General features: G+C 44.9%; 1 protein-coding gene across 8 annotated transcripts; it reads right to left on the reverse strand.

Moving 5' to 3' along the window:
- Positions 1–1,942: 1,942 nt before the first annotated feature.
- Positions 1,943–104,270, reverse strand: osbpl8 (oxysterol binding protein-like 8). 8 transcript variants are annotated; one of them, XM_061251564.1, is made up of 24 exons: positions 103,919–104,270; positions 81,835–81,964; positions 57,439–57,475; positions 51,272–51,412; positions 25,800–25,864; positions 23,035–23,112; positions 20,749–20,850; positions 19,847–20,050; positions 19,127–19,211; positions 18,565–18,733; positions 17,463–17,688; positions 16,922–17,106; positions 15,870–15,951; positions 15,429–15,527; positions 14,816–14,912; positions 14,493–14,591; positions 13,736–13,833; positions 12,750–12,839; positions 10,257–10,393; positions 9,377–9,562; positions 7,614–7,701; positions 5,725–5,830; positions 4,347–4,452; positions 1,943–4,068 (listed from the first exon to the last, which is right to left on the reverse strand). In XM_061251564.1, exons 2-24 carry the CDS (start codon positions 81,883–81,885, stop codon positions 3,933–3,935), a joined length of 2,667 nt encoding a protein of 888 aa, XP_061107548.1. In that variant the 5' UTR covers positions 81,886–81,964; positions 103,919–104,270; the 3' UTR covers positions 1,943–3,932. The 8 variants fall into 8 exon arrangements, with proteins under 8 accessions (XP_061107548.1, XP_061107545.1, XP_061107550.1 ...); XM_061251561.1 differs by having other exon boundaries at positions 7,548–7,701; XM_061251566.1 differs by lacking the exons at positions 81,835–81,964; positions 103,919–104,270 and adding an exon at positions 70,194–70,309 and having other exon boundaries at positions 7,548–7,701.
- Positions 104,271–107,452: the final 3,182 nt, after the last annotated feature.

The following is a 107,452-nucleotide window of genomic DNA, read 5'->3' on the forward strand; positions in this document are numbered from 1 at the left end:
TGTAAGTCTTATGGTCAAGACCTGTCTACATGAAATTGTACAAATACATGAAATTGTACAAGTCTATAAGATCTTGCCGAATCCATTTTAAAATGTAAACATCCTAAACAATGCATTGTCCCCACACTTGATCGTAAAGGCCTGCAAAAATCACTGTGCCTGCTTGATTCATTTTATGCTCAGTCACTTTCAGACGATATCTATTCTTATGAGCATATGCTGACTGAAGCATATTCCAATTTGGGCCAATTTTGCTTTATATTACAGGTTTTATGTTACAAGTTATGAGCCTTGAGCCTTTTTTTCCGATATGAAATGCTTACTCCCTATATCTGCCGTTTTGCATCACAGTCATAGCATACATTCCTTTTTAAAATTATATTCTTCCCCTTTCGAAGAAAATAATTATTCCACCATCAGAGCTTAGCAGTAGTTGTTATGGAATGTGACACCAGACACCATCTCTACAAAGAGCGGGGAAATGAGAGCGAAGACCTGAATTTTGGGGTGGTCAACCTGTTCGCGAAGTTTGTTCACTTCACTTTTTATATTCATCCCACTTGCTCTACCAAGTACGCTTAAACAATAAATATAAAAAGTATACATTCAGAGAATAATAAAAAGTAATAGACATCAGCGCAAGTAAACGGTAATCTTGCCTTCTCCTTGTGTTACAGCCTCCAATTTATTTTCATATCTATTTATCAGCCATGGGAATCCAAATGCCCTGAACAAAGTCGCCAAAATATTATTGGCAAGCATGTCGGACTGATAAAACAATTTAGTATTGCTCAATAACCCTGAAATAAGACTTATTATAACTTTATAAAAAGCTCTTATGGGTTTGAATCAGTCTCTACCTTTATTAATGAGAAGGGATTGATATATTTCTGGAAGTATTAAAACAGCTGTAACGGCGCTTATATCCAGGAGGGGGAGCTAGAAAAAATCCTTGGGGTTGTGAGTGACTAATAGTATGATTAATTCTATGTTGTTAGATGATCGTTAGATGTTTTATGGTGATGTTTAAGCATAATGAAATTGACAGATGTTTTACTGCACTTTATAAAGTTTTCATTATTATGACATTAAAGTTTTTCCATTCTTACTCTGAACCTGAACTTGGAGGCAGCTGAACTTGGAGGCATGGTGAATTTATATTCAGTTGCTTTTGACACCAATTTGACTCCACATCGCTGTACCTATAACGCATTTCTTACTCATGTGTGTGGTACAGGAAGCGGAATGACAACCGTCTTCTGCATAAGTAATTTCAGTCCAGGAGAATCATGTTTTTGAAGAAATGTACCATTTGCTTTTGGCAAACTGAACCCACAATCGGAGGATCCATACTTCAATTTTCCCTTTTCACCATGCTGATTATGGAAATAATAAATAATTACATTTCATTTCAGTGTGGCTGCCATTTGTAAGAAGAAACACTATCCATTGATCACAACTAAATACACCAAATAGGACTTTGAACATTTGATGTGCACACTAGACATAACCAAAATTTAAGGAATATCTGTAACTTTTGAGATACAGCTTAGGAGAGGCTCGACACTCTTGAATGTGAACACTTCAATTATTTTATATGTAAGTTGAATCTTCACTAGGTACAAAAGAGCAGAAGAAAAATATTAAATTTCTCTTTTACTACTGCTAGTACTGTTAGCCAATAACGATCAAATATGTTTTTGTCTCCTCATGATTTCTTTCTCCTTAATCAAATGAAGTTTCCATGATAGAGTTTAATCAAGAGTTCCGGATTCAAACCAATATGAAATTATGAAAACTGAATTCTGCACCTGTGCCTTACCAAAGAGAAAGGGGGATTTGGATAGGACAGTGGTCCCGATGATAACATAACTGAGTAGCCCCCATGTTCCCAGCTCATTTTATACCCTGTGCCTTGATCAAAACAAGCCACACAATCAAATATATTTCACTAGAATTTATTGAAAATTAATCTACAGACTCATTGTCTAAGTGTGCTTGACAAATACACTCCACCACATTGACATATTATTTGGCTACATGAAACATACGTGGCAAAAGTAATGTTAGAATGGATGAGTGACGTGGACGAGCCATTCAAATGACACAAACGGGATACGTTGTGATGATAACACAGACGCCAGCGTTTATTTGGTGATATGTTAAAAGCAACAGTGAACTTAGAAGTTTTTTTATCGTACAAACACAGATCGTGCGGAAAGACGAGGGTCCAACATTTAGGTGAAATGGATGGTCCCTCTTTACTATTGCAGTCAACAAAACATAATTTCAAATGATATATAAACGGGTTTTTAAAAACAAGGAGTGGATTCTAGGAGCATAATGTGCAACGTATAAAATGCAAATCAACATAAAACGACAGTGACAAACGGACAACGGGGGTTTTCCCCGCATTTCTGCTTTCTTGGACAAAGGACGACGACAGACTAGAATATAAAATAAAAAGAGGCCGTGGCGGCAGTAACTCAGCTCGAGAGGGAGACAGAGGACCAAGTATTTTTTCGGGAAGGGCACCACACAGACTCGGCGCAAATTCGCCGATCTTTACATAATCCGGATGACCCTTCCCCGCTAGTCGGGTTTTGTCACACAGGGCGATCCATGGATCAGGACGCCTGCTGAATCGGCTGGGAGCACGGAGAGGACCGGAAGCCAGAGCGACGTAGCGGGAGGCTCCAAGGCTGGGTATGGCACATCCGCTCCACGAAAGTGCGGTTAAGGAAAGCGACCTCCGCCGTGTCCCCCTTCGTCCGTCCGACCCGTCCGTCCAATTCCACACCCCACAAGGCACTGTTATACACTTTTTTGTGACCACATTCTAAGGTCTGGCTTTCCGTAATGAGCTAAGAGGTTCGAGACAAATGAGACACATTGAGGTCCACAGCCACTTAGGGAAAGTAAGAGGGTGACCGTTACAGAGAATTCTGTACAATTATTAAAATTATAACTCCTGGTACAGTACCACTCCGAAGGCTATTTACAGTTGGTGTGCTATTGTACCCATCTACAAATCATATTTGACAATTGTTTTTTAAAATAATTTCAGAGCATTGAACAACTGTAAGTAGCCACTACCATTAAAAATCAAAGATTCTTCTACTGACTTAGCAAGTGTCACTATTGACAGTAAACATTTAAAAGATATATTACCAGTAGTCTATATATTGTATATATTGACCAAACAGTAACAATCAATGACCTGCTCTTTTCATACTACAACTATGCTGAAATTAGGCATTGTTTTCCGAATCATTATTTTTATCCAAATTATATTCATACTTTCCGTTACAAAGTAAAAGCAGTTTCCCCATTGTATTTACACTTTCTTCACATTTACCTTCATAAAATAAATCAAGTCGTATCAAATCATAGAAAACACAAAATGCACTGGAGTGAGTCCATTTTCCACCGTTCCCACTGCCCTTCCTTCTGACTGTAGGTTTACTCCACGAAGGGCCACGTGAGCACAGTCCTCCAGCAGTGAAAAGAAGAAGACAAACGGAAGCAGGTTTTCATTAAAAGAGAGAGAGAGAGAGAGAGAGAGAGATGTCCTGTTTGTGCAGGGGTCCAACCAGTGTGCCCAGACGAGAACACTCAGAGAATCTGTTCTACGGTGACCGGTGTTTCCATCCGGTCCCGCACACCTGCAGTTTGAGGGTTCACCTGTCCGTGTCACGACGCCAAGCCTCCAAGTACTGGCAGTTAGCTACCGAAATGCATGTTTCGGACGCCGTTACAGCGTCAAAATGAAATGTTAATCGACCAGGACGTTTAAGTCTCGAGGGAGGGAATGTCTGCAATCCTGCAGAGTTTTTGAGTTTTTGAGTCTCTGTGAATCCGTGGGAGGGTAGAGGAGGAGTTGAGGTCCCAGGGCCACGTTAACGCACCCCTCCCCCCGGCCCTGCGGGGCCCTACTTGAAGAGGAAGTTGATGAGGATCTGGACGAAGACGAGGAGGGCGATGACGATGTAGTCCCGCTGCTGCAGGGCCCCTCCCTCCGATAGCGGCTGAGAAATGGCCGCCCGGCTACGCAGCACTGCGATGCTCCTGGAGGGGGGGGGGGGGGGGTCGGCATGGCAACAGCAGTCAGACATCTCACAGAGCCAAAGTGTTGTCTGCAGGCATGATCAGCGCCCCATTTGATTGACTTAGTTGAATGTGATGATGATGATCAGCACCCCATGTGATTGACTGGCTGTTTGATTTGGGCCAGCGTAACAAGCTGTGCATGATTGACTGTTTGACTATGGCAAGCATAATCAACCCTATGTGATTGGCTGTTTGATTTGGACAAGCATAAATCAGTCCCACAACAGGTTACTCACCTGTTGATCTCCTCCTGCGTTTGCTTGATGGACTCGATGGCACTCTGAAGCTCGCTGAGGTCCGTGCCCTTTTTCCTCACGCGGCTGCTGTGCTTGGTTTTATGTCCTGAGAAACGTACAATAGACACAGGGAGGAGTTCACACACACGCCCTTACACACACATGCTCTTATACACACACACAGTCTTACACACGCTCTTACACACATGTACACATTAAGCGCATATGCATCCACAGTCTTGGAAATTTAAAAAAGGCTAAATATGCATCATAGTATCTCACAATCTGTGAGAGATATATTTCATGGCTGCCGTCATAAGAATCAATGTCTCCCAGCCTTGTTTATGCGTTTTCTACAGTTTATGAAAAAAATGTTCCATTTACCTATCCATCCATCCATCCATCCATTATCTTAACCCGCTTATCCTGATCAGGGTCGCAGGGGGGCTGGAGCCTATCCCAGCATACATTGGGCGAAAGGCAGGAATACACCCTGGACAGGTCGCCAGTCTATCTCAGGGCACACACACCATTCACTCACACACTCATACCTACGGGCAATTTAGACTCTCCAATCAGCCTAACGTGCATGTCTTTGGACTGTGGGAGGAAACCGGAGTACCCGGAGGAAACCCACGCAGACACAGGGAGAACATGCAAACTCCGCACAGAGAGGCCCTGGCCGACGGGGATTCAAACCCAGGACCTCCTTGCTGTGAGGCGGCAGTGCTACCCACTGCACCATCCGTGCCGCCATCCATTTACCTATGAAGTTTAAAAAGATAATGCGGCAGTTTTGGCCTTCCTTAAGTTAGCCCACACTGGCTGTATGTGATAAGGTACGCGGAGTTAGCCTACGCTAGCTGTATGTGATGTAAGCAGAGTTAGCCTACGCTAGCTGTATGTGATGTAAGCGGAGTTAGCCTATGCTAGCTGTATGTGATGATGTAAGTGAAGTTAGCCTATGCTAGCTGTATGTGATGTAAGCAGAGTTAGCCTACGCTAGCTGTATGTGATGTAAGCAGAGTTAGCCTACGCTAGTTGTATGTGATGTAAGCGGAGTTAGCCTACACTAGCTGTATGTGATGATGTAAGCGGAGTTAGCCCACGCTAGCTGTATGTGATGATGTACGCGGAGTTAGCCTACGCTAGCTGTATGTGATGATGTACGCGGAGTTAGCCTACGCTAGCTGTATGTGATGATGTATGCGGAGTTAGCCTACGCTAGCTGTATGTGATGATGTACGCGGAGTTAGCCTACGCTAGCTGTATGTGATGATGTACGTGGAGTTAGCCTACGCTAGCTGTATGTGATAATGTAAGCGGAGTTAGCCTATGCTAGCTGTATGTGATGATGTAAACGGAGGAGGGGACGCACTCTCGCTGCCGGAGGAGTCGTGGCGGTCCAGTTCGGGGGAGGAGCAGCCGCTCTCTGGGCTCTGGGGTTTGTCGCTCTGCTTGTGCTTCCTCTTGGGCACGGTGACCTGGGAGAGAAACGCAGCCAATCACAGCACAGAATCACAACTCAGAACACGCTGTACATACATACTCACACTACTGGCACATCTCATACATACACACACATACAACTCAGAACATGCACATGAACACACACATGCATACACACAATACTGACAACTCATAACATACAGTCATATACACACACACACACACACACACACACACAATATTCTCAAAACATACATACACACCCTCTACTCATAACACACATGCGCACACATGCATACACACAACACTTCCACAACTCATGATACACATACTGTACATACATACACACACAACCGCATAAAATACAAACACAACCCATAACATATGTACATACACACACACACACACACCTTATACAAGCAGTGGTCGCGCTAGCCCATGGAATGCTGAGTCTTTGGAATGCAGGGTATTTCAAAGCACCGATTCACTTGCGTGATGATGAAAATGGCTTTTTGCCATAACTTGCCAACTCACAAAAATAACACAATAAATGTTCAGAACAGAACGATTTGTGGGAAAAAATAAGCTGCAAATAATGTTTTGCCATTCTGATCAAATCTACTTTTTGGCACACATGGCTCAGGCAGTAAGAGCAGTCGTCTCATTGGCTCAGGCAGTAAGAGCAGTCATCTCATTGGCTCAGGCAGTAAGAGCAGTCGTCTGGCAGTCGGAGGGGGTTGCCGGTTCGATCCCCCGCCCGGGCTGTGTCGAAGTGTCCCTGAGCAAGACACCTAACCCCCAAATGCTCCTGACGAGTTGGTCGGTGCCTTGCATGGCAGCTAATCGCCGTCGGTGTACGAGTGTGTGTATGAATGGGTGAATGAGAAGCATCAATTGTACAGCGCTTTGGATAAAGGTGCTATATAAATTCCAACCATTTACCATTTACAACCTAATAATATTTTTTTAAAACACTAGGAGTGATTTCTGTCAATGTATTCATTTTCGGCAAGCTACAGCGTGACATCTCCTTTTCAACTCGATCAATGAAGCACTCACTCTTTGAATCTCAGAATGCGACTCACAGTTGTGTAAATATTTTGATCAATAAATCAACCCAAATGTCAGACTGTGAAAGATGATTGGCTCAAAGAAACAGAAGTAATTATTTTGTTGTGGTTCAAGTCTGGGTCATCACCTGTTGCATTCTAAAAACAAAATGGAAATGCGTTGGAAAATCTTCATTAACAGAATCATTCTATTTTCTTCCTGTGCATTTTGGCTCAGAATCCCACGTTAACGCAACCACTGACACGCCCAGTCGCGACTGCAAACACACACACGCAACAGTGAACACACACACAATAATACAAATACCACACAAAAGTAGCTTGGAGTGGTGTAGCATGCTGCCGTGCCCAATCGGAGACAGAAGCCGCTGCACAAACCTCATAACAAAAAAAAAAAACAACAACACAAAACAAAAACAAAAAAACAAAAACACACAACTAACACAGCCTGGTGTTAACAAGCGACAACCCAAGGCGAACAAAGCAGCCTTTGCCAACGGAATAAAAAACGGTGACGCTCGTTGAATAACAGAAACGTGAAGGATAAGATGAGAAACGGCGTGTAAACGAACACACTGTGCAGCAACGCAAAAGCGGCCGGGCTGCGGGCGGGGCCGGTGGAGCGGTGAGACGGGACGGGGGAGAGGGGGATTCTGGGAGATTCCCTCGAGGGCCGACCTACCTGCCGTTTGCAATTGTCCCTCCGGGGACCCTGGTTACTGAGACTAATTACACTGCCAGAACGTACCATCGGGGTGCGGTGGCGGACCTGGGTCTGGATGCAGCCGTCCTTCTCGAACTGAACCATATCGTTCAGCGGGTCCCACGGGCGTGTGCTGGGGAGGGACAAACAGTGACCAATCAGAGCAGGGAATGCCAATTGAAAGTGGCCAATCCCAGGGTGGGGAGAGGCCTTCGAGACTCACAATCCACCAATCGAGCTGGTCAGATGGCGAAAGAAAAGCTGGCATTGGCATTGTTTTCACCTTAAAATCATCAAACAATACATATCCAGGATTGTAACCAGGTTAGATGAGCTACCACCAACTAACCACCAGATGCATTACCTCTGTTTTCAGCTGTTTTAGCCAATCAAGTAAAGGCTGGATAATAACCAAGTCCAGCACAACCTGTGGCTCTCTAGGTCCAGGGCATAGACCACTGCCCTAGGTAGCATTCAGAGTATACTGCCATTTCAATAATAAAATCTGGGTTTATCTGGCTTGCTGCAATCCCTTAAACATCCAGTAGGTGTCACTCTCTTGTAGAGCACGCGAGTGGAGCAGAATAGTCCAGTTTATCGTTCATCCCAGCATTGTTTTTAACAAGCCCCCACACTCCCTATAAATACCCACAGACTGTCTTTCACACCGGCTTTAATAACTTCACACTCATTTTAACGAGGTCGAAGTAAAATTCGCCCACGCAATTACACTCTCTTTTTCCGTCATTAAGTCTGTACTAAATCATCGCTCTCATTAATCAGATCTCGCTTTAGCCTCTCTGTCCCCCACGCCCATCTGTTAGCACGTTAGCCTTCAGCTTCCATCTGATTTCTGTGGGAGGGCACTGGTCAGATTCTATCTTTATCAGTTAGCAGACGATAACACTGTCATTAAAACCTAAATGTGTGTGTGTGTGTGTGTGTGTGTGTATACATGTTACGATCACCACTGCTAGCTTGGAATCTGTATGGCAAGCAACACTCACTGCCCAAGTATAACTTTGAGTTCATTGGCAGTAGGGTTTGAAGGAACTTTTCATTAATTTGACCATTTCAGAACTTCAACATCAGGCACATTTCATTCATTTATTTTCTTTTATCTTCATTTATTGCCTGTTTCCCGGTGCTATACTAGTCTGGAACACACTTACACAAACATCCACTGAAACACCTGATATATGCAGCCAGGAATTTCCTCTGTGAAATGCACCTGATTTCTGCTTTAACTGAGACAAAGCCCATCCCCCTTATGACCCAATGAGACACAGTCATGTGAATACCCCTCTGGCTTAAACCAGCCCTTTTAGAGTGATACTATGGGTTCATTCCAATCTCTTATTTTTTACTCCTCTTTCCTCACATCCTTTCCTCACTCCTTCCCATCATAGGACTGAAGGAAAGGACACAAGGATGGATGAATCGAGGAAACGTGTATTCGGCACATGGAACGCCCTTGTTCAGTCAAGAGTCAGTCTGAAGACACGTCGGTTACAGACACGGCAGGTGTGGAGAGGTGGATCCACAGAACCTAAAAAATACTTCTGCAAAGGATGCACTCGTGTTTCCTTGCTCAAGCAACCTTGGAGAGCCACCTCGCTCCTAGCATTTGAAGGGTTTGGAATGTCCTTAAAGATGGCGGACGATTTCCGGGGTCAAGCGAGGAACAAGGAGACACGCATAAAATAAGCAACCGAAATGAGCCCCTAAGCGGGCGGGCTAACAATTCACCCAGGGCCTCAGCCCGCAATGCCCTCCATCTCCAGCAGGTGTCTCCCTCCCTCACTCACTCTGCGTATCGGTAGTGCCACTCCCCACTGATGGGGTCCTGCTCGAACAGCCCCGGGGTCCAGTCCTCGCACTTAGCCTTCCGCTCGCGGGCGGACTTCCTCTGGGCCTCCTCCAGGATGAACTTCTCGTTGGTGGCCTCCGTCTGGTCCTTGTTGTTGATGGCCCGGGTAACGTGCTGCCACAGCCTGGGAACAGGGACACAGACAGGGGGGTCCTTCTGTCACAGTGCACAGCTTAGTCACCGGCTGACCACACCGACCCAGGACCAGAGGAGAAACTTCCAGGGGGCCTCCCCAGACCTGGGTCAAGTACGCAACTGCTCGACTGATCTTGCCTGGTGCGACTGAGCCAACCTAGAGAAATTAAGGGGGCCTTCTGTCAAAGTGTGAAACCTACCGGTATTCTGACCAGACCGACCACAGACCAGAGGTGGAAAGTCAAGGGGTCAGAAAGTAAAAGTCCTGCTAAATGTTTTGTCCACCCATGAACTTCCGGACCTGGATTCTCCATCTCTGCTATGGAATGACCATTTATTTCAGGAAAAAAAAAATACTGCAAATTTACTGAGCAAAAAGCAGGGAAGACTAAATCAAATTTCTTTCGTTCTTTCGATTTCCTTTTGGGCAATGTTATAAGTATAGTTGTGTAAGACAAGCTATTTATCTAATCATACCATCTTTTGTTACAATACAAATTATTGTTTGTTACATTTTGGGGACAATTCAGTTATATAATACAATAATACTATGTATCATATAATGAGCAGTATTCTTCAGTATAATGTAATACCGCTCAGTATAAACAACGCGCCGTTTACAGTGAGCTTAGCGGGTGAAGACGGCCTTCCCCTCCCAGTCATACGGGACCTCCAGGACTCACTTTTCGGACTCGAAGTCACCCTGCTCCTCTGGGGGGACGGTGCACCGGGTCAGGCGGCTCTGCCTCAGCTCCGGCGTGGGGTCCCAGAACGTCTCCACCACGCCCGTCTTCTTATCGTTGATGAAGATCTCGCTGTCCTGAGAAGGGGAAGGTGGAGTTTGTTGTTCGTTCAGACCTCCCCAGACTACCTCACGTCCTTTATACCAGGGGGTCGCCAACCCTGTTGCTGGATCCCCTACAGCTTATCACTTCAACCCCAATTTGGCATACCTTGTTCTACTAGTTAACAGCTCCATAATCTCCAGGAACAGGGTTAGCCAGCCTTGAATGAGGTGTCATTGTTAGGGTCGGAGTGAAAACCTACAGGAGAGTAGATCTCCAGGAACAGGGTTGGGTAGCCCTGCTCTAGCTATTGAATGAGGTGTGCTTTGTTAGGGTTGGTGTGAAAATATACAGGGCAGTAGATTTCCACTGAAAAACATTTGTGATGGCTTGATTGCAGCCTGAGATCTCGCCAGCACGTAAGCCGGTCTCTGGATTGGTTCTTTGCGAAACAGAACAGGCAGGACAAATTACCCCCCTCCTATAGAGTGGAGCAGTGGAATACTGATGAGGCGACGTGGTTATTGGAGTGGTGTGCAATAACTCTGGCTCCCTCTGTGAAACTCCATTTTAGTGAAGGTCCATTTTTCAGAACACCAGGTAACACCACAAAAAAAAACCTGGGACAACATCTGCTACCGGCCTTACTCCGGAGTCCGTGATAAATGGAGAATAAAATGTGTTCCTTTCACTCCCTTTGACCTTTAAGGACTGATACCTTTTTTCATGTCAAAATCAAAGAGTTTTTATGATTAAAGTTTACAGTATTTCCCAGAGTGAAGCTAAAAACCCAAAACCCATTATGTAGAACAGGGATGGTCAACTCTGGTCCCAGAGTGCCAGAGATGGTCCTGGTTTTGGGCTCATCCAAACATCTAACGACATAATTGGATTCCTTTTAATTAGTTGTAATTAATCAGGTTTAATGAAAGCAGGAAACCATTTGCTGGAGGCGCTCAGCGTTTCACCATTCAGAATACTCAGCCTCAGACCTTTAATCATCCATTGATCTCGTAATCGAGCTCAGGTGGAACAAAAACAATATCATCACTTGCTCTCCGGGACCAGGGATGCCTACCCCTGATGTAGGGGGAGAATTTGGACTCAATTTGAACCATTTACAAACACGCATATTCACATGCGATTGGAAATAATCTCTCAGTATTGGAGCAATCCTCAGTTAAGCAGTCGTCTTGGCGATAATGTACTCAAATGCCTTTCTTAATATTTAAAATAGGCCAAGTCCAAAGGTATCTCCAAGCATTGCCTATATCAATGAGGTCAGTAAATATGTAATAAATATGTGAGGTATGTAATAAATCCTGGCTTCTGTCTTGGTGCTACTGGCTCAGTGGAAGCAAGAGCAAACCAGCCATGTATGCTATATGCTGTAATTATCACACTTATGCATAATTATTTTACTATTCTTAGTGTTCTCGTTAGCAAAACTGTGATATTGCCAGTTTAGTTGATTAAGAAGGTCTTGGGTTTGAGCCCCACCCGGGCCTTTCTGTGTAGAGTTTGCATGTTATCCCTGTGTCTGTGTGGAGTTTGCATGTTATCCCCGTGTCTGTGTCGAATTTGCATGTTCTTCCCGTGTCTGTGTAGAGTTTGCATGTTCTTCCCATGTCTGTGTGGAGTGTTGCATGTTCTCCCCATGTCTGTGTGGAGTTTGCATGTTCTCCCCGTGTCTGTGTGGAGTTTGCATGTTCTCCCCGTGTCTGTGTGGAGTTTGCATGTTCTTCCCATGTCTGTGTGGAGTTTGCATGTTCTCCCCGTGTCTGTATGGAGTTTGCATGTTCTCCCTGTTTTTGTGTGGAGTGTTGCATGTTCTCCCCGTGTCTGTATGGAGTTTGCATGTTCTCCCTGTTTTTGTGTGGTGTTGCATGTTCTCCCCGTGTCTGTGTGGAGTTTGCATGTTCTCCCTGTGTCCATGTGGGTTTCTTCCGGGTACTCCGGTTTCCTCCCACAGTCCAAAGACATGCAGGGTAGGGACTACAGAAAATGAGCTCATTAGCTAACTCTTGCACATTTATATTGATATTGACTTCCCTCTAGGTTTTTCAGCTCACTTCTCCCTGATTACGATTTGTACGTTGCTCTGGATAAGAGCGTCTGCCAATAACTGCAATGTAATGTAATGTAATGCAATGAGAGCCAGTCTGGCTTATTTCAAACAATATGCCTGATATCCATTTTGTTGGCCATTAAAGCCAGAAACCAGCTGGAGGGCTCTTCATGCTACTGTACCGTGAGGCGTTAAGCACAAAATGGATCTCGAACAGTTCACATACGTAAGTTTTCGACGTGGAGACTGATGAAAGGTATGACAGATTTGATTAGTTTGGTCTTTGGCAGGAGTGCCTTGCAGAACAGAGATCCAACACTCACCCAGTGGCCTTCCAGTGTGGCCAGAACCTCTTTCCCCAGCTTGATCTTCCCCAAGATTTGATTGACACTGTCATCGCTGCCTAAGAATGGCTGCAGAAAGAAACAGGGGGAGGTCAGGCTCAGAGCGACAGTAATATAAGGCTGGAAAAGCATCCGAGTTCACTTCACTTCGTCTAGTCCTGTAAACTTGTGGAGTCTCATCATATTTTCAAGGTCCTTTTAGCGCACAAGGAATAGACCTTGAAAATAAAGTAGGTTGACATTTCTGGTTCTCTCCTTAACACAAAAAGAGCTTCCATTTAATCTACCTTGGCAGTCTCTAACATGGCAGCCAAGAAGAATTGTTTTATGAGGTCACAAATTTCAGATGTGCTTTTGAACAACTTCCAAAATACAGCATATTGAGAATGTAGTATCCTGCTTGTTTCAGATATCATCAATACAGAAGAAGTAGAGACCACCAACAGTCATGATATGCACTACACTGGTGTGGGTGCAGGTTTTACAAAGACACCTGATTCTACTTATCCACGTCTTGACTGAAGACCATGAACAGTTAATCAGTTCAATCAGGCGTTGAAGTGCTGGGCAAAAGCGGAAACCTGCACACAAGCTCGGATAAGACCAGACAGCCCCGCCCTACACGCACGGCTAACGTTCTCACAGCGTTGCCCTCGCGTTCTGCTAGCGTTGTGCAGACGCCCCGCCCTACATGCACGGCTAACGTTCTCACAGCTTTGCCCTCGCATTGCGTTAGCGTTGCGCAGACGCCCCGCCCTACACGCACAGCTAACCTTCTCACAGCGTTGCCCTCGCATTGCGTTAGCGTTGCGCAGACGCCCCGCCCTACACGCACAGCTAACCTTCTCACAGCGTTGCCCTCGTGTTGCGTTTGCGTTGTGCAGACGCCCCGCCCTACACGCACGGCTAACGTTCTCACAGCGTTGCCCTCGCGTTGCGTTAGCGTTCTTAGGCTGCAGACGCACCTTCAGTTTGAACTCCAGCTGGGCGCTGTAGCCCGTCTTCTCGCACGCGATGGTGATCTGTCCCGCCAGCTCCAGGGTCATGGTGCCGTACAGGATCCCTGCGAGGGGAACAAGCCCAAAACCAACGGAGGTGTGATAAATGGTAAATGTCTGCATTGCAAATGTCTTACAATTGATGCTTCTCATTCACACATTCATCCACACACTCACACACCAACGGCGATTGGCTGCCATGCAAGGCACCACCCAGCTCGTCAGGAGCATTTCTTGATGTCACTCATCACTGCGTACAGTATTCTGGGAAAAAACTTTACATGAAATTTATTGAGTAGATGATTTTTTCCAAAGCAACGTATAATACGTGCATGCCAAATGTCATTAGAACTGCAGAACAGGTTGGACAATGTAAGATTTACATAAAGTATGAGTTGTCTCCAGTCGCACACATCAAGTCTAACAGACATGGTAAGTAGGCCAAGCCAGTAAGAATGGCATGTACAAACTATATATAGATAAGCTAAGCAACTACTGCACCAAGATAAATACAAATGCAAATATAAAAGTCCTAGATTAAAATACAAAGTAGAACAAGAGGGCTAGAAGATTAAGACGGGTGGTACACGAATGAAACACACAGCACTCACAAACTGCCTAAATCTTTCCCTATTCCCCAAGCTCTACACCTTTCAAAACTCATGTGAAAAGGTCACAAAATAAGGCTGGGAAGTTTATCCAACCAGACTGACTATAGGCCTACCTTTACAGTGAGCATATGGCATGTTCATGACATAGTCCTCTCCTCTGTTTAGGAATGTTAGTCGAGCTTCTCCGTCCAGTATGGCCGACAACGAGTTTCCTGTAGGACAGAAGGCAGGAACGTCGAGTCAACGTTCAGGAGGGACATCGGCCACTAATCAGTGCCGATGTAGTCGATCGGACAGTGCAGTTACATTATTCAGATGTATTACTGTACACCTCAGTAACGGATGCCATTGTGATTTATACTCAACGGAGGGAGGAGGAAATGAACTCCGCTCCAGGAGGGAGTGTGGTGTCTAAGGAGTTGTCTCGCTCGCTCACCATAAAACTTTGACTTGGCCAGGATGCTGCCGCTGAGGCAGAAGCCGTCTTTTCTGTTGCTCACGTAGAAGGCTGACACTGGAGGATGATGGGATACCTGGTGTGGAAAGAATGCACTGCTTCTGAGGCAAGAAGGATGACCATAAATGTTACACACAAAAGGCCTCTTCACGCACTGAACCCTAGTTTTTTTTGGAATGTTTTATCAAAATTCTCAGTCTTTGTTCTAGAACAGGGGTGTCGAACTCCAGTCCTGGAGGGCCACAGTGTCTGCTAGTATTTGTGGTTTCCTTTCAATCAGCAGCCAATTAAGGCCTTGAGAACAAGGTCTGTGGACTCTTTAGCCAATGAAAGACCAGCAGACACCGCGGCCCTCCAGGACTGGAGTTTGACACCCTTGCTCTAGAACACCATAGCTTCAAATGACTGTAGTGATTATGACATCAGCAACAGACTGTTCAGACAATAACATTCTAATCATATATTTCTGCTCTTACACCTGAAATAGCCATGCAGTGCAACATCGCCTCTCAAGGCACTAAGGCGTAGGTTTTTGCCAAAGACAGAGAGCGAACTGAACTGAATTCCACCCTTGCGGGCAGTGCCAGGGTACCTGTTCGGAGATGTAGAAGGTCTTGCTGCTGGTCTTGCTGTGCAGCCACATGCAGCGGAAGGTCTCTCCGATGATGGGGTTGTATGGCTTCTTTAGACCCTGGATTGGGGCGGGGGAGAGGACACGTCACTGCCAATCAGCAGGAGCGGAGAGGTCGGTGCAGGGTGACGCCTGTAGCGGGTGTAGCTCGGCTAGTTCTCCAGTGAAGCACAGGGAGGTGCAGTAAACCAGGGCTTTGTAGTAGATTACCATGACGACTCCCTCAAACTCTAACCACACAGCGTCTATCGAGGTTGCCCTTGGCTAGGGCCGACTTCGTCTTTAGCTGACTGGTACCGGGTCTGTCACTGGAGTCGAGCGAGAGACCCGGGTTCAAGTCTCACCTCAGAAGAATCTCTAACTCGTGACATTAGCATGAAGGGCAGGGAGCTCTGTCCTTACCTTTGGCTTTTTGTAAAATCCAGACAGGTACCACTTCACCACCTTCTTCATCCGGTTGTAGGGGTTCTCCTCTACTGCAGCCCTGCACAGAGAGACCAAGGTCACAGTTTAGACCAGAGACCAAGACAACAGTTTAGACCAGAGACCAAGACAACAGTTTAGACCAGAGACCAAGACTACAGTTGAGACCACAGACCAAGATCACAATTTAGACCAGAGATTAAGATCACAATTTAGACCAGAGACCAAGACTACACTTTAGACCAGAGAATGAGACGTGCGTTCTAGCAGCGGTCCTAATTCAGTAAACCAGGGAAAGGGAAAGTGTGCGTGAAATCTGTTCTGCCCTGTACCACCAACCACAATTATACTGCCTGAGAAGACACTCTCCACTCTGCCTGTGTTTTTAGGTCTTATTGTAGCAACCACTACAGATATCAACTCGTCTTGAGGCATGCATTTGTGTAGTGAGGCTCAAAACACCAGTTTCAAACCCCCTTGTCACCACCTAAAGCTACAAATGTTCTGAATCCTACTGGAGTTTACTGATGATTAACAGGGCCACACAGACAGTGAAGCCAGGATTACATACATCCACAGCCCATCTGATTGCACAGCTTACAGCAGGCAGATTTTCTTTCTAGTTTAAATAATGAAGTGGCAGCAACACTGAATAGGGGAGAGCGAGGTCTGTTGTGACACAGGGTCCATTGTCACACAATGTTTTTTTGCCTGATCAAAAACAAACTTAGCCTGCTATAAATCACATTGCACACCCTCATACATGTCCTCTTTCAACAGATTTCAGCTGACTAGTTTCATGTCAATTTTGTGCTCAGAAAACATTGGGTAACAATCGACCCGTGTCAAAACAGACCCCGCTCTCCCCTATGCACATTTTTCATTAGTCACCATTCACTGGATCACAGAGAAGTTCCATACTGTATATTAGTACTGTATATTAGTGCTGTACATCAGCTAGAGGCTCCCGTAGTCACTGATCTTTGAGCTTCCCCACTGCACAGTATAACCCGTATGACTGATTCACTCACTCGGACAGGAAGTCGGCGTGGTAGTAGTAGTCGGACAGCTTGTCAAGGAAGGAGCGGGGCTCCAAGATGAAGGTGGGCAGGACCACTTTGGACAGGTCCATTCCGGGCCTCACCTGCTTCAGCAGGGTCCAGATCAGAGACTTATTCTCCTCTGAGACTGTCTCTGTCTGAGAGGCCTCCCCCGCCTGGAACACACACAAACACAAACACACACGAGAGAGCAAGACGCTCACGTTACAAATGATACTCGACTGGCGTATTCTTACATTTAGTTAAGGTGTAGTCTGAGGACACATCTCCATCTTGAAGTTGTAGCTCTTTATCTCTTGCAATCATGCCACACTTCTAGCTTATAACTTTACTAACTTAGCCAATATTAACCGTGTGACCTAGACTTGATGTTCATTGTTATGGATGACTGACACTTTATGGCAATGGTGCCTTATCGGACCTATGCTCTGTAGGTAGCACGATGCTCGGGTAAAAAGCATCAGCCAAATAAAATGCGGTGTTCAGACGCGATCTCCAGTCCCCCCCGCACCTCCCCCAGCTCCTCCTGGGACTGCTCCAGGTAGGGCGTCTCGTGCAGCGTCTCGTTGGGGTCGATGTCGGCGTACGAGTCGTCCTGGCGCTCCGACGTGTCGCTGTCGCTCTCCTCGCTCTTATCCGGACCGTCGTTGTCCGACTCCTCGTGCTCTGGCTCGTTCTCCCGGTCCGACTTGTCCGAGTACAGGTCCGGCTCCTTAAAATGGTCGCCGTCGACAAACCTTTAACGGGGAGAAGGGGGGAGGGGGTGGTACTAAATCAGACCTCAAAGCAGACCTCACGTGCGTTCAAGACGGCGAATGTTAGCGGCAAACAGTTACTTTTTATTGTTTTTTATTTTACCTTTATTTTACCAGGAAATAGCCCCATTGAGATTTACATCTCTTTTACAAGGGGGTCCTGGCCAAAATGGCTCAAAATATAACAAATAACACAGATTGTGCATTATACACAGCAAGACATGGAAAAACATAGACAATATACAAACAATATTGTTTTACTATTGAGCAGATAAGCAGCACCAATGGATATTATCACTAAGCTGCATCAAAAATATGAAGAGGCAAGGATGCCTCTGATAAATGCCTGCACTTGAAAGCAGAATAACAAAACAATGGACTGTAATTGACCATCGCGGTTGTCAATCTGAAATTACAGAAGGCATCTTCTGAGTGCACCAATCTCAGGCAGCAATCGTTTGGCAATAATAAAGCAGCTAATGTACAATTAGGAGCTAATTATGAGGTATTTGTCATTGGAGAACAATAAAACGGTGCTACTCTGGAGAATTATGGACAAAGGGGAAAATGGATGCCCAACCAACGGCAATATCGAGACAGTAAAACAATAACTGGTACATTGTGTACTGATGGATTTTAATTATTTTGCACATCGTGAAGCGTCCCTTGAGATCACAGACCTTTTAGATTCCACTACTGAAAGCAAGGTTTGCTTATTTTTACAGTAATCTAGGATTCCTGCCTCAACACTTTTTGCTGGTGACGGGTCAGAGGTGAGAGGTGAAAGGTTAAAAGTGACAATTGAAAGGAGACAGATCAGAGGTGAGAGGTGACAGGTCAGAGGTTGGGCGTGCTCACTGGAAGCCTTCAGGGCCCTGCAGGTTGTTGGCACGCAGAAGGCTGTAGAAGTTGACTTGGGAGTGTGGCTCCGTCACGCCAAGCTCCTCCTTCCCCTCCCGGATCATGGTGCGCTTCAGCAGACCGGAGCACTTCAGGGCCAACTCCAATGCATCCATCCAACACCGCCCTAGAGCATATACCACCTTAGTACTACACCTAATACACCACACACTGCTCCAACGCATCCATCTACACCGCCCTAGAGAATATATCACCTTAATGCTACACCTAATACACCACACACTGCTCCAACGCATCCATCCAACACCGCCCTAGAGAATATATCACCTTAATGCTACACCTAATACACCACACACTGCTCCAACGCATCCATCCAACACCGCCCTAGAGAATATATCACCTTAATGCTACACCTAATACAGTTTACACACTCACACACACCTCATTCATCCATTCAACACCACCCTGGAGATTATACACCACCTTACTGCTACACCCTAACAAATACACACACACACACACACACACACACACACACACACACACACAGGTCTCTTACCGTCGGACTCGGAGGTAGCGCGGAAGATGAGGTGGCTGCTGGGTAATGGCTGTGTGATAGAGCCCACTGCCTCGCCCTTGGGACCCTGCAACAGAGAGAGAGAGGGCGAGAGAGAGAGAGAGAGAGAGAGAGAGAGAGAGAGAGAGAGAGAGAGAGAGAGAGAGAGAGAGAGAGAGAGATTGCCTTACGCTACACGCAAATACACACACCCTGGGATACCATTGGGATTGCTGGTCAGAGTGACATCAGCCGTTGGGCCGCATAGGGATGGAGGCGCCGGGGGGGCCTAAATATTGCCTTGGTCCGCAATGGCCATGCATGGGTGCTTTAGTTCTGGCCCACCTATTTATATGCAGGCCCAAGCCCAACTGTATGAGTATTTCTGCCTCTGCTGCTTGAGCCATTCGCCTGTCCTCAAATGCCTTTCCTCGTGTTGTGCACTCAATACTAATCCATTCTGCTTCCTCCCACAGCAACTGTGGCCACCTCATTCATATTGTATGACCTGAATCAAAGTGCTTGTGGGAAACAAAGATATATGATACAATTCAACTCCTTCTGAGTAGCCAACATATACATGCAACAATTTTGGGGCATTTGTAATGAAACTGGGTGAAAACATCGGTGTCAAGGTTTCATTGCTTAAAACCAGCACGAGAGGTAGTGTGGTTTCTCTTCCAGAGGCAACTGGTTGGTCTCCCTGCCCTGAGGCAGCCTCACCTTGACGGCCCAGATGGACTGCTCCAGAGGGTGGAAGAGCTTGAAGCAGAAGCCGTCCTTCTTGGAGGGCCTCTCGATGAGCTCACAGGCGTTGAGCAGCACCGTGCCCACCCACTGCCCGTTCTTGTGCGTCTTGTAGATGAGCAGCACGCCTGGCTTCAGCACGCACCACAGCTTGGTCCAGCTCTTCAGCGTTCCCCGGATCTGAGACGGAGTCCACAACACCGCCGTCAAACAACGCAGGCCTGGGCCGGTAACAGACCTTACTCCAACACCGAGACTAATGGATGTGTTCAATCAGCATAAGCCCTGAGTGATTAACAAGTAAACATCTTAGGCCAGGTGCTGGAGAGCTGCAAGCTCTGTTGGTTTTTGTTTCCCCCATGAAACCAGCACGAGTAACCAGGTGAGGTGAATTAACAGTTAATAGCAGAGTAACAGTGAAAACTAGCAGAGCCTGGAGCTCCCCAGGACCCAGGGTGCAGACTCCTGTCTTGGGCCTACAGCCCTCACAGACATGCAGAGTAGAAATAAATTCTTAATAAATGTAAATAAATTCAGTGTTTAGCACTATATTCAAATTAGTTTTCATTACAATCATTACAGCTTTTCTCTGCCTGGGGCACTAAAAAACCAAGACTGTTGCTAAATGTGAAAGGGTATCCAACTTAAATGTAATGTACTGGAAGTATCAGTCGTTTATAGATTTCACCGGTGTTTCAGGGGTTAAAGGTCACTGCGGGAGGCTCAGAGGGATCGTGGTGAAGACTGAATAACGGTCCAGACCCTTGCTAACCCGTGCCAGGTTACCACTGTGGCAGGCGTCAGGGGCTTGTGATTGGCCAGGATCTATTCCATTCATAGCCGGCCTATCGCCACACGGACGCAGTGTGACCTCTGACCTTGAGCCAGTCGGCCATGACGATGACGGAGGGGTCGGTGATGGTGCTGAGCAGCTCCTTCGTGGCCCTCTTTTTCTCCTCCCTGTAGTTCTTCTTCTGGACCTGCGAGGAGCACGTACAATCGCTTATAATTAATAATAACCAGTTATTTAGCTGATGGTTTTATACAAATAGTGTTATCCTTACAGTTGATTTGATTAAGCAGGAGACAATCCCCCCTGGAGCAATGCAGGGTTAAGGGCCTTGCTCAATTGCCCAACGGCCATGTGGATCTTATCATGGCTACACCGGGGCTTGAACCACCATCCTTCCGGGTTATGTACCATAACTGCTAGGCTACAGGCTGCCCCAATAGTTTCTTGCCAGGGAATCGAACCCACAACTTTTTTTACAAGGCCAGTTCCCAAACCATTGTACGTTTCTGACTAAACCGTCAGGGATCTATTCATTACATTTTTCTTTATTCACGAAAATATAGTATCTCTTACAAAAAGCACGCTTAATATTCCCTGTCACAGTCGAAGTCAACCCGTTTTGCAGATGGAACTGGGCCTCTCTCCTAATAGAAAGTGAGAAAGTTACCTACAGGTCACTGCGTGAGAGAGCAGTAAGCGGTACTACACTTTTCTCCAGGCTCTGATGTAAGCAATGGGAGCTGAAGTGAAGAGGAATAGCCTCCTGACAGCTGATAAATTACACTGGCAGTGCATGATGATGACGAGGGGATGAAAAAGATCATGCTACTGCCTCTGGAACCTGGAATTATTTTATAATCTGATAGACCCATCCACCACACTTTCTTAAGCTTTTTGGTGCTGAGAAAGTGGAAACAAATATATAACCCTTTTTAGGGTGTCGTGGGTACTTTGCCAAGACCCACAGTAATTGTAAACATAACGGTTTCATAACCAAATCTTGTTATCGACTCCCAAATCAAAAGTTATATTTGTTCAAATCTCGGTTGCAGCCAAAGGTTTCAGCTTTTATTCAATAAAGCTGCATCACCGAAAATGACTACGAGTTATTTCCTCATCCAGGTAGCTGCCCTTTCCGAGGGTAAATAACATACAATAGCCTAGACTTCACATTATTATCCATTAGGGCTACATAAAGAGGCTTATTATGTTCCCTGTCTTTGTGCCTTTCCAGCTGGTTTCTCAGAGTGACGAGAGCGGCGTGGGCGAGCCGAACGTGTTCAGCCATGTCCGGTCACAACACGAACACGCCGACCTGCGTGTCTTCCCGTCTCTACGGTTACGCGCGAAGTGAGAAGGCGAGCCAGGCTTTGAGCGCAGCTACCGGAGCAGACAGGAGGGGGGGGGGGGGAACAAAAACGTCTGCTGCTTTTTGAGAGGTCCATCAGCACCGGCTCATGAAAGCCGCGTAGGCGTCAGACAAGTTCTCGCTCGGCAGCGGGTCCATTACTTTCAATAACGCCGCGGACACGAGCGTTCCATTTTCCATTTCCATTCATGCTGGCCATGCCATGTGAGAACGTCCGGCCATTTAGGATAAAAACAACCCGCCGGAGAGCTTCCGCCCACACTGCCCTTACACACACCAGCCAGGCATCTCTCTAGCCTCTGCGATGAATGGCTTTAAACCCATTATGGACTAAGGCACCCTATAGAAAGCCCAGGAACCACAATGCATTTCAGCAGTCATGTGCCTTCAAAAACATCATATGAGCAAATACAATGCTGGTGTAGCATCTGTCTGTTAAGGGAACTACCAGCTACCGGGACTAGCCAGTTGACCAGCTCATACCCAGCTAGACCAGCTTTATGGCTAGCTTGGCTGTGCTGGTCGACCAGCTCATACCTAGCTAGTTCATCTTATGACCAACTTCACCAGCTTAATGTTCAAGCTGGTCAAGCTGGCATAACTGTATTCTACACCAGGGTCCATCTGCTTCTCTGTAAAGACGTTTTTTCTCTGTAAAACAGCACTGAAGGCATGAATAAGACACTATTCAGCTCATGTGTGACCGTGATGCAACACGTGGGAAAACAGCAGCAAATTGTAATCATGAAATGCCAGGCCCTCTAACACTCAAACAGCCTTGTGGAACTGTCACTGACGTAAATAATTCAGAGACAGTACTGATGTCATTGATGTCTCAGGGAGGAAAAAGACTAAGTTACCAATAGCTGATTGTTAACAATGAAGACTCTACAGCCAGCTTGAAGACGGAGGACTGAAAAGCAGAAAAACAATTTACAGAGTAAATGTAACAATAGCTCGGAGCACAACGACCAAGAGATAGTGGTTAGTGAGCCTCCTTGCCTTGAGCGATTCCTTCTTGGCCAGTTTCCCCGCTGCCGAGATGTCCTTGTCCGACCCATTGAAAAGTTTGGTCTCAGACTGCATGAAGAAAACATGAAGAAGTTGTGTGTTAAACACAAGGGCCATCGGGAGCCAAGAAGGACATCAACAACCTTCATTAACACACATTTACGTCAAGATTCATGACATTGATTTATCAGACATTCGACCCTCAAGAGAGTTATAAATGATGACATCATACTGCACTGTATACACTTCTGAGCACTAGCAGTTGGGAGTGTGGAATTATGGGAAAAGTAGCACACTTATTTATGTACTTTATTTAGCCAGGTAAAAGTCTTGTTGAGATTAAAAATCTCAGCATAAAACAAATGTACAAATAACATTACACATTTCAGGTTACATACAAATAACAGAACATTTATCACAGATTTAAAAAGTTGAAAGTCAGTTTCGGAATGACATATTTTCATGGTTTAGGTACAAAGACAATATCCCATAGTGCTTCATTCAAGTCCTTTTGGACTGAGACAAATTCACCATACGAAATCAATTCTGTCAGTTTTAAATCTTTCTGTTAGGCCAAATGCCACCTGGTAAACCGAACCGTGCGCGGGGAAAACCATCCCAGACAGAGTTGTTAAAAGTTCATTTCTCTGTTACCGATTCTGACATTTCGTTGAGCGTTGAATTTTACATTAAATGACATCCACACGACACGTGCTAATGCATTCGTTGCAGCAAGCAGACTTAATCCCAGCCCGTGATTGGGTCTCTCATACCTGGACTGATATAAAATGATTGTTTTTCTGTTTCTGCGATACAGAGCAAATGACTAAGAGTGACCACCACCTTCATATTAAAAGGCCACTTCTAAATAGACTTGTCTTTGCTGGTGGAGCTTCTGCACCTGCATTGCAAGAGACATTCTGGCACACAAGAAAGATGGGCAGAGACCAGCCCAGCAACAAAACATCAAACTCTTTAAGATTTAAATAACATTAAATTAGAATGTACTGAATTAAACATTCTACTGCTGATGTCACAATCACTACAGGTGACTGCGAGCAGTGGAGTTCTAGAACACTGACTTAGAATGTTGAAAGAACATTCCAGAACCTGCTTTTCAAAAGGGTTAAGGATGAGGACTGTAGAATGCTGGCACACCAGGAAGAGATGGAGATGGAAAAACATTTAAGTGGCACTATTCGATCGAGACCGACCCCAGAGCCACATGTTTAGCGCTCGCGAGGAGAGGCGACCACTGCTCAATCAGTAGATGAAGAGCAAGCACTCTGGCTGCTGTGGAACAGGCCCTGGAGAGCACAGTAGAAGACCATGTTTCTGGAACACAGGAGGACTGCGTTTTTAGCCCCGCTATCACACTCCCGTCGGCCTTCACCTTAGCGTTATCTTCACTGGCTATTCAATGCAGTGCCATGGCAACAAAACTTTTAACAAAACAGGAGGCTGAGTCTTTGAGCACAAAAGTATAAAGGACAGGTCTGTGTTCCTGGACTGGCTCCTTCTATGAAACACATCAGTTGCATAACAGTTAACATGCAGGGAGCGCACAGCAGCTATAATATAATCTGAGCCTGAAAGTTTGAGGCTGTCTTGTCCAAAATAAAATTCAGATGTGGAATTATTTGAAAATGAACCTTGGGTAGGCGTTTAGATTTGAGGTTATTTGTTATTTGGAGGTTTCTCGAGCTGTATGAACTGATTGTTGACAAACAGGGGTTTGACATGCATATATCCTGTGCTGTGAGGACACTGAAGACAGCAAAGATGAATTCAGAATTCAGACTGATCCAGCTCTTCTGCAAACAGGACCTAAATTAGAGAGGCCCTACTCTCACCACTGCCTCTCTCAATGGGGTCTGTGGACAGATCTTTTTGGCTTCATCGCCTTTGGACAGGGTGTCCGTCAGAGTTAGGGTCTGGGTCAGAGCGCAGTCACCTCTCCTCTGGAAACCGTGAAAGGGTCCCGACACCTCCCCCGCGCAGACGGTGTGTGCAGATGGCAGCTCTTGTTCACAACGATAGGATGTAACGCAGCGTGATTCCCCCCCGGCAGTGCGTCTGACCGCCAGGTCCATGCGCTGTCAACCCCATGATGCACATGCACTTAGTCTGTCAAACCCATGACGTCCCCTGGGTGAAAACCTTCAAACGTCCAGTTCCAAACAAGCGTTTCCTCACTCACTCACTCACTCACTCACTCACTCACTCACTCACTCACTCACTCACTCACTCACTCACTCACTCACTCACTCACTCACTCACTCACTCACTCACTCACTCACTCACTCACTCACTCACTCACTCACTCACTCACTCACTCACTCACTCACTCACTCACTCACTCACTCACTCACTCACTCACTCACTCACTCACTCACTCACAAAATGCAGGATGCGGACATGCGATCTCCCCAGTTTCACTCATCCTGGTTCTTAACTTCCCTGCTGTACGCCACACCGCCTATCAGCTCTTATGGAAGCGGCTCTGTGAGTCCAGTTTCTGGCTTCTCGGGCCAATAACAGACACGGTACCCTGAAACTTTAATGCCGGGAGATTTGGGTCACCGATAAGCAGAATCATAAAGTGAGGCTGGTGGCTGCTGTTGCATTTTGGGAGGACGGAGAGGGAGAGAGAGAAAAAGAAAGAGAAAGAAAGAGAGAGAGAGAGAGAGAGAGAGAGACTGGCTGCTATCCCACAATGCCCTACTAACACAGAAAACAGGGAGGAGAAGGCCTACCTTGCTCTTGGAAATGGAGGTCTCCTCTTTGAGCTGCAGGCTGTCTTCCTTCCCCCTGTCGAAACCTGCAGACGAGGAAAGGCCGTCAGTCACACGGGACCACGTTCAGTCAAAAAACCTCCTCTATGTCCTTTAAAACACAGGAGAGACTCTAGGTGAGGACACAAGCAGGCAGCCACACACCTGGTTCCGTGATCATAAGTTCCGCCATTTTACAGACTGGAATGCCCTGAGACATAAGAATGCTCATTTATATAAGTCAGGTTAACGTTCTGTCAGACAGTCCTGTGGGACCTAGTAGGTCAGGGTTTTATCTGTGACAGTGTGCATTCCAGTCTTATCCACCAAGAATGCCACAGCCTCCTCTACTAGGACCAGAGTCCATTATGAACATAGGGTCTGACAACCAACATATCTCTCAGTTTCGCTCATTCAAAGCACTGGATGGGAAGAAGTGCTTTAAACATAAAATCCTTCAGGATTTCTGCACAAGGGATAGCTTACTGAATCAGACATGTAAAGCTATATTTTGCATTGCTACAAAAAATGACCAAATAAAACGAGCCATTAAAGAAAGCTCAGCAAATTCTGTAAGCCTGGGATGTTTCTACAGTACAGTGCTGCAATCTGGATGATGTGAAATGCGATTCACGTTCAGTGTTGTTCAATATTTCATGGGCTTTTAGCAGTCTCCAGCCTGCTCCTCGCCCCGCAACGACTAACCAGAGCGGAATATACTGCAGATTACACCTGTACACCTTTTCTTACTTTAAAAAGGTTCTTGTTGCAGGATTACTGCAGGATTCTACAGAATATGCACCAAAGTGTAATGGCAAAAACTAGCCAGCTAATCTGCAGGACTAGAGTTACTTCCTGTCAAACATCTCCCATCACCGTATCCTTTCTGGTAATTCTCTGGCAAAAGCCCAAGCCAGGCCAATGTCTTATTGCCTGCTCATGTATTGATACAGATTGTTTGTGGGATTTAATCTAAAACAGAAATGAAACAGTGGAAAATGAAGGTCTAGTGTGAGGTCTACCCCTCTTCCTCGGTTACAGAAATACACATGTTTGTGCCTCAAGTGTTTCTGCGGAGGTAGCAAGTATATACTACACCTAATACACCACACACACTGCTCCAAGCAGTAAGGGGATGGGCAAAGACAGGGGCGCTTTAGATGAAGATTCCAATTACAGCACCTTAGATACTGAGAACACCTTCATCCAGAAATCCAGTCCTTCGACAAGCCACACACTGCCAGCCTAAGATAATTCAACTGCTGAAATTCATACACTGACACAAACCATCCTAAACGAAGAAGACAGAATGAGAGGGCGTCCTGCCTGCATCAGATCAGATTATGAAAGCTGAACAGAACAGCTCCGATAACACATTATTCTTAGCGTGTTCTTGGCAGATGGCCACACCTGTGTAAAGTAGTGTTTTGTTTTGCAGATGGACGTTCACAGAACTTAATCGGATTTAATCTGTTTGGGAGTACTATAGTGTTACCCAACATGAGATCCGCAACCTTCCAGTTCCCTAACTGCAGCACTACAGCAATTTAAGTCTTTTGCTGCACTAAAATAAATGTCCATTCTATACGCCTACTGTCATGAATGTCACTTAAGGCAGAAATATACATATTTTTATATCTTTGAGTTAGCAACCTCAAAATCCTTTCACCACCTTTTGCCTATGAAAGAAACATTCAGTTTACTCAACTAAAAAGTAGAACTGTAGAAATGTTATGGAACATGTAAACACAGCAGGGCTGACTCAATCAATCTTTCAGCTACACAGCTGACACAAACAACAGGCCTTTAATTATGGTGGACAGCGCAACTGTCTGTATATGGTGTACAGAACCAATTTTTTCTCATTGACACAGCAAAAAAATAAAAAAAATAAAAATAAAAAAACCCGCTTATTTCTACTACTTTTTCGCCAAAAAGGTGACACAATTCTGCTCATTTCAAAATTAGCAATTCAAAAATACACACTTGTCAAGCAAACAGTGACTTAAAACAATATTTCCTGTTGTTATATAGGAATATTTGCTGGAGCTGTACCCGTCTCAGACCTCGGCTTTCGCCGACATCGGCTGCGGATTCGGGTCCTTGAACAGATGTGTCCCCGGGACGCTGGAGTGGCTCGACGAGACCATGAAAGCCCACTTCACCGTTCATTTCAGCGCCGGGCCCCGCGCGCCAGGCTCAGTCGAGGGCCGTCGAGGGCCGGAATCGGAGCACTCACGCCAACGTGGAGCTCCATCGAATTCGACTGGGCTCCTGTGATCGTTTTTTTCAATATTTCCGAAAACAAAACCCGAACAACGTTTCCGAGGCCTCTTGGGGCGGGATAACAAAAGACACAAACACAAACACAAAAAGGTCGAGAGGAGCTCCTTAGAAATGGAAGCCTATTCAGAGTAATCTGACATATTGTCTATTCATCTTTCTTTCAGTTACGGACACAATGGGTTGGACAATGCTAAAAACAACACTAGGATTACAAGGGCTTCCAAAGGCCCTGAGATCGATCCACTCGGAGAGAATACTACTGTGCGCACGTTCACAATGGAAGCAACTGCACCGGGAAATGAAATTATTCACGATGTCTTAGATATGCAAATGACCAGACGGTCAAGATACATCAGCATATTTGTTTTCATTTTGCCTCCAATCTGAAGTGTAGATCGAGCTAACAATAAAATGAGTTCCAATGATATCAAGAATCAGCCAAACACAGTGAGCCTAGCAATGTGAGTGACAGTGACAATGGCCCAATCACAGTGACTGATCTGTGCACTGCGGAGGATGCAGTAGGACAAAAGTAAAGCTCGGCACTGGGACTTCTGACCTTCTGATTGCGTGAATATAATCGACTAAACACCACATTCCAATCCATTAGCCCAGTGTGGACCGCAAGGCAGTGGTGACAGACCTGGGTCAAATATGTAATTGTTATGGATTCAAACACTTTGCTGTGCTCGATTCATCTTGCCTGGTGCCATTGAGCCAACCAAGAGAGTTTGCAGTTTTTGAGAGTATTTCATAGGTTGCAATGCACCAACCTCAGTAAAGAGTATAGCAGTATTTGAATCCAAAGCAATTACTTATTTCACCCAGGTCTGACCAGTGAACTCAGGGCAATAGCAAATGTGGAGCAATGAAGAAGTGGGAATACTGTCGACTTCTCTAAGTCAAAGAAGAACTTTACATTATGTCCTTCAGTTTCTTAGGGAGCAGCTGCATCCAAGATGGCCTGCATGAGCAAGCATTACAGCGCCCATCTGGTCATTACAAACAGCCCTGTGACTGTTGGATCACATGGGGAATGGGTACTATGGCAACAGCGATGAGGACAGAAGTCGAGTCCGCAAGCAGCCGGTCAAGTCAAGCTCCCCATGCCCCCTGCCCCCTGGTCCATCCAAAACTTGTCATGCTAACACCCGCCAACACGAGTGGGCCTTCCGGGCGAAGGAAGAGACCGCTGCCCTTCTGAGAATAAAGTGAACATCCAGCCTTACAGAGGACAAGGTTCAGAGCTGGCAACACTGACGTGTTTTAATATTCTCCTCGAGCGATGTCTGCCAGGCCCGATGATCAAACGTGGCGTCTGGCATCCGATCGAGTGTTGAGCTGCCAAACGAACCCTCAAAAACAAGAACACAGCCAAGCCAGGCTGGGAGTGATGGCTAGCAAGCTAATGTTAGCTGTCATTTATCAAGCAACGGCCTTCTCATAGACACGGACACGGACACAGCAATAATGTTTCCTTAAATTTGGTTCTGTTACCATCTCTTTTTTAACATAGTACAGATAACTGTTCTATTACTGAACGATTTGTGAGCGGTAAATGATTCATTTTGCGTGATCTAGAGGCAGAAGGGCACAGGAAGACACTGAAGTAGCTTCTTCGCCTGTACTTCAGCACGATTCAGCCGCTAATTCACTTCCTGCACAAGAGGTGGTTGAATCAGTGTGTGTGTCTCTGCATTAAGAGACCTGCACTCACCGCAGAAACATACAACAGAGTGCAAATTACACGCCCGTCAAGCTGCGTCTTCCTGATAAAAGTGCTGAACACACATCACATTTAAGAAGGGGTTATGTGAGCAGTATATCTAAAGTCGCACAATAAACCGTGTGTAGACTTTGCCAGAAAGCCGCCAATGTCCAAATTAATACCCTCCTCTCTCCCCCTTCGGGAGAAGCAAACGGGTCGCCATTCGCTCAATCTATTTCACCAATCACTTATGACATTTGCCTGGAGACCTGTTGCACCTAAAACATAATGTATTTAGTAGCAATGATTTTACTGTAAAAGCAAAAGTAATTCAGTGTAATTCATAATGTAGATCAATAAAAAAAATGAAATAATAAATATATATACATAATTATGGCTTTCACATTACAAATTTGTTATTGCCTTTAAGTGGGTTTAGCTCGGGGACAGACAGATATTTAGGAGCGGTGAAATCATCCTGGCCGCCCCGGGCAGACAAGCCGAATAACACCAACACAGATGAGTCACGTTGAGTCAATTTTATTTAAAATAAAGGGGAAAGCACTCAGTAAATGAAAGAGGGGCTCAGGTCAGAGATAATGATATTGCGGCAGACACAGGAGAACACAGACAGAGAACGGGACCAGGTTTCTGAGCTGACCGCCAGCCCGCTCGCCTCGTTCCGCCGCTGTTTTGGCGGAGGGCTGGAGTTGTCCATCACGTCAGGGTCGGGTTCGAGGGCCCCCCCCTGCTGGTGAGGCAGCCGGGGAAGAAGGCCCCCCCGGTAAGAAGCTGGCTTCACCCCCTGCGCTTTAAATAACAGCCTGTTCTGCAGCAGTCTGGTGTCGTCCGCCCACCTGGGGGGCCCCACAAAACACCCGGAAACTTCTCTTAACCCTTTAAACAGTACTGTAGGATCTTTTTTTCATACAAAATGGCCATCACTTTCAGTTACCATTGCAACTGGTACACCAGCAGTATGTTTAGATAAGAACAGTCGGCTATGCAAAGCTTTATCCACAGTTCACCTCAATTCCATGCTAGTACACTGTTGCTGTGCCCTTTAACCAGAACAGCTAGAGTACACATATCCAGTGGTATAAATGGATACTATGTAAAATGCTAAAAGACCAAGTCTGAGGAGGTTGCTTGCCTGGTCAATCCTTGGGCTTGTGCAAGTGGGGTGCGTTGAGGAGAAAAAGAGGAATAGAGTTTTAAAATGGTGAAGCTGAAAGAGTGGAGGGGTGAGGGGGGGGGGGGATCAGGACGGCTGGGGGCTGTCCCTGCAGGCGAAGTGCGTCAGCAGGCTGACGGGGGTCCTGTCCCCCTTACCTGGAGCGGTACAAAACCTCCCAAACACTAAAGAGCTTTCACACGACTCACCCACCGGGGGGACTGTAATGGAAGTGACATTTCTGGGCATCGACTCTTCATATGAATGAAAAAATAAAATAAAATCCTTATTCGTGAGAAAAATGGCACTATTCACTGGGTAGGGATATAAATGTTGGCTGCCCAACGGTGCCCGTTTTCAAAACAGAAAACAAAACGGATTCCAGGTGATTCACTCCAATGTCCCTTTTTACCGCATTAATAAAAAGTGGGGATTTACAGGGGGGGGGTTGTCGACATTATTACATTTATTAAGTAAAGCCAGCCCCAGCCTCTCTCTCTGATCACAGAGTCTAATACACTGGTATCCTATAAAAGGAACAGGGGGCATTAGGGAGGAAGGGAATTAAAGAGGCTCTCTTTAATACTCACTGCCACTCTGAGTAATGACTTCTATTTTGTACATTTCCCTCCTCGTCCTCAGAACACCGCCATGGGCACACAAAGGATCATGGGATGGAATAAAGGAAGGCCGGAGGTACAGGACTGGGGGGGGGGGGGGGGGGGGGGGGGGGTGTACGGAGTTAGCTGGATAACTGCTCTGAGTGAAATTCGGAACCCTCCCAAATCTGGAAAATGGGCTGAAGTAAAAAAGAAGGTTTTACTCAGCGCAGTTATCCAGCTAACTCAGTAATCCTGCTTCGTGAAACAGGCCCCCCCCTGAGAGCCAGAGTTTAGCACAAGGCTTCAGGTTCAGAGCTCTCAAGAGTCCTCAAAAAGCCCACTGGCTGAAGGTTCACCTGAACTTGGTCTAATCAAATGACAATGGACCATGCCGAAAGTACACCACGTTTATTCCACAGACATCGAGCCACAGGCTTGTTTAGAAATATATACTCAAGTCTGTAACAGCTAGCAAGACCTTTTAGCTAGCTGCATGTTAGAAGACAATATAAAATTATAAAACAATATAAAACTTGGGGTGTCTCAGCGGCGCAGCCTGTAGAGCACTGACCGCATGCTCATTGCGAGCCGCGACGTCGGCGGTTCGAATCCGACCGTCCGACATTTGTCGCATGTCTTCCCCTCTCTCTCGCTCCCATTCTTCCTGTCTCTCTATACTATATACTGTCCAATAAAGCTGAAAAAGGCCTAAAAAATATCTTTAAAAAGAAACAATATAAAAAATACAAAACACCATTCACATTGTTCAAATTGCAACTCTGACATGAGACCGGTAAACATTACCCATCTCTGATCTAATAAAAATACGATATTGTGGATGAATTCATTGCATGTTTAAACGTGAATAAAGTGCAGTTTGGGATGTGTGTAGCAGAGGATGTGTGTAGCAGAAGATGGGGCATATCTACAGCGATGGGGTCCTGGGTTGACCTCCTCATGAGGCTGTAATTCCAGTAGGCAGGACACAGGCTCTGTGGGGCGCTCCAATTTCTCCTAAAAACCCTGCTGCAGACTGACGGCGTTAACAGGGCGATGGTCTCCCTGCTCTATTACAGTGCAAGGACGCTTCAACCAGTGTTGACACTCCTGAACATTACTGCCATTGCTCATATTCTGGGCACTGTGAAGACGATAGTCTACTCCAACTCACATCGCGTTTTCGGACCCCGCGAGCGTTCAAAGACTGAGTATTTGGACTCTCCAAGCACTCAAAGGCTCTGAGTATGTATACCCTCCAAGCGTTCAAAGACTGAGTATTTGGTCCCTCCAAGCGCTCAAAGGCTCAAAAGTATTTGGACAGCGAGCACAAAGACCTGACATCGAGGCTGGCCCTCAGACTGGAGTGACGGCAGCACAGGATTATGGGTATTCACCCGTGATTAACCTCCTGTACTTTAATCCTCTTGTGAAGTGCAGACGGAGAGAGAGAGCACTCAGACAGTGGAATCCACGGCTCTGACACGCGGTCAAACAGGACTTTCTGAACGTTTATTTAAAAAGCCATTTGACCTAATTGGTCATCTTTTAAATGAGGTCCTGACATTAAACACTATATTATATCAGGGATTACTTTCTCTGCATGCTATGTACTCTCCCAACTAGTCCATTTAAAGTAGACTTTGTTCATGTACTAAGTCTGATCTTAATAAGTAGCCTATGTCAAATGAATCACAATGGGCAGGATGGCTAAACTATAAAATAATCATGATGAAATTACACCAGAAGATGAAAGAGGAGGCTTTTATTCAGAGATAATGAAGCCTGATTAAGCACGAAGCCCAGGGCGGGGAACGAAGGGCTGAGAACAAAATAAGGGCGGAATAAAATAAAATAACGGAATGAAAACGGAACCAACTGTACACTTTATCATAATGAAGCCATTAGCATTCACTCTAAGAGTGTCTGAAAACAAATCAGCGTGAAACACTGATGTCATGCTACTTAGAGCGGAGTCCAAAATACAGAAAACGTAGGTCAGCCGGAGGAAATATGATTAAGAACAGACTGCAGCTGTTACTTACCTGTTTTATGGACCCTTGGCAATCAACTTTTTGCTTGCAGTTTGCTGTATACTTGCAGTACATTTTTCAAATGTATAAAGTAGAAAAAACCTAATTTTGATGTATGTCTTTTCTAAGCAGAAGAGCTGGAGGTATGACTGTCCTGCATGTGCATTCACTTCAACTTAACTTATTTTTGGCAGCAGTAAAGGGGTGCATTGCCGGTTGGTTAAAGTGTAAATTCCATATTAATTGCACAAGATGATCTACAAATCAGCATTCTCCTGCAGTGGGCAGCACAGATTAAACACTATTTTAAATCTCAGCCAAAAATAGGGTTAATATTAGCAAGATACATTTGACTGAATAGAACATACATTTGACTAAATAGAACCTCCCAGACCACTTTGCCTTCTATACCTCTGGCCCAAAGGGTGAGGAGAAAAATGTCTGCAAGCTATCCATTAAGAATGCGAAACATAGCACGTTAACCGCTTCAGTCACTAAGTGAATGACCTGTATTCACACTACTCCAAAGTGCTAATCGAAAGTAGTGCTGTGGTTTTACAGAAAGCAGATATCCATTGTGCAATCGGTCAGAGCGTGTAGGGCCACACACCGTGGTGTGGTGTTACAGTACTTTCACACTGTGGGGGGAAGCTGCTGTCCTTAGTTCTCCTGTATGGTACCCAACAGGATATCATTCACTGTGGGCTCAGTGTGATTTTGTACTGCGGCATCACCCTCAGGTCTTCAGCATTTTAGTAAGGTTGGGGACAAGCCACAAATTCAACATGGAACCTGCACTGCAAAACATGTCTGACTTAACAAGTGTTCTCAGGTCTTTCAGTAAAACTTAACAACTTTTCTCTCTTGAAGAATATATCAGCTTGTTTTGCTTGACAAGTGAAACTTTGCCATTGCCAAATCTTGAAATGAGTCAAACTGACTCAGTTCATTTTCAATATGTATGTCTCATTTGGAAAAAAGCATAAGAACTAAGATTTTAAGTCTAAATATAAGACTAAAATATAAGAGTTTTTTTTCTTCTTTTTTTTTTCTCTTCTCTGAAAAGCCCTCTGATGGTAAGGAGGTCCGTTCTGATCAGAGACAGTGTTTGACCCAAGTCCTCAAGCACCTCTCAGGCAATAAGAGAAGCCCAAGAGAGGTCCGGCACGGAGAGAAGCACGGTGCTTATGGAGGTGACGAGGATATCAGGGGAACATGACTAAAGCATAATTAGACTGTAGGGACATTCACTATAGGAGACAAAGGGGCTAGAGTCAAATACTCTCAACGGCGTGTGAAACACAGGGGATGCCCACAGAATCAACATCGCCTTCACCCATCGCTGATAACCAGACCTAGGTCAAATAGGTAATTGTTTTGGATTCACTCTCTCAAAAAGTGCAAATCTTGCCTGCACAAGGCAAAATGAATCGAGCACAGAGAAGTAATCGAATCCAAAACAATTACGTATTTGACCGAGGTCTAGTGATAACACACACTTTGAACTGAAATTTACAACAACAAACAATACCAAATATACAAAAAGAATGTGAAAAACACAAATCCTAAACTCAACAGCACCAACATAAACAACAGCAACACAAAATCAAAACTGCCGGCACCAACAGAAAAAACATCAACTACAAAAAAAAAGCAACACTGTCAACAACAACAACGCCAATGCCAGCGGCAATGACAAAAGCAAGGTAATGGCTTTTGATGGGAGCTCCTGACAACCCCGGCACTCTGAAAAGAGGCCCGCGAGAGATGAAGGTGCAATGGAGATAATGTTTCCTGTGACAGCGAGGTGGCATTAAGAAGGCGGGTTTTACGCGCGCCGTCTATTTATAAACGCAGGCAGGTTAAGCCAGCCAATCGCGGCCCTGTTGCAAAGCTACCCTGAGTCGACCTTCAGGAGGGCTCGGTGGGCCCTGGGCTGGCCATGCGGTGGTCCCACACAGACACCAGGGGCAGGGGGTCTTACTGAGCCTAAGAGCTATTCCGCATTTTGGCTTTTCCGTATGTTACTTGTGCGCACCCATGTTGCTGACTGGGAGAAAGCACAGTCTTTAGACCAGGCTCAGGTGTTTCCATGGACATTCTGAATGCATGAGTTGTTTTGTGGAATATTTTTTTATTCCATTGGTTACCCAATCCAAATGGACATGATATTAAGGTAAGTGAATAAAAGCAAACGATGCACTGGACATGGTTGCTGGCATTTGATCTGCCTATGGTTTATTCACACATATCCTAAACAGTCTAAACCTGGTAGCAGCCCCTCAGTAAAGCAAAAGGTCACAACACCCCCGTCCCCCCCCCGTATAGGCGTCCATGTGGTATGGTGGAGGCACACTACCAAAGTTAAAGGGCATACGCTTAATTCCTAATCTCTTCTCTCTGGCACCTTGTCCCAAACACCCAAAAAGACTTGAAAAAAATCACAGAGTAATTTCGGCCCATCTCAGTAACTAACTACAGTCTACAGTCCTCGTGGTCTGCAGGTGTAAATAATAGCTTGATGAAGCGTTGGTTTGATACCCAACAGGTCTTTCAATATGTCTACAGTAGGATGAGCAACAATACGCGTTGGTTTATAGTCATTCAAAGCAATAAGGTCTCAACCACTGCAATTTAATATCATGTCACGCAGAAAAAATTACATTTCAGAATCGGTTTCATGTTAAATCATGCAAATTGAACTTAATATAATTTACAAACACGTTACATGTTTACAGACTACAAACTTTGTTTTCATGCAGCAAAAGAATATATACTGTACGGAAATATACATTATGCAGATGTCAGTTGGGCCTCAATATTACTGCTTCTCTGCACATGATATCATGAGCAGAAAGATATTTGGCAGTGAATGATAATATTGGTACCCTGTATCCCCACCAATCAAATCAGATTGTTTCATTGAAGGAACGCTGTTATTTGCACACCAGTGTCATGTGATGTGGATCACCAAGAGGTCCCAAAACCCCAGCAGGGACCCCACTACCGTACCACAGATGGACTGGTTATAGTCCAGATGGAGGTATGTTTATACAAATGGAATCGTTTGTTGTGTACGGTAACTTGGTTTCAACACTCGTGTAAATATGAATGCAGGTATTAAACCATTATTTACGCAAGCTGCTGCAAGACTCTTCAATGCTCTTCATAATTCATATTACCCTTCTTTTTATTATTGCCTTGCATTAATATGTTCATCGTGTTCGTGACTACTTTGTTTCAACGAGGCTTTGTTTCAATTGTGTTGCATTCAACTTATCATCTACTAACAAGAGTTCATCGGAACGTATTACATACACTCTGGATAACAGTGCCCTGATAAATTCATAATTGTCAATGTTAATTTGGACGCACCGGATGTCCTTAATGACCATAGTCGTAGAATTCTAATTCCAACACACAGACGATAACGGATCTGTTATCTGCTCCAATAACAGAAATGTTGGGACGCGAAAAGTCGTTGGGAAACTTTGACTCTTCAAAAACGACATGGTGAACGCTGCGCTATCCACCAATCTGAAACATTTGAAACGTGAGGAAACTACCGAGAGGATTGGAAAGCGAGGGGAAAAGATGTAATTTAATTCGTGTGGTTTAAATGATGAAAGGGAGTTACACACAACTACAGAGGAGACTAATGGAACGCAATCTGAACGAAGGAAAATAAAAACGGTCTTCTCTCTCTCAACAAAAAGTTTTGTTTATCGTGGATCAGAGAAATTGCTTTGGCTGCTGCAGTCTCCGCCTGCAGTGGTTTAACGTGCTTCTCCAAACACTGACTCGCACTCAGACAAACATCCTCTGAGTGACGCAGCACGGCAGTCTGCTCCAAAACGTGAAACAAAAACCATGGAGGAGGGAATTTTACCGCACCAAAGGAATGAATGAGACTGCTACTGAACCGCTACCTTTCCGCAGCGCACTGTGCGTGAATTCATATCTCATTTTCAGAACATACTTGTTAAGGAAAAATCACCCACAGAATACTGTAACATAACATAATAGACATATTTTGATTTGAACAGAGACTTTAAAGGACAAGCTGCGTTAAATTTAGCGTACTGCTTGAACTGTCAGTAACAGGGTTATCAACGTACCGAGTATGAACTGGCTTTGAACGCACATAACAATATTAATGTACATCACACGTCATTTTGAGACGCTGCTACAGCCAAGGTACTACTGTTGCGGCAGTGATAAATAATTCGAGATGTCTGTGGATGCACTGTGATTGTGCAGCCTTTTCTGAAGACTGATCTGAACGAGAATCTGCAGCATAGCACGTAAACGCTCTGCAGATGTCTCTGTCCATGGTGATAGTACGGCTTTTACTCCAGCGTGTTTATACCACTGCATATCAAGTGAACTTCAGTGCCGTTACTCCGGCAGGTACAATTTAAACCCGTCTGCCACTGAAGTCCGTTACAAGTCCTGTCCCCTGACGGCTGCTCCACGCTGCTTTAGACACGTGAAAGCTGTCAAAAATATCCATAATGACGGGACAAATTGCCAGGAGGTGAACCTGACAGAAATGTTCGCTCAGTCCAGAATTGAACAGATATGCGCTGGAGGCCTCGGCTGTGTAGCGGAAGAAACGGGAGCGCGTGTCAAGGAAACCGAGGCGAATGATAAGTAACGCAATTAATTCGTTGTCTCCATTACTGGCGAGTATCAAGCCGAGGAGAGTTAAAGGAAGCAACTGAGGCAGGATAAGAAAGGGTCTGACCCGATGACTGGAACACAGAGAAGGCTATCTGCAGTCAAAGTTCAGTCATTACACACGGCATCTCAACGAGAACCACGACAAAACCTCAAAGGGAAAATATGCTCAGATACACAGGACATCAACAGGTTGCCTTTAAGCCTGCAGTAAACACCAGCAGTTATATTCAGATAAAGTTCAGGCCTTACTAGAAAAGAAAAATTAAGTGTAGGTGCCTATTTCTAAAGCGACCTGAACTCTGTCAGGTAAGTGGGCGCAGGAAGTGGGCACGGGGCGAGGACCCACCTGGCAGGATGGGCGGGAGCTCATTGTAGCCGCCGAACGAGGCGTTCCGGATGAGCTTGCGGCCGTCCGGGCGGGACGGGAGGCTGGCAGCCGCCCCTCCGCACGCCGAAAAGCGCCGGCGGCCCAGGACCCCCTCCTCTCTCCTCATGGGGCCTCGGAGACGGGCGGGGGGGGGGACGAGGTGCACGTAAACGTTTTTTTAACCGCCGTTCGGCCGCGACGACTCACGCAATCTCCAGTCTCTGTGCCACGCCAGTACGTCTATCTATCTCTCTCTCTCTCTCACTCTCGCACTGACGCCGGATTCTCGATCGCCCTGATCGCCCCAAACCCTTCTCCTCCTCCCTCTCCTTCTCGTTCAGCACGCGGAGGCGCAGCGTCACCCGTCACCCGCGTGTGTCCGCTGCTCCCTGCAGACTCCGTCCCAGCTCTCCTGCATCTGAATGAGCCTCTTCCCCTCCGTGAGAGAGAGATAGAGCCTCTCTCCGCTGCCCCCCCCCCCCCACCCCCTCTCATTAAAATACTCCCAGCCCCACCCCACCCCTCCCCTCCCGCTCGCCGGCCCGTGAGGATTCCCGTTACGTGGTTCACACGCACACGCAAACCGGCATGCAAAAGCCTCCGCTCTGAAGCTCCGCCGCGCACATCGCTGGAGAAGAGGAACGGGTGGGGGCTCTGTATGCGACCGTACCGTCCTGCAGCCCTGACCACGTCTCCGCTCTCTCTCTCTCTCAGACTCCGCTTAGCCTCCGGGGGCAGGGCGAAAAGCTGATTAGAGCGTGTGTGAGTCTTTGAGCCTCAGTCGCGTTCAGCAGTAATGAGCCGGGCAACCTCCTTGACCACAGTCCGACCGTTTATACTGTTACCGTGGTGCTTCACATTGCAGACGAGGGCTAAAAATCGCACAGAACGGACACATTTCAAATGAGCAATTCAAAAGATATAAACAGCACAAAGTGACAAACATGATTTAATGGCACTAATGTATTGCGTGTGAAATCCTTCCAGCCGGTAATTAGTAAGCTTTTTATATTGCTCTGTGAAATTTTTTTCCGGTAAACATGGAAACGTGGTTCAGAGCACAGCAGCAAAAGCAGTAAAATTAATATTTCAATAGTGGGGGAAATCTGATCCTCAAGCCTAAAACATCTACAACCTGTTGATCAAATATTATACACTTGTTGATTAAAGGCATACTGTGGTAAGATGCCCAAGGGTGGTGTAGAGCGATGCGATGTCCAGTGCAGCGTTTATTTTCCTTTTTTTCTTTTCTTTTTTTTCCCAAAAGTGCAGATATTCACAGTGATTTTATTTACAAAAGACTAACAAATACACAAACGAACAAAGTAACAAAAATTTACCAAACTACTGTATAACATGTCACACTGCTAGAGGGGTCAATAGACATAGCCTGCCTGTAGTGTAGCCCAGTGTAGCTACAATAAGATCCTCACAGCCGTTGGGCCCTTGAGCAAGGCCCTTAACCCTGCCTTGCTCCAGGGGAGGATTGTCTCCTGCTTAGTCTAATCAACTGTATGTCGCTCTGGAAGTCTAATCAACTGTACATCGCTCTGGATAAGAGCGTCTGCCAAATTCCATTAATGTAATGTTATGTTATAACTAAGACACACTGACAATCTGTCTTTGCACACCTTTGAGACGTTTCTGGGCGTGGGCCTTTTTTTTGGGTGCGGAGGGGTGGGTGTGGCTACAGCTACTGCAGTCACAGAAGCGGGGAATCACAATACAGTGAAAAGGAATGACAAGTCGACGGTGCTCGTTCAAATACGAGAGTCAACCTTGCAATTGCCTTCACGCGCTGAGGAAATACGAAGATGAAAACGGTAAAAGGGATTTGAAAGTAGGGGAGCAGGCAGGGTTGAGGTGGAGGAGGAGATGCCACGGCTATTATCCTCAAGTGGTTTCTCTGCCACTCATTTTAACATTAACATTAACCTCAAGACATGTTCCTGTCATGCTATCCTTTGTCCTTAGAGCATCTTACACAACCCAGAAACCAACAAAAGAAATGCTGCCCAGCTACCACAGGGCGAAGGAGGGGGGTTCCGAGGATATCTTTGCTGGCCTTGAGGGACGCCCACATTGTGAGGTAAGCGTTTTTTTTCCAGATGCCTCCAGCAGGGACTTACAATGACGCACCTTCCTAAACAAACACAGGATCTACAGGGACGTTTTACAGCAGAGAACATGTTAATAATCGCGTGCGGCACAGGAAAAGGTACGCCATCCTGGTCCCAAAGAGACATCCTCCAGGTGTGAGGAGTTTATGGGAAGATAAAAATGTCCAACTACAGCAAAATGACAACAAGAGGCCAAGAACATACTACTACCTTCAAATCTATTTAAAAAAAGTAAACATGAAGCTGAAATTAAGAAGGTCTGTACGATTTGCCATTTCAGACCAGATAACCGTGTGTACCTCTTTCAGAAGTGGATCTTTTACTACAGACAGGGCAGGTTTGGATAATCAGGCTTGTGTTATTGCCAAACCTTTTATCTAAGGAATGTGTTTTAGCTACTCGTCCATTTCTTAATCAAAGGTTTTGGCTGTATGCTTAGTTGGCCAGAAGAAGCTCTCTACTTCAGCACTGAACCTAATGAGGACTCCTATCATAGTGGCTTCTAGTGAAAATGTTAAAGCAGTAAAAAGTTGGTTGTCACACTTTCTAGGTTTTTATATGCCATTTGCACAATTGAAGAAACATGATATTATTAAATGTGTCTTTTCTTTAGTTTTGGAGAAGTACGCATGTTAAATTTATTGTCCTATTTTCAACCGGTTGAGAAGGATAACTCCCCTATCAACTGCCCTTTCTGTGCCGCTGGCCACCAGGCAAGACAATGCAAATATTTGACTAACGTTAGGTTCACTTCAATTAGAGTGCCTTTCAAGCACTATTAGACTAGTTATATTAATTTAGCTAGCTAGACATTGTCAGTGTCCTTACCTTAGCTATCAATAGTTGATATACTCAGTTAGCTAGCTTGTGAAAATTCAGTCTTCCAAGATGAGCGCCTATCATGGAGGAAGCTATGGTAATAAACAGCAATGTGTGGAAAGTGGGAACAGGGTCTGTCAATCATAGCTAATTTCCACTTGTTATTACCACGCCCAGACAATTTGGGTGAACTTTCATAGTGGTGAAATTTAGAAATTTTAAAATACATTGAAATTACTGAATAATAAGAACATTTAACCACTGTCTTACTCCTTTAAGACATTTCATACCCAAGAGACTAGTAAGAGAGGTAAGAGCCAACCCAGAAAGTTATTCCGTTAACAACCTCCACAAACAAACCGCACCAACAAAGTACACAACTACACTTATAATGTATTGTTGCTTGGCAACCTAAGGAACTCTGAGGAGAGAAGAGGATTACTCTGGAGAGTCTAATAGAATAGGGCATAATTTCATGAGGCAGCCGATCACACTGTGCTATGACATTTGATCATTGTTTTAATGAACCAGCAGCTTGCAGATGGGGACTTGAATCTCTTCGCTGAAATGTTGGAACAATTGAGATTTATACCTCCTTGTGACTTGCAAACATAAGAAAAAGAAAGTGTCGTAGGATATACACCAACATGGATTTAAAAGACAATACTGAAACGTAATGTTCTCAGACTGACATATAATAGACTCTAAGAATAATGTCAAATCGATTGAACAACGCAGTATATCTGCATAATAGTAGTAAGGTAAAAGGAAAGCTAAAGACTAAATGAAGAAAAGGAAAAAGAATCCTGCAAACTGAGAGGCTACTATAACACAGTTGTTGCCTTTTGTAGGTGTAGTAACAAGCCAAATTTGGTTCTTTGTCAGTTTATATTAGACAAAAGTTAATGACGCAGGTATTACTATCACTCTGGTGTGTACATCACTGAGTGAGCTTTCAGTAATATTTATTGATCCATAAACATTTATTTTCTTCATGAACTGATCATAACACCAAACTATCACACACCTTCAAAGACGTGGAGAAGGAAAAAACTGAGATACAGTAGAGAGAGAGGTAAGCAAAAGGGTCTGGGTCCTCTACCATGAAGCAGGATTACCGAGTTAGCTGGATAACTGCACTGAGTAAAACCCACAAAGCAGGGTTACTGAGTTAGCTGGATAACTGCACTGAGTAAAACCCACAAAGCAGGATTACTGAGTTAGCTGGATAACTGCACTGAGTAAAACCCACAAAGCAGGATTATGGAGTTAGCTGGACAACTGCACTGAGTAAAACCCACAAAGCAGGGTTACTGAGTTAGCTGGATAACTGCACTGAGTAAAACCCACAAAGTAGGGTTACTGCACTAGCTGGATAACTGCACTGAGTAAAACCCACAAAGCAGGATTATGGAGTTAGCTGGATAACTGCACCGAGTAAACCCCACAAAGCAGGATTACTGAGTTAGCTGGATAATTGCACTGTGTAAAACCCACAAAGCAGGATTACTGAGTAAACTGGATAACTGCACTGAGTAAAACCCACAAAGCAGGATTACTGAGTTAGCTGGATAACTGCCCTGAGTAAAACCCACAAAGCAGGATTACTGAGTTATCTGGATAAAACCCGGAACCCTCCTAAATCTGGAACATGGAGTGGAATAAAAAGAGCTATATCGGATTGTGTGGATTTATTTGGGGACTGTGTGTTCTGATACTTTCACAGTGTTTTTGAAATGAAAATGTAATTTTCCACAATATGGGACCTTTAAGCTAGACATGGCCCTACCCACCCTCATTGGGTAAGCACCGTAGGCCACTCCTCAGCACCAGAGCCAAAGGTCAGGAAAATTAGTATAAATAAATATATAACTTTGTTGCTGCGGAGGCTGTCAGTTTGGATTTGCATTACATCCCAGGCACGCCCGGTTTGCAAAGAAGCTACACGCCACAGATGTCGTCAGATCTTGCCGGAATGAATCAGCACTCTCATCCTGCCTGACATTTTCGGTGACTGTGGAGCACACATGGAGCAAATTCACACCGACGTACGGCGGTTGGCATTTCGGGGACCGCTTTCCGAGCGAGCGAGCACGCAGTAACGTACAGGGCTTCAGTAAAATGCTGCCTAATGCAATCTGAAACACAACACCACAATACAGAACTCCAAACATGGAGGGAAAGGCTTCACAGGTATGCAGTAGAAAGGATGTTTACGGTGTTGCAAAAGAGCAACCAACCCAGTTCCTGGAGATCTACGGTCGGTTTTCTCTCCAACCCTAACAAAGCACACCTCATTCAGCAGCTAGAGCAGAGCTGCCCAACCCTGTTCCTGGAGATCTACGGTCCTGTAGGCTTTTATTTCAACTCCCTAACAAAGCACACATTCAGCAGCTAGAGATCGACATTGAGCTGCTAACTAGAAGAATGAGGTGTGCCAAATTGGGGTTGAAATGACAACACCCAGGATGGTATATATCCAGGAACAGGGTCAGGCAGCCCTGCTCTAGCTGTTGAATGAGGCTTTGTTAGGGTTTCGAGTAAAAACCTACAGGACGGTAGATCTCCAGGAACAGGGTTGGGCAGCCCTTCTCTAGCTGTTGAATGCGGTGTGCTTTTTTAGGGTTGTAGTGAAAACCTCCAGGATGGTAGATCTCCAGGAACAGGGCTGCTTACCCCTACTGTGAGGAAGCAGAAAGCACACAGGGCCGATAAAGCCCTTTAATAAAGCTGCTGTCATACTGAACTTCCCGGCAGTATCCTCAGAGACAGGCGCTGACAAAGCACCTTAAACAGGGCCGTCCACCACCTCTGGGAACCGGGGCATTCTACAGGATTTCAGTTTTTATCTCACAAGCAAGCATCTCTAGTTAGAAAGAATGTGAAAGAAAGGGGGCAATATCCCCACTTGGAGGGGTGTTTTTTTGTTGGCTCTGTTGGAGGAAGAGAATTTGAGGGGTTGAGGGAGTGTGGATCATCAAATCACAAGTCCGGGTAGTCAGTTCTGACTGTTGCCATGTTGTACATGCTTGGGAAGAGACTCACTTTCTAGCATGCACTCTCCTGAATTGACGAGGATGTTCTGACGGCATGACACTAAATAAGATCAGGCATGTAAAATGGCAAATATAAACATTACGGCACAGGGAAATATCAATCAGTGGGAAAATAGACTGCAGCTTCAAGATGACTTCCTGTCCTGGTAATGCAATGAACACATAAAGGCGTTAACTAATTCATTCATTTTTATTCGATAACATCTGGGACAAGGTCATCTCCACTTGTGTCTGTTACAAATATAGCCTCAACTACAGCACCTACGGTACCACAGCTTAAAGACACAAAGCTTATTACTTGGATTTCATTGCTAAAACTCGCACAGTATTTTAAGAACGGTTTCATTAATTTACAGCAAATTATTTCTTTCATGTTGGATCTGAAACCATGCATGCAAGATTGATTTGGAGATGCACAGTATTAAAAGACCCCATAATATTCAATTATTTATTTAATATATTTATTGCTAATCCAGTAGCTTCAGATAAATCTCAAAATCTACTTAGGTTTCGGTTCACAAAGTTAACATGGAATATAGAGATCAGCACCATCAAGGGTTTCCTGTTGTTCCCGTATTATACAGAAGCGTGCACTCTCACTGCATTCAACATTTTATCAATTGCCGGTCAAAGGTTGATTCACACTTTTTGCATTTTATTGAATCTAGGGGTAAGCCACAATTAGCCAAGATTCAAATGAATTCTGAACAATACACTGAACGGGAACGAGAAGGAAGGGCCTGGAGCCATGGAAAAGCCAGGGAGATAGACAGGGATGAAGGTCAAAGGTGAGCTGCAGCAGCTAAACAGGATTGGCCCGGGAGCGTAGAGGATCCCCCTCCGCCCCACGGGAATTTCATCCATGACCCAATTCCAGCAGAACCAAGCCGATCTTAGAGTCACTCATTCACCAAGGTGTGAAATCCAGGTTCAGAAAGTAAAGGTCCTCCCCAGCATCCTGTTCCAATCACTTTGATTCGCTAATTTAGCACAAGTCAGGAGGTAGAACTAATCCGTGAAATCAGCTGGCTAAGTTCATGGGTGAAGAAACACACGGCAGGACTTTTACTTTCTGACCCCTGGACTACCCACCTCTGCTCTTTCAACTGCTTTACAACAAAAGCTTGTTTGCTCCAATTGGGCTTGTTGGGCTTTCGATGAATCTGGTAAACCTTTCCCCGAGGGCTGGTTTGGATTGAGGGATTGTCCTCAATACAGGCAACCCAATAAAAGTCTTAGTGTACATTCTGGGGCACGGTTTTTATCATCAAAACAACCGAGCAGCCTTCAGAATCGGACTGTTTGTTTAAGGAATTGAGCCAGACAAATGTGTAAAAACAACATGTATGACACTTTCACATTCAAGTAAAAACAGACCTTGGCTTTATATGATATATTCTTCTTTGACCGCTAGTATAACATCACTACAGTCCATGACCTGCACTCTCAGAAATAGTGACGGTGGAGGTACATTTGAGTTTTTCAAGGATTAAATTTGCCATATGTACCCTGAAAGTACAGTAATGTTCTCTTTTGGTAAGAATGAATACTCTTTCCTATCAAAAATGGTACAATTAATTGTATATTACTGGCTAGAGGTACAATTTCATGTACCTATATGGCACCAACTCGTCAACATGCATTTGTTCTTAGACACGTTTCTAATGTTTATTTCTGATAGTGTGTGGGAAAATAAATGAAATACCACTTTATTAAGCACAGCCAAGCATTCTTTAGATTCACTGAACCGAGGAAACAATTTTATATTAACAGAACAGCCTTCCTTTTATGATTAGAGGAAATGAAATTTACACAACTGGTGATTTTGCTTCATTTATGAATCCATTCTGAATAGTGCAGAAGAAGGGATTGGACTTTTTGTTCTTTCAACGACTAAAACCGCAGACTCAGACAGCCAATCCCAGAGAAAGGAGCAGGATTTCTGTGACAGATTAAAGCACGGCTTCCGTGTTCTCTCAGCTCAATCAGCTCCAGTCCTGAAGGGCCCTGCTCTCCTCTGGCCTTATGTGTACAGAGACACGGCCATTCATGAAAACTTCCACCATAAAATCGGCTTCTAAATTAATTTAGGAAATATTTCAGGATTTAAAAAACTTGGAGGGGCACACCTGCTGCCCTTTTCAGTACCCTCTACATCTATGAGTCACCTACTGCATACTTACTGGTATTTTACATACACTGTTATTTAGAGTATTATTACAGAATTGATTTATTTTTTGCATTTGTACATAGTAATGCTAGTACCCATGCTTGTACTCATAATGTTAGCACAGTACCATCCATTCATACAGATGGGCATATGCTGAAGCAATGAAGGTCGTGTATCCTGCTCAAGAGTATGACAGCAGTGTTCGACCTGGGAATCGAACCCGCAACCTTCAGGGTTCAGGAATAGTCCCTCAACCATTATACAGTGATACTCTGCCACCCAGTGCCTGCATACCTACAGACACGTACTGTACAGCATACTGGGGCGATATTAGCTCAGGAGGTAAGAGCGGTCATCTGGCAGTAGGAGGGTTGCTGGATCGATCCCCCAACCTGGGCCTGTTGAAGTGTCCCTGAGCAAGACACCTGTCCCTCATTGCACCTGTTGAGCTGGTTGGCACCTTGCATGGCAACCTATCACCATTGCTGCGTGAGTGTGTGTGTGTGGGTGAGAGAGTGTGTGTGCGTGTATGTGAATGAGTGATTGAGAGGCATCAACTGTAATATGTTTTGGATAAAAGCGGTCCATTTATCAGAAAGCAGTGCAGCAGTCTTTGACGAGCAGCTTCGACTGGTTTTGAAACAGTTTTAACTGTAAAGACTAACAATAATATATTCAGCATTAGTTATACAATTTAAAATGTAAAAACAACAAAAAGCCCAACACAAAAGGACCGAAGAAAGGCGCTCCACTAAAACACAGACGTGGGCAGACTTGTTAATTACACAGAACGTCAGAATTAATTTGATCCGTGAATGTAAGAGGAATTCCATCTCGTTCTTTCTTATGCGTATGGGCCATTGTAGCGTTTGGCTAAATCGCGGCCCCTAAATCTCAAAATGTTATTGTGAAGTACACCCACCCTACTGTAAAACGCCTTTGTTTCAGTTAGGCTCTGAGGAAGGTTTGTGTGGAGACCCTGCTGGTGAGGTGTGGCATCATTAGAGCCCTTTTCTCCTCACACACAGAGTGTTTATGAGGCAATTAGGGGTGTGGGAGCAGGGAGAGGGGCTTTGTCGCATTCATGTCCCAGTTCCTGTAACACCGCGGAAGCCCATTTTAGCTTATAGAAATTAGGTTTTATTTATTTTATTTATTTATATGTATGTCGCGCCCTAATGGCTAATGCACGGTGCTCTCAGAGAAAAAGGGTTCTTAGGCTGGTCTCCACAGAGGAACCCTCTTTAGTTCTTTGCGGAACCCTCTATCATAGGTGTGAAGTGAGAACCATTTTGCCAGACAAAGAACAGATAGATAGGGTTCTTCTATGGAATCATAAGGTTAACTTAAATGCACACTGCAGGACACATACTGAAATGCAGGACACTACAGTAAGCATACTGAAACGTAGGACACTCCAGGACATATACTGAAATGCAGGATACTGCAGGACGCATACTGAAACGCAGTACACTGCAGGTGAAGACTGAAGCCATAGCATGCACGTTTCATTGGACAGGAACCTGGCCAATAGCGTGAGTCAAAGAACAAGCAATGCTGTCAGAGCTGAGCTGCTGGATCAGCACCCCCACAGTATGGCGAATGGAGTCTTATTTACAGACTGCTGCTTGTTCTGGCAGTTAAAATTAGCTGTTGCAGAAAATCGTTTCAGCCACAGTTAAAGCTCTTGGAAGTCGAAAATCTGCATTTTTCCCTCTATTTGGTACTGGCAATCTGAACTGGCAACCTGTATCTGCGTGGACGGAGGACTGTTTGATTAACTGTGATACACCCATCTGCGAGCCAGCCTGTTTCCTACTGAACTCCAGGGTGTCCGGTTGGAACAAAAACGGAATTCAAGTGTTTGAAACGACGGACGTTCCTTCAAAGGTAAGATGCCAGATCCCGCCCACGATTAAAATCAACATCTACCAAATTAAAAATCGATGCCAGTTAAAATCTACCACTCTGGGCAGTGATCCACAATGGTGGTGTTCACAGAGCGCCCCCCGGAGGTGAGGCTGAACAGCGGCCTATGCAGGGCAGGGACTGCCCTGTAGCACCAGTCACAGACAGAACAGAATTACTGTCATTTTATATGTATACAGGGTAGGCTGACTGAACACACATGCTCAGTTACAGTTACAGGAGCCTAGCTTGCAGTTGTTTTGACTGTGGGAGGAAACCGGAGTACCCGGAGGAGACACGGGGGGGAACATGCAAACTCCACACAGAAAGGCCCAGGCCGGGATTCAAACCCAGGCCCTTATTGCTGTGAGGCGGCAGCGTTATGGACTGCCCCGCCAGATGCAGCACAGCAGGCCTGGATCAGCGGTTCGGTCGTCTGGCTCCGGTTCAAGACGCAAGAGGATCGTTCTTGATGAAAGACTCGTATAAACACTCATTGGACCAGAGCTCTCCACTCAAACTCGACTGGAAGCTGGCCTTGCAGTAGTCACAGAGTGCTGCTGTTTATTTTGAAGTTCAGTCGTGTTACAAATCCCTCTATGCTGGGAAATAAATCGATCCTATAAGGGGCTGGCCGAACCGTAATGCGCCAAGTTAGACTTAATTAACTTAACTTAATTGTGTGCTGTGGGCCTAATGGAAAAACAGAAAAACCAAGCAAAACAAAATCCTCAGGCGCGGATGATGACTGCGTGATACTACATGCGAAATTCTTGCCTCCAAGTCGCTAACGACGTTCGGGAACCATCAACAGTTCTTCCCCTGAGCAGCATATCAAACCATCTCCATCAAAACCCAATCTCTGTTTGCCTTCACCTCCCCCCCATCAGGCCAACCTAAATCACCTGTGGGACAGCAGCAAGTGCCAAAGCACAACAAAATAAGGGGAAAAGCCAAAAGGAAACAAGGAACGTCAGTGTGTGTAATTCCTAGCCGTGACAAGAGGAAAGACGGGAGCGTTTGAAAATTAATCACAGCGATCTGGCTCCACTCTCAGGAGTCCGCTTTCTCACAGAACTACCAGTCCTCCAGCTTGTGACTGTGTGCGGATAATGGCACCTTGCTATCCACTTTCCGGTAAACAAGCGAAATAACATGGACAGGCCCACAATAACAGCTTAGAGGAGGACATGCTTCAGGGATGTGTCACTAAAGTAAAGCCGTTCCAATGTCACTAAAGCCTTAGCATTAAAAAGCCGAATGCAGAACCCTTTTTCTGTCATTGCGTCGGCAGAAAACCTTCTCCTCTGCTGCCCTCTAGTGGTAAAGACAAGAAAGCTACAAATGAGCGACGTATATAAACATTCAACATAAAATAAAAAAACATTCAAGTTGATTAGGGTTTTATTAAGCACAGCTGCAACACGCTTCCATAATCACTGCCAAAAAAAACAAGCAAACAAACTAACATGAAATAATGCACTTGATTACAATCTTCGCTCCATTATGCCTTTGGCACCAAGAAAAAACGCAAATTGCTGTTTCCCATTTGCTTAATTCTCCACATTCTACCAAACAATGAGGCAAGCAAGTCCCTCTGTGTGCATATTTTTTGTGACCATTTGCATGTTTTCTTTCCCATGGAGGAGTTTAGTTTTACCTCCCTCACTCACTGGTTTTTTCCATTTTCCTTACCGTTTCCTCAGTAAAACACCCTTGTGACAGTGTCTGTGTAAAAACTGCTATATTATGTTGAATTGAATTGAATGCAAGGTAGCTCTTTATACATTAGCCTCATCAGTCCACTGTTTCAAGGGCAGCCAGCACAGTGCTGCTGGGACAAGACTGATGTGTTCTGACCTTCAGCTTATTATGTTTACTGTCTGGCAATCCAATAAACAAAGAATTACACGGGTGCAGTCGATACATTATAAAGGAGTGGACCAGCACCTCCAGCCACAGGGGGGCGCTGAGCGCAGACGCCGACAGTAACTCTTCGCCCTTACCGTGGCTATATCTTACAGTAACTCTGTGCCCTTACCGTGGCTATATCTTACAGTAACTCTGTGCCCTTACCGTGGCTGTATCTTACAGTAGCTCTGTGCTCTTACCATGGCTGTATCTTACAGTAGCTCTGTGCTCTTACCGTGGCTGCATCTTACAGTAACTCTGTGCCTTTACCGTGGTTGTAGTTTACAGTAACTATTTGCCCTTACCGTGACTGTAGCTTACAGTAACTCTGTGCCGATACTGTTGCTGTATCTTACAGTAACTCTGTGCCCTTACTGTGGCTGTAGTTTACAGCAACTCTGTGCCCTTACCGTGGCTGTATCTTACAGTAGCTCTGTGCTCTTACCATGGCTGTATCTTACAGTAACTCTGTGCTCTTACTGTGGCAGGAGTTTACAGTAACTCTGTGCCCTTACCGTGGCTGTAATTTACATTAACTCTGTGCCCTTACCGTGGCTGTAATTTACAGTAACTCTGTGTCCTTACCGTGGCTGTAATTTACAGTAACTCTGTGTCCTTACCATGGCTGTAGCTGACCCCAGGGCTGAGGGAGGGGCTGTTGAGCAGGTCTTTGCTGGGGACCAGGAGCCCCTCCTTCCCGTGCCGCTGACTCATCCTGCTCGGGGTCAGGTCGCGCGCATCATCGCCAGGCATCAGGCCAGCTGGGGGTCACAGGAGGATAAACCAGGTCAGGGTCACGCATACCACACAGCGGGGAGTCAAAGTCCAGTCCTGGAGGGCCACAGTGTCTGCAGGTTAACTCCAGTCCTGGAGGGCCGGAATGTCTGCAGGTTTAACTCCAGTCCTGGAGGGCCACAGTGTCTGCAGGTTTAACTCCAGTCCTGGAGGGCCGCAGTGTCTGCAGGTTTAACTCCAGTCCTGGAGGGCCACAGTGTCTGCAGGTTTAACTCCAGTCCTGGAGGGCCACAGTGTCTGCAGGTTTAACTCCAGGCCTGGAGGGCCACAGTGTCTAGTTTTAGTACGACAGATGTATTTAAGTCTTTCATTGGCCAAAGAGTCCACACACCTTGTTCTCAAGGCCTAGGCTGCGGATTGCAAGGAAACCATAGAAACCCACAGACACAGTGGCCCTCCAGGACTGGAGTTTGACCCTGTTGTATATGAACACTGTATAGCAGGAACCATCAACTGGTTTTCTTCTATCTCAGGAAATTAGTGCTACTGATTGGCCAGAATGTCGTTACACCTGACTCCCAGGTAAAGGGGAAAACCAGCAGTTCTAGGCACTCAAGGACCGTGATTGGCTGATCATAAGTATGCATATCGACCCTGCATTCACTTACTTTTTTTAAATCAGTGCAAAAACAGAACCAAGCTACTTCCAGAACTGGGCCATGTCTATGAATATACTGTAGGCGTCTGTGATGTTTCCAGAATTCCAGCGAAACTATGCTGAGGTGGATTCATTCATCCGCCGAGTCTATTCAATACTTCAACTCAACCGCGTCTTTGTTTACAAATAGTCTTTAGTTGTGTCATGTTTTCAGAATTTTTATTACCAACTCACAATACAACCAATACATCATCAAAATACACAAATGCAATGCAGATGTTTAGCCTTTCAAAAGCAGCTGCTGTACAAAGCGGCTTCAAATTCAACACGCACAAGTATCTGTATCCTCTCAAAAACCGAAAATATTTTCAGTGAGAAACAAATCTTCCACCTCCACTGTATTTCAGCTTCTGTGAATTTGTTTTAGTAATATTTAGAGTAATTTTGACTCTTGGAAAACAAAGCCCAGGGTTACCTTTCTATGCCTGTAGTCAAAAGGGTTAAGAAGAGAAATGATTTTGGGTATGTCATTTTGAAGCATGTGTTAAAAAAGGGGGCGATAAAGGGGTTAATTTCTGTCCCCTTTGCCAAACATAAAATATAAGATGCAACTCAAAGTGAGGCAGTTGGCAACACTTACAAAGGACAGTTCATCTGAGCCAATTTCTTCACTGAGAAAACGCCTGGTGTATGCTGCCCTCTAGTGGTGTACATTTAATATGCAACTGCACTTTTATCTTATGCTCTATTACTCTTTTTTGAAAGCATGTTTCCTTAATTAGAACATCAATGTATTCTAGTTCTGGAAGCTTAGTGTTCCTTCCACAGCTCAGAGAAATTCTTGTCCTTTGAATGTTTGCAGTGAGTGTGTGTGTGTGTGTGTGTGCGTGTGTGTGTATGTGTGATGTGTGAAAGCCATTAAGTGTTAACTGAACATACATCAGCATCACTAAAAATGAATGCCTTTCAGCATAATCCCAGTAATCCCTGCAATGTGCGGTCATAACCCCAATTCTGCAGAATTCACATTATCTGTGCATACAGATGAGCCAAACACACATGATTTACCTCATCCATATGCACTCAGCTTAGACAATATACACCCGCTGAGTTGGAGATTTACAACGCTTTTAAGTTTAAGTACCGTGGTAATGGTGGAAATCACAGTAGCCTACCGCGTACTGAGACATGCAAACATCTGGTTTGCAAGTATGATGCTCGGACCACTTTTATAGCAAACATATTTAATGCTATATATTAGTGTGAGTGCAGGAAAATGGTCTAGGAGACACTGTTTGGCCAAATGAATGCACATTTAAAATGAAAGGGTCGAGTGGCAATAAACACTGAACGATGAAAAATGGTGATGAAGATAAAGATTCCTGGATGGAGGGTATGGGCTTACACAGTGACCTCTGCCATCTTGGCTCAAAAGACCTCAGCTGGCAGTGCATTGCATGCACAGCCATCTTCGCTCAAAAGACCTCAGCTGGGAGTGCATTGCATACATAGCCATTCTGGCTCAAAGGACCTAAGTTTGGCAGTGCACTGTGTACACAGCCATTCTGGCTCAAATGACCTCAGCTGGCAGTGCATAGCATATACCACCATTTTGGCTCAAATAACCAGGGCTGGCAGTATATCACAGTAAGTGGACCAGTACCCTTGATTCTGCCTGTAGCTGGCTGAGTGCTGCTACTTAAAGAGATCCAGGCCAGATATAATAAGCCAGGGATGCACTTCCTCAAAGATTTTAAAAAGGAACAAGCCCAAGAGAATACAAGCCAAGCTTTTCAAATTGTATCTGGTTCAGTCCAGCCACTTGAAAGGGATATACCTACTGAATAACACAATCCTATGGCATTACTGTCAGACGTGATCACTACACTGTTACACATTCATAGTCTGACTTCAGAGGGAGATGATCTCATTTCAGACTGAGAAGCCCCGAATCGTTTAAAATGCAGTTACAGTAACCTCCAGACACACGGGTGATTAGGACGCTCATAGAGTATATACAGCATTTGCTCGAAACATTGAACTAATCACATTCCCTGGGTTTTCATTGTTGTTGCTGTTTTCACTGGGAAGTACCAATTGCAATGGAAGCAATGATCAGTGTGACAATATTCCACACAGTTTTTGGTTATAACTGTTAAATGAACATTTATTAAATGAATACTAAGAACATGAAGCACCGCTGGGAAGCACATTGAGTAAAACACTGCTTGCGGGTGCGTGAGCACACAGTGGCGGCGGACATTTTGACTTCGGTCAGCGGGGATAGCGGTGTTCATTGCAGGAGCGATTCCCATTGGCCGTCCAGGCGACCTGCTCTCTGTGAACGCGCATGATTGGGTCTCCTCCGCCCCCCCCCCCCCCCGCGGCTGCGCTGTGAGGAGAAGCCGCCGGCTGGCAGCGCGCGTTTCGGAGGAGAACTGCGAGGTGCCCTCACCCTCCCACGCTGGCAGCAGGGGCCGTATACAGTGTGAGCACAGTATGGGAACTCTACACGGTTTGCCAACTGGACATTCCAAATTGGGATGTGAGTGGAGATGTCAAATTTGAAAAAGTACATCCAGTACTGGAAGATAAACAGTGGTACTGTTGGCGTAGCAGTATACACACGGTATACACAGTAATAAAACACTATAAATCTCAAACAATAGGTTGCGTGCATAGGGTATCCTGGCCATGCCTATACATCCTGGAGATGTGTACCTACCCTGGTTTGCACAGTCTCTATAAATGGCCAGTAAATTCTGTACATACACACCCAGTGCATACCGGGCCATATAAGCACAATGTGAACACAAATAAATGGTCAGGTCTCCATGTCCTGTTTCCATGCTAACACAGCCAAGGACACTGTGTGTTTTGGTCCTGGGTCAGCCTTGTTCCCCAGAATTAGCGTTAGCCCGGTTCCCCAGTGTTAGCGTTATCCCGGTTCCCCAGTGTTAGCGTTAGCCCGGTTCCCCTGTGTTAGCGCTAGCCTGGTTCCCCTGTGTTAGCGTTAGCCCGGTTCCCCTGTGTTAGCGTTATCCCGGTTCCCCAGTGTTAGCGTTAGCCCGGTTCCCCTGTGTTAGCGCTAGCCTGGTTCCCCTGTGTTAGCGTTAGCCCGGTTCCCCTGTGTTAGCGTTAGCCCGGTTCCCCTGTGTTAGCGTTAGCCCGGTTCCCCAGTGTGAGTGACGGGGGAAGCCCCCAGTCATGGCAACCGACCATACCAACAGGAAACCTGCCAAACGATTCTGACCCTGACTCTTCCAGCACAACACCTTCCCCGTTTTCACCGTTTACATTTGAGAGGCATCTGGGACGAAGACATAGGAAAAAGTGTTTGGACGGTCATAACAGGCATTTCTAAAGAGCTAAGCCCACTGATGTCCATAGACTGTGTGTGTGCTTTACCTGGGCTATCTGCTCCTCTCAGATAATTAATTGGGCAAGTAGTGATACTGATCACCACTGATGACTCCCAGATAAAGGAAGTTCTCGGCCCTTGAGGACCGAGATTTGAGGAACAAGGAGGGTAAAAAAAACTGTGTTCCAGAGAAAAGCTTGTGATGCCATTTAGGCAATGCAAAAGCAGTTTAGGAATAGGAAATTCATTCAATCTTATGGCAGTGCATTTTGTATTCCAAGGTCTTGTTTTGAATTTTCAAGAGGGCCATAATTTGATTTGAACAGTTATTATTCAATTTGAAGCCAGGGCATTTAGTTCAAGTCAATTAAATTCCAATTATTACGCTTTGAGACACTGTCACCAACAGGATATTGTAGTTGATTTGAAAACCATGAATGGAAATGGTCCAAGGTTTCAAAAACCATTCCCCTGGTTACCAAGAGCAACCAATGTCCCTTCAAGAAGAGACACCCTGAAGCCAGGCAACCAATCCCATGATGCACTGCTCTGCTGTGTTTACACAGTGGCCCTAAAGCAAATAACAGAAATGTGGGCAGTTTTATAAACAGGAAGTAAGAGATATCATGTCTCATCCTCTGCATGCTGAGTCAATGTTCTTGCTGGTGGAATTTCCTGTTATGAACGAAACACTGGGCGACAACAAAAGCACAGCATTCACTCAAAATCACTTGATAAAAGTCCTTCCAAAGGGTGTGCAGGCTAAAAGGGTATAACAGACATTTTGTCACTGCACTCCGTCAGAAATATGAGGAGACAGCAGGAGTTCTAACAACAGACTGGACTACTTTTCAATACCACGACCAGACAAACAGCAACTATCTCTGTTTTAATTCACTTGGGATGTTCTCTGGGCATGTCAGGCGATGTGGAGACATGGGCAAGGTTGACACTACAGTGAGCTGCCCCTTTTCAAAGGAACAGAAGAAACCGTCAATCACGTGAACGGTCGCTCCAAACGCTCTCTATCACCAGCTCGCTGGCTTAGCTGGTCTTACGTGGGCGGCATGTGTCTGTTGATAACGAGTGTGCTTAATTGAGGCGTACAGCTCACGGCTAAAACCAGGGAGGACTGCTTGTTATAAGCTCGTTATCAGGGATGTGTGGGGAAAATTTGTTAAATATTTTACTATTGTTCATCAATTGTTCCTCTCGTAACCATTTTATTGACGGTACAAGCCTTGTAAATGGTTGTAAACTGCGTAGTGCGGTGAGGTACATGGTTTAGTAGACACTGGGCAGCCAATCAATCTGCTCGTTAGGATGGGCACATTAACGAGAGAATGCAGATGAACTAATGGCTCGGAGCCACAAACATGCTCAGCACACCTTCATATTTAACTACATCAATGCCATACGAACCAAACCTCTACATACAGAAAATACCTGGCTCAAATACATCATAGTTTTGGATTGAAATACTTTTCTGTGCTTGATTGATCTTGCCTGGTGCATATGAGCCAAACAAGCAGACCAGGCGACAGGGTTTGCACTTTTTGAGAGTATTTCATAGGTTCCAGTCCACCAGACAAGCTCAGTAAAGCACGGAAAGGTAAAAATTCAAAATAATTGGGTATGTGGCCTAGGTCTGTTACAGAGTAAGACCATGTATCAGTCAGAAACCAAACAGCCCTAACCCAGGCTGCCAAACAACTCAAGCAAACATCGAACAGTGTGAAATTGAATCCACACATGATCTCACAGAAGCAGGTCTTTCTCCCTCTGGACTGCAGAACGGCTAAAATGCTAAGCTATCAGCCGCAGTCAAAGATATCCACGCTGAATGCGATAGTGCATTCAGCCCTGGTGAAGAGATTCCGGGCCGAACTGAACCAGGGTCTCGGACAGCGTGTTGAGTATAGGGTGGGGGAGGGGGTGGAAAGGGCGCGGGCGCTGCCCGATGGGGCTGGCCTTTAGTGGGACTCTGACCCCCCCCCCTCCTCTCCAGCGGCCAAAAGGGCAACTCCACTTACTTGATGTAGCGGGGTGGTCTCTGATCTCTGCATGCGGCTGATGGAAGGAGCGAGAGACATAGAGACAGAGAGAGGGAGAGAGAGAGAGAGGGAGGGAGAGGGAGAGAGAGGGAGGGAGGGGGAGAGGGAGAGGGAGAGAGGGAGAGAGACAGAAAGAGAGGGGAGGAGGGGGGAGAGAGCAGGGGAGAGAAGAGAGAGGGACAGAGGGAGAGAGATAGCAGATCAGAGTGAGAAAGAGGCAGATCAGGAGTGAGAAAAGGAGAGGAGAGGAGGAGAGCGATAAGGATCGACAGAGGGAGGAAGAGAGGATGGACAGAGAAACAGACATGGAGAGGGGGATGAAAAACAAAAAGGTGATGAGCGATGCAACACAGAAATGAGTACAGAGAGAAGGAGAGAGAGAAAGTGTGTGAGGGCGAAAGTGGAGAGCGACAGAAGGAGGGGGAGGAGAGAACAAAAAAAAAAGTGTTAGTCCTCATGCGGTGCAGGGCCAGTCACACACATGGACACACAGAACACACATACAAAACACACACACACATCATGGAGCATTGCGACAGCCACACCATCTATGCATATTATTTTAAAAAATGATAATAAAAACATTCAACCTGCACGTGCAGCAGGGGGCAGGGGTGAACAGATATTAGGGCAGCACTCGGACTGAGGACTGTAGGATGTATGGAGGGAGAGATAGGGAGAGAGTGTGGGCACAGCCCACATACTCAAAGACATTTATCCTTTCCTCCACTTGCCTCCTTCTCCTATCTGGAACGGGGAGAGGAGACGAGTGGAGGAGAGGAGGATGCATTCGGTGAGTATTGGGACGCACCCGGTGTGTCCACAAGATGGCGGCATTCCTGATTCGGCCTCTGCACGCCGACGGGACCCGCCCACCTCGTTGCATATTAAACCCCGGCTCCGCCCACCGTGCTCTCATTGGCTTTTCAGCCCCGGGGACAATGACGCTGCAAGCTTCAGGCTTATGGGTAGGCTGCCCTACCCATCCATTAATAAGGCTTATAAAGCGAGGCTAGATCAGCTGTGCTCTTTAAAGATAAGGAGCAGGGAGACTCTCCTCCGGTTGGATGAGCAGGTGTGGGATCTGCCCAAAGTCTCATTTCAATCTGTCAAATATTATTACACGTTAAAGGCGCTTCCGCAGAAAGGGTGAAATACCTTACAGGGAATTATGAGTTGAGACATGCAGCCTGTGTCCTTAAATGGCTCATGAACAGCTGTAACATTCTTCGACAGATTACACAATATCTATTTCAGGGCATTTCGGTTTTGAAAGCTGGTCAACAGTCAAACAGTCTAAAAATATGAGTTGCGTTCGCTTTTCCACAATGACATAACACGCACAATGAACCAGTGCAACCTACAGGATACAGTCTAATAATACACGTCCTTTCGCTCTTAGCCCCAGCAAATATACTGATTATATTTTTCTTACAGTGCAATACACAGGAATGTACATTTCATGTCTTATAACAACGTTTTAACACAAATATCTTACCTATTGTACCTTTAACTGTGGAGAGGGAGACCCCACTACACTGTGGAACTACCAAGTCACATAAACCCAAACAACCCAAGCCTTGGTCCGGCTTTCCTTCTCATTCGGCCAAAGAAGTTTGCCCGACCGAACCTGAGCGATATTTCATGCGTAGCATCAGCCAGGCTAACAATGCTACTCTGCTCTACTGCGACTTATACCAGCTAGAGTCTGAGCGAACGTGCACTAAACGCAGGGAGGGCACCAGGTTGATTTTAATGAGGCAATTACACGTGATTAATGATACATGATGTGGCGTTTAGTGCTGCTTATGATAATAAATTCATACAATTCTATCTTTGGGAAAAGTTAAATGCATTTAAAATGCCCGTATTTGCTTAGAGGAGGAAGAATAGTGCTCAGGGCTGACCTTACCACAGGTAATCTAATACCACTGCCTATTTCAGGGATGTCTGACAAGATTACTCCATTTAATATTTTAGAAAAGCAGCCCTCGGGTTACAATGTTGCAAAATGTCCTGTTTCTCCGGATAATTCAGGAAATATCTTGTTTTACAAGACATATTTTACACTCCCATATTTTCAGTAATTAAATTTTCATACGAGACCAGCATTGGGACCAAAACAAAGCTATCAGCTGAGTCTCTGTATGCAGGCACTGTGGAGAATCGTGAGCGAATGTTTTGTATTGACAGTAACTCAGCTGTCTACACTGTAAACAACACTCAGTGGCAGCAGAAACACCTACACTGGGGGAAAAAACTAAAAATAAGTCAATTTCAACAAGCATTTCATTCTTATAGTTAAAATCAACAACTTAAAATCTAATTTCTATCAATTGTTCTCTCAATTCTAAATAAGACAATAACATTGCCAATGGGGTGAGATAGCTTGACTCGTTTCAAGATTTGCCAATGGTGTAAGAAAACTAACTTGTCGTGTAAACAGTAACTTAAAACAAGGCAATATATTCCACTTCAGGGGAAAAAAAAGAAAAAGATTTTAAGTCTCATAACAAGACTAAAACATCAAAGACGGGCTTCTTTTTTTCACAGCGTATAGATCAGAGTGCATGCACTGCTTCGCCGGCCCAGAATGCCGCACTGCACTGACGTAAACGGTGTCTTGTAGAGCCAAGCGTTTACGCCATGAACCGGAGGGTCTCTGTTCTGCATCGGAGCGAAAACGAATCCCCCACAGCCTGTCTCTGTTCCGCAATGCTGTTCCGCTACGCTAGCTTAGCCGCAAACGCTATCAATCTCTTTACTCTGGAAGGCCAGCAGATTGTGCCTGCTTTGCTGGGATTTACTGGTCACTGGCTAGAAGTGGCAAATAATTACAGCCTGGCACCAATGACGGCATTGAAAGGGACAAACGTACGCCAAAATGACCGGGTGACTCCGTCGGAGAGAAGCAGTTCTCATGAAGACGTGATCTATGAGTTCACCTCACAGAGTGCTGAGACTCAGTTCCCACTTAGCGACCTGCGGCCACTCACGGTGGTTTACTCGGTTCTGTATGAAACCCTAAAAAAAAAAGACTCAACAAAATGAAGCCCGGTTAAACACCAGTCAACTGAGATAAGATAGTTAATTTCAGTCGACTGAAATTAACTAAGTCCACAAATTCCTCAATGAAAACCATCTCTGTTGAAACCAAATGCTAAAAGGCTCCTGGCTCTCTAGGGTAAAACTCGGTTTGGATGTGGTTCACAAGATTCACCTTTGTGGACTTCTGATGTGTCATCAGCGCATTCAGATGGCAAAGGTTACAAGGGGGGGGATGTGCCTGGTCCAAACAGCGTGAGACCACAACCCAGAACGACCCATGATCTTCTGAAACACAGCACTGTCATGCTACCCGGCAGAGTAGCCCATGGAAGCTTAAAATTCAAAGTGGGGAACTACTCTTTAACAGGTAATATAAAAGCAGAATACCCATTCAAATTTGATTGCATTTCAATGTGTTGTCATATTACATCTGGTCCATTAGCTTTCATTGGATGTGTCACTTCTCTGCACAGCGTCTTACAGACATCGTAGTGATCCAGCGTCCCTTTGTAAGATGACATCTTACCCCAGAAATCGGCCTCATGAGGCAAGCTCAAAATGGTCACTGAGGTTAACCCTGGAATGTAATTTACAGGGGAAAAATGACACACGTTTGGCAAGATAACGTCTCTGACGTGGCCTCCACTAAGCTGAGCTCCTTCGCACTTCTCTGCTGATTTATGGAGGTGATCTAGTCCTGATCTCTGATCTCCTCACGCCTGGTACAGCTGCTGCCCACCCCTGGAACAGCCCCCCACCCCCGGTAGAGAGACCCGCCACTGATGAATGGTTACCCCCAGCAACAATGCCTCTCTCTGTTCCCCACTCCCATCCCCACATACCCTAAAGGCTGTATGGAAACATCCCCCCAGCACAACGAGAGGAGCTGTCCGTTCCTGGTACTGAGTTTAGACCAATAGCAGCAGGCCGTCATGTGACGTGACATCACCCGTGTAAATGGCGTGATCGTGTCCCATCCCTCCGACTGACGGCTTAGAGCATGGATCAAATCTGGCCCCTGAATCCAAATCCAGCCCTGGTTTTCCTTTCACCCGATAAATTAACTGAAAACTCAGTGCTACCGATGGGCCTCACACCTGACTCCCACATAGAGGGAGGGTGGAAAACCAGATGTTCTCAGCCCTGGAGGGCGGTGATTTGATGGATCCTGGTTTAGAAGCTGTTTCATTGCACAATAAAAAGATTTAACCTCTGCAAAGTGTTTGGTCGGCCGGACCAAACACACAAATCAAAGTCAGATGACAGAGACTAGTAAATGTGTCCAGTAAGTGCGTCCAACCAGACATTTTCCCTGGGATATTCCATGTACTCCCCAGACACAAACGTTCTCGAGTCTGTTGTTCCTTAAGGCTAACAGAGCCCTTGTATTCTTTCTCCTCCACCTGTTCACTGGTAAACAAGCAGAACCAAAAAGGTCAATGGGCATTTAATACTAAGTGTGCATTCACAGAAGCATTCTAGCCCTGCGTACCAATCACACACAATCATTCCCGCGAATCAGACAGCTAAATGATCTCCGCCTCCAAAATAGCCTAATGCTTCCCCTGTGGTTTCACCTCCAAATACTAATTGGCATTTTTTCACCCTGAAAGTGCAATTAAATTCCGAGCGGCGGCTATTAATCTCCATAAAATGACACCTTTGGAACAAACGGCAGATGATTTAGCAGAGAGCAGCCCTGCGGTGAGGGTTAATCTCACTGAAGGGCAGGAGCCCTTTGGTTCTGGACAGCCATGGCTTCCTTCTCTGTCATTCGTACCCTGAATCAGAGAGCGATTACGGCTCATTGGGTGTAATTGGCCCAGATGACCATGCAGTCCAGACACCAGGCACAGTGTGCCCGGTACCGACACCTGGACCTTCTACAATGAGAATTTGGCAGAGCTCCTCATTTCCAATAAAGCAGAAGGCTTGTGAAAACACCTGTGTGCCAAAACACCCCCCTTTCTAACGTAGCTGTGGTGGCTAAGTGATTAATAACTGAAAAAGGAAATACAATGAAGACAAAATAGCTCATTTGAGAACTTACGATAGTGGAGAACAGTGGTACTTTCAGAAACACGAACAGCAATTTGTATTGCAACCTAAGAACGTTCCTCTAGACAGATATCCTTACTTAGCTGCACAGTAACTACAGCATTGTCCAATAGGACATCGAAACAAAAAATAAATAATATTTAAAAGGGGAGCTATACAGCAATCTGAAGAGTCTTCAATCTGCATCAGAAGATGGGCAGGGTTTCTGCTGTTCTGACTGCAGTGGGAAGATGGGCAGGGTCTCCAAATAGCTATTTTCACATTGCTCAAGATGTCATGAATGAAGACCTAAAATAGTTCAATAAAAAAAGATATAATACCACCGCTTACCAGGAGATAACATGTCAGGATTATCAGTGCCATTTTCACCGCTCGATTGCAGCCCCAGCTACAGGTCTTAATTCTGTTTCTGTCTGACGAGTCTCTGGCTCCACACAGGCCTCTACAGAGCGCTCATCTCCAGGCTTTGTTCTCCACAAGAACAGAAGTTACTATAATGAGTCTGGCATATCGCTATATGTGAGCAAACGTCTGACTGTGAATTCAGAGCGGCTGTACTAAACCTGAAATCACCCTGCCCGCAAGCCTTCGAGACGACTTTGAAATGCAACATCAAGCATTCAAACCGTTTTCCTATACAGAACAGCTTTTAATGAAGAATATTCATTTTCTTTTGACGAAGCCTGATATGGGTTAACCCTTCCAAAAACGTAACTGCAGTTCAACAGTAGTTGTAATGACTGCAATTATTGTGTGTTGCTGCAATATTTTGGACACACTTGCTTGTTTAAAATTGCAGTATCACTGCAGTTTCATAACTTCAGGGGCCATACTCATGAAACAGAACTGCACTGTACACAGGCAGCTGTGAGTACCAAGACCAACGTCTTCCACGAGTGAGCCTACACTCCCAGACATAAAGTATGTAACCAGTAATGTACCTGCAACAGCTGCTACAGTTTGTCTCCACAGCCCAGAAAGACCAACATCTTCGACAAGTGAGTATACACTTCCAGAAGTATGTACCAACGTCATCAAAAGCATGTCTGAGAAACAGGAGCGTGCACTCTCAGAAATAGAGGTATATTGGAGGTATATTTTTACTGTTAAAGGAAACATTTCCCAAATGCACCCGGAAAGGGAAAATGATGTTCATTGGGTACTAATGGTATAAATGCATTATTAAACCGATGGTCACTGGGATGGTATACATGCATAATTAAACCCATGATTAGGCCTGGGGCATGATTTTATGTACTTTTAGTGCACCACCCCAGTGACAAGCTTTGTACTTAAATTGTTCGTACATTTTTTGCAAAAGAGCAGGCAATAAAACAAAGCTGTATATCTTAATAGCCTGTGGTCTAAAATGAGGGAGTATTCTTACAGACTGACAATGACATATGGAGCCCTTCCCCTGAAACAGTCAGAATTTGTGCAGTGCTGTGAGAATGTGAACAGCACGGTTATGGGGTGTTTTTGTTGGTAGCGCCAGGCTACATGTCCGTAAATGGAGATCAATGAAAGGGCAGCGCTAGCCCTCCACCACCGGTCCTCTGGAGGGCTTTTCCATTCAGCAGGGTTACTGATTACCTCAGATCCACCCTGCTCTTCACCGTACTCCTCTTCCTCCTGCTCTACCCCCCCCCCCCCGGCTGAAATCCCAATAAACTTCGACCGAAGACCCAGAGGGTAATTAACTGTTTTTAAAATTAAATCTCATTCATAAATGAAGCCCAAATCCATGTCTAATCTGATCGATGTCCATTTTCAGGACTGTATTCCTGCTGGTACGGGCTTAAATTACAACACAATGTGCAAGTACTACTTCGGTTACACGGATGCACAGTCGAAATATAAAACCAAGGGCTCTACAATATGATTATAAAGTGTTTCACCCATGAATCTTTCGCGAAATACAGTGTCATTTAAGCAATGCTGAGCTGCTGGCTAGTTGGTACTGTTCCGGTGCTGTTCTGGGGAGAGGGCCCTATAGGCTGGTATTGAGTCCGGATCGTACCAGTGCTGACTGTAGCAGGGGACATGAACACACACAAACACATTCCAAAATTGAAAAAAAAAAAAAAATAGGGTAGCCTAAATTAAAATAAAGCAACAACAAGCCCGGCTAAATAGTCAGTCAAGCTTGTTTAAGTGTTTTTCACACTTTCTAGAGGGTCAAACAGTTGTTCACCAGCTGACTAGCCTATATAATCAGCTAGTCCAACAGTTTGACCACCAGCTTACTCTACCAGCTTAATCAGCATTGACCAGCTTTGTCCAACTAGAGACCAGCTTTGACTAGATATGATGAGCTAGAGAGCAGCTTTGACCAGATATGACCAGCTAGAAGTGTCAAAAACACAGCATAATCCATTTTAAACCATTTTAGAATCCCAGCTGGTTTTAGCTCGAATTTTCAGCAGAGAGCCTTTTCACACCCAGTAAAACTAATAACTACACCAACAGATATCCTTATTCTGAAGATCGACAAAAGCATGTCTTCACCAATAATTCTACAGATACCTCACTGAAATATATTTCACCCAAACTTTACTACCGAAGGAGGAAAGTAAAAGGCTTTGTGGGACCAGTCCTAGTAAAGGCAGGACAGATCGGTCTTGGGATTATTCCCACACAGTTAATAGGTGCAGTAGGGCGAAACTGCATCAAAGCTACGACCTACTGCCCAACAAACTATTTATAAACGTAGCCGTGGCAGTGACCTTTCAACATTCAGTAAAGTAAAAAAAAAAAAAAAAAAAAACTTCAAATGAGATTGCCACTTTCAATTTAGGCCAGGCCAGAGTTTAGTCTTGGCACCGCCTTCTGGTCCTCTTGCTCGGCTTAATTGTGCCAGGCAAGATCAATCGACCACAGAAAAGTATTTGAATACAACACATTTTTTGACGCAGGTATGCTCTGTATGTACCGTAGCATTTGCATGTTTTTTTTAGCGCAGAGGGAAAATGACTGCTTCTGAAATTTCACACCTTTTCGTCATTTGCTTGAGCGGCGAAGAAAAGCATTTGAATCTGAAATAATGAGATATTTGACCCAGGTGGTCGGGTCAAGGCGCGGGACCCTCGTAGGTTAGCCTAGCAGCGTTCATCTGGGGTTAATGCTGACGGCTGCGGCCCGTCCAAGGTGGTCCTCTTAGCACCGCGGCGGAGGGAATTAAAAAAGCAGCAGCAGGTCTGGTGGTGGAGTCAGAGCCTCTTTCACAGCAGGACGTGACAGACTGTCACCTGGGGGAGACAGGAGGACCCCAGGCTGGGGTAGAGGTGGAGAGGCTGGACCAGCATGCAGTGCGAGGCTCAGATTGTGTGCCAGCGTGGAGCATGGGAACCATAGACGCAGTTTGCAGGGGGGAATGTGGGGGTACATGTCCCCTGCACTTCTACAGACAGCTGTAACCTAGCCCCCCATCCGCTGTCATTATACTCCTGTGTGCCCCCCTCCCCTCCCCTCCATTTTACGCCCTGACGGGAACAAATGACTGCTAACATTTAACCTTACAAACAGAAGGGAATCTTTGGAGACACAAGCACAGCTTGCTAGAGGAAAAGTGATTTGAACCAGACAAGAACACTTGTAGTTATTTATGGGATGCGTGTATGCAGGCCATGTACTGTATGCTAAATATGACCTATAACGCTACAAAACAGAACAGCAGATCAGATCTGGGTCTCATATGTCATTGTTTGTGATTCTATTACATTTTCTACGCTTTACTGAGCTTGTCTGGGGTATTAGAACCTATGAAATACTCTCAAAGAGTGCAAACCCTGCCTTCTGGTGGTCTCGGAGGGCTCAATTGCACAAGGCCAGATCAATCGAGCACAGAACAGTAATTGAATCAGAAACAACTGCATATTTTATCCAGGTCTGCTGCAGATTTGGCCCAGAGAGTCTCAGTACAGTATGTAATCCAAAATAAATACTACTCAGGGCGGATTGCCTAAAGAGATCTGACTAAGACATCGACGACAAACCAAATGATCCTACAGAGTAATGTCTGGACCCCAGGCTGGGGGCGGCCTGTAGCATAGTGGTTAAGGTAAATGACTGGGACAGGCAAGGTCGGTGGTTCAAATCCCAGTGTAGCCACAAGATCCGCACAGCCGTTGGGCCCTTGCGCAAGGTCCTTAACCCTGCATTGCTCCAGGGGAGGATTGTCTCCTGCTTAGTCTAATCAACTGTATGTCGCTCTGGATAAGAGCATCTGCCAAATGCCAATAATGTAATGTCTATTTTCTGGGGTTTTAAGATTTTATTTCAGTTTTACTGTACTTTTTTAATTGCCCCAATTTTTGTGTGCGATGAAGGATATGCTTCATTTTCTAAATGAGAGCAGAAAGACCAAACCTCTTTATTCATCCAATCTGCGGTCAGAGAACGGAGGCTGCCAAGGTGGCCATCGAACCCCCTCCAAGCGGAGATAGTGGCTCAAGAGTCATACCCTACCACAACGAAGGATACTTTAAATCCACATCAAAAAATTACAGACACATTTCTGACAAATCGCCATGACAGACATATGGGGGTTTGTGGTCTGAAGGAAGAAAATACACTTCAAGTAACTCCAAGGCTGTTTGAGGTACCACATGGCAGAACTTCTATCCCAGTGGGCTCTGGTTTAATGCAGCATAGAAAATATATAAAAATTATATAAAAATTTAAACACACATTTTGAGGCAATAATAGCGTAACATACGCTCAGTGAGCACTTTATTAGGTATTTATTAGACCTATTTTTTGGACGCATTTTATGTTCACAGTATTGTGTGTTCAGGGATGCTCTTCTGCATACCTCTGTTGTAATGTGTGGTTATTTGCATTTCTGTCACCTTCCTGTCAGCTTTGATCAGTCTTTGAACTTCAGCTTTGAACCTCAGCTGCCATTCACTATAAATTCTGGAGACTGTTGCACATGAAAATCCCTGGAGATCAGGGATTTTCCAATCTTCCGTTCCAATGTTCGGTCTGAATAAGACCTGAACATCTTGAACACGCCTGCCTGCTTTCATACATTGAGTTGCTGCCACATGATTGGTTGGTTAGATATTTGCATTAACAAGCTGGTGTAGCGGTCTAACAAAGTGCTTGCTGAGTGAACACACATACAACCTCTATAACATGACATCTACGCACAAGCACAAGCACAAACGGTCCCACCCGGAAACAATAACAAACAGCTATGGGACAATGGTATCATGCGTTCCTCCTACAGCGATACCAGAGAAGAAGAGTGCGGAGGACTGACAGGGAGCTGCAGGGAGTCATATTTCCCTGGAGGAGAGAGGAGGTGGCGGGGCTAAGACGCAGGCTGCAGATGACAGACTCAGCCTCCCCAGGCCGGGGGGGTGACAGGCAGTGAGAGACAGGAAAGAGAGAGCACCCAGGGAGGCCAGCGTGGGGAACGAAAGCACAGGACTCAGAGAGGAGGAGAGCTCCAAATGTTCCTCCAAACATGGACACCATGTCCTGTGACCGACAACAGAATAGCACAGTCTTAGGGAACTGGCCTTTTTTTTTTTTTTAGAAGGGCTTGCTGGTTCAAATGCCAAATGGTGGGACAACTGCTGCCTTGAGAAATATTATTCCAAAGGTAGAGGTAAAATATCTGCCTGTGCAAACGGATGATATTTAAACCTCATCCGGAGCCCGAGGGTCAAGCCTCCCTGATCGATCCTCAAGAGTGAAATGTCCTGGAATGGGAACCCAGGCTAACTCAAGGTCCCACTCAACAATTTAACATGAGATGGGAGTGAGCTTGCTCCTCAAAGTCAGTAAATATACAAAGCAGACCAAACTAAACAACAAGAACAACAAACTCACAAACAAAATAAACAGATGAGACAAAACTAAAAGACATGGGCCCCTTTATTACAACTCCTCAAACAGCTGCAACATAGGAACTCCAGGAATACACCTGAAACCTACTTTTTTTATAAATAAATAAAAATACAAATTCAAGTAAAATAGATACCGGAAATTGTTACGCTTCATAATTCCCTTCAAGGTTATGAACACCCCTTCTTTTCCCTGGCCGACTTGGCGATCTGTCCACCAGAAACCATAAAAGTTTGTTGTGCAGACAACATAATTTGCATGCAGGATGTACCCATGGGACACCTCAGGTTGACATCAAATCTGCAGCATGTGTACTCCCAAACAGCTCAGCACAGTAGCCCTCCAATACGTCGAGGGATGATGAACGATGACTCATAACTTTTTCATGCTCATAACTTTCAGAGGTTGTTGTGGTGAATGATGTCTACTGCTGTACTTACACTAGCTTACTTCTTCTTTGCACAGTATTTCATTGTTTGCATTTTAAAGTCCTGTAAAAATCACCTTGGTGTTAGTAAGTGATTAACTTAAACGAAAGCGTTGTTTGCGTAGTGAAATAGGAAACGACACATTAATGTCACACCCAAACATGTTGAGCAAAGCTCACAGCCTCCCACATCAAAAGGAAACACAAACACATCCTTTTTTTTACTAAAGCACGCAGAAATGACACAGCTCCTATTCAGCAGAAAGATATGGGTCGCTTAAACGCCTTAAAATTATGAGTGCTCTCCACCTCTGATATTTCTAAGTCTTGCATTATTAAACAAATTTGCTGAAGCACATTTAAGAGGTTAGATATTTATACATAAGTTCAGCCTGATCACTTATCCCCCACGCCAAATGGCATAGAGCTTTGAAAACACAGGAAGTATAGCCTCACTGTCTAAAAATGAATTTGTACAGTAATAGCCCACAAAGGGGGCCAATCAGATAACGAGCAGCCAGCCGAACAGCAGTCTCCACCTGTAAATCCTCAGAGCAAATGCTGGCATGCAGAATATCGGTGCAGACATTAATAACTTTATAAGTCACAGATCGAGAAAAGCACTGTAAGGGAGTGAGAGGATAGCCAAATATTATGAACAATAGGCGTACAGTACTGTATGCAGCTTGCTAGCACACTCACCCTATCAGCCATAGACAGGTTCTCCCGGGGAAAAACTGTTGCACTACTGGCTATATTTGCGCAACAGCTCACCGCTAATATTTACACTAATTTCAAAAGGATTTAACGTCCGTTAGTAGGACAGAGCAGTCTACAACTGAGATCACAGCACGCTTGCTGCTCTGTTTTAGAACACACACACACACACTAACCCAGACGCACGCCGTATCCAGAACATAAAACTAACAACTTCACATCCTGCAAACACGACTCACAGCACGGACAGCCCAATAAGGAACACACTCATTGAGTTATTAACCCTTTACGGTGTGAGATCATGTGATTAGCATGTTCTTAAGTGAAAATACTAATGCTGATGTCACAATCACTACTGGCAAATGAAAGCAGAATTCTAGAGCACTGACTAAGAATAAATTTTTTTTTTTTTTAATAAAACTCCAAAAAAACAACAACTCTTCACAAGGTTAAATTGACTCAGCTGCAGAAAAGAGCAAAACGGAAGGAACAGTAACATTGGATACATCGACTGCAACTTGAAACTGCACTGAAAGTCGATTAATAATTGATACAGCACAAATGAAACATCAAAACAAGTAAGAGTAGGCCTAACGGTCACTTTAAGAGCGGGGGGGAATATACATACTCGGACAGGCAGCCTGGGACGGCGATGATGCGTGTGCGGGCTGAAGACGCCGTTCTACAGGAAGTCCTCTCAACAGCAGTCCCTGGAGCTGTGCTCTCTGACCGTCCGACTGCGACTAATGTACCACTACGCTACAGGGCCGAGAGCCCACGGTATGGAGCTCACATCCCAGAGAGAGAGAGGAGGGGGTGATGAGAGAGAGAGAGAGAGAGAGAGAGAGAGAGAGAGAGAGAGAGAGAGAGGGGGGGGGGTGGAGAGAGAGAGAGAGAGAGAGGGGGGGAGACAGAGAGAGGGGAGAGAGAGCGAGAGAGAGAGAGAGGGGGTGGAGAGAGAGAGACAGAGAGAGAGAGAGGCAAGTAAGCTCTCTCGCGGTCACGCACACACTGTTCTGGACCAGCACCGTTCTCTCTCCAACTCACCCACCCAACACTCTCTCTTTCTCTCTCTCTCTCTCTCGCCCTCTCTCCGTCTTATCTGCTCTGGTTAATCCTCCATATTTATTTCTTTATTTTATCCTGCTCTCCTTTTACAGCCACAAGCGCATTCAGCTTGTTGGGCTCAATCATTCATTCCGTTTCTTGTGTTTTCGTCCTTCAGAAAACCTGTACGCACCTGAACCCAGGCGCCTGCTTCTTCTTCTTCCATTAGCTGCCCCGCGAACAGCCTTTAAAGGTTTGCCGTTTTCGAAGCACATCATTATTTTTCCTGTGTGTTTGTTTAACATTCGTGCTGTCGGTTAGGGAGTTGGCGAGTAATCGGACCGCTGTAGTAGGGTCAGGTCCCAGGTGCAGCCTTGGAGCAAGGTGAGCTAAGCTGTTTCAGTAAACATCCTGTGACATAGTGTCATCTACCTCATATGTCCATATGAGCGTTTAAAACCAGGCGATCGATTCACACTGGGCCGAGAGACTGCCCATTCATCACCGGGGTAGCAGGGGTATCCCATCATGCACTGGGCGAGAGACGCTCCCAAATCCCGAGTGACTTCAGCCGCATGTTTCATCCACCAATCGCACATCAGCTCACTGACTGTACACATTACATTACATTATTGGCATTTGGCAGACGCTCTTATCCACCACGCTGGGCTGCACATTCTGTGTGGATATTTTGGGAGACAAGGGGGGGGGGGGGGGGGTTTGGGGACTTAAGAGAAAAAGTTGAGATCAGAGATGGATGAAAGAGTGTCTGGTGTCTTTATTTGCTCTTTTCTGGGGATGACCAGATGAACTGGCCCATCCAGACAGTACTTTGTTCACATTTCAAAGGGATGTCTTACCTGAGCAAACAACGCTTAGCACTTCTGAAGGCAGACAGTCCTGAGCACACAACGACACAGGTGCCTGTGTTCAGCCAACAGTTCTTTTCCAAGAAAGTTTCTTTTCTCAGATTAAATCATACCCTTAACCCTTTCAGTTCCAAGCGTGCCACATGGCACTCAAGAGTAACTAATGTAAAATCCCAAGAGCCAATCAAACTGGTCAATCAAAATGACTGCTATACTATTGTTTTGAGTCCCTATTGCATTCTAAACAATAGGCGAAGCCTTAAGGTTTCTTTTGACATCAAATTGCAGACAAACAATCCTGTTGTGCAAGTTTCTTTGGTATCTTGCGAACAAAGTGAAGTGAGTTATGGCAAGTTTCTTTGACAGCGTCAGCGAGAGGGCAGACGCTGAAGGCATTACGGCAGATTTAGAGGGAGGTTTTGTAGATAACAGCATCCTAGATGCTCATGAATCTCAGTCTGATGTTTCTGTCAAATCTGAGGAGTCTTCAGAAAAGGAGAAGGGAAGTGTTTGAAGAAAATGAAGAAAACTGGTCGGCCATTTTATATTCAGAAGCATGGAAAGGCCTGAATGAAGAGTAAACACAGTAAAATGTCAACCTTACTAAATTCTCAACCAAAGCGCAAAGCCCCCTGGGACTTAGGTGGAGCCACCTCATATTGGGTGTGGGACAGAAAGGGTTAAGAAATGCTGCCTTGAATTTGCATGAAGCAAATAAATGGCTTAATAAACAGTGTTATCCCTTCAAGAAACATAACCCAGGACATTTTCTAATTAGGTACATCTTTACTTGGCTCAAAAAATATTTTAAAAAGCCATTACTTGTTGAGTCACAAAATGAAATCATTCCTGAACATTAAGTCATATTTTAACATCGTGAATATAAAGTATGATTTGCTGTAGCAACAACCAAGTGGGATCTGATATTTTTGGTGCGTTAGCAGGATTCAGCACAGAGCTGTATAGCGAATAGCACAACACGACCACTGAAGCAGCCCACTCAGGTAATGATGTAAGCCAGCCTGAGATATGGGCCTGCCGGGTGAGTCACCCTGCTAAGGCACTGGGCTCCAGTACACACACCACACCTGGGTCAAACACGTCATTGTTTTGGATTTAAAATACTTTTCTACACTTTACTGAGCTTGTCTAGTATAATGGAATACTATGAAATACTCTCAAAAAGTGCTAGCCGCACCTTCTGGTCCTCTTGGCTGGCTCAATTGAACCAGGCAAGATCAATGGAGCAGAGAAAGCTATTTGGATCCCCAAAAATATTTTTGACCCAGGTCTGGTGGAAGCAACTCACTGCGTGGTATTGCAAACTAACTGTAACAGTGGCGAGTATGTTTAGCAGCTAGGCGGTGTAAACTAACCATAACAGTGGTGAGTGCATTTAGCAGCTAGGCTGTGTAAATTAACCGTAAAAGTGGTGAGTGCATTTAGCAGCTAGGCACTGTAAACTAACCGTAAAAGGGGTGAGTGCATTTAGCAGCTAGGCCGTGTAAACTAACCGTAACAGTGGTGAGTATGTTTAGCAGCTAGGCACTGTAAACTAACCGTAAGAGTGGTGAGCGCATTTAGCAGCTGAGCTTTGTGACTAAGCTGGTGCTCTGGTACTATGTAGCGACTGCACAGCTCAGACATTACACTGCAGAGCGAAAACAGGCAGCTACAGAACTGATGAAGGCTGTTAAAGCAATGGCACCGGCCTACAAATACAAATGTGTATAATTAAGATAAAATCATACTGGCTTCATGTAGCCATGTTTATGCTTGTATCATACATATCATAAAATCAAAAGATTTTGAAGACAGAATAAACTAAAATGATAGCCGACTATAAAAGAATAACAAAAATCTTGAAATTCAGGCCAAGAATCTGCAAGAATGGGCCATCTGCTGAAATATAACATTTATGGTCATGCTTCAGGTCACTGTTAGCAATAGCTCCTGAGGGAATTAGTTAATTATTGCATAAGCACAACAAACTTGACTTGCCACAGAGTGGTGTTGAGATACATACATAACTGCCCAAGAAATAATGCCCAACTGCCCAACTATGAGGGAAACGGCTTTAGCAAAAAGGCTGTCATCTGTGCTATACTTCCTTGAAGACCAGGCACAGAACTGCAAAACTGAGGAGACAATTCACATAAATCTGCCCAGCTTGGTGTAGCAAGACTAATTTAGCGAAGAGAACACAACCAGTGTTGTGCTAAAAGTACCAAATACAGATTTCGCATCTTCACAAAATAATTCTTCTTTCACGTTCGCCTGGAAGAAACAGTAACAGGCAGTTGAACTGCGGTGAGAAACAGCGTTACAGACAAGCAATCAAAAGCAATTCCCCAGCACTGTCAGACAGACTCATTAATGAACCCCAACTCATTCGGAAAACAGCCCGAGCCGTTTTAATGGAGATAAAGAAGTGCGCTTTGGAAGAGAATCGCAGCAGGACGCCCGTGTCAAAACCAGGCCGACAAGGCACGACGAACAGCTAACACAACCGACGAGTCGCCCTCATTTCCTAGCAACGCGGCGGGATTTAATTAAACCGCAATATTAATACAATATAACACAACTGGTGGGCAACAGAAGAGCAAAATGTTAATAACAATAAAACCACAAATAACCGTCAGCAGAGATTTGTTCTTATTGCTTCTGGGCCATAGACCAATGTGGAAAATGTTTCTTTACGGTCAATACATAGGCCTGTACAAATCAACATTAAGGCCTGTTCACTGCCTTCCCCACTTCTCTGCCTTGCTCTGATGAGATATGGGACAAGGGTGCTTATCTAAAGCAGGAGTGCCAAACTCCAGTCCTGGAGGGGTGCAGGTTTTCGGTGTGTTTCAGCACAAGTGATGAATTGAAGTTTTTAATTTACGCTAAATTACACACACCTCGTTCTCAAGGCCTAAATTGGCTGCTGATTGAAAGGAAACCACAAATACCTGCAGTCTGCGGCCCTCCAGGACTGGAGTTTGACACCCCGGGTGTAAAAGCTTTTATAACACTGTACGGAGTGTGTCCCCACAATGCAGGCTGTTACTGTATGGAGTGTGTGTGCCCACTCTGTGTTACCGTACGTAGTGTGTTTCCCGACTCTGCAGCGTGTTACTGTACGGAGTGTGTGTCCCCACAATGCAGGCTGTTACTGTATGGAGTGTGTGTGCCCACAATGCAGGCTGTTACTGTATGGAGTGTGTGTGCCCACAATGCAGGCTGTTACTGTATGGAGTGTGTGTGCCCACAATGCAGGCTGTTACTGTATGGAGTGTGTGTCCCACAATGCAGGCTGTTACTGTATGGAGTGTGTGTCCCATAATGCAGGCTGTTACTGTATGGAGTGTGTGTGCCCACTCTGTGTTACCGTACGTAGTGTGTTTCCCGACTCTGCAGCGTGTTACTGTACGGAGTGTGTGTCCCCTCAATGCAGCTTGTTACTGTACGGAGTGTGTGTCCCCACCCCACAGGGTGTTACTGTGACTACACCAGAGAGATTCCACGTCTCCTCTGTTACACACAGAAGCTGTTGCAGCTCCATGCTCGTTCAGAGGCTGCGGGAGCTCTCTGCGCCCCCATACCGCGGGGCAATCCATGCGTGCCTCCGACCCCTGTCACCTCAGCACAATGCAGCTGTAATTCGATTGATTTCACAGGATCGATATACCGATGGAGAGGTTTAGCCTACTCGGCATTCCTTACATCCTACACACCTGCAGTTCAACGACTAAATAATCCCCAAGAACATGATACCATTCTTCTCTTAAATATACATCTGTGCAGCTTACATATAACTAGCATACAGGTAGCCTAAAGAGGCATTACAATTCATTTGAGTATTCCACAACATTTTTCATGAATTGCACTAAGCACGTACCAAAATATTGGGTGGCAATTATCCCTGTGCTTGTGTTGTTTAATTGGTCATGTCTTCCCCATTTTTGTCAGTGGATAAGAGGACCACAATTGAAACAAGTAATTGGCTTCTTTGTGCATTTACCCTCAAAAGCTTTTAAGGGTACAAACTGTTAACTCAGCAGAGAAAGGTTTTGTTTTTTCAGTACATCTACTGAAGGAATTGTAAACGTTATTCATTTTTATGAACCATTTTCACACAATTAAGGCTGCTTTATGTAGTATTGTTTGTGACAGACTGCATACTGCCTTTGTTGCCAGGACTCTCATGTAAATTAGCTTTGAATCTAAGTGCATAACCATTTGAATACTAACAAGGAATTTAAAAATAAACATCAATCAATCAATCAGTCAATCAATCAATCAATCAAACAATCAGTGACAAACTCCCATGGGGTGAATTTACAAACAAATTCTCAGAGAAACACAACATTTATTTTTAACAAGCTTGAACTTTGGCTACACAACAGCCTGTTGACCTTAAACAGGCCCTCAAACAACGGTGTAAATATGAAAAGTTGAGACTAATAACAACTTTTGTCTGTGGTTATACGGTCAGCACCTGCACCCATTTGGGACTGAGCAACAAACAGACAGATGAAATGAGTGATTCAAAGATCATCTCCAAAGTTTGCACCTCAACAGGCATATCTTTTCACTGCAGTATCTACTGAGACTTTATGCCAGTCCACCTCTGAGGATTTTAACCCCAGATATAAATTCACAAACTCAGAAGCCTGGTTGGTAGAAACCTGGCACAAAAGTTGCCCTTACCATGCTCAGCTCATGAAAAAAGTAAACATAAAAAAAACACAGGACGAGGTGGCAAAACCTACTTATGATTTTTTAATTGGCTGTTGTATTGTTGTATTCTAGCTGCCAACTGTGGTATGCTAGTTTGAAAGTTGATTGTACTCTTCAAGGGTTCTGAATTTCTGTATGTTTACACTAGGACTCGGAACTAGGTCTACTTTTGCACTTGTTCTTGTGTTTGATTTGCACTTTGCTGTACGTCGCTCTGGATAAGAGCTTCTGCTAAATGCAACGTAATGTAATGTAATGTAATACATTTTTTTCCATGATGGATTGCACAATTTCTACGTGATGGAAACGACCTCCACGCTCACGCTCTACACCCACTCTGACAAGGAGTCTCAAACCAAGACCAGGAAATGAAACTCTCAAAATCCCACAGCTGAGGAAAATAGCATCATTATAAAATAAACAAGGCCATAATCACAGGGGCTACATGAAAGCATTAAGAATTATTTGCAGCATGCTATTACTGGCCTCAGTACACAATTATGACCATATTTACATGTGCACTATCAAACATAAAGGTACAAATAGTGCCTAAAAAGGCACATTCTTATAAATAATTGTCTTAAGTCCTCAAAGAACAAAAATGTACCTCCACTGTCACTATTTCTGAGAGTGTACCGGATATATAAGTACTGACTGGTCAAGTGGAAAAAGGTGTTTTCTATGAGGTGTTCCCATTAGGGAAGGGATGTTAGCTGGTCTTCATAGCAGGACGGAGTGTAGCTTGGTGTGTGCGTCGCGTGTTGACCGAGGTACAGGACAGACTCCCAGAGCTGGTGCAAGGCCGCCATAACTCACAGCGATAGGCCGATTGATGGAGAGCGGCCGTGTATCACTGTAAAAAATACGATTTGGATTTGCCGTTTATCCGGCCCCCGTCACCGCCGTCGAGCGGGAGGCGCCCGGAGGGCCGTAAACCGCGGCTTTCAGGCGCCGACCCCGGGTTATGCGTCCGGCACGGTGCGGACAGGCTCTGCCATGACTGCACACACTTCCATCTTCTGCGTCCGACAGAACTCAGCTGGAACAACCCGGAGAACGCACCTCCCGACACCGCCTCGGTAAGGCGTGCACGCCATCAATTATGATCTCATCTCTCCATAAATACGCCCCGGTTCCCACGTGACATGAGCAGAAAGGAAACGCAGAGGGGACGCTACCGAGAGCAGCCTCGTTTAAGATGGCCGCATTGCTACACACCCATAAAGAACAATACAAATACTGCTGACAAGAAAGACTGACATAGCATGAATTCGTTCAACAGCTTTCTTTAAAACCAGCTTGTCCGGTTCATCTTATTGTAATCCCAGTTATGATTGTTTGAACAATGACGAACATGAACATGGACTGGGTCCATTGTGCCTGAGAAGTAGGCCTGCAGAACATATTTTTGTAGCGCAATGGTTTTAGAACATCTATTTTTAATGTGACACACATAGAAGTGCAGTTATATCACGTACACTAAGATAAATATCAATGAAATGGTTTACAGTGGGTGTAGGCTAATAAAAGCAAATAAATAAAAGAAAATTTAAATGGATGAAAATTGATTAAAATGGATCTGGAAATGAAAAAAGAAAAAAAAGGTAGGGTTTAAACTTTGTGACGGAATTTAATTCCCTTGAAAATGTTGAGATCAACTCATCCAAATATGCAGATGCATATTTCCATGCTGGAGGAATTTAGAGTATCCTTTTGGTTTTTGTGCATTATTGGGAAAGATTTGTGTTTGCGCCATAACTCCCCCACCATTTCAGAGCAGTTTTCTTACGTAATATTCATTATCGACATAGGTCAAATCCGGGAATGGAGACCAGTGGGAGTTATGTCAAGTGGCAGTCCTGCTTGAGGTCAGAAACTATAACAGAAATTATAAAAGGAATTTGTGTGCTGGTTGAAGGAAATGGGATTTATTTTGGAGTGTATCACGCTGGCAATTTCGTGGACATTTCTCTGCATTGGCTCTAAATGTTTTCAGGCATTGGCTATTTATTATTTTGACTTTGCTGTGGGTCCACCAGTGTACCATTTTTTACATGTTCACCCTGCTGTAAAAACCACTCAAGCTAAGATTTGAAACAACTGGGAGCTTGGTTGACCTGTTCAAACCAGCTATCAGCTTAGACAAGCACCCATTACATTACATTAATGGCATTTGGCAGACACTCTTATCTAGAGCGACGTACAGTTGATTAAACTAAGCAGGCGACAATCCTCCCCTGGAGCAATGCAGGGTTAAGGGCCTTGCTCAAGGGCCCAACGGCTGTGCGTATCTTACTGTGGCTACACCGAGATTAGAACCACCGACCTTGCCTGTCCCAGTCATTTACCTGAACCACTACGTTACAGGCCACCCCCACTAGCTGGTTGACCAGCACATACCCAGCTAGACCAGCCTATGATCAACTTGGCCAGCTCAATATTTTAAGCTGGTCTCAGCTGGATTGTTCAGCCGGGCAGTCTTGCTGTTCATCTTGAGTATTCTGATTTCACCACTCTCAAACCAGCTGATCATTTCAGCAAGGCTTCTGCATGTTCTGAAATCTGGAGTAGAAAACAAACGGCATGGCCAACAGAATACCCACTGACCCATCTCGTTTGGCACTGGGGCAGCGGGAGTTTTATGAGCACTGTAGATCTGAACCTTCATCCATTATCGCGTTTAAAACTGCTGTGTAGTGCAACTTTCTGCATCGGCAATGCCGGGAAACCTTTTCACCAACTCCCACACCTCTTTCAGCTCGTAATTGCTTGGCCAAATGCCGCTTTCCAGCGCCACGATATGGGCACGATAGGTTAAATGGATTCCATTTGTACTGCATCAAGCCTTTGAGGGTGTCCTGGTACGCTTTGAACATGATGGTGGCATTATATAATGACGAACGCAGTCACATTGTTGAAATTAGTTTCAAACTGCAGCAGACGTTTTGTGTCCGATGGATCCAATGGAATTTCTCTCCCCTGTAGGGGAAATGAGTTTCTGGTTATCATCTCCAGGACCAAATATTACACTTGAAATGAAAACCTATTTTTCTGTGTAGAGGAAAAAATATTTCTGAAAATATTTTCTCTACAACGTTTTTTGTCATCCAAGGCTATTAAGTATAAAAACTACTTTTTTTCCTGAAGGATCTGAGGAGGATATACTGAATCCCTTGACTACGCTCAGAACGATAAATGCAGTGTCAATTCTGTTTATCTTCTCAGATTTCAGTGGTTCTGGCTCATTATATGTTTTAACGGAGGGATGGGCAAGGAAAGTGGCATGAGTTTCTGGCTTTTATCACAACTATAGTTCATTAGCATTTAACTGCCCCAATCATTTACATTTAAAGATTGGACATTTGCTCAATTTTTAATGAGCCCATAATTGGAGGCTGTAGACTGTTTTTGTGACGCAATATAACATGGTTTACTATGGTCTTATCTCCGAGTGCGCCAATGCTGTATACGGTGATTCGCTAATTAAGCAAAGTCACAGTAATTGATGAGGAAAACCTGCATACACCAGCCTTCAGAAAAGCCCAGGGAAGCACCACCAGAGAATGTTCCGGTTCTACATCACCATCCCACCTACCACAACAACTTGGTTGTCAGAAATATTAGTACTAATACATTTTATTTATGCAGCACTTTTCCAAGTGCTTAACGATGAAACATTATCTCTTCATTGCTTTTTTAGCAAACAAAGCCCCCAAAGTTAGCTGGGGTTAGTTTGGCAGGCTCAATATGAGCCAAACACTTGAGCTTATTAAGGACCCTGAGTGCAACATGAGATGCTTTTTAAAGGCTCCATTTTGACTGCTCAATGCCTCTCACAAAAGAGAAGGGGAAAAGGCGGTTTGTTTTTGGACAGACTCCCAGCTGCTCACCTTCAGTGGGGTCTTATCTTGTGTAGCAATAGGCCTCCAATGCAAAAAGGTGACAACACAATAGACTGTAAAAATAGTACTGAACAACAGTTAAATACTATTACTGTTTTAGAGCTGGTGAAAAATGTTTTACATACATTACATTCCCAAGAGGAATTTAAAGCAGTGTCATTATACAAATATTAACTGACAGACTGCTGGCAGCTACGTGCTCTGTTACTGTAAAACATCTTTGTGTTGTTGTCAGTAAAACCTACGAGAGAGTAAAGCCGTAATAGTTATCATTTTGGCAATCAGGACTTATAATTGCCTTCACACCCTCTGCTGAAACCAGGGAGGATTATGGATTACGACAACCCGGTTTCTGCACGGAAGAAAGAGCACTTGATAGCCAGCCAGAGCCTTCTGGAGTTATGAGCAATGCACACGATTGAAATGCAGATGCAGGGGGGGAAGTCGATAATTTCACAGGTCCTCCGCACTAGCGACTGATGCCTCTGCTGCCGCGGGACTACAAAACTGAGGAGGCCGAGACACTGCGCTAATCCACGGCTCGCTTCGTCCTCGCGTTTCTGGCCTTAGTGAGCAAATACCGACAGCTGGAAAATGCCTGGACAGCATTTAGAAATGCCTACTGAGGATAACTGACCTCTCTTGATCTGACGAAGGACAAATAACAAGGCTGACTGGCCGTATATCTTGAATCATTTTTACAAGATGAACATTTTGTACCACCAAAGCACAAATAGAGAGAGCTGTCGGTCAAGCTTTGCTGACTTGCATTTAGTGGACAAAAACAATGTTGTTGTTTAATAACAAAATTCGTTTTTGTCCATGACAGTAATGAAGCCACATCTCTTTCGCATTATTTTATGACTAATTCTTATTCCTTCGTCTGAGGTCCATTGGTGTCCTCGGAGACCTTTTCCCTTGGCCCCGAAGCCACAGGTTCCTTACGACAGTTGTTTGTTTTCTAACCGCAGGTCCAGAAGGCCAACTTAAACACAGCCAAAGGGAGACAGATTCTGCAGAGCCCTTGGGGTGTGGATGATAATAACGTTTACCCATCCTTCAGATCCAAGGACTCGCCCAGGGAATCACAGTATAGTAATGGCCTCATTACGTCTGTCGTCTCAGCCCAGGTCAAGGGAAAAACAACGAGCAGGCACAAGCAATTTGACTCTCGGCCAGTACCTTCCAGAGGGAGAGAAGGGGGAAGGAACCTGCTGTTGAGCACCTGTCGAGGCTGAAAACGAGGTTCTGCTTAATGTGCAAGTTTTGCTGAGTGGAGTGTTTGGTCATTCGGACCTCGAGTAGATTTGCGTCCCACATTACTGGGCCGGAAAGAGGAGATGAAGCAGATCTACTCACCTCTTCTCTACTCAGCAAAAGCTGCACTTATTCCATCCATTAAGCACAGCTTTCTTTGGGGACCCGACAGGTTGAACAGAGCAGCTGCATTTTAGGACGAATCTCGTTAAGCAAATGGCTGAAGAAGCGGTTGCAAACCATTCAACAACAGCCTTTTTTAACCCCACCGATGCCACGTGTAAGTCTGCAACACTGTTTAAAAGCCAAGTGATCATTTCATTTCTTCACATTGATACTTTAAACCAGCCCGTTTCTGAAATCCACCATTGGGCATTCAACTTCTAAAAGGCCGAACAAGTAGTATGCAGTTAGCTGGCCAGTCCATTCATTATACCTGCACAGGCCTTTGTCCTTTTCCACTCACCGAAGTTCTGTTCGGTTCCAGCTGGACCTGGGACTCAGCACAAGGCTCCATGGCTACCAAACGTCTGCCCCAGCGTCTGGTTCCTCAGCGACAGGCAGAGGCCTGCATGCCAGTCAACTCCACGTGGGACCTGTCGGAGGAACATCAGGCACACTCAATCAACACCAAGCACGTCAGATCAGGCACGCTCAATCAAACGCTGAACGCATTGAACTTATTCATTCAATGCAGCAGCACGTAGCAGCATCTTGGATAAACCCGTGAAATTTCTGCCACAAGCCGCCCTCGCTCTGAAAGAGACGGACTCTGGGAGGACCACTCGAGGATGAAGGTGCAGGGTGGGGTGGGGAGGGAGGCTGGGACGCAGCTGCTCGGCTGCAAAGCGCGCCGGGCACGTTTAATCGACACGATATAACAGCAGTCACGCTCAATCAAGACCAGAGCACACGATGCCAAGGACGACGCACTCAAAGCCAAAGCACTTCAGCAGCCCAGCAGGCCAGAGCGTGCCAGGGAGCCTGCTCATTCAGAAGAAACTGAGCGCGTTCACATCCAGGTCTGAGTCCAGCCTCCCCCCCTCTCCCTGAGCCCCTACCCAACCTGGACCAGCCCCAGAAACCTCCTCAGGGAGCGGCTACCACACAGATCTCAACACCCCGGTTCTGAGCGGACCGCTCCAGGACGGGGTTTGGGTTGCAGGCAGTAGGATTCACAGAGCACCAGACGCATTCAATCAGCACCAGATCACAGCAGGCAGACTCAATCAACATCAGAGCCCGCCGGCTTCACTCAATCAGAAACGGAACACGGCAGGCATAGTCAATCAACACTAGAGCACAGCAGGCACAGTCAATCACCATCAGAGCACAGCAGGCAAACGTAGTCCTCATCTGCAAAGCAGGCCAGATAGACTCAAACAGTACCGGAGCACGCCAAACAAATTCAATCACGCTGAACCACGCAGAGACCTGGCCCAATAAGCCACTTAGATCAGCTCCAGGCTACAGCTTACGTTTGTGAAAATTTCCACAAAAGGACACTGCCCTGCAGTCAACCTTGCTTGAACATGTAATCAAACTTGTTTGAATCTCAGACCTACTGAGAGGCTAGATCTCAATAGACATGTTATGTATTCATTTGATACCTTAATTAATTGATAACTTGATACTCGATAACATTACAAACAATTAACTTGTTCTATATTGTCTCTCACAGTGGACGAGAAAGCTCATATCAAACACCACCAATGCATATCACGTCTTGTAATGCACAACGGCCATTTTGTATGAGAAAGTTGAACACCATGAAATTGCGCAATGTAATTGCATGAATAATGCTTCCAGTGTAAAATAAAAATTCACACAAGGCTAGCTTTTCTGAAGAGTCATTTTGCTAATAATTCAAAATCACTCTTATGACAAACCATCTGGCTAGCATTCTGCTGTTAGTGAGGCTGTTACACCTTGTAAAATTCTGTGACAGTCTCAATATCATTTGGCAAAAAGATTGTCCCCATAGACAGAAGTGTTTCTCTCTCTCTTATACCACTGCTACACAGAAGAACTGTTATCAAAATTGCCAACGGGAGGCATTATCATTATATCCTTAAAAAATATGAATGAATATTGGATTGTTTATGGAAACTTTTTGACATGTAAGATGCATCTGTTATTAGAATGTGTACGTAATTAGAATACTCATAACTGAACATTGTAATGCTGATGTAACCATCACTACTGGTGACTAAGAGTTCTAGAACACTGACTTTAGAACTTTTGCAAAAAGAAACATTCCAAAAAACATGCGAGAACACTTGCATCATTTTCCATACAGAAAATATTTTGCGTTCAGAACAGGAGTGTTTGATGATGGCCTTAAATAAGGAGCCTGTGCTATTTTTAAGGAATGGGGCAGTTTCGGAGCCAACGCTATCTATCACGGTGACCCGAGTACGATTAGAGGTTCCTCTCACACACCAAGCCCATTCAGCAGGCAGCCATTTCAGCTGATGAGAGAATCACACAGGAAGGAAGTCAGACTTTGACAATCATAAAAAACACTTTAGATAAAAGCTGAGACGAAGACCATCATCACTGTGGCATCGATAAATTAAAGGTACAATGGGTAATTTTGGACTTCTAACGGTCAAAAGAGGAATAGCAGCAACAAACACCTTCAAACCACAACACTGTTTATCCCTCCCCCTTCTCTGTAAATGCACTGAGGATGAAACGCCATTGACCGTGGCAATTCGAGCCAATTTTCAACCAATGAGCTTGAATTATTGTACAGTTATACACTGTTTTGTTACAGAGTGCCGGCCCGTCAAATGCATATTTCGAAACCTTAGGACTATAAACACAGGCAGAGGGTGAGTCAACATGTCAGTGAGCCTTTTGCAATGATAGGAAGGGATATACAATGGCCTTGTAACAATGTTTTAACAAAAAATCTTACCTATTGTACCTTTAAACATTTTTTAAAAATAAGGCTTGTGTCATTCAACATGGTGTTCCTCGCTAGAATGTGGATTTGTTTGTTACCAAGTCCTGGAGGATTCTTAAGATGCGAGTACCGTACGTTATTGTACAGTTGCCTCAGCTGTGTATCTTTATGAGGACCTAACAGCACAAACACAGCCACTCATCACACTTTCTCCAAGGCTTCATCACGTCAGCGGCATCTCAGTAAGTGATTGCCCCTTCAGCATACAGCCTGAGGGTGTATGTACAGTCATTCACAATTTAACACAGCCATTTCAGAGGCTTCCTGACTGGAACGACAGAAATAACAGCACATTGAAAGATCTAAATAAAGAGACTAGCAGGAAGTAGACGAACACACTGAAATATTATCAGGACCTGTGGGAATGCTGAATTAACAGCCCTCCACAGCAGTGTGTGAAAATACTGTCGTTATTATTATTACCGTCATAAATAGTTCATAATTAAGCATAAGAGAACAGTCACATCACCGCTGTTGTTCTCCATATCTGCCGCGGCAGGCTACGTTCTGTGTTTTTTAAAATCCCTTTATGCTTAGTAATCTGTCCTGGTCACCTGCTAAATAAAAAAAAAACTAAAAACGCATAATCTTGTGTAATCTGTCGCTACGTTTAAATTCAACAGATGCTCAATAAAATTCCCTGCCCGGGGAAAGGCAATAAAATATTATAGAGGGACATTATGCAACTGCCAATAATGCCTGTGCCTATTGTGTCAAAAAAATTACTATGCTTTTTTTGTGTGATTTATAATGTTGACCTATTTTGTTAATGCTACTGACATTTATGAATACAAGCTAGTAAACAGGGTAATTAGGCATGAAGCCCTGAACTCAATTGCAGCCGTTACATTTGGGCTCTTTCAACGACCCTGAAATGTGACACAGAACCTTGCAGACCCGAGAGTGTGTGGCTTTCAGGCCGGATCTGCACTCAGAGGAACAGAACCTTAGACCCAAGAGTGTGTGGCTTTCAGGCTGGATCCGCACTCAGATGAACACAACTTTAGACCCAAGAGCTTTCAGGCTGGATCCGCACTCAGATGAACACAACTTTAGACCCAAGAGCTTTCAGGCTGGATCCGCACTCAGATGAACACAACTTCAGACCCAAGAGCTTTCAGGCTGGATCCGCACTCAGAGGAACACAACTTTAGACCCAAGAGCTTTCAGGCTGGATACCCACTCAGATGAACACAACTTTAGACCCAAGAGCTTACCGGCCGGATCTGCACTCAGAGGAACAGAACCTTAGACCCAAGAGTGTGTGGCTTTCAGGCTGTATCCGCACTCAGATGAACACAACTTGAGACCCAAGAGCTTTCAGGCTGGATCCGCACTCAGAGGAACAGAACCTTAGACCCGAGACCTTTCAGGCCGGATCTGCACTCAGAGGAACAGAACCTTAGACCCGAGATCTTACAGGCTGGATCTGCACTCAGAGGAACAGAACCTTAGACCCGAGATCTTTCAGGCTGGATCCACACTCAGATGAACAAAACTTTAGACCCAAGAGCTTACCGGCTGGATCTGCACTCAGAGGAACAGAACCTTAGACCCGAGAGCGGGTGGCTTTCAGGCCGGATCTACCCTCAGGAGAGCCCTGATAAAGCCCTGTTAAGCTGGGGGAGACTGTGCTCTGATTAGAAATGTGCATTAGACAGATGAGTCTGGACAATGGCAGCAGCCCCGGGGGGCGGTCAGGCTACTGGGATATCTCTTCCCTGCACGCGGAGAGAGCAGGCGACTGTTCAGCAAGGGACACACATTATTCGCCCGTACAAGAACCAGAGGCAACCCAGGGCTCTCGTTTATAGTTAAAGGGGTGGAAGAAACGGCGTGTATTTCTAATAAATCCAGAAACGGCTAAATGTTTACTTGAAAGCGGTACGCATAACAAATTTCTGAGACGTGAATAGGCGTGAAATTGCCTGAAATTGCCCACCACTGAGTGCTCACTTGCGCAGACAAACCCAGGTTGAAGGATAGCTTGTGTCAGATCCACTGCTGTTGCAGCGCTCCTTGATTTGTGGACCCATCTCTCTCCTCAACGCTGGAATAGAAAAGTAGCACAAGCAATAGGCAAGTGCTTAACGAGGCCCTCGGCGGTGATCACTGAAGGAAAACGACCCCAGGAAAATTATCCACACCTACAAACATGCACTGCACCCCACTATCCAAAGCGAATTACAATTTACAGTTGATTGTACTAAGCAGGACACAATCCTCCCCTGAGCAATGTGGGGTTAAGGGCCTTGCTCAAGGGCCCAACAGCTGTGCAGATCTTATCGTGGCTTAAACCACCAACCTTCCGAATCCCAGTTATGTACCTTAGCCACTAGGCTACAGGCTGTCCCCAGCACCATAGAATTCACCTGGTACCATAGAATTCTCCAAGCACTAATTCTCGCAGCACCAGAATGTTCGCCCCAGAGCCATAGACCCCATTAAAAACCAGAGGCTGTAAGGAAAAAGCACAATGTCTGAGAGATGGCCAGATTAAAAAATACATATTATGTTACTCAAATATCATGAATTTTTTTTCTGAAAAAAAATAGGCGAATAAGGCATGGACCGGTTTATCACACGCAACCCAAAGCCCCATCCATCTGCTAGCAGGTTTTTCTCTAAATTCTCTACCGGCTGAAAGCGGAAAATCCCATTTTATCCTACAGAAGAGCCATTAAGTCCTCCGTGATGACCTGCAGTCAAAAGCCCAGGACCAGCCTCGTGCCATTAAACAAATGCACCCATATGCCCATAAGTGAACTAATGTGGACAGGGAACATATTAGGCACCAATAAAATTCTCAGGAGGGCGAGCAGTAAGTTCAGAAAAACATCAATTTACTCCCATTTCTGCAGCACATTACCACATTGCTCAGTGTCTGTGAAATGATAATTCTGGCTTATCGCCCTTACATCCCCCTTCTGGATCTTTCCAGCATCGAGTCTGCCTCCACACGATCCTGACCGGGAGGAGAGCAAAGGGCGCTTGCGAGGAGGAGCAGGAGAAAAGACAAGACAGTCATCATCATCTGATCATTACAGGCTGTTAAAGGTGACATTCACATTACTAACAAGATGTTCAAACCTGATCATGTCACCCTGACTAAAATCCTAAAGATGCTTCCGGAGTGTGGATCCATATTTCGCTCCAGGAAGATGGTTCTACGTATTACACACCTCTTGTTTGGTCGGCTGCTTTGACAGAGAGCTGTCACTAAACCACTTGAGACTGAGGGGAGAAAAAGCCTATAATAATACATTTGTTATTTTGCTGACACTTTTATTCAAAGCAATTTACACTTGATTAGGCTAAGCAAGGGACAATCCCCGCTGGAGCAATGCGGGGTTAAGGGCTGTCCGGTTCTTATTGCGGCTACACTGGGCTGGAACCACCAACCATCCGTGTCCCAGTCATATACTGTACCTTAGCCACTAGGCTACAGGCTGCCTAGCAAGGCTACTGCCTCTGGCCCAATGCATGCTGGGATAGTCTCCAGCACCCCTGACCAGGAATAAGTGCGTTAGAGACTGGATGGCTGGACGGATCGATGGATGCCTTCACAAGGGGCATATAGACTATTTTTGATGCTCATCTGAAAGCAATGATTCGGACAAAATCTTCACTGGAGGGATTAATCATTCCCCAAGAGACCGGGAATCCCAAAATAGTGCTGTGGCATTAGTGTCGAGACAAGACGAGATTATAATGGCTTTTAAGGTAAGCCTGTTTGGATAGGACGTCAGTGAGAGTCACTAGAAACTCTGGCCTAAGGCCGTCGCCGTGGCGACCCCAGGCTAGGTAGTTTCTTCCGGAGACAGAGATAGAACAAGCCTGATCGTCCCAATGAAGCCAAGGGGGGTGGGCCTCGTTGCTACCAGTAGGGGGCAGCCTAACCTGCCAGTGTGAACTGATGCCAATGTGTTTACTGAGCCCTGCGTGTAAGAGGTTGCATCTTTTGAATACGTTAATCTGAGATCACCACCCCCAGGGGTCAATCAATATCCAGGGGCATTTAGCGAATGAGTGAGGGGGAGTGTACTTGGTGTCTTTGCGAGATTGTCCCTTTACATCACCAACCGGGCTCAAATACTATCCTGGAGCAGACTACTCTTTCCTTCCTAACAACAGAAACATATCCAGTTAACCTTCTTGGTCAAATAGCATTTACAAAGCATGGTTACATACTTGTAGTCCATGAAAAATATGAAACACAGCCAGCTTATTTTTTATCGGTTTGTGAATTTTGAAGACCTAAATTATGTTAACCCTGTCAAATTAAAAAGAACAAATCTTTACAATTACTGTATTACAGTTTGCAGACAAGGTGAAATTATAACCGACTTCATTGTGCGAGAAGGCAGATTGATTGCCTTTTTCTACAAACAAGGAATACTAAATTATAGGCCTACACTTAGGGAGGAAAACTCTGGTTCAGACTGTTCCATGGAACGTCAGTCCACAGCAACCCTGAAACAATAGTGGTGACAGCGTTTCTGTAGCGCGGTTTCCAGCAACTGCAGACACACAAAGTGCTTCACAATTACCGCCTCTCAGTCACCCCAGAGGTGAAAGGCAGCCGGGCCAGGCGCCAGCCGGCTCGTTGGGAGCCATTAGGGGGTTCGGCGTCTCGCTCAAGGGCACCTCGACACTCCCAAAGGGCCAAGGGGCACCTCTCCGACTGCCGGTGGACCGCTCTACCTCCTGAGCCACTGTCGCCCCGGGCCTGAATGCAGAAAGACTGAGAGACACAGGCCGGGTCTGAGTCAGGGAGAGGAGGAGAAAAACCAACAGTGAGGGATGGCTGCCGTTTCAGCATCTGTTAAGGCAGGCGTCGCAAAACTCAGCGCCGTGGAGGGCCCTGTGTGTGCTGGTCTCAAACTTATTTGTGGGCGTGCTGGTCTCAAACTTATTTGTGTGCGTGCTGGTCTCAAACTTATTTGTGTGTGTGCTGGTCTCATTTGCCGAATTAGGGCTGTAGGGTTGCACGTAATGCGCTGCATATGAAGTGAAATATTTGTGTCGTCTAAATAACAATTCAATGCTTTAATGCAGTTAAATGGCGTGTGGAGTGTGTAAGTGGAATTAAGGCAATATAAATAGGTTGGAATGAAAACCTCCACACACATGGCTCTTCATGGAAAGGCGTTTGAGACCACCTGACTTAAGGGTTTCAAGATGCTCTACTACTGATCCGGGCCTGAACGGTCTCTTTCCATCACAGCACAAAACCGCTCAAGGAACAGAAACTCCTATTTTTACAGACGGAGAGGTGTCGAGTCAAAGAGTATTAATAAACCTGCCTCCTGTGCTGTTGATCTTTCATCAGAAACATGCTATTCTGTGCAAGTAAACATTCAGAGAACACACCACAGAACAAGAGCTTCTCACAGGCAAGGGCACTTTGACTTTCACCCAGTGTTCAGAATTCACTGTGAAATCACAACTCAACCACCATGACGCTACTCAATTAGGCCAACTTAAATGAAGTGTTTAAATGCTTTTAAATGAACTAAACAATTTTGCCTCATCAGTATGCATTCTCAATCTAAAGACACGTCTAATACCCTTTAATTAGAATAACACAGCCTAATTAATTTAAATGATTAGCTAACCTTCCTGCCTAAAAGTATGACTCAATACACGCTACATCTCATGTGGTGCGGTGATTCACTCAGTACACAGAGAGAAGTTTTCCACTTAGGGGTGGCACTGATTATATGAATATTTGATTTTTGGGAACCATGGAATATTCAAACACTAAATTATTAAAAAGGCACTTTGCTAAGACTGAATATTTTATAATTTGATGGAAATATCAACAGTAGAGACATGTGTTCTGATCTCTGATGTTAGATCTCTGAATGACTAGAATTGCAATAGCACCTATTGCCATAGGCCACACGATGGTGCACTCTTGTGTGGTTTCTTACATGTTAGGCTTAGGTTTCTTGAGGGCATTAACAGGGTGTTACAGTAAAAGAGTATGCATGCTCAAGTCAACCTATGCTGTTCATTTACCTGCTAGTTAATCCCTGAACTGTCACCATTTCAACCTATATGCGTCAAGAGGATGGGCATCCCCCTTTAGTCGGGTTCCTCCCGAGATCTCTTCCCAACGTGGAGTTTTTACTTTTGAGGGTTGTTCTCCCCAGTATGCTATCTGGGGGTTCAGGGTTAGTTTTTCCCATGTTTTCTACCCATCTGTTACTATGTGAGGTACCTTTTGGACAGTCTGCTGTGAAAAGCGCTATACGAACTGAACTGAACTGAACTGAACTGAACTGAACTGAACTGAACTGAACTGAACTGAACTGAACTGAACTGAACTGAACTGAATTGACAAACACGAATGCTGCCTGCTGCCAGCCACAGAACAAACAAAACTAGCGCAGGGACATGAAGTGTTAACCTCCCCGCGCCCACCGCCCCCAGGGACCTGGAGCTGGAGCTGGAGAGCGTGAAATGTATTTATAGCCCCGACGCATACGCAGGGGTGTGATATCGGCTGGTCGCTCCAGAAGGGATGGAGTCCGTGACTTATTTTCCCCATCAATAATCAGGACAGAAATCAAGACCTCAAGCCCGGTTCCGATAAGACGCATCGATCGATCGATCGGGTGCGAGTGTTTAATGTGAGGGCCGTCTCTCCGTGACCGGCTCAATCCTTCACATCGAGTGCCGATGATGTAGCACATGGTACAGAAACCAGGTCACAGAAAACGAACTGCTTCCCCGAAAACCTCCAGTTTTCATTAATGTTCGCAAAAAACCTCCACTTTTCATTAATGTTCACAGAAAACCTCCACTTTTCATTAATGTTCGCAAAAAACCTCCACTTTTCATTAATGTTCACAGAAAACCTCCACTTTTCATTAATGTTCACAGAAAACGCCCACTTTTCATTAATGTTCACAGAAAACGCCCACTTTTCATTAATGTTCACAGAAAACGCCCACTTTTCATTAATGTTCGCAAAAAACCTCCACTTTTCATTAATGTTCACAAACTGCAGTGAAGCAGCAGGCCCATCACATGTGGGCAAGAAAGCGGTCAGTGCAAACACAGTAAATCTGCACACCACTATAGAAGATGGTGTCTATGTCACATGGGCAGTGTTGGGTTGTAACGGATCACATGTTTGGTTGTAACGGATCACATGTAATCTGGATCAGATTACAAAAATGAAGTGACTGTGATCAGCCCACAAAGTATGACCTGATTACAGTTACTTTGTAATCAGATCTAAGATTACATGATTCGATTTTGGATTACTTCAGCAATGTACACAGAGACGCACACAGTATTGTCAGAAACATAGACACCTAAGGTATTTTTTGAACACAACATAGGCCTACTTTGCGAATAAAACTTTGCAATCATACTTTTTCAGTACTCCAACAGATTATGTCTCCAACAATTGCATTGCGTTTTATAATTGGTACCACATTATCTTCTCCAAGCAATCCATATAAAACAGTTTTCCTGAACACACAGCTGCAACCCACTGTACAAGAAGCCTGCTAATGTAATTTATTAGTTAATTTCACAAGGTCATCAATTAATAACATTTCTGTAAATGCACTACAGTTAGCCGGGGAGGCTAATATTGATCAGCACGGGGCGGGGGGGGGCACACACAGCTCCACACAGAGAGGACCCGGGGGGGGGGGGGAATGGCGCTCATCTGCAGCACCGGGGGTGAGGAACAAGGACAGAGATAAGACAGCGCCGGCCCGGGAAGTCTCCGCTGATTACACCACAACGCCGGTGTCAAAACACCGTAAGTCACAGAGCTTTCCACAGTTCCAGCCAAAGGAAACGGGCCTGGCTTAGCAACGGACTGTTATAGAGACAGGAGAGGGAAGGGGGAGAGAGAGACAGAGAGAGAGACAGAGAGACAGAGACAGAGACAGAGACAGAGACAGAGACAGAGACAGAGAGACAGAGACGGAGACGGAGACGGAGACGGAGACGGAGACGGAGAGAGTCAGAGGGACAGAGAGGGACAGAGAGAGACAGAGAGAGAGAGGGAGAGAGAGACAGAGAGAGAGAGAGAGAGACAGAGAGAGAGAGAGGGGGAGACAGAGAGACAGAGAGAAAGAGAGAAAGACTTCAGTCCCGTTTGTCCGTATGCTAATTTAACCTCAGAATCTGCTTGCGGCCGTGCAGGCCGATGGCAGGAAATGAAGAAAAACAACGGGGCACAAAAACAGCAGAGCGTGTAATGAAGGTTGCGGCTTTTTTCAAAAAGTTGACTCACGGCAAGCAGATACATTTTCACAAGTTTGCAAAACTGCACCACACAGATCAGAAAAGTGGATATTAGATTAAAAGCGGTGATGGAAGTGCCAGTCCCGCCTGCAAGACGGTGAGGCTGGCATCTCTTTCCTCTCTATCCCACCCTCCAGTGGCTGGTGTAATTGTTTCACACTTCCCTGGGCACCAAACCCACACAGGAGCAGTGGCAGCCTGGCACAGACTCAGCTGTCACAAAGCTGGTGTCTGTATCTGAGAAATACTCTCCCCGACTCAGCCTCACAAACCAAAAGTCAATTACGCTCTTCTGTCTGACATCAGCTTATAAGGCCAGGTGCCATAATAAACCAGGGAACGCCTGTCCCTTTAAGGTGTGAGGTCACACATAAGTGATTAGAATGTTCTTAACTGAAGATTCTAATTGTTTTCAGCTACATCAGCATTAGATTGTAATTAACTGAACATTCCACTGCTGATGTCACAATCACTTCTGGTATCTGAAAGAGTTCTAGAACACTGACTTTGAACTTTGAGAAAAAAAAAAAAAAGAACAAAAAAAAAAAAGAAAAAGAAAAACATTCCAAGAAAGCATTGTTTCTGAACAACTAATTGCAAGCCGCTTCAAGTCAGTGCATCCACCTCTACAGTCAGCACTCAGCACTTAGTCATGAATCAGGTATGAACCCAAGTCATGTGATGCTTTTGACAGCCAAGGGCGTATCAAAACTAAACAACCGCACCCTGCCGGCTACCAAATGCCTCCCTCTGGCCCAAAATTGGATGATCCAAATGATTCAAATGAAAGCACACGGGTAAGTCTATGTTTTTGCGATTTTCAATTATTCAGCTAACTCAACACTTCAAGTTGCAGGGGCAGCTCGTAGACTAGTGGCTAAGGTATATGAGCCAGAATGTTGGTGGTTCAAGCCCCAGTCTACTGTTGGGTCCCCACATTGCTCCAGGGGGGATTGTCTCCTGCTTAGTCTATTCAACTGGAAGCATCAGTTAAACAACAACAAAAATTCTATAATATAATGGCTTAAGACATGTTATGGAAGTTCAATGTTGTTCTTCAGATTCAGCACTCAAGTCATGAAGGTTATACTGACCCATTTGCAAATGAGAAATATTTGACTCCTGGCAGCGAACTGGTAACTGAGATTTAACCAAATATTTAATATGCTTCATAACATTATTTACATAATATTAGTGTATTAAAACTGCAGCATATTTTGATCATATTATTTGCCATGTCTGGGTCTATTTTCCTGTTGGTGTCCTGAAATGGCAGTTGGTTAATCTGACCTGTGCTGCTTTATCGATCCAAAGGAGCACAACTCCTGGAAGCATCTGAAAACAAGTCCCTGGTCACACTGCATTTTAAATCACCGTTTCCCCAGGATCCCCAGTGTAACGTTCCCTCATAACAGTCAGCCGTTACTGAAAGTGGCAGACCTAATGACACTGCAAGCCAAAATATGAAATAACCCATCCCACAGCTTCCTTCCTATTAGGAACACTGGGAAAGAGAATGCAAAACAAAATGGAGCACAAAAATTGGTAAAATAAAAATAAATACGAAAAATCACACACGTCAACCAATTGTACGTCTCGCCGGAACTTCTGCCTACGTCTCCCGGAGACGAGAAGGTCACAGCGTTTCCGAACGCAACGTGGGCGGATTCTTTAGAAATTACAGCGCGAGGGGAAAGCGGGAATAAAGGCCGCGTTGGGCTGAGTATCACTGCGTGACGGACGGCTTTCAGAAGGAGCGATTTCACGTTTCCACAAATTGCCACTTCCGCGGAAGTCATCGCGCAAGACGGATGAAATGGCGATGACAGCATACCTTCCTAAACGGCCCCGCTCTTTCACTCCTCCAGAAAGGCTGCGTCATTCAGCAGAACTCCAGAGGATTCGCACACAATTGAACGCGGTTATTTATAGTTCCCGTAATTATGGAATATAGGTCAAATTTCAAAGATAGCAATACCCATGTGTGGTCAACACTGCCAGAGCCTGGTCACTTCTTCCCCCCCCCCATATCCATGGGAAACAGAGCGGAACACTATTTTGGCACAAGTTGTGGGGTAGGGCACAGCTGAAACAAAATCTTCTCACAATGTTCCTGGAGTGTTTGGTCAATGCTATAACGTTGCTATTACATTGCAGCAAATTTGCGAGAATGTTTTCTGCTAGCCGGGAAGGACAGAAGTGGGCTCGACACAGGAATTGAAGCCAGCGTTTCATAAATTAACTGAACCTTAAATTTATGTGAATTTTATATTCATATTTATATTTATATAACAAAATTAACTCAATAGCATCCAAAGCTGCAAAGACTAATTCCCAAACCGTTCCACTTTGAGCCCGTCCGCTTCCGCAGGTTTCCCTTATATCTCACCGGGATCCAGCTTCACCCCGTACAAACAGCATAAAGACTGCATAACACTGTCATAAGCATGACATAGCCTGTCATAACCAGTCATGATATGGTCTTTGAGCTAATGATAAACAATGTAAAACGTTGAGACAAAAATTCACATACAGTAATGGCTTATGTCACAACGTGCTAATTATGATAGCTATGGTTATGATTGCCACCATGGCAAAATGTTTTTGACACTTTTGTAACTTTATTAGACATTATATTTTTATGGAATATTTTTAAAGAAAAAAAAACATAATTCAAGTGACATGATAACTTGAAAACCTACGTAAAACAGAAGTGTTGGTAGTTCTGGTAAATATTTGTTTAGGCAAAGCTTAGGCCTATTTGTTTATTGAAATACTGGGCTTCACTGGGTTCAAATGTCCTACTGTTCTGGCACATTGTGTTAACTGTGCCGAGTCAGGGAACATTTAAAGACACTTCACCCTTCATTCCTGACGGTCCAGAGGCAAAATGCCATCCATTAAGAGCAATCAAATCGCAATTCATACAATATTTCCTCAGGAATATCCAATACAGGTGGTTGGTGTGTTCAATCTATAACTTTATACTTATCCTGTTGTTAATGAATGAAATTCATCAACATTCAATTAATTCAAACTTCAATCTCAGAGTCCAGATAAAAGACAAGACATAACATACAATGAAGTTTACATGAATTTCTTTAAGATCCCATTATGATATTACCTCAAGTCCACAGAAAATAACTGACCTTCACAACAGGACCATATTCACTGAATTACAGAAGGAGAAATAAAAGTCAGGCCAGGAAATTACAGCTCAGACTATTGCCTCTTATTGCCATCTATTATCAATATATTATTTATAGAAGAATGAAACGGAGCAAAATCATAATGATTTCCTCAAGTTCCGAGAGACCATAAAGAGATGGAAGAGCCTGAATTAAGCCCACGATTTGCTTTGTGTTACTCTGCAGGATCTTTGGCTCACCGTGTGGATGGAGTCTAGCAGGTGTTCTGTGCTACAGAGGTGCGTATCCCTGGCTGTGGTTTAAACACACAGGCCCGGCTGCGTGAGACGAAGCCAGGAAGATCCGGAAGTGTAACGGGAACCAGCTGTGCCGAGCCCCTGCCTTTCGCCCCACCCTTCAGACGCTCGCTGGAAGGGCTGACCGTGATAAACGCCCGTCTGGATCCAGCGGCCTTCAGCAGCGAGAGAGCGTGTGCCAGTCCGGGCAGCCGTCCAAATTGGCAGGAGGAGAGAAAGCCTGGTGGTGCCACGCGTGTACACTGACCGCAGCTCCAGCCAAGGGTCTGTCGCCCTCACTGAGATACAGATACTGCCATACCACCCGACTGTAAGCTGTAAGATTTGTTGTAACAGATTTCTGAAAACATTTCTGTCATATCCATCTATCATAACACACAGGGGGTGGGATCTCCCTCTGTAGACAGGATTCCTCCTGAGATTTCTTATCCCCATTGGGGAGTTTTTTTTCTCTCCCCACTGTTTGACGGTTTCTCACCACAAAGTAGTTTCTTACCTCACATACTCGCTATGTTAGAGGCTCAGGTCTGGTGTTTACTGTTCTGCTACTCTGTAAAGCGTCTTTGTGACTTAGGTCTTCTGTAAAAAGCCCTATACAAATAAAAGTGAAGGAGAGAGTGGAGGCCTCACCCAGGGAATCTCCCACAGCACAGTGCGGTCATTACCCAGCGCGATGAAGGCTAAATGTGAGGAATGACAGAAAAATATTACAGTTGTCCAATGGCGGCTAATGCTGAGGGCTAATGCTGAGGCCTAATGCTGAGGCCTAGCGATACTTGCCACCTTCAGACCGAGCTGCCGCTGCCCAGTGTGGTTAGCAGCCCGGCAGGGGAGCACGTAATTGGCTGGGGCATTGCTCAGGGAAGGCGGGGATTGGTCAGAAAGCTTTACTCTGATTTGCTGGGAAAGACTGACTTCTCTGGCCAATCAGATTCGATGATATAAAGATGAAACTGAGTAGTAGATGAAGCGCAAAGACAAAAGCAATGTTGGCTGGCCAGACACAGGTGTCTGTCCCTTTCTATTTTCACAAACATAGTTTCTTCTGTAATGTGCACAGAAGTATTTCTAATGTTGATATTGAGCCTGTCCATTCACCTTAGCCCATCTCCATAATCCGTTAATAATTATTGTGATATAGAGCTTACATTAACCCCGCTCTCAATCATTCAACGTGATATCCGCGACCTCATTCTGATTACATCGATAACTTTTCTGGATTCCATTGGACGGGGCTCAATCTAAAACACATCGCTGCGGAACAAAAGACATCAGAAAGAGCTTAAAACATTCTCCATCGCACCTGGTCTTTCTGATACCATCGTTCTGCTCAGATAAACACCTGAGATAAGAAACCGTGTGCTAATCTGAGGAATTTAAAGCAGCCAATTACCATTCCAGCAGCATGTAAAATATATTAAGGGTTCGATTACGGGCACGTATTCTCAACACAACAGGCAGCGCCACACTGGAAGGCCAATCTGTGAATCTGTTTTCATGTCACACCTTGAATTAGTCATTCATACTCATACTTGCTCATGAAAGTCACAGAAATGTGAGGTTCATATCACACTGGGCAGCGTGATGGAGTTTCTACGTGAGAGTCAGAAAGGGACAGAAAAACACTGTTTTTACCCAGCCTGTGGTTATGTGACTGTTGTGGTCCTCAAATTAAAAGGATTCCTGAAAATCTGTCAATAAGAGGACAGAGCAGGTTTCACAAGATCGATCAATTTATACTGCCACCTACATATTAGTGCCTCCATTTTAAATCATTATAGGATGAGGTCCAATCCGTTTCTTAGTTCCCATAACCTTGAGCATGAGAAAGGTGTGGATGAGCTTTTAGCCATATGTTGACACAGGCTGGGCTAGGCTAGGCTCATCAGTTGCATTGTCCATTTTGGTGAAATTTTACATCCCGTTTCTGTGCTTCAAAAGCCTCTGATTGGAAGAGTGTTCAGCAGGGCTTCAGCCAGTGCACCAATCAGAGGGAAAGCACTCTGACTATTCCTCCAGTGTTGCTATGCTCAGCATGACTGCATTATTTCCATTATCAAGCCTCTAATGCCCAAACCAAGTCTCGGTGCTCTCGGGGTGTGAAGTAACCAGTGCAGCCAAACACTCATAGTCAATTAAGCAGGACACTGACCCGAGACCATTTCGTTCTGTACAGAACAGCCAGACAGATGGCAGGCAGGGCCCCGTACGGACAGCGGGCAAAAAAACCCAAAAAAACAGAGTGGTCCGATTTAACATCCATTATGCAAGAGAGACCAACATCAATACATGCCCCACACAGTGCCACCTCCCACCTCCCAACCGCACGCAGCAAACGGACAAAATGTCCGCCTGGATGCAGCTTCCGCTTTCCTGGACCACTGGGAAAGCAGACAGTTTCACAGCTCAATGAATCCATGAATTTTCATTTGAACCTCCCCCCCCCCTGCATAAATCAAGGCTCTGAGGGGTACCCCAGCCCACACCAAACTAAGGAGGGTTCCTCTCTTCTGTACTGGATGACTGTGGAGCAGGGATCATCAACTCTGGCCCTCACATCCAAATCCAGTCACGGTTTTTCTTTTCTCCTGTGCTCGGCCAGACTGCGTTCACACCTGACTCCTAGGTAAAGGGAGGGTGGAAAGGCAGCCGTCTCTGAGCCCAACCGCAGAGGGACGGGTCAGAAAGGATGATTGACAGGCCGACGCCCGCTCCACATGACTCAAGCAAAGCAGACCTGAAGTTCTGCCGCTTCTGAAAATAACCTCAAGGTGACGCGTCGTCGTTTCAGCTAATATAATTGCCACCCTCTTCCCTCCGTGTCTCACAAGGACATCCGCAGACTTGGAAAGAGCTGCCTCCTATACGCTTCATACTATAGAATAATCACATTTGAATACACCCACTCAGGTGCAATTATCAGAGTTCACCGTTCTCTCGCTTCACTTAACATGCGAGCACGAAAAGAGTTTCACATATCCCCAGAACAAGTGGAGAAAAACAAGCCCGCAAAATTGATTATGAGTAGATGAAACACTAACTGCAGAGGAGTAGGTAACCTTTCGATGGCCGCTACCTCCTACACCCATAGCCGTGTTCCCTGAGTTTGTCTTGCAAAACTGCTTTTCCCTCTCAAACCACTGCAGGCTGAGCACCAGCGAATGGTTTCCACACAGGAACGGAAGCCATTTACGGGTGAATTGCACGTGGAGCAATAGTGCGGTTTCTCGCTCGCCTGTTCTTGGGTGGACCAACGGGAGCTGGACCTGCAGGATGCCAGACCGGGGAGGCTGTGATGGGCCGGCAACTCCCTCCCCGACATGAAGCAGTTCTGGTATTTCCTGTCTCTCCGGAGCATACAGTATGTTTAAATAATAGCCTGCCAAATGTACAGTGAATGCACTTAGCGTGTTCCCCAGCTGAATCTCACTGTGGATCCCTGCTGACAGTGAGAAAAGGCTCGAGTCTCATACCTACATGAACCCAGTGCCCAGTGAATGTATTCATTCACAGGGCTTGACATTAAGCTTGACATTAAGGTACTAGTCCTTCCGACAAGTGAAACTCGTCTTTTACTTTAGCAGCAGGGAGCTCAGGTCCCTTGTCATTTAACATTTTACTTACTTAAGTACAGGCTCACTGTCTGCCTGTGCTTATAGTCCTTCAATTCGGGTTTCAAAATATACAGCTGACAGCCCCCAAAAGAAATTGGTTCTAATTGCCACAGCCAATGGCGTTTAAACATCAGCGTGTTTACAGAGAAGGGGGAGGGATAGACAGTGTTGTGGTTTGAAGGTTGTTGCTGCTATTCCTCTCTTGACCATTAGAGGTCCAAAATTACCTATTGTACCTGGCCCCATTTACTGCACGTGACCATCCGTTTTCTATTGCTGGCTGGGAAGGGTCTAAGATCCTGGATATAACCAATGCCTGCCAGGAGACCGCAGACCCCAGACCAGGATGAAGGGAGCACAGCCAGGCTGTGAGAGCAGGCTCGAAAGCTGGAGACGATGCTGGGGTGGTCTGGCCACACCTGCATATACAGTGTAACACTGTCCTCCTTCCCGCTGCACTCAACAGTGCCAACGCTCACACGCACTGATGGATGCGACACACAATTAAATTGTGTGCCTTCCTATCACGTTGCGCATTTTACAGGAGGCCTAAAACATTGTTTGATATTCTCAGATGACATTGCTAGGGCTTCCAAAGGCACCAGTAACCCAATCCCCTAATTCAGTTAGCTTAATTAGCCCTGATTGGATACACGCAGGAGCCTTTTAATGCCATCGGACATGAAGGGGTCGTTCACTTCCTGGAGGTTTTCATAGCGTTTCTTTGCAGCCGGCGTACAGACGTAACCAAAATATATCTATTGTGCATATGTAAACAATAAAATAGTATAATGTTAACTTTTTAATAGCTTTGAAGTGTGAGTCATATCATTTTTTGTTGTCTCACAACTGAAACAAGGGTGAGAATGGCAATTTCTGCTCCAGATACATTCTCAGTATTTATCCAGACAGTTTTTTGTGAACTGAAGGACATTATAGATAGAAAAAGGTTTCTGATAAACAGATACCTTTCATCGCACACAAAAACCGTCTGGTCGATTAAAAACATGCAGAAAAGTTCCAGAACGTTCCACTGACTTATCCATCTAAGCAGCAGCATCCCTCTTTGGACATCACCAAAATATGTTTCAAGTTTGATTGTAAAATATTCAACCAATGCTTGAGAAATTGATCTTCCCAAACGTATCCATACTGATTTTCCCCAGGAGTACCCATCCAGATTGCCTACAACGTGATCCTATTCAAATCTAGCGAGTCCCTCTTCTGCCAATAGGTTCATTCATTTATGCACTGTGGGCTTGTCATTGAAATTATATGGTCAATAGACTGGTACACTTCAGGCCGCCACACGAAAAAACACAATCTCCTGCCACAATATTTAAAGAGGCCGTTCTGTGCTTCTTGCCCCAGATCTCAAGTTGAGAACCTAGCATTTATTATGGCATCCCTGACAGTTTCAATAACCTTGATTCACAGTGAGCAGTGGAAAGCAGGCTCTTAAAAATACAATACATGCCAGCGAAACTCAGGGACCAGGAAATGTAAACCAGGCCAAAAACACGACAAACCACAGACGACAGACATTTCACAGAGGCTGGACTGAAGATGACATAATGGAAACTGTATATCGTAGGAAAATTACCGGTGGACGGGGTTAACTGACGGGCAGAGAGCTCATAACAACAGTTTCCACCAGAGGCACAGCAATCGTTCATAAGGAACTAACTCCCAAAAATACCTTACACCAAAATAATTCTTCTATCTCAGCCAGTAAGTATGAGGCTTGTTATAGAGCTTTGTGTTTATGGATAATGCTGGCTGGGTGGCTGGCTGGCTTCTCTGTCAGTGAACAATGTAGGCTAGAAGCACCTGCCACTATTTACCCACAACTGCACACAGCGTTATCTATGCAACTGCACACTTTGCATTTCAAACAAATTACTTTAAACATATAAATGGGAATTAACAGATATCCATCCATCCACCCATTTCCTAAACTGCCAACTGTTGGCCATGGTTCCAAAGGGCCTGGAGTCTATGCCAGCATGCACTTGGTGAAAGGCAGGAGTGCAGCCTGGACAAGTCATCAATCCATCACAGGGCCCAGACACCATTCACTCACACACTCACACCCTAAGGGCAATTTACTCTCCAGTTAGCCTAACCTCCATGTCTTTCAACTGTGGGAGGAAACCGGAGTACCTTGAAGAAACCCCACGTGGGCACAGAGAGAACATACAAACAACCCGGATCCTTGCAGTGAGTGCTCCTCACAGTACCACTGTGCCGCCCGATTTGACACACACTGATGAGAAAATATCAGACATCCGCTTTAATTAAGAATGACCGGGCCTGGCTGCCTCATCTACAACAAATGCAACGGTCCTGACTCAACAAGAGCAACAACTGCACCACCCTCTTGAAAACTGCAGCTGTAGTACATGTACACACCCCCAGTGCACAGGAAACCCCCCAAGCCACTGAGTGCAGACCACACGGCAGTATGGGAGTGGCATGGTCGATCAGGATGAGGCAAATGTCTCCGCAAAGTCTGGGCTATATGCCCCCGGGGTGCCAACAGCCGGAGAGACAGCGGTACTTACCCAAAAATAACACAAATCAACTTACACCCACCCTTACACACACGTCCACCAGCATCCGCATAAACCAACGAGAGATCAGCACTACCGACACGAAACTGAAGAAAACATTTAAGGATACAGAACCACTGGTTAACAACAATAATTGAGATAGTCAATAATGTATGACTAATGTATTATCCTATTTGAAAATTCAGAGACCTCTTGCCATTTGCGGTAATAATGAAGATGGTTACGATGGAGGTGAAGCGATCTAAGGCCTGTTCCATATCAGCTCTGGCCACCGTGTGCGATGGACCGGTATTACCGTAAGGGAGGAAAGTGCTCTTGAGGTCTTAGTGTCGGGTTACCGAGCACTTATCTGTACAAGGTGAAAGTTGAGACCTGACATCTGATCCAACAGCAGCAGGCCGGGGTGGAGTGCTGATTTACAGCAGTGGTACATACACCACCCATCCTCGAAGAGGAAAGGCTAGCAAAGGCTGGGTCACGGCTTATAGTTAAGGGCGATGCTCAACTCTTTTTCTAAATCGTATTTAATTACGCGAGTATGTTGCCGGGTTATTTCGTGACCTCGTGAAAACTTCGACTGCGGTTGATTGTCACAATCCAGTGGCGTAACCATGAATTAAATTCGAAGGCAGGTGTGGAATCCTGACTGGGTAGGAGGGGAGGGGGGTGGTCTGTGATGTAATAACCCCCCCTCTCCCCACCGCTTCAAGAACCCACCCAAGATGGTTTCATGAGATATTTTTAATGAAGTCGTTATTTACAAGGGCAGACTCCACGCATACCCGCCTTGTAGAACACATGTGTAAACGTTACAATACATGAATCAACAGCCATTAGAAAATTAAACCAAAATAACCAGCATACACATCAACTACTGTAGGGATGTTGGGCACCCCTGGTTTGATGCACATCACACATAATTAGATCATAGCTAGGTAAATACAAGATTATCATGCACTAGCCTACTGCAGATGACTTATTAGTGGACACAGGACACAGCTGATGCTGTGTGATGCTACTTTCCTCAGAGGGTTTCAATTTTATAAAAACAGTTTTTTAAGGATGTTACTATAGTCCGTCCAACGATACATAACACTTTAGCTAGCTATAACTAGCACGCTAAAAGGCAGCAAACGTTAACCTTTATGTGCCGGGCTAGATTACGTTAATTTGCCACTATCGACATAAGCGCTGGTAAATGCTCTGTCATGGTTTTACAATATCACACAAAGTCATATTATCAAATGTAATGAATCAATCAACATGCACACTGTGCGACATTTGCTAAACATAACTCAAAAACATATAAAACACCAGCAAACACTAGTTACCCATTTCGTCTGTACACCTAACGTTAAAGGTTCTTCAATGTTCTTTAGGCTACCAATAGCTAGCATCATAGTTAGCTAGCGAAACCTGAAGCAAATTTGAGCTACTGCAGCCAGATATGTACGGTTTACTCACAGAGAAAGTGACATACACATTTGCGTAATTCTCATTTAATAACAAGCCTTGGTCTCAAATGTTCAAATGTAAAGCGATCTCGCGCAACAAATAGGACACACCATGCCATTTTGTCGCATTCACAATTGGGTCACACACGTACAAGATCGCTAACGTTAGTTAGCCGGCTAGCAAGATTTTCAAAACCGACAAGTTGGCTAACTTACCTTGGTTTTGCAGTTTCTAGTCTGTATACGCGTTCCTTACGAAATGTATATTGACAGTCTGATGCAACTTTCCAAGCCAACTGTGAATGAGGTTTCTATCGCAGTAGAAGGCGAAATAAATGGCAATGGAGTTTGCTAGCTAACGTTATTCCATCACTCGGTGCGTTTGATGACAGACCACCCTCTAGCTATCATAACCCCGTTATAATGAACGGGAAATATGGTACTCTAAAACGTCCACCTGCCCATAATAAATTCGCTATTCCCAATCGTTTTGGTAGCTAGAATGATTTTCTACTTCCAGGCGACTTCAGTTCTGCAATGACACAACCTACAGTGCTCCGTATCTTCTCTTTCCTGTCAAACTCTGCTCTGTGATAGATTAAACTGCCTAGAGGCACGCTGTTTTTTCCGATCATCGTTCGATTAATTTTGACTTCTGAAGTCCAGTAATTGGGTGGTTAGTTGTGAAATGTGAACGGTAATGTTGAATCTTGATGTGTTGAACAAGTGCACAGAGAGCTAAAGGGTTTAAGTAACACAAGCAAAATCTTGCTTGTAAAGCCGAGCGTGTGTGTCTCTCTCACATAAGCATGGACCCGTTTTTAAAGGAAAGTGCAGATGATACAATCCAAATTATTGTTAAATCCAACAATTTGGAGGAGAGCGGCACCTGCCGGCAAATTAGCTAATGCAAAAGCACAAAAATCAAGCCACATTAACCAGAGAAGCGAATGTGCACAGCACATTTATTTGTGATATATACACTCAATGATCACTTTATTAGGTATACCTGTACACCAGCTTGTAATGCAAATATTGAATCAGCCAATCATGTGGCAGCAACTAAATACATAACTGTTGGTAGCAGACAGGGTGGATTAAATATCTCAAACTGTGATCTCCTTGGATTTTCACACACAACAGCCTTGAGTCTGCAAAGAATGGTGTGAAAAACAAAAAAAAAACATCTAGTGAGCAGCAAAAACTGTGGGCAAAAACGCATGGTTAATGAGAGAGGTCAGAGTAGAAGGGCCAGACTGATCAGCTGAGAGGAAGGTGACAGTAACGCAAATAACCACACATTACAACAGAAGAGCATCTCTGAACACACGACGCGCCAAACCTCTTAATGGATATGCTATAGTAGCAGAAGAAAAGTCTAATAAATACCTATTAAAGTGCTCTCTGAGTGTATATCAATGGCTTTACTATGCAAAATTAACAAGGAATTTTCTACTATTACAATTAGCCAACTACTAGGCCTATTTGGTAATACATAACTTGTCTTAACTTAACAATGTTACATACTTGATAAAGTTGTGAACTGATTGCAGTGGGTTTTGCCTAGTTACACAAGAACAAATCTGTCCTGTAATTGCAGTAATTACATTACATTACATTACATTACATTACATTATGGGGCAGCATGGATGGTGCAGTGGGTAGCACTGCCGCCTCACAGCAAGGAGGTCCTGGGTTCGAATCCCCGTCGGCCGGGGTCTCTCTGTGTGGAGTTTGCATGTTCTCCCCATGTTTGTGTGGGTTTCTTCCAGGTACTCTGGTTCCCTCCCACAGTCCAAAGACATGCAGGTTAGGCTGATTGGAGAGTCTAAATTGCCCATGGGTAAGCGGGTGAGCAGTTTCCAGGGTGTCCCACTGGAAAAATTATGGTGGTCATGGTACTTACAAACCTTAACTGTATCTGCACAATGTGACCTCATACAAATACAAGAAATACCTTTTACCTTCACCCATTTCCCCAATAAACCCCCAAAGATTGGTTATTTTATGTTTCCTTTTCTGCTTCTTCTTCTATTGCTTCTTCTGTGGTCAACAGCAGCATATGCTCAGATCTACTTCAACCAATAATGGTAAATGATTATGTTAATTTTATGAAGTGGCAAGGCACAGAGATTTTTTTTACAAAGTATGTGCGAATGTGACACTCTATCTTGATGGAGAGCATTTTTCTTTTCTGGTATTAAAATTATGCAAAGCAAAATGATATCACACATATAGCTTTTAGCAATGCATGATTATGCAGCCAGCATTATAATGTGAAGGATCAATTAACATCATTGGGCGCTTTACATATGGAGCGTGCTATTTTTAACTACAGAGCATGACGGTTATGTAAATCATCTTATATGCACATTGACTATTATAAGGGTTTGTTTCTTTGATGTGAAATCACATTTGAAGAAACCAAACTAAGATGGGCAGATGCATGAACAAAAGAGCCAAATAGCAGTAATTATAAGAAAAATGCAATAGCAATTATTAAAATATTGGTGAAACTTTGGCTGTAACTTGACGAGTTTTATTTATTTATAGATGTATAAAATACAGTACATGCTTCACATAGCCTACGGAGTAACTACGTAACTTCTTTTTGGTGTTTTGATGCGACCACGTAGCGTCATCAAGTGGTGTAAAAGTGTATTACAACTGCGTCTCTGTCATGCTTTGACTCAAAATGCTTGAGACATGGAAGCTCCACATTCTGCACTTTTGTTGAACGATATACATAACCGGGTGGTACACACCTCCAGGTCACCTTCAGGGGTCTGAGCTTGCTCCTGGCTCCCCTGTAACTCAATCCCTGTGGTACATTCTGTCTTAACTATTAGTGGTAATGTACTGAGTGAATCAAGCCCAGTCAAACAATCGCAACGGTCAAGAAATGGTATGACCCACAGTAGGGGTGTCCAAAAGTGTAGTCCTACTTTTAGAATCCTTAGAACCTTTTTATTTTATTTACTTCATTCAGACCAGGGGGCTCAAGTCTCCAGCTGGGTCCTTTTCATGTCTAGAGGGATTATTTACCCTCTTAAACACTGTCAGAAATAGCTATACATACCATGAAGAATAGCAGTGTGATATAAGTGTTGTGCCAATTTGGCTATACTGAAAACAATTACACAATTATTAAACTGTTCATAATAAAGACGGAGGTGAATCAATAGACTCCTAATTGGTGAAAGTGGGCACATGGCCACTAACACTAACAGATTTGGTAGAAAATGAAGAATTAAAAGAAAGCAAATGATAATGAGCCAAACCTGCATTGCGTTAGTAAGTTTAAGGACTGAATTAATTAACTGAAACACATGTGTTGAACAACCTAATTGGCTATTGATTTACCTTGTTTAATTGAGTGCAGTGAGCTTTGGATTTGGAGATTCTTTCTTACTCCACACTTTCCTTTTCCTGTCACTTTCATACCGGTGGTTTGCATCTTGCGGTTACACTCATGGTTGGCATTTATATAGCGCCTTTATCCAAAGCACTGTACAATTGATGCTTCTCATTCACCCATTCATACAGACACTCACACACACACACTCACACACTCACACACTCACACACACTCTCACACTCTCTCACATTTTAGCTCGTCAGGAGCATTTGGGGGTCAGGTGTCTTGCTCAGGGACACTTTGACACAGCCCGGGCCGGGGATCAAACCGGCAACCCTCCGACTGCCATCTTACTGCCTGAGCCATGTCGCCCCGTACATGGCATATACACT

This window comes from Conger conger, chromosome 8 (genome assembly GCF_963514075.1).
Source record: "Conger conger chromosome 8, fConCon1.1, whole genome shotgun sequence".
Classification (NCBI taxonomy): Eukaryota; Metazoa; Chordata; class Actinopteri; order Anguilliformes; family Congridae; genus Conger; species Conger conger.

Coding starts and splice junctions, on each gene's coding strand:
- osbpl8 (XM_061251561.1), bottom strand. CDS start 81,885: ATGGAGCCTTGTGCTGAGTCCCAGGTCCAGCTGGAACCGAACAGAACT. Junction 14,592..14,815: donor GGCCAAGTCAAAGTTTTATG/GTGAGCGAGCGA, acceptor TCTGTCCTACAG/GAAACTCGTTGTCGGCCATA. Junction 10,394..12,749: donor CCACACTGGAAGGCCACTGG/GTGAGTGTTGGA, acceptor TCCCCTTCTCAG/GACAGCGAGATCTTCATCAA.